We start from the raw sequence: 144179 nt of genomic DNA, 5'->3' as shown, positions 1-144179 counted from the left end.
TTAACACAGCGAATGCAAAGCCTTATCATCTCCTTTCAGTCCCTCTAAATCCCCGCCAGTTATTTCCTTCTAAGTGTGAGGAAAATCCTGACAATGAATCAAACCCAGTGGGAAACCCGATCCTTTCAACAATACATCTGGCTCACATCCCAGCATTAGGAACCAGAAGCTACCCCACCACAAAAATCTGATGTGTTGATAGCTGAAAATCAACCACAATGCAACCGCAACATGCAGACTATTGTGAGAAAAATATTTAAACTTTAAAGAAATCATATCTCCACAGGCCAGATCATTAAAAATATGCCACTCCACTGATCAAAGCGATCAGTAACAAAGATTGAATGTAGTTCCTGAGGGACAGATTGAAACAAACCTTTGAACAAAAGATAATACAGCGAACTGACAAAGCTTGTTATCTTAGAGAATTGCTATTGTTTGTAGGTTGTTTTCTGTTTTGTTTGTTTTTGTTTCCTATGCAACAAAAGAAAAGTCTCTTGTTAACTGTCAACATGTCTGACTCACTTTAACATATAGCACATAATTAAAGGAATACAGCATAATAGTTTGTCTCCTTTTTGGCATTTACAGAGTGTAGCTTTTTTTTTTTTGCCACACATTCACATACAGCACTATTATTGAATAGAAGTAAATGACAATATATTGCTTGCTGACACAAATATCTAATCAGCCAAAAACATGGCAGCAGCTTAATGCATACAGTCTTGTTGACATGGTCAAGACGAATTGTTGAAGTTCAAATTGAGGATGAGAATGAGGAAGAAAGGTGATTTAAGAAGGGTTGAACATGGTATGCTTGATGGTGTCATGGCTGGTCTTGTGTCTTACGTTGACTGCTCAAACCGCTTTTTCATCTAAAACATTCATACGTCAACAGACACATTGGGAGGCAATTTGGGGTTCCGTGTCTTGCCCAAGGACAGAGAATAACATCTCTGAACACACAACACATCCAACCTTGAAGCAGATGGGCTACAGCAGCAGAAGACCACACCAGATGTCAGCTAAGAACAGGAAACCGAGGCTACAATTCACACAGACCCACCTAAACTGGACAATAGAAGATGGAAAAACGTTGCTGGTCTGATGAGTCTCCATGTCAGCTCCACATTTAGATGGTAGGCTCAGAATTTGGTGGAAACATCATGAAAACACTAATTCATCCTGCCTTGTATCGACAGTCCAGGCTGCTGGTGTAATGGTTTGGGGGATATTTTCTTGGCGTACTTAGTGTCACAGGGTGACGAAGGTGAGGACCCAAACACAGATTGATGAAGCAGGAGATAGACAAACGCAATTGTGCAGGGTTTAATTTCAAAGATCAAAGTAACTGATAGTGAACACGGGGAAACAACAACAAAAATCTGGCACAGAGTAAGAGAAACCAACGGGTATATACAGATGATGACTAACAGGGAACAGGTGAAGTGAGTGAGCAATCAGACCAGGTGCACTAATGAGCTGGTAACAGAAAACAGAACACACAAGGGAATGAACAAAACTAAATATGACAAAGCCAAGAACATAACCTATTACCATGACACTTAGCCCCCTTTAGTACCAACATGATCTGATTTAACCACCACAGCCTACCTGAGTATTGTTGCTGACCATGTCCATCCCTTTATGACCACAGTGTAGCATCTTTTGATGGCTGCTTCCTGAAGGATGATGCACCATGTCATAAAACTCAGATCATCTCCACCTGCTTTCTTGAACATGACAAGGAGTTCACTGTACTCCAGTCACCAGATCTCCATCCAACAGAGCAGCTTTGGGATGTGGTGGAATGGAGGATTCTCATCATGGATGCAGCCGAAAAACCTCCAGCAACTGTGTGATGCTTTCATGTCAATATGGAGCAAAATGTGTGTGTGTGTGAGTAATGTTGAATTAAGGCAGTTCTGGAGGGAAAAAAAACAATCCTTTTTTTTTTAAACTTTATACCCACTTTTCTCTTACATTTATTAAAGAGTTAAACTTAAGAGATGACAATAGATACGAAAGAAGAAAAGAGGGAAATATGCACCAAAAGAAATGCTGGACTAATGCAAACCAGATAATCAAATATACATTGTTTTAAAATCAATACTAAATGACACCTGCACATACTAATGTAATTTCCCCCAAAATTAAATTTAAGGTGTTTTTACATATATATATTTTTTTACTTTAAGCACTTTAAAACAACCACAGCTGAAACGAAGTGCTGCACACAATTAAAAATCAATATAAATACAAATAAAAACAAAAGACATTAGAACAGCTAAACCCAATTAAAACAAATAACAAATAAAATCAAATAAAAAACGAAGGACTGGGACTGAAAGCCTAAGATTAAAAATGAGTTTTAAGACAAGTTTTAAAAATGGACAGTGAACTCTCTGATGTGTAAAGGAAGACCATGTCCCCTCTGAGCTTCTCCAGGACCTCAGTACCTGCAGGACACCTGAGAAAATGTTTGAAAATAAAAAAAGACTTTAGCGTTTCTATTTAATATTCTAATTTCTTTAAGGTCCGTTTGGAATGAGAGGCAACATTTTTTATTGTTGTTCTGCTAATGGTCAGTTTAAATATCTTAATTTTATGTAGCTTTTCCTGAAAATGTGCTGTGATGCTGAGGATTTGAGCTCTGCTGGTGGACAGGATCAGGAGTCGTCCAGTATCAATGCTGCTGATCAGCAATATGGATAAATGATAACAGTCCACTGTCCCATACGAATGGACTGATAGCCACTGATAATGCTGATTCAATAGAGTGAGAACCTACGAGTCAATACGAGCGCCTCATTGGTTGATCAGCATTCGACTATACTGCTTATAAATTAGCTGTGAATTAGTAACAGGAGGATAAAATTATCTTTTCAGTCATGCAAATGAAAATATTAATGAATCAGTGGCCAGGTTTCATCCAAAATGATCTCATGATCAGCCGCATCTACACACAGAAAATGACGTTATTGGAGAGCAAAACTTTCACAGTGCATCATAGTTAAATCTGTGAAATTATTCTAACAATATTATAGATTTTTCATAGGGATATGTACGAATGTCCGTGCATTATTTTTCGTTAAAAATCATGCGATTCATTTGTGAGGGCAGCCTGAAAAAGGAAAATTTAAGAGAACTCTGGATCAAACTATTCTTTAAAAAAAATAAATAAAACTGTTCTGTGGGGTTCTATTGTATTCTGTCTCAGTTCTTCAGTTACTTTTCTTCCTTTTATTTATTTTTTTTGTCTAAATATTATTTTATATTTTAAAATAGCAGTGTTAGATTAGTTTAGTTCTTGTCATGTTATTTTTATCATGTTTATTTATTTTGCCTCTATTGGTTTTCACTTAGGTTAGAGTTTCAATGTCTTATGATTTTAGTTTGTTCTGTTTTTGCTTTTGTTGCATCTTTCTGTCACATTTACTTCCTGCTCCTTTCTACTAATTGTCCTCCTTCAGTAAAAGGTCCTTGTTAACTCCCCATGTCTGCAAAGTTTGTTTTTGCTTTAGGTTTCATTGTGTCTTTATTTCTGAATAAATTAAGTATTTCTAAAGTATCCTTAAGGAATCACAACAAAATGATGAAAATGATGTGTTCAGGGCAACAGCAGAGGACATCTGGTGTCTCAGACAGGTCTCCCTGACCAGCAGCAATCTTATGTAAATGGCACAGAGCTGACAAAGGGAGTCTGTTTCAGGAGACTGCGAGGCGTCGCCTCCCTGCACTAATCATTGCTTGACATGTCAAACATTTGACAGTGAAATTCTGTCAGAGGAAAGGCTGCTCTTCATGTCAAATCTGACTCCCACTCCTCCACCAACTTCTCCAAGTTGTCAAGTTCTCAAAGTGACACTTTCAATATAAACAGACTAAGCTGTCAACTTACATCAAGAGCTTCATCTTGATGGTGTTAATGTTGTTAAACTCTACAAACTTAATGACACTTAACCTGGCACTTAATTTCTAATTTTCTAATTTTTGAAATACTTTTAAAAAGAGGAAAAAAAGCAAATTTCTTTTTTAGGTGACTTTCATTTAATAGCAGAAATTGCAGGTGCATTTAGTTTCATGAGCTATTGCTGCTCATTAAGCTAATGTTCATGATATTAAATGGTTGTTTCTTTATTTTTGTATGTTTTGTTTTTTTTTTTTTCTTTTACTGAATTTTCCTGCCATTCTCAACGAACACCATCTTGTTTTAGAAGCTGTCCATGTCCTGGCCCAAAACTTGCTTCACTGGCTTTGGTTCAATGTCATTGTTGCAGCCATCTTTGTTAGGTGTGATGTTGTAGCGCTACAAAGGGAAGCTTAGCACATATTTTGATGTCATGTTGTTTATTTGACAATATTATTTTTGTTAAAAATATTTTAATTGTATTAGTATTAGAAAGTAATATAAAACTATGTGATTATTATCGTATAACATAAAAAACAAACTGTGCATGATCTGACCTTGTTAGCCAAAACCAGGGTTTTCCAGTTTACATATGCATATTATAGTTGGAGTCATCAATTAGTCAATCAATCCTATTATTAAATGAGGTCATAAAAGTTTAAAACAAGCTTATTAATACTACAAAGAATGTGTTAACTAAGCAATAAATAAATTGGAAAAAAAATTACAGAAAATAACAAAAATAAATTTAACATAAAGTAGGAAAAAATAAGTAAAACGCAGATTGTGAATTCCAATAAAAAGATTAAATTATAAGCTTTACTTCAAAGTTTAGTCAAAAAACAAACAAAAAAAACACCACTAATGTCATGTTCTACAGTTCAGGCATTTTCCACAAATGCATATATGATCGGCATAAACACACAGTAATTCTTCTTATTATTCCAATGCATTGCTTGAATGTGCACACAGCCAAAGAAAAAAATGTTCAACATTCATATTACATCTAGCCCTGATTTGAGCTTGAAAGTTTTAATTGTTTACCTTCTTGTGTTTCTCTTTTGGAAAGCCTAATAAGATTTTTCTCTTTAATAGCCTGATATATTGTGCATACATGCATACCTCTTATTACAACCCTGTGTCCACATGCAATAAAAAATTCAAAGCTTAATAGTCTTGCTCGGCATGTATCCTGCAGCAATCAATGGTCAGCAGGATCACTCAACGATCAATCAGTTCCAATAACTGCTAACTTTAATCTCTCCTTAGTATCTCTGAAGTACCTGCTGAGTTTTAGTCCAGGTTGTGTTGTGGCACAAGTTGTTAAATCCTGAGTCAAAACACAACAATGAATAATGTGGCACTGGTAGTTTGAAAAGAGCACATCACACACAAACAAACACACCAGGAGGCAGCTGTGAGTGGTGACCTGTCTAGGCTGTAAATCCCCTGTTGCCCGATGCATGCTGGGACTGACCCCAGCTGCCTGTGACCTAAAGCTGGATAAGCGGATTTAGAAAAAAAGGATGGACTATAAATGCAGCACTCATTTTGACATATAGAGAACATATATAGCCTGCACATATTCCAGCTGCTCCATCAAAAACAGACGGCCTGGGGCATTTCTGGGCTGCAAATGGAGCTGGACTAAGTGGTGCTTGGCCTGACGTGAAACAAGACAACCCAGGATTTGTATGTCCCATGCTGCACACAAATACATCTTGTAATATTTTTGAATTTATACAAAGGCACACTTCTGAGTCCAGAAATTAGATTTTTATAATATTGTCTCTACACATTTTCTTTGGCGTTGTTAATTCCCCATGTTCTTTGTATATTGTCTATAGTAACATCTCTAAGAAAATGTTTTCATAAGCGTTTAAATTATGCAGAACTCATATAATGTGCAGAGGTTGACAAAAGTACATGTATAATACATAATCATAAAACCTAACCTGGAAATGCATCCTTATAGTTCATCTTAATAGTCTTTTTGCATATTGTCAGCCATGTTATACATTAAATATAATGGGAAGCCAAGGGGATATATTTGTTCCTTTCAAAGAAAGGTTAGTCTTTTAAGTAGATGGAGGTTATTACTGCAAATGAATGTTCTGTACTACATTTATTCTTTAGATTACATTAGCATGTTCAATTTTCCAGGCAATGAATAGCTGCTGTAGAATCAGAGCTCTGTGGTGCAGACATGAATGCACATTGTGAGGCAGAAGCAGGGTTTAGGAAAGTTTATTATCAGAACCCATTCTGTGGAACATGCTCCTAGTTTGGATTCAGGGAGCAGGTACCCTCTCTACCTTTAAGATTCAAACTTTCCTTTTTATAAAGCTTATAATTAGGGTTGGCTTAGTGACCCTTAAGACCCATTATGCTCGACACAGTTTCGTCTGCCTTCTGCGTTAGTTATGCACATAATTTGGTCCATTTCCAATGGAACTTAGCTATGCGTCGCTTGATGCAGAAGACTGAGCAATACCACTGGAAAATGCAGGGGCAGTGCGGAGCAGAATATCTGATATGCAACCAGACAAAGAACAAACCAGAGAAGAAGAAGAGAATCAGGAAGGGAACAACAAAGCAGAAGAAGAATAAACACAAGCACAACTGCATGAGCTTTTGAAGAACAACTGTATGCGAGTGCTTAGGGTGTGAGGTTGGAAAAAACTTTATTCTGGTGCATTACCTCTCCCAAGCAGTGTCTGAAACTTTCCTCGCAGGAGTGAATTCTGCACACTAGTGGAGGAATTGACTTTACAACCTTGGCAATTCAAAACACACCTGGAAGTATGAGGACGGCAACATATGACAATGATTAATTCACGTATGTAAGGGAGCATAAATTGGCCTTTAGCCATCCCCTTAGTTAGGCTGCTATAGGTTTAGACTACTGGGGGATGTCCTATGATTCAGTGAGCACCCCCATCAACTTTTCTCTCTTTGTCAGAAATAATGTGTTCTTTATACATGGAAAATATACAACAGTGTTGTTTACATTCATTTGTGTTTCTCTTTTTTATTCTCAGCAGGTATCCCTGGTTTACATTTGTGGTGCTTGTTGACCTCTGTTTCCTGTCCTATACAACCCCAAATGGTCTATGGCCAGAGGGAAAGTTAAAATTAAAGCACTCCATTTACAACTATGAATTTATTCCTGTTTGTATTTTTAGAACTGATACGAGAATAGTATTAATTGCAAATAAAGCTAACCCTAACAATGTTCATAGTTACCTTAAGCCTGGTACACACATAAAGATTATTGGGCTGTTTTTGTCCCGATTTTGCCTTTTCCCGACCAAGGACAGCAAACGCCTGATTATCTTGAGTTTTAAAAGGATTTTTCTGTACAATTATCATTTGATCTGAGGTGTGTTACGAGCAGATTTGTCCTAAAAATCAGCTCTGAAACAGGTCGTAGCCGAGAATTGGAAATATTAAACATTCAATATTTACGACCCGATATCTTCATGTGTGTGAGGAAAGCCAACGACTCCTGAGTTGTGATGGGTGGACAGTGAGGTGGGCCGGAATGTAACCAATCAGAGAGCGAGCTGACTGGGAAACAAGGATGTAAATAAAGTCCGTGTTTATGTCGTCTCCAGTCTGTTTTTTTTGTTTGTTTTTTTTTTTTCAGTTCTGTCTTTTTCTGTTAACAAAAGTCTCAAGACCACAATCATTCCCTCGTCCTGTATGTCCTCTTCTATGCTGTGTGTTGTGTTTTCCATTTATTACTATGTGTCTTCTTTGTTTTTTTTTTTTTTGTTTGTTTGTTTTTTTTTGCCGGTTGTTACTATGGTTCTTCTTCTACATTTTTGTTAGATCATGTTTGGTCACGTGAGATGTCCAGCTCGGAGGACTAGATTGTAGATCAGTTGCAGGACAGCATCGTTATGTGTGTGTTGTTCTATGATTAGATTATCGGAGCACATCACACACAGTACGATCAAAACTGTTTAATGCCTGATTTTTTATCTTCACATGTGAGGTCTTGAACAGATAAAACAATCTCATAAGATTAAAAAAAATCCTCATGTGTGTACCAGCCTTAATAATGCCCATGGGCAGATTTTGCAGAGAAGCAATGATCGCATTTGGCATTCCCTAACAAAACACACACACACACCGAACCTGACAGACAGGTACTTTATGAAGTAAAAAGTCAAAACAAAAATAAAACAAAATAGTGCTCAATGTTCCAATAAAGCAATGAGGATAAGTAAAAAGATAAATATAAAAATAAATAAATTGATTTCCTGTGTTGTATAAAAGCTCCTTTCTATCTCCATTATTCAGTTTTTTTTTTTTTTTTTTTTTCATTTGTCCTCTTAAAACTAACATTAAGATCTGTTGTGTACATAGTCCTTGATGTTTTATTAAGCTTTAAGCATGCGTTACGATGGGAGGTGCTGCACTCGTGTGTTCAGTCAGCATACACAAACAATGGTTTTATTTTGTAAGGAGTCAAATTGTTTTATGTGACTATTGTCTCAAAACACAACTATCTTGTTTTATCCAGTACCTGATAGGAATGTGTTTCTACCAACACAAGGTATCATCATTTTACCAAACAACAGAGGAATGCTTCACCGTTGGTGCCTGTGGTTAAAAGAGTGTGGTGTTGTAAGATTTAAAGCTAATAGAGAACAAATCTAAAAAACATGCACAACCAAGGAAAACAGCTGTAAAAAGTTCTGTGTGGAACCCCTTAAAGGACACAGTCCCATGGAACCTCTGCCAGCCAAAGCTAGCCTATGAAGAACATACTGAGAGCAAAGCAGCCAGCAGAAGGTTTATCCACAAATCAGTAATCAATGGCTAACTTCCTCACCAGAAGTAAGTTTTACGTTAGAATGGATCACAATTATTGGACCTAATCACTGAGATGGTAGCTAATCAGAGATTTATAATAGTAAATGGTTTGTACTTATATAGCGCTTTTATCCAAAGCGATTTACATGTACGCCACATTCACCCATTCACACACTGATAGCGGAAGCTGCCATGCAAGGCACTCAACCACGACCCATCAGGAGCAATTAGGGGTTCGGTGTCTTGCTCAGGGACACCTCGACAACGGGCCAGGATCGAACAGGCAAGACGACCACTCTACCCACTGAGCCATGCAACCCAGTATTCTTGCTTGAAATATCCATCCCATTTACTGGTATTATTAAGGTCACTGGAAATGCAAAGAAGCTTTTAAACTTTGACAAAAAAAAAAAAACACCCAGGCTTATCAGTGTATCGTATGTATGTATAAATATACTGCACATCTTATATGCAGTATATATACATTTTCTCATTACAGCTCATCTTAACAGGCTGCAACTATCAACTCACGGCCCACTGATGCTGCAAGGGACTAAAAATAAACTCACCCCTTATGATGTGGGGAAAAAAGCAGACCATACAAATACCTTCATGCATTGAAATGAATCATAAGTCACCAATAAGACAGGATAGTTTTTCCTTAAAGACATTTGTTACTAACTTTGAGCTTAGTGGTGGGCCTAACATTATTCAGCAGCTTCTCTAGTTAGATTTATTTGAACAATCTGAAAGTGGTGTGATGAAGAGATTGGTGACAGAAGAGAGGAAGAAACTCTTAGTGCAACACTGGAGACGGAAACATGAAGGTGGTGAAAACAGAGAAGTGATCTGAGGAAAGCCCAGGAGGCAGCTGATGGAGAAACATGCAGGCTGCAAACTTTATTATGCAGAAAACTGTTTTGCTCAAACTTGCAGATTTTTTTTTTTTTTTAACTCACAATCCAAAAATAATACTGCAACTGCAACTTTATTTATAAGGCACTTTAAAAACAATGACGTTGATCGAAGTGCTAAAACATTCAACATAACATTAAAATGAAAACAATAAAAATAAATAGCATACTGAATACATTAAACATTTAAAACACAGTTAAATAAAGTAAAATATCATCAACATGTCATGCTGTGCCAGAGGCCAAAGTGGATTTTAAGAACAGATTTAAAGTCAGATAAAGAGGAAGCCTGTCTAATGTACAAAGTAGCCCATTCCACAGCTTAGGTCAGAAGTCACTAACAGATCCGGACCCAGAACCTGTCCCATATGGATCCGGACCTAAAATATAAAATCTGACGGGGTGCTTTTATTTGAACTTGCACAACTTTTGCAGTCTTTTGCAGTGGTCAGGAAATATGTAGACCAACTGCATGTAAGATAAGCTATAACACGTGAGGCTGCTGGCGGTAAACTTTGCAGCAGTACAGCTCAGACAGACGAGTTAAGAGGCACGTAGAAGAACAAAAAAAGCTAGCTGCATAAAACAAAGGGAGAGATACAAACGACTGCTCCAGAAAGACTGCAGTGTTGCCAAAGTCCACTCTTTAAAAGTGACTTTGAACTGGTTTTTCTGTAAAGTCGCTTCCAAATATTGTCAATCACGTGTTACAGGTTTTTGGGCTTGTTCTCCTGAGTGTAGCTTATTTGCACTTGTCTTGTTCCTGTTATGAAGTTCCTATGTTTTGTTCTAAATCATCTCTACCATGTTCTAGATCTTAATGCAGTATTCATATATCATCATCTCACCAAGTGTGAGTGTTTGTACAGCATTGATAAAAGTCCTACAGCAGCATCACCCAAAGTAAACACCTGCTGATATAATAGATCATTGGCTGTTTGTTAGTTTTTCTTCACTTTTTTTTTACATTAGATGATCACTTTAGTTGTAATAATCAGTTCAATATTCAAAAGAATCTAGATCTTAAAAAAAGGTCTCATTTGTGCCCCCCTTTTCCTGGTCAGTGCTCCTAACTGGCCCCCCATCAAAACTGTTTTAGACCCGCCCCTGCATAGCTGAAGCATGAACCCAGTCTACCACCAGCCAACTACTGTGTTAGAGAAGGTCCTGTCAAATCCTGGGGTAAATATGTGACGGTGCGAACCATGAACTGCTAGTTTCCTCCTTCTCAGGTGAACTATAAACACACGCAACAAAAGCCAATCAGCTGATCACTGACAGCCATCGCTGCACAAACAGAGATGACCAGAGAGTCACTAGCTAGCTAAAGTTTAATAAAGAATGCGAGACGTGTGGTACAGAATCACACACGTGCTGTGTTAAAAAACCCCCATTCTCCACAGAGGCGACGTCCATTGATTGCACCACTGATGTTCAGTCCATCCATAGAACCAGCCTTCTGATCTTTTCCATCATGTCATAACAGAGAAACGACGGATGTATGGGGCTTGTCATGCACCGCATGTGTTAATAGCATTACATTTTTTAACACAAATAATTACATAAATTAGTTAATGCCGTTAACACGTTATATTTGATTACCCTCATGAAACAAATTAATTCCCCATCACATTTATTTTATGCTGCTGGTGAGCCTCATGCAACTTGGGAGGTTTTCATTTATGATTCTTGTGTCAACTAATTAATTCAAGAAAATACAGCCAATAAATATTAAAAAACAAAATTTAAAAAACTGCATACCTAAGATGGCAGACGAGGTTACAAATACAGAATTGTTACAATTAAAGTAAAATATATGTAACGCAGTTGAGGCATTTTCCTGAAATATCTATTCTATTCTATTCTGTTCTACAGTCATTTAGCAGACGCTTTTATCCAAAGCGACTTACATTTGAGAGTAAATGGTAAATGGTCCGTATTTATATAGCGCTTTAATGTACCTGGGATGATACCCAAAGCGCTTTACATTATACATCACATTCACCCATTCACACACTGATGGCGGAAGCTGCCATGCAAGGCGCTCGACCACGGCCCATCAGGAGCAATTAGGGGTTCGGTGTCTTGCCCAAGGACACCTCGACATGAACCCGACTTGGCCGAGGATCGAACCGGCAACCCTCGGGTCACAAGACGACCGCTCTACCTTGCTGAGCTATGCCTCCCCCTGAGTAAGACAACAAACAAGATGGGATGTCATAATTAAGTGATAGTCAGACTGCTTTGAGTCCAGTTGGACCCATGTCATGTAGTGCTAGAGGCAGTGTATATAATTTCTTTTTTTTAGTTTTTTTTTAGTTTTTCTTTTGTAGTTTTGTAAGTCATTTTCTTTAAATACAAACATCACGATTTCATCAAACAATATCAACTTGGGCAAAAGTGCACACAGTTTTGTCAGTACTTGGTTGAACCAAAGAGCTGGACAAATCTTTCTAACTCATTCTGTTGAGTAGAAGAGTTAAGCTAAGTGTGGAAATGCTCCTTAAACTACTGAGTCTTTAGCTTGATCTTAAAAGTGGATAAGGACTCTGCGGATCGGACAGAGTTTGGTAGATCGTTCCACCACTGGGGGACAACAGAGGAGAAGAGTCTAGCTACTGATTTTGCGCCACATTATGGTGGGAGCACTACACGTTTTTCGCTGGCAGAGCGTAACTATCGAGAGGGAGTGTAGCTCTGGATTAAGGAGTGAAGGTAGACAGGAGCCGTTTGGGTTATTGTTTTGTAAGCCAGAAGAAGCTTTGAATTTGATGCGCTGCAACTGGAAGCCAGTGAAGAGCAATTAGCAGCGGAGTGACATGAGCTCTTTTGGGCTGGTTGAAGACCAGACGTGCTGCTGCGTTCTGGATCATCTGCAAAGGTTTAACTGAGCATGCAGGCCAGCCAGTAAGGAGTTGTAGTTGTCAATGCATGAAATGACCAGAGTCTGGACCGGGAGCTGTGCCGTGTGTTCAGTCAGGTAGAGTCTGATCCTCCTGATGTTGTAGAGAGCAAATCGGCAAGACCGGGCAACCGAGGCAACATGGTCATTAAAGGTCAGCTGGTTGTCTACCATGACACCAAGATTCCTGGTAGAAGATGTAGGCACAAGTGTGATAGAGTCAAGCTGCACACTTATCTGTGGCGGTAAGGAAGGATTGGCTGGAAAGACAATAAGCTCAGTCTTGGACAGATTTAGCTGAAGGTGACAATCCTTCATCCATGCGGAGATATCAGCAAGGCATGCTGATATTCACACTGAGACGGTTGTGTCATCAGGTGGGAAGGAAAGGAAAAGCTGAGTGTCATCTGCATAGCAGTGGTAGGAGAAACCATGAGAGCTAATGACTGCACCGAGTGAGGAGGTGTATAGTGAAAAGAGAAGAGGGCCAAGCACCGAGCCCTGAGGCACCCCTGTTGTCAGCCCATGTGATCTGGACATTCCAGCAGTATAAGGACTGAGGATTGACCAGTGGATCTGGCAAGCCATAGGGAATCAGTAACTGACAGGAGAGCAGTTTCAGTAGAGTGGCCTTGCCTATAGCCAGATTGATATGGATCAAACAGGTTGTTGTCTTGGAGGAACTGTGAGACCTGACTGAAGACGATACGCTCTAGTAATTTAGACGTGAATGAAAGCAGTGAGACAGGTCGGTAGTTTTCAACCTGGGCTGGGTTGAGTGTGGGTTTCTTCAGCAGCGGGGTAACCCGAGCTTGCTTGAAGGCAGAGGGAAAGACACCGGATTTAAGAAAGGAGTTGATAATATGCAGTTTTGACTGTAGGTAAAATGCTCTGCAGGATGTCAGAGGGAACAGGATCAAGACGACAGGTTATGGGTTTTGAGCTGACTAGAAGTTTAGAGACTTCGTCCTCATTTAGAGAGCGGAAAGAGCAGAGTGAGGCACCAGTAGCTGGTTTGGTAAGGCTGAGTTGGTCAGGCTCAGTGAAATGGTTATTGATGGTAGCGACCTTTTCAGTGAAGTAGGAAGCAAACATTTCTGCAGTCAGCACAGTGGGAGGCTGAGCAGGTGGTGGAGATAGAAGAGAGTTAAACGCCATGAACAGTTGTCGTGTGTTGGGAGCATTGCGGATCTTCTTCTGATAAAAGGCTATCTTGGCCGCCTTTAGGCTGGATGTGAAAGTTTCAAGTTTTTGCTGGTACTCAGACAAGTCAGTGTGCTCTTTTGATTTGCGCCACTTTCTTTCTGCAGCCCTGAGTCCAGCTCTGTGCTCCCTTAGAGCCATGGACTGGGAGGATTTTGTCTGGCTGGTTTTGACACCAGAGGACAGAGTTTGTCCAGAGAGGAGGCGAGAGAGGAGCAGAGTGTTTCTGTAGCCTCATTAACACAGTGGGTGTGACCTGAGTCACGGCCTCAACTGGTTGTAGAGAGAAGGTGCTAACGACAGAGCCCCACACCAGCAATGTAAACAATAACCCGAAGACAGATTAAACAATAAACCAAGACAGAAACTCAAGCAGTAAACTGAAATCAGTGCTTGTTCTGCTGAACAAGCTTATACATAAAGCATTTTTCATAGCTAAATGGTGGAATCATTGAGTATCCTGACTTGCTCTCAAATCAAACAATTACACTCTTGATTCAAGATCGGGAAATAACCCCATAGTTTAAGAGGTTTTCCTTCTGCAACACACCTGATTCAATTGAAATGGTCCTCTAAAAGCCTCATGTCATGTTCTGCATCTTGATGACCCAATTATTTGCTTTTTTTAATAAAACAACCACATTTCATCACTTTTCAATTTAAGAGGCAATGCACTCTTATCCTGACAGAATAAGGAGATTGTTAAAACCATTCTCAAATTAACTTTCTGTGGTACTTTTCAGCATGATGCTCCCCCCACATTACAGTGACTTTCATCACGGCTTGTTGCTCAGTAAAATTCCCATTAGTGATTGAGAGCAAAACCAATCTCCACCTGGTAAGCGACTCTGGCGGTGGCGTATGAACAGAACTCGCCTGCACACACAGGACCCATTAATCACAAACACACCACTGGGCTTTTATTCAGACTTCATTCAATCAGAGTTACAGCTCTCATGCATCACTGTGTCTGGGTTGCTGCAGGAGAGGGAGGTTTTTGTGTGCACTTGCTTTTCCTGTTAAAAAGGACAAATTTGACTATGCATCAACTCATGGGGATTCCCTGTGTATTTGGGCTGGACAGTTTTGTGACCATGATGGTTAAGTCTTCATTTTAGAGTTAGACTTAGAATTAGATTGTGGTTAATTTAGGGTTCGGCAGTCAGTTCTGATGGTTAAAGTTGGAGTACGAGACAAGAGAATGCATTGCATCAGTTAAGTCCTCATGGTCAGTACAAATAAGACATGTTCACATGTTTTGTTTTAAGGAAAAGGTCTAAGGTTGCAATATTTTTTTAGCATTCTTTTTGTAAATTCTGAAAATTAGCTGGGTCATTTTATGGACGTTTTAACCTTTTATTTGCTGTAGTTAAAGTAGTGTTCACTAAACTCCTGCCACTGCAAGAAGCTTCCTACTTGCGCTGCGATCTCAGGAACTCATTTATCATTTAGGTTACCTTCAATTATAGATATCAATAAGAAACAATAAATCAAAAACACTGCCAGTAGCACACGCATTGTAGATGCAGTTTGTATGAGTGTAGCTTTAGCTGGCATGATTTGTTAATGTGTTCGATCCAGCAAAATGGGAAATGGGTACCATGTATATCATTGTAATCATGCCAATGGATTTTCTGTCCAGTTTCTTTGGAACCTTAAGCCATGTTAAATTCATTTGGACTTTAAGACCAAAACACGAGGCACTAAAAGAAGTTTAGGTGCAGCAGGTACATCATTCCACCAACGAAAAAGAAGCACAAAGCCATAGCAAATCTACACAAACACATAGAAACACACAGAAACAAATCAACGATCTGGACTGTTGCACTGATGCTCTGGACTGATGCTGGCTTTTGTGCTTATTGCTGATAACAGCTTTTATTCTTTTTATAAGTGTTGGCATGTAAACATTTATACAGTATTATACTTTGTAGAAGTTATTTGCTTTGAGTGATCTGTCTTTTAATGGAGTTTGGCACAAAATGTTGAACCATACGGAAGCGTATTGCTGTCATGGAAGAAAATAAATTTTCGAGCACTATCACGTTATAACGTGATACGTATATTGTACAAACGTGTTACCTATATTGTACAAACGTGATATTATATTGTACAAACGTGATAATATATTGTACGAACGTGATAATTATATTGTACGAACGTGATAATATATTGTACAAACGTGATAATTATATTGTACGAACGTGATAATTATATTGTACGAACGTGATAATTATATTGTACGAACGTGATAATTATATTGTACAAACGTGATAATATATTGTACAAACGTGATAATATATTGTACAAACGTGATAATTATATTGTACAAACGTGATATTATATTGTACAAACGTGATAATTATATTGTATAAACGTGAAATTATAAACTTGATCGTAGATGATTGCGGTTGCGGATGTATGCTTTGCGCTTGTTTGCTTTCAGTGAAGCCTTGCACAATGGCTAATTTACATATATATATATGTGTGTGTGTGTGTGTGTGTCTATGTATATGTACAATGCACATATACATGGTACATGTTTGTATGAAATGTCACGGGAGCATGCTAGTAAAAGCATCCGGTGGTGTCTAGCTGTCTAAATGAATCCGATCTGTGGTTGCAGGACATCCAGCGTATGAAATACACCAGGCTGATCCAGACTGGGCATCATCCTTGCATCTGGGGCACACATCAGTTCAACCCACCAACACTCTGCGCTACCTGGCTATCTTTGTGGCATTATTCCACTTCTTGCTTCCTCTCATGCCCAGTTAAAACAATATTCTCATTCCCTTTCAGATGCTTCTTATAACCTTTATGCACCTGCAGTTGGATCTGCCTGCGCAACACTCAGCTCACTTGTTTCCCCAACACCGTGTTTAGAACATCCAATGAGATGGTGCCTTTTTTGTATGCAAATCTGAGTATAAGGTCTTAATAGCAACCATCCCTGTAAACATGATTATTCCTTGTGAAGGTGAAGAAGCTGCAGTGCTGGATAAATTCGGTACTGTATGTGTGCCTTACTGTTGTTTAGACAAGATATGATGAATTGAGTATGAGCAGTTACACTAGTGATTCACACAGTCAAGCCTTTTCAGAAGGCATAGGAATGCCTTTTACACTTAGGATTGTCTTCAGTTGCCTTACTTTTTGTAAAACCCAAGGTTTTAAAAGTTTTTGAACATGTTTAAAATGTTTAATGTGGCTGTTCTGTGCAAAAGTAACTTCAAAAGTTCCAAAAAGGGCACTATTGGGCAGGTTTCGTACGCATCAATCAAATCCATTTTCCATGAGGTTCCATTCAGGTTAAAAAGATGTTTATTTTTTGCGCAGCAAGCAAGCAAACATTTTACGTGCCTCTTTATGCTATGCCACGCTATCCAATGATGATGTTGATGATGGTAAAAACCTTGTGCCACCCCAGTGTATGCCGGTCACCCCAGGTGACCTATTTATAAACTTTCATTTGCCTGTGGCTGTGATTAAACAGAAAAAACAAATAAATATTGCTATATAATCAAAAATATTTTCTCAAAAATAAATAACAAAAATAACCTAAACTAAATTAGCCAAAAAGTTTAACTAATACTGTGTTGTAATAAATAGCTCCTACATTGTGCTTAATAAAATGAATCTATGATGTTCATCTCGCACATTAGGCACCAGTAATAGGAAATGTGTGCTAACAAAACAGGCATGACAGTTTAATTTAAATGGGTTGGTTTGTCTTTTTTTTTACACTGAAAGTGACAATGAAAAGACAGCAACAACACAAAAAATACATAGTAGTCAATCAACACTGGAACATGGAGAGCAGTTTCAACAGTCCTCTGTAGTCGTATCATGCTGTAGACCAGGGCTTCATTGGTGCGTCACTCAGACGTCGGGAGTGCAAAACCTTTAGGCAGAAATGAACACATTAGCATAAAGAAAACAAAAATGAACATGTGTGTTTGATTTGTTAAGACTGTCTACACCGGTTTCTGATTTACAGAGGTGGAAAAGGACTGAGAATTTCGAACGAAGTGAGAGTATCTTTACTTAGATTCTACTCAAGTTAAAGTACCCATCTAAGCGCTTCTCAATTACACACACCAGGGGCCTCATTTATCGACAGTGCGTACGCACGGAACTGTGCTAAAAGCGTGCGTACGAGCATTTCTCAGCAAAGTATGGGATTTATCAACTTGTACTTGTGCATTGAAAAATGTGTTAATTGAAGCACATGCTAAGATCTTCGTAGCGTTAAGAAACGAATAAGCACATTTTCCATGCGTAAGCACAAAACCTAGCAGTAGAACAGGGAAACAGCATCTTTTCTGCAGGTTCTGCTGCATCTGTCAGTCATTATTTTTGTCCCACTACTGGGACAGGGTCCCTGTCCATCACGGAGCTGTGTTACATAATCAATAACTGATGCATCTTTTCACTGGACTGAAACACGCTTTTCAGTCTGGAATTATATGACAGCAGCGCGGCTATAATGCAAGAAATGATGCTGGGAATAATGGTGAAATATGTGTGCAAGTCTCTATAAACATCTAAAACCAGCCGATCGTCATGATAATAAAACATTCAGGAGGAAGTTTTCTTGGTTCTGTCTGACAGCAGCATATACGGCTCGTTTTAAAAGTGCTGTGGGTTTTAAAAGATTTATATTTTTCTTAATCCTATTTCATTCCTTGAATGGGGCAACAAAGCATTTTCTTTTTTTCTTTTTCTTAAATGACAAAGAATCTCCTCTTCATCCAGACGTAGTTAGTGCTCAAATTTCTCTCTGCAGCGTTTATTTACTTTTTTTTCACGTTTATTTTAATGAGATCTTTGGCAGCAATTCCTTCTTTCTTTCTCTCCACCACTTCGAGGAGAAACGAAAGCGATTTCTCTTTCACTTCTAAAGCGAAGTGTTGTCTCTATATATGGTTAAATGAGGGCTTTTCTGATTGCAAATGACCATGCTTGGGTACGGGCATGGTGATTTAGAACAGAGAGTACTTACAGCTGTGTGCACCCACGTTTGATAAATCCGGATTTTTTTTGTACTCAGGACAACATTAAAAATTTTAGTCCTACGCAAAAATTTGGAACCTTATGTAGAAATTTGGAACCTTTTGTACACATGGTTGATAAATGAGGCCCCAGGGGTCACCTTTAGGTCACACTACATCGACTGTTTTGGGAAGCTGTTTTCTAGCATGATCATGATGAGACTGTTGATGTGTGTAGTGAGTTTCTATACTGTATAACAGTGGAGTTATTGATCAATATTGGTATTATTATTGAAATCGCAATAAAAAAAATTATACAAAAGCATATTTTCCCAGAACTGCTGTTGTAGTCTAATCATGAGGAGATCATTGATGTGTGTAGTGAGTTGTTACTTCCTCACTCTGCTGCTGACTGTTCTCTTCACTCGGGTCAGATGGATTCTCCGTCTGTAGCTCTCTGATGTCTGCCTCTTTCTGCATCTGCTCCCGTCTGCCTTGTCTTGCAGGGCGCACAGTGTTGGTGGGTCGAACTGATGGGTGCCTCCGATGCAAGGATGATGTCCAGTCTGGATCAGGCTGGTGCACTTCATATGCTGGTTTTCCTGCAACCACAAGATCGGTTTCATTTGGACAGCTAGTCACCACCGAATATATATATATATATATATATATATATATATATATATATATATATATATATATGAGCTTTAGACTACTAAATAGACAAACAGTATATTGTTGGCCTGCTTTACTACCATCTGCTCTCTCAAATCACAAGTGGAAATCGCATACATAAAACTTTGTGTCATATTATGCTTACTTCTTACCTTTAGTTTTATAATAATTCGCTCAGCAATGTTTTTCTTTGGAATAAAAAACACCTATGAAACGATCTCTACCGACCTCCCTCTTTGTTTACAAGAGAGGCTAGTTAGGAAGCTAACTAAGGTTAGCTAAAAGGGAGACAGTGACTTTAAGAAGCAAACGATAGCATATTCAGCATCACTATTATAAACTACAACAACAAGAACCTTACGTACCTGTATGGAAATCCCAGGAGCAAGCACATGAAGGGGGATGCAATGGGAAAAGTGATGTCCTTCCATCTCAATGCTGCGACCGAGGCTATTCGACGCCTCTTTGTTATTTCCTCAACCTGCTGTCCATGTTTTCTTTTCCGGGTGGGAAACATCGAATATTGTTGTCATATTCATTTCCCCTTTTGTCATTTGACTTTGTATGTGTTGCCTAGCTCAGCAAGCTAAGACGTTGAGTCGACCAGAGTTTTTCTCCCGGATACACTCGGGACCACAATGCATTGGGAACTAGCGGAGGCGCTACGTCACCTGACAAAGACCCATTATCACGTTTGTACAATATAATTATCACGTTTGTACAATATAATTATCACGTTTGTACAATATAATTATCACGTTTGTACAATATATTATCACGTTTGTACAATATAATTATCACGTTTGTACAATATATTATCACGTTCGTACAATATAATTATCACGTTTGTACAATATAATATCACGTTTGTACAATATAATTATCACGTTTGTACAATATAATATCACGTTCGTACAATATAATTATCACGTTTGTACAATATAATTATCACGTTTGTACAATATAATTATCACGTTTATACAATATAATATCACGTTTGTACAATATAATTATCACGTTTGTACAATATATTATCACGTTTGTACAATATAATTATCATGTTTGTACAATATATTATCACGTTCGTACAATATAATTATCACGTTCGTACAATATAATTATCACGTTCGTACAATATATTATCACGTTTGTACAATATATTATCACGTTTGTACAATATAATATCACGTTCGTACAATATAATTATCACGTTTGTACAATATAGGTATCACGTTTGTACAATATATTATCACGTTTGTACAATATAATATCACGTTTGTACAATATAGGTAACACGTTTGTACAATATACGTATCACGTTATAACGTGATAGTGCTCGAAAATTTATTTTCTTCCATGACAGCAATACGCTTCCGTAGAACCACAACCAAACACAACACACACAACACACAACAAAACAAAGAGTTTTGGTGGATGCTGCTTTTATACTTAATCCTGACACCCTAACCTGTAAACAGCTAATCTGCTGATTGGACAATCTTCATAGATCACTGTTAATTCTATAAAAGTATTATATACATTGCCATTCAAATGTTTGGACACCCCTGCCCACTCAAGTTTAATGGGTGGCGTGTCCAAACGTTTTGACTGGTACAGTATGTATTTATTTTGCCTATTTACCAACTTCTTTTAACTCTGCTACAGAAATTTGTATATTTTTGTGTTTCTTTTGTAATATACAATCTGGTAAATAAAAACATAGTTTTCTTTGTCTTTGTGTGTTTAACATTAAAAATTAATTTAACTGCAGATTTAAGGTTTTGTTGCACTTTGGAAAACCTTTTTTACTGAAATGGGTTTGTAAAACACATCCTCTTGATTTTTCAGAATATAGACTATACTGTAAGTCCCCTCTGTTACAGCTGGGAATTACAAGCTTAGTGCTAAATGTAAATCACAATATACATTATAAAGACAATTCATCATACCATAAGTCCTTTAGAAAATCTTCCTGTGAAGAACATAAAAATACTCACCACAGAGCTGATGAAATCAGTGCATTAGAAAGCAGCATGGCTGATTTCGCCCCCTGGGGTGTAATGGACAGTTATTTTATGACGTTTTGGAAAAATGAGCAAGAAGGCTTGACCTTCAGAAAAAATTTATAAACTGAAACAAGTTTAGTGTTTATATCTGTGTGAACGTCATGGAATGAAAGCTCAAAGGTCTCAAGAGAGTGAATATGTCCACTGGAGAGTGGATGTAGCTATTCAAAGTTTTATCATCTTTTTCACTAACTCATCAGTCATCAGTCAGTTTTTGTCAGTCACTGAATTAATCAATGAGACACGTCAGAAGTCCCATTCAGGAAGGTGACATTATTTTCAAAGGTTACTGCAAGACAAGGAAGATTTGGTGACGTAGGTAGAAAATGGAATCATTCAACATGGGATAAAACTAAGGGGTGTAAACTGATCATTTCCAGATAAATGTATATACTTTCTGCAAAGTGGACGTGATCATTTTTCTGTCATTTAATTGTTAATCTTGGGTACTTCTTGAATAGTTTTGTACTCACTATGCTCCAAATAGTTTGTACCTGGTTTAGAACAAGAGAGGGCAAGAATCAGCTCTACACTCTTAGAAACAAAAAGTGCTGCTTATAAGGTTCTTCGTATTGTCCTTATAGGAGAACCCTTATTGGTGCCTGTTAAAACCCTTTGTAAGGGTCATACCAATAATCTGTATTTGGTATTATCTCAGCAAGAGAAGCTTATTTTGACATATAGGTGCCTTGTCGCAATAGTCAACCAAATCTGCCAAAAACCACTTTATTCTCCTTATTTATGAAGTTTCAGATAGTTTCCAACCCTTACATTTAGTATCCAGAAACAAAGTTATTACAGCTGCTATTTTAAAAACTTAAATTTGGCACAATCATGACAAGAGATGCTGATTTGGGGCATATCAGTGCTTTCTCACAGCAGTAAACCAAATTTACAAAAAAAACACTTTCTCCTCCTAATCCATGAAGATTGTGACAGCTTTCAAGCCTTATTTATATGGTGGCTGAAGGATGTCCCACTTAATATATCACACAATTAACCACTCACTTGTCACATCTGACATTTTGGTCCACACTCCTTACCAGTGAAGTGTAGGACTTATTAATACTCATATCTGTACTCAGTATTGGTAAGTACTCCAATGTAAGTACTTGTATTTGTGGTATTGGTGCATTCCTGCACTTAAATGCTCTTCCTTGTTTCCCAAAGTGCTGCTGATGGCTTTTCTTTGTATACAATAAATGAGATGTGTCTGAGGGATTGGTAAATACAAAATATAGTTGCATGTCTGAGCAACTCTTAGACCCCTTGTTAGCTTGTCACTCAGTGTACCCATGATGTTTGCACTAAATACATCCATATGCACAAAGCAAACGAAATGTAGAATTTAAAAACTGCCTAATATTCAATCTCATGATATTTTAAAATTGAAACAGTGTCAAATTTTAGCTTTTGTTACAAGCTTGTGCTCTTCTGGACCATATTCAAAACAAGTCATCTGTGAAGTGTTGCAAACAAATCCAAACATTTTGCAGCTGTGATACACCCAAAAGCACACTGCATCCACTTATCCAAGATGACCAAATCTTTATTAAAATGTTACTTTCAGAACCAAACGTGTTTTGTTGAAATTTCCTTAACAAAAGCAAATAGTGGTTGTAGTAGTGTTGATGGGTTGCTCCACCACTACTGTAAAATAGCTGCATACAAGGAAATCCAGTTACTATGACATGAAAGAGGTCAGGTAAATTCTTAATAAGGTAGAGTTGAAGATAACTGAATAATCTAAGTTTTTTTCTGCATGAAAATATAAAAGTATGCACATACTACTTTATTTCAGTGTTGGGTGATTGTTAAAGAGAACATTGCAAATAAACCCAAAAACATAAAAAGCACTCCATGGTGATTTTTTATTGTATCCTAGTAGTCTATGTATCGCTTTGGAACTCTCCACTATCAACAGCGAAGACTAAAGGTATTTTCTTTTAATAACAATAACCTAATTAATGTGAGTTTAAATAACAAATTGCCATACCATATGTATAGCACATTTTGAATTAATCTTATACATACATAATACAGGGTGTGCAGAATTATTAGGCAAGTTGTATTTTTGAGGATTAATTTTATTATTGAACAACAACTATGTTCGCAATGAACACAAAAGACTCATAAATATTAAAGCTCAATATTTTTGGAAGTTGGAGTGGGGCTCTTTTTAGTTTTAGTATCTTAGGAGGATATTTCTGTGTGTGCAGGTGACTATTACTGTGCATAATTATTAGGCAACTTAACAAAAACCAAATATATACCCATTTCACTTATTTATTTTCAACAGGGAAACCAATATAACAACTCAAAATTTACAAATATACATTTCTGGCATTCAAAAACAAAACAAAAACAAATCAGTGACCAATATAACCACCTTTCTTTGCGAGGACACTCAAAAGCCTGCCATCCATAGATTCTGTCAGTGTCTTGATCTGTTCACAATCAACATTGCGTGCAGCAGCAACCACAGCCTCCCAGACTCTGTTCAGAGAGGTGTACTGTTTTCCCTCCCTGTAGATCTCACATTTGATGAGGGACCACAGGTTCTCTATGGGGTTAAGATCAGGAGAACAAGGAGGTCATGTCATTATTTTTTCTTCTTTTAGACCTTTTCTGGCCAGCCACGCAGTGGAGTACTTGGATGTGTGTGATGGAGCATTGTCCTGCATGAAAATCATGTTTTTTTTGAACGATGCTGACTTCTTCCTGTACCACTGCTTGAAGAAGGTGTCTTCCAGAAACTGGCAGTAGGACTGGGAGTTGAGCTTGACTCCATCCTCAACCCGAAAAGGTCCCACAAGCTCATCTTTGATGATACCAGCCCATACCAGTATCCCACCTCCACCTTGTTGGCGTCTGAGTCAGAGTGGAGCTCTCTGCCCTGTACTGATCCAGCCACGGGCCCATCCATCTGGCTCATCAAGACTCACTCTCATTTCATCAGTCCATAAAACCTTAGAAAAATCAGTCTTATGATATTTCTTGGCCCAGTCTTGACGTTTTATCTTGTGTGTCTTGTTCAGTGGTGGTCGTTTTTCAGCCTTCCTTACCTTGGCCATGTCCCTGAGTCTTGCACACCTTGTGCTTCTTGGCACTCCAGTGATGTTGCAGCTCTGAAATATGGCAAAACTGGTGGCCAATGGCATCTTGGCAGCTTCACGCTTGATTTTCCTCAGTTCATGGGCAGTTATTTTGCGCCTTGTTTTTTCAACGTGCTTCTTGCGACCCTGTTGACTATTTTGAATGAAACGCTTGATTGTTCGATAATCACGCCTCAAAAGCTTGGTAATTTTAAGAGTGCTGCATCCCTCTGCAAGACATCTCACTATTTTTGACTTTTCAGAGTCAGTCAAATCTCTCTTCTGACCCATTTTGCCAAAGGAATGGAAGTTGCTTAATAATTATGCACACCTGATATAGGGTGTTGATGTCATTAGACCACACCCCTTCTCATTACAGAGATGCACATCACCTGATATGCTTAATTGGTAGTAGGCTTTCAAGCCTGTACCGGTTAGAGTAGGACAACATGCATAAAGAGGATGATGTGATCAAAATACTCATTTGCCTAATAATTCTGCACACAGTGTACATAATATTATGATACAAATGTGTTTTCATGAGAAGTGGATATCTTAGTTTACTCAAGATTTATTTTCTTCATGCAACAACAGCTTTTAATAGCTACATGAAATGATTCACATGATCTGAATAAACAGCCTCATGAGATCCTTCCTTGGGAGGGACAAGGCAGACAGTTTAGGACCCCTGAGGACGATCGATGGGGGTCTATTGTATTTCTCTGGTTTTGTCATGGTCAGGCAGGATGCAGGCTAGTGGTCAAACCAAACAGCATTATCTGTGTGTATACACAACAGATCTCAGCAGGACCTTTGGCCTCTACACAAGATAAATCCAAACATCCTTCCTAAGAACTGCAGAAGTCAAAGGGAGAGCAGGAGGGAGAGAGAGACACAGACATAAGTGAAGTTAAATTAGGATCTATTCAGTTCAGAGTGAGTCATCTAATTGCCTGTACATATTATTGCATTTCAATTGCATTTAGGGCCTTTTAAATGTGGCTGGGAGCATAGCAGTTAATTAAACGCTTTATCTTACACAGTAGATGTGTATTCAGTGAAATTCTGAAAAAACTCACAAGAGCATTCACAATTATCCATCACTGAAGTGAATAGGATAATGTTGCTTTTTGTTTGCTGCAGTGACAACTAAATGGGCAAAGATAGAGGATTGAGGAAGGGCAGGGAAGAAATTTACATACACAATTAGCCAGTTTAATAGCATTCAGTGTATTTTAGGACCCTTCAGCATAATTTAGCATGTCTTTAGAAATAAATAAAAATAAACTTTCTGCAAAGCCTCAATATGTGAATGAAAACTTCAAAGCTACTGAACAGCAAAGACTTAAAGCAATGACTGACATTAACAAGAAAGCTAAGCTAACTAGCTAACCAATTAGCATGTTAGTTGGTCAGTCACAATATGTCACGCAGCTTCACCTGGTTTTTAGTTAAACATAAAACTGATGTCACACCTGTCAACTTTGATGCGTTTTTGTTTTCCCCCACCTGCTCTGTTTTCAGTGTTTAACAGTACAAACTTCTTAAAATTGATTTTAAAATGACTTTATATGCAGAACAAAAAATAAATAATGAAAAGTTATAGTGTTTGTATACAATTCAGTTTAATTATAATCATTATTGAAAGAGTTAAAAGGAGGAAAAAAAGAAAATAATTCAGTTTAAAAGACATCTGATTAAGTGGCATGCCATATACCTGACTGTCCTTTTGGTCAAAGGAGACTATTCATTAATCTACAACACCATTTCCTGCTCTGCACAGTTAAGCACAAAACTCACTTTACATGACTGAAAGCTACATCTCAGAATGTTCAATCCAGCTGAAGATGGATTTTAAAAAGCAAAAAAAAAAAAAAAAAACGTAAAAAAAAGATCTTAAAATAATGTATCTTTTAGTTTAAAAATCAGTGTAATTGTAAGTTTCCCCAGCCCCATTTTTTTTCTACTTACAGGAGTGAGATCCTGCATAGAGGTACTGCTGACTTAGCACGAACGTGCCAGTCCTGGGCCTGTATTTTTTTTTTTTTTTTTTTTTTCTGGAGCTCAAATAGAACAGGGTTTCAGATGATCTAGGGCAGGGGTAGCCAACGTTGGTCTTCAAGGGCACCAATCCGGCAGGTTTTCCAGTATTCCCTGCTCCAGCACACCTGACTCAAATTAAATGGATCCAACAGCCTATAAGGATCTCCACAATGACTCGTTAGTTTAAGTCAGGTGTGTTGGGGCACGGAAATCTGGAAAACCTGCTGGATTGGTGCCCTCGAGGACCGACGTTGGCTACCCCTGATCTAGGGTGAGCTTTAATATGCTGGTCCAAATGTTGCCCCAGGAAAAAAAGAAAAAACACACCAATGGAGCCATGAGATTCAGGTCCTGGTCACCATTTACTGGCTTGCCTGTGGGGGGGTCCTACAGAGCAACTGCAGCCATTTTTGCAATGGCAACTGCCACTGTCTGCAGAATTGTCCACAATGTTGTGAAGGAAATAATCTCCGTTCTCAGACATTTTTCTCAGACAGAAGAGCTGGAAAAAGAAAGAGCAGGATTTGCACGCCTTGCTGGCCATGAGGGATTCTGCCATGTTGTCGGTGCCACTGATGAATGTCACATTTCTTCCTCCTGCAGAGCCACAAAAGAAAAGCTGCATAAACAGATTTTTTTTTCCCTCGATCATAATGCAGGGCGTGTGTGATGCCAAGGCTCGGTGCGTAATGGGCATGTCCTACAATGATCGCCCAAGCAGACCCTTTATCCTCCATCTGGATTCTGCTGGGAGATGGTGGATACCCTTGCTTGCAGCATCCTGCCTGTGTAATCACCCCGTACCATCAGCCTGTTGCAAGTAAGAGGCATCTCACCCAATCTTTATTCAACATGACAAAATTTACTGCCTGTATATCTCATGTTGATTTAGACATGCAGCAGCCATGTTTAATGAAAAATATGAAAGGGATCATGTCCAACGAAGTGTCCAATATCAGAAATTAATATCCATTATAATCCAATAATTTCTGATAATGGACACCTCGAAGGGCATTACCTCGCTTATACGATAGTCACTTACAGTAGAAATAAATATTAAATCAATTATGTTTACATTAATGTTGTTTTTTTCCGTTAAAATCCTAAGTTCACAAGAAGCAGCTGAGTGGACTATTTCGTTGTAAAGCGTTGTCAAGGTAACCGGCTCTGACACAGAACCTGCAGCTGTTGTATTAGACCTGATCAGTGGAGAGAAGGGAGATGATTGCTTAACGTTATGTTACATGACACAAAGTATCATTTCAGAGGGCGGGTGCAGCTCTTACAGTTTGTGTGTGTCCAGAGAATGATGCAACTTTTTGTTTCAGTCAAAGTCCACAGATAGTTTCCTAAATCATTTTTATTGCAAGAAATATTATCCACCATTCACTCTGATCATTAAATGTGTATCAAGCAAGTCTATCCTAAATCATTTTTATAATGTTATCCACCATTCACTCTGTATCAAGAAAGTAAGTTAGGAAAGAAACAAAAACTGTTTACTTGTCTGAATAAGCTAACTAGCAAACATTAACTTTTGGCTAGTTATTATGGATTGCATCCAATGCTGCCTCATCTGGATTTGTGGTGAAATGTGAAACAGTGAAATTAAATTTATCTTATTTAAAAGGGTATAAATTGACCCTTGTGTTTGATAATTGAGTGTGCTGTAGTTTTATTTTATTCAGTATTCCTGAATGTGGTGACATGAAGGTTTGGACATGTGATAGATGTTATAAAAGGATCTACTGTAAGCTAACACACAGTGGTTTTCTGAGCATAGATTAAAGCAAGTGGAAGGTAAAATAGAAATCTAGTGGGGGAAAAAAGGTGAAATCCTAAATGAAAAGATGGGGTATTATATTACTAAGATAATAGTGCCAGTCTCTCCAGTTTTTTATAGTAGACATTTTCTCTCCTTTTAAAACTGGAGACAAAAACATAAATTCATTGGATTACATTTTATGGTCCAATGTGTGACTGTGTTACGTTCCCACTAAAACCTGTCAGGACACCATTAAACACTTCCTTCCATTTGTCCTTGGAATCTGTTATATGTTGACCATCACACATCTCGCTTTGTTGTTTTTCCCTGGAAATTACAAACTGCAATTCAGTGCCTGATCATCAGTCATAGATCAGAAAGATTTGCATATTTGACCAAGTGTATGCTGTCAGATCATTTAAAATATCTGTACACACATTCCACACAGTAAATACTGCTGAAATGAAATGTCAATGCAACTTAGCACAATTTAAGGTGTGTGTGGAGGGTGTGCAGCTGCTCTGCACAGGCAGCTAAACTGGTTTACTAAAATAATTAGCTCATATGAAACTGCTGTTAGCATGATTGCACATCATGTTGAACCTGCATGCCAAGTGTCAAATGTGCCTGACAGGTATAATACTTTATTGTATTTTGGCCAAATTTACTTATGAGCAAAACAAAAAGGAGCCAAATGAACACACATGCAACTAGAAGTCATTCAGAATTACCAGTAATGTAATAAAAAAAATATAAACCCACCATTTAAAACAAGCTAAATCTTCTAAAACATAAACATTTTCTGAATATTGATTATGGAGGGATTTAGATTTATGAATTATGTAAATATCCCACTCAGTTAAATGGAAATGGCAGCAATCCTGAGTCCAAATCCTCTCTAAATCATCCGCTTATAGTCCTGGATTGAAATTCACTAACTGTGGCATAATTTGAGCATGGAATTGAATTCAGTAGCAGCAGAAAGACGTAGCTTCATGTCTCAAGATTTTGCTGAACAGAATCAAATTATTTCTAAGACAATTTCAGAAATAAATCATATTCTTCAAAGAAGGATTAAAAGTATTTACTTTTCACTATAAACTTGAGTTTTAAAATCATAAAATAACTTTAAAATTAGAGTAAATGACACATTTGCCACTATTATGAGGTCTGGAGCAGTTCTAAACCCCAGTCTACAGAAGCTGCATCACACCTTCAGACATCACTTAGATGGCTGGTAAAAAGCCAATCAGCATGCTGGTATACAGCTTTGTCTATCCTATTACAGTACACTGTTGGCTATCAGCTGTGTTTTTCCACTATTTCCTATTTCCAAAACCAACCAAAAAAAAAAGACAAAGAGGATTTTATGCTGAACTGTGTCCAAACCATCATTCTGCTGTTACTGATATCTTTTGTACTGAGAAAAGCAAAACCAGGACACTAAACAGCTTTCAGACGATGTTAAACTGGTCATGACTGCTGTCTTTAAGTTCAAATGGAGAACTTTTACAAATTTCCTAAAAACCTTTAAAAATGTGCAGCTGTCTTTGCAGCTTCTAAGACTCCTTCGACCATCATGGTTTAGTAGAAGCAAAAGCTTCTAAAACCCTGATAAATTTGTGTTGGAAAAATGGATGTTGTGCAGTTATGTTCCTAAATCAAATGACTGACATAGCCAAAGCTGACTCGGTTTAAAAGCAGGGAAACAACAAAGTGACATGTTAATAGCTTTCTTTGATGCTAAAATGAAACGTGTTAAATAAAAGGTTTTTAAATATTTGTTGTATATTTAGATTTTTATAGTAATCTGCAGTGTTGCAGTTTTACAGGAAAAACTCTAACACTTATTTGATTACATACAACGGGATTCCATCCATCCATGTACTTACTACTTATCCAGAGTTGTATCACAAGGGCTGCTGGCTAAGCCGGGAAGCCCAGACTCCACATTTGCAAACTCATCTGGGGGCATCCTGAGGCACTGCCAGGCCAGCTGAGAGGTCCCTCCAGCATGTCCTAGGTCTTCTGGGCCACGTCATCTGACTCCTCTTGATCCAAAGAAGCAGCGACTCAACCCTAAGCCCCTTCCAAATGATCGAGGTTCTCACTGTTTCTGTAAGGGAAAGGCTGTTTGTTCGGTCATTACCCACAGTTCATGACTACAGATGAGGGTAGGAACGCAGATCGAGCTGTAAATTGAGAACTTCACCTTTTAGCGCAGCTCCTTCTTCACCACGACAGACCAACGCAGAGTTTGCATCGATGTAGACACTAGACCAATCCACCTGTCAATCTCCCACTCCATCCTTCCCTCAGTCTTGAACAAGACCCTGAGATACTTGAGCTCCTCCACTCCACAGGATCTCATTCCCAAGGGGGAATGAGGTCCAGCTGAGTTTGACCCCTTCAGAACTGCATTATTTTTTTGGTGGCAATGATTCAACAAGGTGTTGGAAACATTCCTAAGAGATTTTGATCCATATGGACATGACAGCATCACACAGTTACTGCACATCCATGATGAGAATCTCCCGTTCCACCACATCCCAAAGCTGCTCTGTTGGATTGAGATCTGGTGACTGTGGAGGCCGTTGGGGTCCAAAGAACTTATTGTTATGTTCAAGAAAGCAGCAGGACATGATTTCAGCTTTTTTTGGTCAATAATAAAAGGCTAATGTTCTTTACCATTAAAGCTAACATTACATGAGGCTGTTTAAAGCCGGGGTGACTTTACACAGTCATTTCTTTAGCTGCACAGCTAAGTAGGTTAGGTGTGGAGAAATGTGGTCTCTCTAGTTTTAACCTGGATTTCTGCAGTTATACCTCAAATTACATACAAATGATTTGTGACTCCTCAAATGCAATTTTTTTATTATTATTATGACTTCCAAGTTATACTTTAAGGAAAATATTTAAAGTTTTTTCTGTTCATAATGATAAAGATCCAAAGGACCAGTTTAGACTCTGTAGCCGATGTTTGCAGGGACATCCTACAAGTGATCAGTCATGGAGTGAACATATACAAAAATATCCCACAGATGTTCAATCAAATTAAGACTAGAACATTGTCCAGAACATTCGACTGCCTCCCCCAACTTTTTCCCATAGTAGCATATAGACCATTTTAATCATTAATATTTAAACCAGCTGTGCTATTTGTGCTTTTCTAGGAAGCACTTTAACTGTAACAAATAGAAGACGACTTTGTTATAAAATCATATTCCACTTGACATTTCATTAGCACTGGCTCACCAGCTTCTTCTCAGCCCTGGAGTGCAGAGAAGAGCCCAGACTGCTGCAGCTGACGTAGTTCAGGAGGACCGCAGCTGTTGGCGCACTGGGATGTTGCCAGGATGTGGCAGGTGGTTGGATTCGGGAAAGGCTGGCTTGCCTTTCTGGGACATTAACTGTGATTACTCTCAGCCCTTTTGACCTTAAACATGTCTTCTGAAGTAAATGAATCAGTTATAGAGATCCAGCATAACATCAAACAGTATAAAAGAATTAGAGATCTGTATAAACAGTTGTTTATAATTTCCTTTACTATGACTAAATCACCAAGTTCACTTTTTTACTTTTCTTTTTAAATTTGTCTGGCCACTTCCTTACCACTATAACATCTTTGTAAATCGGCAAACTCCAGAAATAAAGGTAGAAAACACCCACATAATCATCACACTTCTCATCATTGTGAGTCTCAACATCGGCCACAAAACTGAAAATGCAGTTGTCTATCATGCTTGCAAAAGATAACCCAGGATAGAGGTTTATAATGATGATCCTGATCATTTTTCAAGATCTGAAGGAATCACCCTGGTTGCTGTCAATATATTACATTTTCAAATGACTTTCTTAGTCTAAGAGAATGGAAGAATTAGCAGGAAATGAGTGTTCATGAACCACAAAGTTTAACATTTCCTGGTTGAGAGTGCCTCAGTTTACTGTCGCCAGAATTCACTGTAAACAACTGCTGACAATCTGGCTCATTTTATGCATCAGTATTCATGATGTGCTTTGCATTGCCTATTTATAGTTGAATGTTGATGTGAATGTAGAGAGCAGGATGAGAGGAACGCATTTTCAGGCAATCAGTTTTGTTTTTGTCTTTTTTTTTATTTTAGCTGTATGCACATTTACGCCCCTATAATGAATCCAGTTCCCTCTGTTGTAAATAAAAACCCAAGTTATGTCCTTTCATTGTGCTGCGGTCCAGTTCATATGCATGCATCTGTAGAGTTGGACCACAAAGACCAGTCTTTGTTTTAAATGTGCACCAATGTCCATCACCGTTCATTAGACACTACTAGTCTAGTCAAGCAAGTAAATAACTGAGTCGGAGTATGTCTGTATCACTTAAATCTGGTAACTTATCAGGCCAGTGCTCATTCCCAACTCACAACATACTCATTCAGGAACCATTTGTGTTGTGTGTCCACATGCAAGGCACCCCATTGTGTCATTGTTCAGCTGGTGATCTGATTCAAGATTCAAGGTCCAAAAGAGTTTACTTGACCCTAAATGACTCCTAGACTCTGTGTTCATTATAATGAAAATAGGTCAAGGGTTAGACAGATATACAAAAAATATACTGAGAATTATTCTAGAAATTTCAGCTAAAAATGGTGGGCAGATAAATCCAAATACTGATAATATTGATACCAACAATGGTATCGCCATTGATCGATACTAATGTAATAACATTTATGCTTTCTATCAAAAGTGTTAGTAAAAATAGGGCACATACAATTACAGGCTCACTTAGATTTAGTTTTAGAAAAAAATCAGTTAAGTCCCTTCGCAGTACTGAAACTGCAGTTTTTAATGACCTTCATTTAATTACTGACTCTGGAAGTCCTGCTGTCCTGGTTTTTTCAGACTAACTGCAGCATTTGACACCAAATCCTCCTGACACGCTTGGAGCAATGTGTTGGTATCAGAGGCACTGTCCTGCATTGGTTCTGGTCTTATTTGTCGGATCAGTCTTTCATCTTGAGGAGTACTCCTCAGCTGCAGCCCCTCTCTGTTGTGGTGTCCCACAAGGGTTCATTTGGGTCCACTATTCTTTTCTTTGTATATGCTCCCTTTGGGGTTTATATTTCAAAAGCATAATATTTCCTACCATTTCTTTGCAGACGATGTTCAGACTTATGTCCCCTTAAAGCCACAGGGAGATTCTCTTACTAATCTACTTAGTTGCTTGAGAGATTTAAAAGTGTGGATGGAATTAAACTTTCTCCATTTAAATGAGGAGAAAACTGAAATTCTGGTCTTTGGAAGTTCTGAGCTTCTGAATGGTGCTGTAAGTGTTCTTGGACCACTTACTTCACATTGTCGAACCCATGTGAAAAATCTTGGTGTGATCATTGATCGCTCTTTTAGCTTCCACCAGCAGATTAGTTGAGTAGTTAAAAGCTTTTTCTTTCATTTGAGACTGCTTGGCAAGATAAAGCTACCTGCCTGAGCAAGACCTTGAAAAAGTCTTCCACCTGCTTATCATGTCCCGAATAGATTAATGCAGCTCCCTGTATTATGTTGATCAGTCATCTTTGCACCGATTGCAGCTCACTCAAAATGCAGCTGCTCGGTTGCTTACAAGGAGGAGATGACATGATCACATTACCCCTGTGCTGCTACTTTGCATTTGCTTCCTGTTAGCTTTTGGACAAATTTTTTATTACTTGTGTCACTCCCTCCAGGATAAACACCACGCCATTGTTTTTGTTCACTGATGAATTTATTTAAGTACACCTTAGCAGGCATAAAGAAGTCTACCATCAAACTATCGGCAAACAAAGATACAAATGACATATGACTTAGCACACCAAATTGTTCTATAAATGTACAAAAATAAACATTTAAGTAAACATACTTTGGCTTGTTGGCTGCACATAACTAAGAGGAAAGGAAGTAGTTAAAAAAAGAAAGAAAAAAAAGGAAATCTTATGACAGCATGCCTCTTCCTTTGTAGTGAACTACTTGAAGCAGGTGATGTGGAAAAATAACTGAGAGGTAAAAAAGAGCTCTGGACACCAGCTTGATGTATAATAAAAATTATGATTTAATCCAAAAAGTGACACCTGCAGAATCTGTGAGGTCTCTGGCCAATTTTTGAGAATCCCACTTAGCATTTAAACCAGTGGAATATATATGCTAACAAAGACATTCCCGAGTTCACCTGTGACACCTCCCCTAAGGCTAACCTTCCCTTAGGCTAATTTAAACGTATGGAGCGTTTCCTATGGTTAATCAATACTTGTCTTTGGTCATTTTGTTTGCTGGATCCCTGTGATACTCCCAGAAACATACCCTTATGCCTAACTTTGCTCTTATATCTATATGTGATTATGCTACCTACATAATGCTAATAATTAGACACTACACCTTCAGGATGCTAAAACCCTCTTCTGCCTCGTGCTTTAAGAGAGCAACTGAACAGAACAAAAAGGGGACAATTTACTTTGGTTCCTACCAGATGTCATAAAAAAATAAAAAATAAAATCAATCATACAAATAACCTAAACATATAAACACTGACATATTTATTTTTAAAGCCTTAAACAGTTTAGCTCTCTTGTAATTTTCAGAGCTGCTACACCAGCATGCTCCAGCCTGGGCTCTGAGGTCTCCTACACAGCTCCTTCTGAAGGTCCCTTCTTCTAGGCTCAAATCCAGAGGTGACAGAACTTTTCAGCTGCTGCTTCAAAGCTGTGGAACAGTTTGCCATTTTACATTAGAGCTGCCCAGTCTGTTTCTGGCTTTACCTCCTTGCTCAACACTCACTTCTTTCCACTGGCTTTCGAACATAGTTGAGCTTGACATGTGTTTGCTTTTAAGTCAAAGTCAGCTTTATTGTCAATTCTGCAGCATGTATGGGACAAACAGAGAACTGAAACTATGGTTCTCTCAAACCTTGGTGCATGAAATACAAGAATGTAAGCCAATAAACAAAACAAACAAAACAAGTACTATCACTACACAAATAAAACACAATAATAAACAGACATGGCAAATTACAATCAGTGCAGTATATGTTTATGGTTAGATTGAGTTAGCTTATCTTGTTAAAGTGATTAAAGTGGCTGTGTGTTTGTTCCTGAGGGCGTCAACCTGAGGGTGTACCACATGGTGATGCTGCTGGTGAGGATGCTGTCGACTTTTTTCCAGTTTTGTGTAATTTGTTTTTTACAGATTTCTTTATTGTTTATAGTTTTACTGTGTAGTGTTTTATGTTGTGGTTGTTTTATTGTTCAGCAATTTGGGCAACTGGGGGTGCAATAAATGTGCTATATTAATAAACGTAAAGAACTTTAGTTTCAGTTCCTGTCTGTCTAAAGTGCACCTCCATTACAGCATGGAGCATTCACATTGCTCCTTCCCCCCCTTGTCTTTTTATGTTGTACTTGCAGTATCGCATACTGCTACCAGAAAATATACTAAACAACATATTTTAGTAAGTAGATAAATAAACATCCAACAGAAAATCAATGATAAAGTGACAAAATGGCAAATAAAACACAGAAAAGTGACTTTGTGCAGTTCTGTAAACCCTGGTCTCTGTTGCATTTTCCACAGCCAAACATACCCTTACATGGTAAGCTGTATAAAAGCCAGATAGCAATAGATGCATCAGCTACGCGATAGTGTGATGTCATAGCAGTGAGGCACCTTCCTTAAATTATAATGTAAAAGAATGTGGCATAGAAACAAAGATACAAAATGATGGGCATCCAGTGGCTTATATTCTTTCTTCTTGGGGCTTTAAACAAAAAAATCCGGTTTATTTAAGGATGGTGCTACTCCTGCTTTGGTCTTATTGCCGAATCACACGGGAAGTAATGGTTCTTTTGACCGATGGATTTCACTGTGTCAAGCTCCACCCATTGGATCAGTAATATTGGGACCTGAATGAATCTGTCCCAAAAAAGTAGGATGGGTCAAAGTGGACTATGTGACACCTTTTCTGGTTTTTGCCTGTGGAAATTTAAAAAAAAATGCATACCATCCCATCCCATGTCAAACCCAGACCAGTTGGTAATGGAGCTTTAGATGTATACCAGAATGGGAAGTTGAAAATGGTTTGAAAACCCACAGGTAACACATATGGTGAGATATGACCTGATTGGAAAGCCTTTGAGCCTATCTTTAAGCAATTTTAGAAGCTATGCAATGCTTTTAATTCTATCATACACACCCATCCACACACCAATAAAAACCCTGGAGGCATCAAGGGGTTAAGCCCCTTTACTGAAAACACTTTGACCTTCTTGGCAGACGATTGCTCTTCTTCCTAAACTACAGGCACCCTAGAATTTCTCATTCTGTCCATGCTAATCTACTGGAAAGCAGTCATTTATGCAGAAATTATAATGGGAACCAATACGTATTCAAGGAGGCAAAAGTTGGCAGTGGTTTTAATGTTTCTTGTGATTTATATATTAAATGTTTTGCGCATACAATAAAAAAGACAAAAGATGTTCACTCCAGCTGCTGGCCTGCAATATGTCTTCATACAAAATCTAGCTGATGATACTGCACAAATACTGCAGGATTGCATTGATTTCCCATGCTTGCAGTGTCATTTAGGATATTCTAGAGGGACAGATTTACCTTTCACAGCTTCAACCTCTGTGACACCCAATTGAATTTCCGCTATCTGGTGGTGATGACTAAGTACAAAGAAGTGGCAGCCATGGGCTGATTCCCTGAGCAGTTGGAGTTAGGACAGATAAACATTCAGTATTTTTGGGAAGGTTAGCTTGACGCAAATGGAGGAATAATGTTCCTACCTGATCTCTTGGTTTCATTATTTCAGATGTGTGCATGTGTTCATTTCTGTGAGCTCTGAAAGGTCAGCACAACCTCCTCTGTGTATTCAACACATTGCATTCAAAGCAGACTGAGTGTGCAGTCCTTTGCAACCTTTATAAGGATACTAAATCAGAAGCTCACAGCCTGTTTCTGGCACATTTGTTATTATGGTAACATAGACAGAAAATATACAAACTTATGTCATGCACTACAAAGAGGTGTTTGGACATGAGCAACATCAAACATATTTCTCTGACTTTTAGCAGTTTGTTACTGCACGTTTGTCTATTTGATTCCAGTTCAGATACATTATTTTCTTTTTATTTCTGGACAAACAGCTGAGCTTTGGGCCCTGAAAAGACAGAAACTAAAAGATTATGGACCACTTACTGTAGCAGAGATGAAAAACTGTGTGAAAGTGGAATTGGTGATTTTTAACAGCTGAATAGTTTCACATCTGATCCTTGTTCATTCTGCAAAACATGCAAAATGTAAAAGGTTTTCAAATGATAAATAGACCCAGCTACTTTCTTTTTGAATTACTGCTTAAATATATTCACAGTCAAAGTGGCACTAAAAATCATATAGTGACCATTTCACTTTATAAAAACTCTGGTTGCCTGGCAACTGGCCCTTAATGAGTCTTTTATTGGAGGGTAACAAGGAAGGCAGAAAGTAAAGTGACTCAAGTGACATTTCAATGTGTAGCTTCACTTCCATGTTATTGCTGCTACTAATCGCTAATATTTTCATTTCTAATTAAATACTAGTTTAAAGAAGGATTACTAAGTTAACCAAACTGAATTAGTTGCTTCTACTTGTCCTGCATTATAGCAGAGGAGAATTTGGAGAGCTGCATCATGAATACATGTGAAGACGTTCTTTCTTGGCCTTTATATCCCAAATTAAACCAAACATTAGCTACTGAGATAGAGATGAAAATTTTTATTGTAGCATTAAGACTTAATTATTTTTCTGATGCACTTTAAAGGGATGTTCAGGCTGTTTGTTCTTTTGTGGGGTTTGTTTTGTTTTAGTTTTTTTGGCAGGGCTTGTATGTCTTTAAATTAGGATTGCTTGAAGTTCTTAAGAGCCCTCAGCATCCCTGCAGTATACGCTGATCAACACACTGTCAGTTTGGGGAAGCTGAGAATTCTGACGGGAGTTTTAGTGCTTTCTCACCACTCTCCCTTACTCATGGAAATTCAGCCACTGGAATGTTTTTAAAACATTTAGCAACCATCAAATCTGCTTCTAATTTGATGGTTGCCCCCTTAGCCACACTTATTTCCATTAACAACAAAGAACTGCTCATATAAAGTCATTTCCAGACTTTTTTAGATAAGAAAACCGTTCAGCAAAATCATATATGTGGTTTCATTTAATGAAATTGAGAAATTACTTGGAAATTTGCTCAGATGAGGCTGATATCTTTGCCATTTATCAAAGTGACCAATTGTCAGCGCTAATTTACTCCACGGAAAGCTGTTTCACAGTTTCCCTCCAGTTATGTGCTACAAGTGGTTAAACAAGATAGCAGGTTACCTTTGAAGGTCATTCCTGCTGTCTGCAATGTTGTAACACAAAAACACATTCCTAATTATACAGTTTTAGTGATTTCTCTGTCTCTTTTGACCCCAGCTACTTTGCTGATTGTAATGATGTTGAAACATTTGTGACAAGTTTAAATTGTTTGGTGATACCATATCCAAAACAGACAATCAAAAAGACTTCTGGGTCATATGAAAAGCCCACTCCGTGGACGAATGAAGGCATTTGTAGTTTCAGGGGAATGTGCCAGAGAGTAGAGCATCTGTGGAAACCCACTAAATTAGAGGTGCATAGACTCCACCTTAAAGGCAAAATAAATAGCATTGACACCTAGTGTTTCAAATCAGAACTGTAGCCGAAAGAGAAAAAATGGAGAGTGTTCTCCCCCCTCTTATTTTGAAGGAGAAAAACTTGACAAAGACATTGTTAATGTAGGACACAGATTGTTTATAGGGAAGCTTCCTTTTATCCCTTGCAGCAAATGAGAACATTTTAAATTATTTTTAAGGAAAAAAATCCCAATTATTCAGCCTTTAAAGGCATGATGCAGGAGCTAAATGAAATAATAAAGCAAATTTGTTCAGTCATTTCCTCTAATCTTGTTTCTTGTAATAAGAAAAATCTGAAAGTCTTGTTTGACACTATGAAAAACCTTGTTGCACCCTCAGATCTTCATGTACACTCACAGGAGGACTGAAATAATTTTCTAAATTTTTTCCTGAACAAAGACATTAGGACCAGTATTAATCTTCCCCCTATACATGTTTGCTTGAGTGACTTTTCACTAGTGTGCTCTTGGTCTTCCTTCACCCCTGTCAGCCTACAGGATGTGATAGCCTTTGTGGGAAAGATGAAACCGTCATCGAGCCCTGCTGACATTTTATATGTTGACGGCCCCTGTTTTAGGTAAAACTGCTTAATCTCACACTTAAATTTGGCTCAGTCCCCAGCTACTTCAAACATGCTGTGGTAAACACCATCATCAAAAGCCCAATTTTGACCCCTCAGAGCCTAAAAACTACAGGCCCATATCAAAACGACCATTTGTTTCCAAATTTTTTTGAAAAGGTAGTGGCAGGCCACCTGATACTCTTTACAAAGCAGCATGATTTCTATGATCATTTTCAGGTTTTTGGAAAATGCTGCACTGAAACTGCTCTAGTAAAAGTTTCCAGTGATGCGATTCTTATGATTAATCGCACAAGTGTCCTAAGTTAACTCCTGATTAATCCCAAATTAATTGTAGATTTTCTGTTTCTAAATGTACCATAACAGGATATTTATCATCTTTCTAATATTCCTATGTTATATACCTGCTGTTAAGGTAGTTTAGTTACTTACTACATTACACACAAACTCTCATACCACTTCTCACACACTCTCATACCACTTCTCAAACAACTTCTCCCTCATTTAGAAACAAAGATACTGCAAACAGGAATAAACTTGTTTAGTAGAACTTCTCTGGCAACCCAGTCTTTGTGAAAAAATACTCTGACTTGGGTCAAAAAGATTGAGAAAATTACCATTTTTGGTCTTGGTTTAATTTTTTGCCTTTTTTTTTCTTTTCCACCTGCTCAGGCCTCACCTTGATATGACTTAAGAAGAAGCTGAAGCTTTAGTTTGAGTTCTCTCTTCAGCTTTTAGCAGCTTTATGTGTTGTGATTAAATTATTTCCAATGGTTTGCTATGACTACTTTTGAATCTAGAATGGACTCTGTTTCTATCTCTTGTTTCTGATCCAGTTTGTCCTTAGCCAGACATACCACTGAGTCTACAGAAAGGTACTATGAAGACAAATGACTGGTTTAGTGGCACAGTAATGAATCACACTGCTCCTGCATACCACTGTGAATTTGTTTTCATTCTATAATATGATGTCTAAAAAAGTTTCAGGAGTTCCTGGAGAAGATGATGTCACAGGAAATCCTGCTTTGAGACAGTTCAACCGCTCTACTAGTCCTTTGTCATATGGGTCACTTTATATCTCATGAATTATTAATATGCAGCTTAATATTTTACACAGCAGAATGCCTGCTGTGTGTTTGTGTATTAGGGTTAGCCATATTGTTTCAGTGACTACTCTGTGTGTACATGTATATCAAACATGAGTGAGTTTGGATGTTTAAGTGAGAGAATAGAGAATAGATGTAAACAGGAACACATAGTTGAAGGAAACTCTGCTTTTAGAAAAAGGATCCTTTCAATCCATTTTTGTATTCGTCGCAGCCGGAGGTAACACCAAAAATACAACAAGGCAGAAACATGCCACCGGAAAAGTGAAACCCGCTTCTGATGTTATAAATATCTCTGTGATGCACCTATATGTCTCTAACATGCCGCCATCGCCATCCATTCAATCCGTCCAGTCACAATCCATACTCCTCATTCCATCCTGCCCCCACACTCCACCCCTACCAACCTCTGAGGGAGCAGCCCAAGCAGGCCAGAGGGCAGATAGCCCCAGACAGCCATATCAACAGACAACCATACACACCTCCACTTCATCCATCGTGTACATCCATATCTACATCCAGATTCATTCACCCCTCACCAGTGTTTAACACAGACGTCCATACAGACACATGCATTTACATTATTATGTGTGGACATAATATTGTAAATTGTAAATTACTGTACTGATAGAAAATTATGTAAATTATCATTAATTTGTTGTTGTTCTTTGTTTGTTGTTTTATTTTTAAAACCAAGTACACATGGCATTTTCCCTCTCAGATTAATAAAGTGTATTTCGTTTCATTTTCATTAAATCTTTCTAAGCTGCAGTCCCACAGGAAGATTTATTGTATTTGATAATAATCTTTGCAAACATATTACATTGCCCTCTTTGTTATGTAAATGAGCATAATTATGACAGGGGGCTAAATAAGGCTAAATAATACTTATAGTTTTTGTAGTGCTAACAAAACATTGACAAATTGGTGAAAGTGCCAATGGCTAAATGATGATGAATCAACAACAGAGATTTCAACTACCATAAAAAAGACAGGAATATATATGAGGCATAAGGCGTATTAATGGTCAAGTAATGGGAATGGTCAATGATGGGCAATGAAGGGAGACCACAGTTTGTTGTACAGCTCAGAATATCAGCATCTGATAGTATGAAGCAAAAGAAGTTACAACGCCGCTTTGGGACTTTTCATTGTGATCACAAAGAAAACCTCTGTTCATAATGTCAGAAATAAACTGCCTAACTGCCGTATATAGCAGAGGTGTGTTACTAAAGCAGCATCCAGCTCATCAAAAGCTGAACTCAGAGGAAGCGATCATCCCTTCTACCATTGACATGGTCTTAGCTATAGTTTAGAAAAGTTAGCATCCAATAAACTAGAGACTATTTTGTGGACACATTTCTTCATATGTTTCTTTGTTAGCATTGGGGTGCATGTCAGGGTGGGAGGGGGCCCTGCAGAAAAAGTTTGAGAACCACTGTTCCAGCTGTATGTCTGTTGTAGAATAGTCTGTATAGCCTTTATCATGGAGGGTGGAACTGGTCGTCCATTACGAAGAGCAGGTTCTTCAGTGACCTCCTGTATTTTGCTGACTCAAACATCTCAAGGTTCTGTCCATTGTAGATGTTTAGATACTAAGCATTCTGGCATATCTGGTACTGCTGCTGCTTCGCCAGAAGACAGAGGGTTGCACACTTTACCACAGACTTGTAGATCTGCTCCAGCACTTTGCTGCACACGGATTTAAGCTTCCTCATTAAGTTGAATCTGCTCATTCCCTTCTTCTACACAATGTTGTGTACATGAACTCTTGTTGGTCTTTACCTTCTTCGTGTACTAAACTGATGTTCTTGATTGGAGATCCCAGAAAGCTGACCATCTCATTTTGACTGAAGTAGTTTTGTATAGGTACAATTAAAGTAGATCTTATCCCAGAGAATCTAAACTGCAATGATGTTATTTGTGCTAATGTAAAATTATTTCAACCAACTTAATTATATTGGATATCCTTAGTTAATTACACTGACTCAGCAGCTTTTTTTTTTTTTTTTTTTTTACAAAAATGGCACAATAAATAAATAGAAACTAATGCAAGAAGATAAAAACTATGATCTAATTTAAATGTTTGGAAAGGCAAGAGCCTGGAAGAGATCCAATCAGACTTGAGCTCCATGTGTGTTAAAAAGGAAGGCACACATATTTGATCAATCCTTGGGAAGATGCTACGTTTATCTCCAACCTACTCTCAAAAAATTGTGACACAATGTCAAAACCTGGGAGAAAGAAGAGCCAGTGAGCACATTTTAATAACAGAATGATAATTAATCCACATTGATTATCTCAGTTATAATTACGTCTCAAAAAATTACACCGCAGTTTTTCAAAAATTTAAACTGAATATATTTATGCAGGTAGGATGTTTTGACAATGTAAATGACCACATCAAAGTTTCTTACCTTATACATTTATGCAGGTAAGATACCTCGGCAGTATAAATGAACCCTACCTTATATTTGCCTCCACAGTGTAAATTAATTAATGTTTCTATTATTATGCTATGGAATAATGAAAAACCCAAAATAGTTTGAATTTACCATTTGTAATAAAATATATCAAATTAAATTTTCTGATTGTTTACCTCACAACACGGCAGTACAGCTGTTAAACACGGGCTAAACACGGGTAGCATGGATTTATTAGCGTGTCCTCACCTCACACTAAGATTACATTTCCGTGTTGTAGACATGTGCAGAAAGCATAAGTAGGACATGTGGATGGGTAGGATGAAATGTTAGACCCATCCTCAAATGAAAGATTAGCATGCTTAAGCTAACGTTCCAGTATGAGGTACTTTTGCAAGGCTGTAAATTTAAAGATGCCATAGCTGTAAATATTGTCCATCTCATTTTTACATTAATTCAACAATTTATCTTTTTTAGTGTACTAACTGTAAGTTTGGCTTCTCATCAAAATTCCTCTGTTTCTCCGAACTAAGAGCGCTCTGCCCGCTGTTTCTGCAGATAAGACTCTAACTACTCACAGGGGCTTTGCATGACCCAACTTGAAGAAAAACACAAACCCCTTTAAACCTCTCATGGACAGAAAATGTCAACGCATTTCACTCAAATACAGAAAAAAATTAACATTTGAAAAACATCCAGATTAAATTCTGGGATACATCCAGACTGTCTTCATGCTGCTGTTGGAAATCTGATGCAAGATGTTGCAAAACGTCGGAGTAAATTCCAAGTGTCCCCCCCAGCGTGCTGATCTGAACAAATACTGTTGCAAGGAGACTTACTTATCAGGAGGCACCAATTAATTTGGTAATGACTTCTTCCACTAAGCTTGTTCCAGTCGTGTGTGTGTGTGTGTGAGAGAGAGAGAGAGAGAGAGAGAGAAAGAAAGACATAATCCAGCTGTGTGATAAGTCAGCCAGCAACAGGAGAGTCCAGCTGAACAGGGCAAAGAGATCACTGGGGAAAAGGAGAGGGGAGAAGGAGGAGGGTTGAAAGACAAATATGAGAAAGGTGAAAGCAGGCGAGAGGATAAGAACAGGATGCAAAACATATCAACACCAGGAGGATGAGGAGGAAACACTGGGGATGATGAAATAAAGGCAAAGGAGACTGGGAGGAGCCTGCAATGTTCTAAAATGTTGGTAAAAAGCACATGATGTTGCTTGGAAACTCTTCAAAGGAGAAGCAAAAAACTGGCTGTAAAATAATATAATGATGGCTACCATATTAAGTTTGTTTTCCTAAATTTATTTAGTACATTGCAAATGAGTGGGGTTTAAAAAAACATGCTTTCTGGCTGAGAGGCAGATGAGATTTATGGGATTTTTTTTTATGTGTGTGCCATGACCATTTAGGTATTGTAGAGCCAGAATATGATTAAGATTTCTAAGTAGACAGACTGGAAACACAGAAACAAAGTGAGCAGCTCTCTGTAGATGCTTAGACATACGTCCTGCTTTTTTTGTCTTTTAATTTTCCAGTTTAACCTGGTTTTACTTCAGGACAAACAAAGGCAGTTATAAACCCCTACTTACAATAGTCATCCAAAATGAATAGTCACATATTGGCTTAAATCCAGGTGGTAAAAGTGTCCCATTGGATAACTGTGAAATGGAAGATTATCTTTCAGCTGGAAACTGGTTATTTAACCATAACTGGTGCAATGAATGACATCTAACTATGTTGGAAGGCACATCCTGTGGTCATGGACAGGATGATTCAGACGGGTCAAATTTTTTTGCATGAAGCAAAATAAAAGAAGATCTAAGGAGATGCTGATTCCACTAAAACTGTTAACGGTTAATAACTGCCCAACATGTTACAAACTGCAAGGATAATAGGGAACCATCATCTTTCAGGAAGAAATGTGGTCAGAAAAAAATCCTGAATAATTGTGAACTTTGATCACTTAAATGTTAACTTAAATCAAATAGAAGAAAAACACCAAGCTATGTTTACTAGTGAAAATAGGAGCATTTCCACATGCACAATGCGAAAGGAACTCAAGGGATTGGGACCAAACAGCTGTGTAGCCTCAATAAAACCATTAATCTGTGAGAATGAAAAAGTAAAAAAAAAAAAAAAAAAAAAAAAGCCTTTAGTTTGCTAGGGACCATAAAAGATTGGACTCTGGGGCAGTGGAAGGTCATGTGGTCTGCTGAGTCCAGATTTACCCTGTTCCAGAGTGATGTCAGAACCAGGGTAAAAAGAGAGGCAGAAGAAGTGATGCAGCCATCATGCCTAGTGACTACTGTACAAGCCTGTGGGGGCAGTCTATGATCTGGGCTTGCAGCAGTTGGTTCAGGTCTAGGTTATGTACCCAAAGAATGAGGTCAACTGATACCTGAATATAATGAATGAGCAGATTATTCCATCAATGGATTTTTTCTTCCCTGATAGCACAACCTTATTCCAAGATGGCAATGTTAGGATTCATGGGGCTGAAATTGTGAAAGAGTGGTTCAGGGAACAGGAGACACATGGACTGACCACCACAGAGTCCAGACCTGAACCCAACTGAGAATCTTTGGAGTGTGCTGGAGAAGACTTTGTGCAGTGGTCAGACTCTCCCATCATTACCACAAGATCTTGGAGAAAAAAAATAATGCAACACTGGATGGAAATAAATGTGACATTACTGAAGCTTACTGACACGATTCAAAAGGGAATCCTGCTGTAATCAAAGCTAAATGCGGTTTAACATAAAGAGTGAGTGACTTTTTTGGAACAGGCATTGTATAATAAAGCACTAACACCATCCACTTGTTTTCAACATGAGAACCACTGGTGGTGAAGAGTTGGAATAGCATAATGTAACTTTCTGACCTTAAACATGTCTTTTGACTTGTTTTATTGGCACAGGACCAGTTGCCTAATAGCGTCTCAAAGCTAGGAAACCGCACCTCACAACTTTTTTTTTTTTTTTTCAAACCTGGAACATCACATTACATTACATTAGTTTTTATTACGTGATGCATCACATGCCAGCAACTTGGATATCAAAACATTGACTATTTTGAATGCACATGGCTGATTCATCAAAGAAATGCAAGAGGTCATTATCAGAGGAAGAGAGGAAAAGAACGAGAGAAAAGGACAGAACAACAGATAAGATGAGAGTCAACATCCGACTGACTTGTCTTTGCTTGAAAAGAGAGCTCAGAGTACAGGATGCAAGATGGATGCTGAATTAGTCATTGTTTAGGGGCCTCACTTAGAAATTCTACCAAAGTTCAGTCATGCTACTTTAACCAGCTATTTAGTGGAAAGAAATGACCAAACAGAGCCCAGTGAGAACCAGCCTGAACTGGAAAATCATTTTATTACAAATATGGGGGACTGTTTTTTTTTTTTTGTTTGTTTTTTGTTTTTTTTTTTGTTTTGTTTTGTTTTTTGTTTGTTAATTCCTTGAGGGAAATGTCTGCCTTTGATTGAATAATTTTCTTTGGATGCAGTGATGAAAAGTATACCTGCTGCAACCTACAAGGTAGCATTTGTACTGTGGTGCCTATGGCTTGTAATGTCCAGGCAGATCTCCATGGAGATAGCTCACTTCTTGTTTATTTGCAGGAACACACATTAGTCTTGTTGCCACATAATTCTGACAGGCTGGAAAAACAGCTCAGCTGCTGCCAAAGCTGGAAGGAAAGATGATTAAAAAAAGTTCAGAAATGTGTGATTCTGTAAATTAATATTACTGCCACACCATAAATCACACAGAGGTAATTCTTTATAATTGTGGGTTTAATTAAATGAGTGAGTTGCAGGTGTATTCTTGAATCTTAAAATACATAAAAGATGTGATCAGAAAAACGCATTTATCCTGCTTTCTGACCTCTATCCTCCTTTTTACTTGCAAAGTCAATGGAAAGACGCAGTTAGATGTCTTTTTTTTGTTGTTGACTAGCATTTCATGAGGCATTTTGTCACAGCAGCCTATGACCACAGTGGTTTTCAAACTTCACCATGAAGGAAAATCCCTAGCAGATATGATGCTACTGTAGGGCAATCAGGTGAGTCAGGCTTATCACTTGGTTTAGGTGATAACTGATTAACCAACCATACCCTAAATCATGTCGGGGATTTTGGGGATTTCTACGGCAGATGAGAGGCAGTAATACAAGTTATCTCACTCATTGTTGTAAGTAGAAATAAACAGGGCTGAGCCATATAAAACAATAGATCAGGAACGTCAGTAAATTAATCGAAAGTTTGACAGAGCTCTTCAACAGCAGTGATGCATTTCTTTATCAGATAGGGACATTTCCTTCAGAATTATTTCCACAGGAAATCATAACAGTATGATCATTTTCACAGTATTTTTCACATCACTTACCTCGTCTCCAGATTTTACTTTTATCTACAGCTTGCAGGCCACAGAAACTTTAAGAGCATGAAAAAGGCAGAATGACAAGGGAGTATGTGGTATTCATTAAACGGGATGGGATACTTTCTAGAACCATTACTGAGGTGATGGTAAACAACAAGCTTATTTGACATTGGGTGTTACATAAAATAAGTTACAAACTGGGAAAGAGTGGTTTAAGTTGTTTGGGGTTGGAGGAGGGGAGTGGGAACTCTAGAGGGTGAAAGATTGGAAGGATGTCCTGTTTGGGTCATGTGCCTCAGAGCTTTTTACTGTGGGAAAATGTGTGTGTGTGCATGCGTGTATATAAATATATGTTTTTTTGTGTGTGGTCTGGTTTAGCTAATTGTGAGAACTGAGTTTTGAAGGCCCAATGCTCTTGTAAGATTTAGGATGTCGTCACATTTTTAGTAATTTGGGAGTTGATTGTTATGGTTACGTATGCTGCATCTTACTGAGAACCTCCTTCAACTCATTTAAGGCAAACTCATGTTTTTGCAGATGCAGACCTCCCCCCTCTTAGTGTCTGCATGAATGCACAGCATGTGTGTTTTGTGTGGGTGGAGAAAAACCTCCCCACTCTAAGGCCCCTGTAGAAAAACACATATGCTCAAGAACTTTGCTATTTATTATAAAAACCAAAACATACCCCATGACCCTTGTAGTGATATGTCATACTTTATACTTAGAAAATTGGAACCACTTCTGAAACCATGATGACACAGGAATAAATATAACAAAAGAAACAAAAAAAATTATGTACTTTTTTATTTAAAGGTTTTAAGAACAGAAATTAAAAATCCTCTGGTCATGGTTGTTCTTAAGGTAAATGGACTAAACCTAATGTATAACACTGTCTTCTTTAAAGGAAAGTAATTGAGATAATTGAGAAATTTTGCTTGTATTGTGTATTGTAAAATGTAACACATTTTTGCAGTATATAATATAATATAATATAATATAATATAATATAATATAATATAAACATGTTAAAACAAAACAAATTATGAATAATAAATACAAAAAAAAGATCTATTTTTTTTAAATTATCATATATATGTGAAGTACATTATAAAAATCTGCTTAATTAGGTTCATTTTCAAGTATTTAGTAACAAGACTGGGTGTAGAGCATCCCAGAGAGGCTGAATGTCTCTGAAATAAACATGGAAATAAGTTTACTACTCTACGAGACTGTGTGGGCAAATAATTCAACTGCTTAGGAATTGTTTCTCTCAATGTAAAATAGAAATGTAATAATTTTGTAATCTGCAATACATGTAGAATCTAAAAGATTCAGAAGAAATATCTGTTTGCAAATAACAAAGCTATAACACCATAATCAAAGGCTGGAGGAAATCACAGCATGGGTTCAGGCTCCACACTTCTGAAAACTATTGTCAGAACATTTTGTTTACCACTGCATCGAAAGCTATGAGTTAAAAACCTTGACAAAAGCACACTAATAGTGATCCAGAAAGCAGCTGTTTCTTTGCAGCTTGGATGAACCGAGGTAAAAAGCAAGAATCCATGGTTGTCTGGGAGTCCATTGGTGCACATGGAGGCACCATCATCATCACTGAACAATATACAGATAATGGAGCAGCATGTGCTGTGCATGATGCTCTACCAAGTCCAGCAAATCTGATTACCCTGGGAACGATTCATCATCCAGCATGTTCTCTCTGCATAGGGTATTCTGGTGCATATCCTAAACATCTGTTCTAGCCAAGCAGCTGTAAGTAGCTTGGCACGGGCTGCTACCTTTGGCACCATGACCAGGTTCTTATGTGTGTGGCAGACATCGTCTACAGTGCTGAGACTAGCAACAAACTGACCTGTAAGGCCTCCCTTGAAAGGCCTGGAATGAATCCACGGCCAAACTCCAAACCATCAACCAGCCTGCTCTCTTCAGCTCAGAATGGGATCTGTGAACGGATTTGGGCAAGCAGTTGATGTACCCAGATCATGTAACGCCAACCTCCCTGGGGCTGCATATGGTAGCCGTATCCATTTTTTCTGAGCAGGTTTTATTTGAACTTACAGTTCCCTATGAGGGTCAAATGTAAGCAGCCAATAGAACTGGGATTTCAAGACTTTTTTGTATGCAAGATCCTCACCCTTCTTCTCATTAAGGAGCTACAAAGAGGAAGGTCATCAAATATCCTAAGCAGCTGTCTAACAACTCTTGGCAAGGCCTATGCCACATGAGGACCTGGTCATGGAGGCAAGGGTAGAGTCCATCTTGGAGGAAGGTGCAGCTAGAGGACATACTGTCACCCCACATACACTCCCTGTGAAAGACCTACACCCTTTCTTGGCATTGAAAGAAGTGCAAAGAGGAAAGCTGAAGAATAAGATCTGAATTGTGAGCCAATTCTTCTTTTCTATTCTACAACCATTAGCAGACGCTTTTCTCCAAATCAAACAACATAAGCAAGAAATCAAACAGGAGGGGACGTCATAGTTAAGTGGTAGTCAGACTGCTGTGAGTCCAGTTGGACCCAGGTGCTGTTGTGTACTGCTGGAGGCAGTGTTTTTTTTCCATGTAATAGTCCTTTGTTTAATTACAATATTGTGATTTCATCACACAATATCATCTTGGGCATAAGTGCAGCTTATTCAATAACCATCCAAAGAAGAGTTAAGCTAAGTGTGGAAATGCTCCTTAAACAGCTGAGTCTTTAGCTTGCTCTTAAAAATAAAGAAAAAGGACTCTGCAGATCAGAAAGAGTTCAGCGGATCGTTCCACCACCAGGGAACAAAAGAGGAAACGAGTGCTTGGACACATCAGGACCTGGACAACCCTAGCTGGGCTGCCAGAGTGAAGGTGTCCAAGCTGTAAGACTTAAAGACCTGATTACCTCAGAAAACATCACTGAGGATGGGTCCCAGCACATTTGTGGATCTACAGACCATAAGACAGGACCTCTATGAGCACAGCATTTGTCTGTGTTGCTTTGTTAGTCTTGTAACGGACAGATGGTGAAAACTCATAATGGTGCTTTCCTAAAATATCTGTTTTTTTTTTGTATCACAATACTAGAAACTGACACCAACCTTGAATCGCGTTGTGTATTACCAGCATCTCTTCTATCACAGTAGAGCAGGTTTACATAGAGGCCTGGCACTCTCACACTTCCTGTACTGCTTTTGGTCAAAACCATTGGGTCAACCCACTTCCCTGTATTCTTCTGTCAACTCTGGGAAAAAGCTTTAATATCCTTCCTGCATCTAAGACACTGGCTGACAAGGCCTTGTGAAAAGCCATCCACTAGCGTTATGTCTCCTTCACCGCAGAGTGAACTATTGTCCCCGCTGTTTGCAACTCTAAACGCTGTTGTTTGGTCACCAAAAAGAAACAAAAAACTCTTGTGCTGTTTCCTGGACAGTACTGAATAGAATAAATATTGCCTGATATCTTGCCATTTGTTTGTTTAGGTGGCGTCATTAATGGTACAGGCATTGTTTTGTGGTCAGAGAGTTTGTTGCTGCTGCCAGTTTCGTGCCTCCCAGTCCACCCAAAGGGAGATTAGATGGAGTTTGAGCAGCAGTGTCAACACCACTGACCGTCACTCTCGGACAAAGATGACCACATTGTTTAACCAAGTTTATTTATGATGCAATGATAAGATTTGAAACTTGGTTTTCACTGTATTGTTTCAAAGGTTTACACAGACACACAGTTGTATGCCTGTTTGTATAGGCTGAGATAATACTGTTTTCTTATTAAAAGAATAATGTCTTGATGAAAACAGACACAAATGTACACTCTCCCGTGGTTCTAATATGATGGGAAAACTGGCTGCTATTTTCTTTTTTTTTTTATCTATAATGAGTCCAAATTTAAGATCATTTAATATTTGTCTTTTAGTTTTAAATAATTAAATTCACTGGGTGAATAATAAAAAAAAAAGTCTTTTGGTCAGCCCACTGTCAGGACAAAGACTTTGTCAGAGGTGTTTGTATCTTTTAAAACTCATATAAGTGCAAACCATCACAAAATGACGATCCTCTCCAGGCTGTGGTCATCCCTCAAGGCTGTGAACCTTTTACTTCCACTCAACTTTTTATTTATGTGCTTTGATACATCCGACTTCGTTTGCAATTGTCTTTTATGGCTAATGATGTTTTTTTTTTCTGCACAAGTATCAGGTCAGGAACCTTCACCATGACTGTGAATTCTACTGAAATCGACTGAGAGACCATTTAAATGCTCAGGAGTCCTTTGCAGGCGTTTTGGATTAATTAGCTGATTAGACTGTAGCACTTAGAGGCTACAACACTGAACTTTTTCACATTATTCTAATTTTCTGAAATTTAGACTTTTGGGTTTTCATAAGCTATAAGCCATAATAATCAGAATTCTAACAAATAAATGCTTAAAATTTCTCTCTTTTAATGAGTCTATATATTAGTTTACCCTTTTAAGATTAATTACAGAAAAAAAGCTAAGTTTTGCACAAGTTTTGCACAATATTTTAATTTTTGAGTTTTATCAGTATATTGGTGACTGAGCCTCTTCATGCATAGCAGATGAAAAGTCAAACTTTTATTTAAAAAAAATGATGAAAGCTTAATCTTTTTTTCAGATTGAAGCAGGGTCTGTGGACTTATTTAATCAGAAAAAAATTCTATAAATCCAAATGGTGTCTTAAATAAGGGGTTATAGGATCCATACCATCAGTCTAGTTCTGCCAAGTTTATTACTGATCAGATTAGAAACATCCTTGGCAGATTTCTGTCACTAGCACACATTCCTGTCAAACCTGTTAAACTGACCTATAACCCTGCAATAAATTCCCCCAATGACTGAACTAATTCCAGTGGGTATCAGAACATCATCCTGAATCTGACAATGATTGTAAAGTCAAAATTCTTTGGTTTGCATTTGGTCTGTGGCCTGATGTAACTGTGAGGTTTTAGCAGGAATTTAAACACTCATTTGAAGGCAGCAGTTTACTGTGTTTCCTACAGCTAAATGCAGAGAATCTCCAGCACAAGACAGCCCTTGCACTAATAGTGGATTGATGCCTGCATGCTTTTACACAGTCCTGATATAATGCTGGCACTGCCTTATCTCAGTCTACGGTGTTTCCTAATAGAAATGGCTTAATCCCTGAGAGCTGAAAGAATTACATACGCAATAGACTCCCTTGTGACTGTTTATCTGTAAGAATTGCAAAATTGGTTCTTGCATACAGCCCCCTGAGGAACTTAGTATTGAATAAATGGGAATTGGTCTTTGTATGATACATCTGGTATTCAATCTACACTGATGGAAAATGAAATTTATGTTATTTATTACTTTTATTGGACATATTCTCCATTTTTTACTCAACAAACTCATCACTTATGTTGTAGAAACATGATCCGTTCCTTTGCCTGCATTCCCATATTGAGTAATGTGCTTTCTCAAAAATGAGTCAAACTGACCAATTAGCTCTAAAAATAACAAACCACAGACATACTTAGAAGTGTTCACCATCAAATGGACACATCTAACCATCTGAACCATCATCAGCCATCAACCATCATCACCATGAATCAATCTTTAGCTTTGAAAAAGAAAAAAAAACATAGCAGACTAAGAAGACAAGGAACAACAACTTACATGTTATAGTAAATGTGCTTTACAAATAAACTTGAGATTTAACCTGAACAAAGACATGTATTAGAATGTATTTAGGACCATTTTTTATCTGATTAAACACAGGATAGCTGTAGATTCATCATTATTAAGATCAAAATGTAAACATATAGCTTGTGGTCTGCTGAAAGTTCGGTGAATCTGAAATTCCAACCTCACCATGATGCATGACATTGAGATGGAGGAGCTTTTGTTTGCTCTGTCTGCAAATGACAGCGTTTTATTGATTGTTCTGACAGATTCTTCCTTCCTCTTCTGGTCATAATCGGACATTACGTAGATGCAACGGCAGCTTCTTCTGCCTCTTGTTTTCTTGGTTGTGGGCACGCAGTGATTTGATGCCACCACCAGGTAAGGAATGTGGACCAGAATGTCCTCAAGGGAAGGTATCCTCCAGATTTTCATTGTTTTCCTGATCTAATACACCTGAGTGAAATTAATGGGTTATTGTGATGAAGTTGACAAGAAGCAGTTGAATCCATTTGATTTGATTGAGGTGTGTTGGAGCAAGGAAATAATTAAAACCCACAGGATGGCAGCCCATGAGGACCGGAGTTTGACACCCCTGCGTTAACACGTTCATTTTGCCCTAATTTAGGATAGACTTTACAGAAGAAATGTTGTTCTCCAAACCTTCACAGTGTGCTGTAGGTTGATAATATATCTATGTATGAGAAGCATTGACATTTCTGATTAAAAAGATAGTAAGCATAGGAATACATGTGCAAACCCACTAGAACTGATGTGCATGTGAACCCACCAGCAGGGTTTTAATGACAGAACAAGACAGGGATAAGGGGGAAATGAAATCTTCTGGTCTGATGACCAAATCATGTCTAGACTTCAGGAAGTTGTGTTGACTTAAAAAAAAAAAAAAAAAAACAAGAAGTGGTGTAAAATAACCTTTTACCAAATAATTGAAATGAATACGACCAGGACTTTTTGTGATAACAACTATTATTCATCTAACATAGTTTCAGTGGTACCTGTGACAGGCAGAGATACTGAAATCAAAACTTGAAATATTTTGTCATTGCTGTATTCCTGTTTTTATATTAGATATTTTAAGACTAAGCTTTGAAGTAATGTTGCTGCCTGGAAGGTTTTGGTTTTTAAAGATGAAAAAACTTAATTTCATGCTCCTGCAACACAGTGCAGTGTGGAAAGATAAGAAACAGGATGTGTCGGCAGTTTTCAGTGTTCTCCAGCTCATTTCACTGACTCAAAAACCATTGTGATAACAGTGTGACACAGCAAACAGAGACAGCATGCTCAGTTCCGATTTGAATTTGATTGTGGCTTTATCTTTGGTAAATAACTCAGGGTGCAGATTCTCAAATTAATAAACCCCTTTTCAAACCTGAAGCCAACAGTGTTTTCCTTTATCGATGGTAGCTACGTCAAACACACACCTTTACCAACATCTCCAATGACAGTTTAGATGATTTTTAAAGAGTAATCAGATAATTATAGACCTCAACTGAAATCATGAACAGCTGAAATCAGTAAAACATTAACTCAAATGACCACTGGTTCCACCCAAGGCATGCAGAATAATAATAATGGATTAGATTTCTATAGCACTTTACAATTGTAGCAGGACACACTTGTGTTATTAATGGCTTCCGGCACTTTGCATTTGTCAGCCAGTTACTTTAGGGGAGGACCAGTGGTGTAGTGGTCCCTCGAGAAGTGGGTATACTCTCAATTTTTTTGACCTTTTTTTAGTAGCACAGAAAAACATCTTTTAAGAAAAAGTGACATGCAAGATTCTTTGAATTACTCTTTACCCCAAAAGTATTTGCTTCTTGTCACACGATTTCTGTTGCTCAGAGAGGAAGGGTTATGAAATTGCAAAACCAATACTGGCCCAGAGACTAGAGAGACAGTAATTCATGTAGAGTAAACTATTCCTTATTTTTGATGGAATAATTAATTACTGGAATGACAACTATTCTCTCACCTGATCAGGAACAGTTTGTACTACTGTATCCACAACTGTTTGAGCATGGTCCATGGTCCCACATACAGTACATCAAAATGGACTCACCCACAAAAACATACAACATTTCTCCTTGTCCACTGTTTCAGTAGTCACCCAAACAAGCAACTATCTAACCTTACCCAAATTTTTGTTTCGGATCCCAACAAGGTGTTCCTGGATTTAAAATCTTTTTGTTTGAAATCCACAGGTCTGTCCAGTCAGTATTGATGTCTATCAACAAAACTTACTGAATTACAGGCTATAAATGTAAAGAGAGAAAAAATGACAACATTTAAAGTTGTCATCCATTTTATTCTATTTATTTTATTATCCTAAACGGTCAATTACACACAATGTAGCTGTAGCTTCTGTATATCCGTGACTGCCAACCCCAGACATTGTTTAACAGCATTTACAAGGTCTAGCAAAAAAAAAAAAAAAAAAAAAAAAAAATGTTTTTCACGACTTTCGGGAAGTTGTACCTGCATCTTTAGCTGGTGGCGAAGAGGCAGCGTCTCCTTCCCTGCGAGCATCCCTACTGGGGAACGCAGCGGGCTTGGGTGTCAGGCTTATGTTTGTAGCTGCTGGCTAACTTCATCGGTGTAGCATCGCTAGTATTAGCTAAGCTACATTCACACGGCCGTTTATAACTATAAAAGCTCGTTTTAGTTTGAATGGCTCGGTTCATCGCGTATTCCAAAGGTGAAATTTTAAAGGAAACTTGTAAACGGGTTCGCATAATTTTCCTTGGCTAAAGTTAACCAATGAAATCAGTGAAGGAGTCAATGCTAGCCAATCGGTCTGTGTCAGGTTAATGCTCGGGATATCCACAGTGCATTGTGGGTCCAATCGTCATTTTGGTTAGTTACTCGTAAACAACTCAATATTGTGCTTTGTCTTTGTCTGCAGCTTTATCTTTGATAAAAATGGGACACTCATGTTGTGTGAAAGGCTGCCATACTAAGTCACACAAATTTAATGGTAGAAAAGATGGCCACCTTCTCCTCTTGGAAAAGGGGCTATGGACAGTATGGAAGTGTCACTATAAATTGCCACTACTATGATTTGAGTTGCTGTCTGTCGATAGATGAGGATCAGCAGGTAAAGAATAAAGTTGGGTGTTACTTTTACACCCCTCAAAAGCAAAAAATCCATCCCATTGCAGGAATATTTTATCAGAAACTCTGTGAAAGAATAAAAGTCTGAAACTAGCTAATCTACACCGTATAAGTTCAAATGCCTTCATATGCGTTGGTGGGCGTGGTTTATGCCTGCAAGGCAAGGACCCATCTATTTGCATCTGGAGGGAGGGGCTGTGGGGTTTTTAATAATTTTTAATGATGTAGATAACCTCTCTATGTCACGAAAAACATAACCTGGTTTTACCCTACAGAGGGCGTTAGGAGTCATTTTTACCAACAAAATCCCTTTTAAAAATAAACAAATAAGATTAAAAAAAATTTAACAGTATATGTGATTTTCATGAAAATTAAATATTTCTGTGTTGTTTACAGCTCAAAAAACACATTTTTGATGCACTACCCCTTTAAAGCAGTTTGAAGAGTAAAAGGGAAGGAAAATTTTTATCAGTGGAAACAGTAGAATTGATTTTATAGTGGGTTTTAAGTCATTTAAGGTAAAATTATTCTATCAATGCAAGCAGTGCTTTCTGTGTATCTATAAGCGCTGGTGGGCAGAAAAATTACAGGGTTTAAGGCCATCAGAGGTAGAAAATAATAACAAAAACAAGAGAGTCGGGGGTGCTTAGATGAAATTAGAGGTAAATTTATTACACAGAAACTTGCATTTTATTTCTTAAAAGTCTGGATGTTAAATGGGTTAAGAGTATCTTCTAAAAACTGACTCAGAAACCCAAGTACAATTTCATGTGTTGCAAAGCAATATTAAAATTAAATTTTAAATTTGAATATATAAAAAATTATAAAATAAAATAAAAACCTAAAAATACTGAGGAGGCAATAATTTAAAGTATGTTGATTTTGTGATGATAAAAATATTATCATGGACGATTTATCATTAAGAAAGAGAATAAAACAACTTAAACAACATGAGACTAAGCAGGACACTTTAATATGAGCCATTAGCTCAAGTCAGGACAGAACAGACACATGGTCCTCATCAGTTCTTGTCCATGCTAATGATGCTGACTGCAACATGGTCTGGTCTGCTGCCATGGTAACACAGACTTCCTCCATCTTTTGCTCTGTAACAAGACAAGTAGGTTCCATGTGACATAAATTTAATCAGAGTACAATTATAAACTAATTAAAACCCATCACAGGTGAGAACAAAGTTTTAAAAAGGACAGAATATTAACAGCATTGGGTCCCATGAGGTTTAAACCTGGGTCACATACATGTTCCTTCAGCCATAACTCTGCTACCTCCTTACAGGTGTATGGGGCACTTTGAAGCAGTACAAATTTATTTATTCTATCTCAATGTTTTTAAAGCATAGTTGGAATATAATTATTCAAGATCAGAAAATGTGGACTTTTATTTTAAATTGCTACATTTTGGACCATAAACCCTGCAGTCATTGTACACTGCTATATTGGTGTTTTTTTTGTTTGTTTGTTTGTTTATTTATTTATTTATTTTTTTTTTTACTGTTGCTTGCTTGTTTTTACCCAGGCTTGCTGGGAAGAAAAAAAAAGTTACAGCAGATGCTTCTGAGTGTGCACAACATTATTAAAGCCAGTTTATATAAAACACATCACACACACAAAAAGGTTTGATTCATGATTGCTTTGCATGATATATGGAATATATTTTATAGGAGACATTTGAGCTTAATTAAAATTTCTGTTTCCATATCCACATGTACGCAAGTATTATCATCTCAAAGACTCAAATTAGATTGCTAAATCATATCACTGAAAACTCCTTCCAAGGTATATTTTAAAACTGTGTTTATAACTGTAAAAATCTATAATCAAACATTTGTTAATAAATAACAATAATACAGCTAAATTAATTCTAATAGTATGTTTATTAAAATAACATTATGTATTACTGTTAATAAAAAAGAAAAAAAATATTATTTCTGTTAAATATTTATAAAAAATATACATTCAGAATTTTACTTCAGGAAATTTGAATAAATTAATTTCTATTTTAGTTTATTAATGCAATTTTTCATTAAATGGATGTTTGTTTTTTCAATTTGGTTTAATAATTGAGCAACGACACATTACGTTACATGACGTGCATGTCTTGCGAATGCGAATAGTCACATGGTTAGCTAGTGCAGATGGAGTTTTAGTGTTAAACCTTTTTTTAAATACCATTGTACATGTGGACTCAGACACTGTGTGGGTGAGCGATGTCAGGGATGATCCTTTGATGTTGACTAAAAAGCAGAGCTTGGTCTAGTTTGATTTATAGCTGGCTGGGAATGAAGCGCAAACATTAATCAAACCTCTTTTTTGAGGAATACATTTCAAAGCATCAGTGTGTATTTCTTACTGGTGTGAAAGGCAACACAGATACAGTAGACAGCACAGACAGGGAGCATCACTGTACAGTATGAGGTCTTCGTGTCAGTTCATTGTTGCCTCTGAGGAAAACCCTTCCTTGTAAGTATTACAGTATTTCAACAACAATATCTGATAAGTTACACTCATATAAAACAGTCCTTTGGGGCTCAGGTAGTCACAAATAAAATTCAAGTCCCATATATTTAACAGATAATTCACCGTGTTTGTCTTTGGGCAGTATGTCCTTCCATTCAGTTACCCAGTAAGAACCAACTTCATATTCCTTGAAACAGTACAAAGTCCAGATTTGGCTTCCTTTTAGGCAATCATACAGTGTGATGATAGAATATTTAACAACATCTTCCTCAGTGAGTTTTATTTCCCACCAGTTTAGAGGTCAGTCACTGACTAATGGTACTTTGGCCTTCAGCAGTGATTCAGAGCTACGACAAGAATCTCCAAGGTCAAAAGTCTGGATCCAAGAGCTTTAGGAATGTGTCCCACAGGTCACATTACCCCAGTTAAGTGATGGCATTTCAAACAACTGGCATCCCCTGTACCTCGAAGGAATAGCTCAACATTTTGGGAAATCAAATTGAGCTTCTTATCCAGAGTTAAGAGTCCCTGTGAAAAAGCTATAGCTGCTTAGCTTAGCAGAGAAACAGCTAGTATTGCTCCGCCAAGAGGTAACCAGCTCAACTGGCTGTATGAAGCCCATCAAAACTCACTAATCCAACACATTTCATTTACATTTTTAAATCCACATAAACATGGGATTTAGTCATTTTTCTGGTTCATTGTGACTTTTGGGAGCATCAGTACCCTACTACGGCCTCCAAACACAAATTATGTTTGTTAATTATGAACTTTAGATTATTTGGTAGATTATTATTATCAATTCTTATTATACAGTTTTGCTTTAATTAATTTTTTTATCTTTGGATAACACCTCCAACTCCTAGTCCTGCTAAGCTAAGTTAGCTAGCTGTTAGCTGCTACTCTATATTTACTGTATAGACATAAGGAGTAAGAGTAGTAGCTATCATATTTTATATTACCCTAAAATTATATGGTACATTTGTACATGAGATTCACACTTGTGTTTTTCATACCAAAGATATGGTTCCAAGTTAAGTGACATTCAGCCAATGTCAGAATTATAATAACAAAGAAAACACTTCTTTAAAATGCTGAGCATTCTTTTAGTCTTTTCCAGAGGAGGTCGGAGTGGTTTATGGTGCCACTTAGGGGATAATCTGACCAACAGAAACAGTCTGCACGCCTTTGTTGTGCACCACTGGCCTAAAAGGAAGAGATCAGGCACTTAAATTCAGTCTGTCTCTTCCATCTTTGTGACCTAAGCTAAGAGATCACTCCTCTTGCTGCACCAGACCACAAGTGCAATCATAGCCAAGGTGAGGAAAACTGGGATGAGGATGAGGACGGTGAGTGTCTCATCTGGTGGGTCGACCCATTCCACCTGCTCCATGGTGCAATTGGAGAAAAAGTGCTTGTGTATGCGGATGATGTAACTCTCCACCAGCGGGTTGGGCCAGTAGCAGTTGACGATGTGGGACTTTGTCTCTGTGCAGAGGGTGAAGAGGTGGTACTCACTGGGGAAATAGACAAAGAATACAAAATTACCTCTGATTTAAAGCATGCATTTGCAAACAAGGACACAGTTTAGGGTGTTAAACTTGAATCATACTGGGTGGATTGTTTAATATCAAGACTAAACTTTACATTAGTTGTTTGAGAAAGAGTCTCTGATGGGCACAGAATTATTTCAAACGCCACTTTGGTTTAGTTTATATTAACCTGAGCCTCTGAGATTCTGCAAGTAATCCATCATTGTGTTCAGTGATACACTGCTATTTACTCCCTTTTTTGGCCCACTACCCTTCTCTATTTCTACCGTGTCACTCAGCTGCCTCGGAGCTTTCCAGGCTCAGAGCTCTACTTTGATGAATACATTCAGCTACTCCTAATCCCTCTTTTTCCATCCTGAATTCTCTCTCAAAGCCTTTTTTTCTCTCTCTCATGTCATCTAGGAGCTTGTTTTCTCACTCACTGAACAGTCATTTAGGGAACAGGCTGAGGATCTGAACATGAAATGTCTTGTTTCCCTTCATCACCTGTATCTAAGGCATTGTGCTAAGCCAGATGTTCCTAGATATTTTTAAAACAATGACTGCTGTAATCTGTCATGTCAGATCTGTCTGATGCTACAAGAAAACTGACAAGAAACAGCTTGATATGTTTGGGAATTCCCTTGATGGACTACATTTATATGCACAATAATATTCTGACACTAACCCAATTTAGACCTTACAGTATTTTTTATTACATTAATCTAAATAGTTCAAGCTTGGAGTAAGCATTAAGCTACTGTATGTGAAGTATGCCAACATTAAATATATTGTTTAGAAATGTATGCAATGCATGCCTGAGGCTCCAGAGCTGCTAGTTTGGCTCATACACAAACCCAGTTCCAGCAGATATGGCATGCAGTCTTAGCATGTGAATAGGAACAGAATGCAATGAATTTGCAAATCTCATAAACCCATAATTTACCCCCAAAAGATTGTAAATGACACATTAGATGCTGAAACTGAGACATTTTAACACTTCAAGGAAAATACTAGCTCATTTTGGGTTTGATAGCAACAATACATCTTAAAAAAGTTGACTCAATATACTTGCAAGGGTTAATGGAGGTCTGGACAGAGCATTGAAATTGATTATTGGTTCATTATCTATACCGTTTCATCCATTAAGGGTTGTGGGGAAGCTGGAGCCTAACCCAGCATTTAGCAGGTGAAAGGTGGGGTACACCCTGGACAGGTCACCAGTCCATCGCAGGGCCAACATAGAGAGACAGAAAACCATTCATGCTCACACTCACTCCTAGGGAGAATTTAAAGTAAAGTAAGTAACTTAACATGCGTGTCCTTGGACAGTGGGAGAAAGGGTTACCTGGACACAACCCACACATACATGGAGAGAACATGCAAACTCCACCCAGAAAAGCCATCGTTCAAACCTTCCCCGAGCTGGGGCTCAAACTAGCGACCTTCTTGCTGTGAGGCCGTGGTGCTAACCACCACACTACCATGCAACCCTGGAATTAATCAATGATTAACCATTTCTCATTTAAAAAAAAAAAAAAAAAAAAAAAAAAAACTTCTACATCAGGGGATAAATATCATTTCATTTTAATTTTATAGCACAACTAACAACAGAAATCACATTGAATAATTTAGTTGTTGAACAAAGATGGAACAAAAGAAAAGGTCGTGGCTTCAGGTCAACACATGATACACAAATGCACAACTACGCTAAACTCCCAAATAAGGTAAAACAAATCATATGTCTCATCTATAATATTTTTATTTAACAAGCTCAATAAACTGAGAGCAAACACAGTAGACCCTGAAATTACTCAGTGTAGAAAAGTGATTTTCTTCTTTTATTTATGTAAAATTCATTTGGAATTCAGAATTAGTTCAAAATCGGAAAACAACCCCAAAGATTCAGATTCGTATTGGGTCACAACTTAGTTTAATTTCTGGACTTTATTTCATAGCATTATTGTTGTGGGCAGGAATGAACCTCTGTTCCTTTCTCTGTTGCAGCAGATCTGAAGAAGCCTCTGACTGAACACATGCATTGCTTAATCAGCATGTTATGTAAAGAGTGTGTTGCCCATTATGTTGAGCAACTCCTGGAACATTTTGAATATCAGAAAAAAATATCAGTATTTCAAATATTAATTAAATTATTAGAAACATAATGGTACATTTTCATTTATTTAAACTATACAGATAAACTGAAAATCAACTAACGTTGGAGGTAATTTAAATCATTAGCTAAAAAGTTTATATCTTTTATTTGTTTTAATGGATTTTATTATCAATTATAAACTAAATTTTAGCCCATTTTTATTTGTTTTAGTGGGATCATTTGAATAAAAATGTAAGAACTATAAAACAGAACTGAGGTAGTTTCCCTTGGTTTTTGTCAGGCTGCATGTGTGTGTGTAGCCTAACAGGCAAAACAAAAACCAAATAACCCCCTTAAACGCCATCCAGAGTGCCATGCTATAAGTAAATTAACCAGAAACATTAGGGCAGACAGTCAGTCTCTGACTTGTAAGATAAAAATCTAGATAATTATGTAAAACTGCTGCACATAATTAGCAGACTAACACAAAACAGCAGCCATTACCAGGAGCAATGGATCATTATTACATTAACTCAAAGTTAAGACTGTTTCAACCTGCTGTCCTTCATATAGCACATATAAATTAGGCTCTGATGTCAAGCTGTAGCCATTGCTTTGAAATTACCTTTGCTAAAGTGCTTCAAATCAAATGGACCCTGCTGCCTGTAGTTGGGTATACTGTGTATTTAAACAGTATATGGATATATTGCACTGCATGTAAGAGAAAAAGACTATGCAAGCTAGGAAATGGTTTAGCTATTTTTGTCTGGCTTATTTTGCTTTTTTGAGGAAACAAAAAAAAACTTCCTCCTTTGTCTGAACTCAGCAATAGTATATATTCAAAATGGAAACAGCAAAGTAATTTCAATACAGGCTAGCAGCAGCAGGTTTTAGTGTGTTCAGCGATAATATATGGGCTGATCTCACTATGAGGTGGTTTTTGCCACCGGCTAAAAGCTGAAAAAAGGGACAGCAGAGAGAGCATTTGAATGACTGAGGAAAACAAAATATTAGACAGATGGATGAAAAATGTATGTACCAGGGCTTCGGGCAGATCTGAATGCAGCCTGAAAGGCTGTAGCGTATCACAGACTTTTAAGTTATTTTCTAGTTGCAATACACGGCAATTAACCTGCTTTCCATCCCTCGTTACGTGCAATAATCAGCTGGGAGGGTCAAACATAGAAGAGATTCCTAGCTGCATAAACACATAATATACTCCAACACTGATGTGGAGGTCTCTTCATCAAAAATACAGATATATTTGTATAAATTCACATTAAGGGTCTATGAGTGAATTCAGCTACAGAAGCTACTCTTCTTTTGTGAGTATTTGGAGTCTAATTCGAACATAATGCCACAACATAATATTTCAGTCAGATGTAATAAAATTTAAACCCCCCTTTGAGACATTATCCTGTAGAGCTGCCAGGGAAACTGATATAATAATCCAATCCTTTATGAATCTGAAAGATTACTCATAATATCTGTTTAATGACTGGAAAACTGCAGATTTACATGGATATGTTAAGTCACAAAGCAGTCATTTTAAATGGTGCCACACTTTAAAGTAAATCTAATGGAGAGGCATGTTTGTTGTCAATCTCTTTATTTAATTAACAGGACAGAACTTGTGCAAACTTGCTCATAAGCTATGTTGCTTAGACTCAAAGTCTTACTGAGTATACAGATTGCAGAATAGCTTCTGTCAAGATTTTCACACAACAGGAGACATAAATTCACATGTAAGCAAGTTTATATCCTGTTTTTTAAGTATGAGAAGTTGTTTCTTTGGACGAAGGTGAATCATACCATACAACCCAACTGCTGAAGTAAAAATTTACCATTTTACTGTATCTCTTTACAATATTTCAGAATGTACGAAAGCCAGGAATGGAAGATGCTGCAAAAAAATTTCAACTGAGGTGAATCAAAGCCTTCAGCATGATTAGATTTTTTTTTTTCTTCTTCTTTCTTTTCTTAAACTGTCTGACAAGACAAATGAAGCATCTCTCTGTCTGCTCATGCAGGAGGTCCTTACAACTGAGCTGGTCGTCTCCTCACACTTACTGGCCACTCAAAGTTTGTTTCTTTGCTGTCTCTTCACCATCTTACACAAAAAACTGAGGAAAAAAGTCACTTTTCGGGTGAGGCTCCACCTGTAAATGCAGACACTCTCTTCAACTACAGCAGACAAATCTGAAAAAAAAACCTTAACTTTCATGATTAAAATCTAATTTATTCTGTAAATCAAAAATAATGAGATACTCTATAAAAATGTTTGACTTCGTATCTAAACATTTAGATGTAGCTCATATATGCTTTCTGCATTCTCCAAGCAAATGTTTGGCTTGGCAAAAGTAACAGCATGTCCCCCATACTTAAGATGCAATAAACAGCTTTGGGAGATGTGAGGAGGCCAAAGAGGTTTCACATGGATGCAGCAGAAATTATCCTACAAACAGATATCTGCCAGCTGATGTACGAAACTCTTTCTGAAGTTATTTGTGCACCAGTTCCACATAAACGTATCTAAGCTTGATTCCATTTGCAAACCTGGTTGAATAGTTTGCTCCTTATGAAAATAATATGGCTTAAATGACAAAAAAAATTTAGATTATCTATTATTTAGGGATGATGTGGCTTTACATAATTATGACTGTATGAGAACCATATATTACAGTGAGTAAATTTGTTCATATAACAGTTCTCAAGAACAAAAATCAAAGTGATTATCTTGTATAAAAGTGCTAGAATATACCATTAAATCAACTTAAATGACATAAAGGAACGCAAACAGAACCTTGAGGAGCAGCTAAACACACAGGTCAGATGATTTTAAATGATAAACATTAACGGAGAGAAACCACAGCAGAAAGAAAAGGAAAGTGAAGAGAGAGGATGTTAAAATTTTGCACCATCAACTCAAAAACATGACGAGCTAAATTCTAATTATAAAATAGTCTCTTAGTATTTTGTTCACCATGTTTTTCATCACAGTTTGGGAGATGACATACACATATATATATATATATATATATATATATATATATATATATATATATATGTATATATATATATATATATATATATATATATAGACATATTAGAGGAAGACATACAAGTTTCTCATTCAGATGCAATCATTTCAATGCTTGTTTTTTGTTTGTTTGTTTGTTTGTTTTGTATTGTATAATGTATTTAATGACTTTGCTGAAAAAAGAAATTAAAACGAATGACTGGCACAGGGTTCAAACCACAACACTTTATATACGTAAATAACAGTGCAAAACAACAGCCGTTTCCCTTGTTACTGTGCACACAACATTAAACTTTGCCGCTCTGAAAGCTGTAAACTCTTCAGGGTGGAAAATCAATATGTTTATTTTAAATAATTGACAAAGAGCATAAATGCACGCACAGCTTCTCAGTGGCAGATCTGTAGCCTTTTCTGCACACCAATGAGCTTTGACCGGCTCATTTCACACAAAAAGGTAATGCTAGCTGTGTGTTTGGCCATCAGCGATCACTGCAGGGATGCATGGCTCATTTGTCAAATGGCGGATGCTCAGCAGGGGTCACTGCTTTTTTAAACACGATGCCCTTTGCTCTCTAAATGCAATCCTTCTCACCAATCTCAGCTTCCTTTTGTCCCTTCATACACCCTCGTTCCCTTTTCCTATTGTCTCACTTGCCTCATCTGGTTCAGGTTCAAGTTCCACACCAGCATATATACAAAGTTCAGACACCCGACTTGTTATAAAAACAATACAAAACACAATCTCCTGCAGGCAAAGCCCAGAAAGGCAAACCAGTCTGTGTTCCAGTCTGAAACAAAATTCCCAAAGTTGTCTTAACATCTATCATTTGATTCAACACACCACTGACAGATCACATATAGGTTTAACGGTTGTTTTTGTACTTTAAAATCTATTACGCATAGTCTTTAGATTTAAGGAACTAGTACACTTAATAACCAAGTATCTCTTAAGGAGAAAAACTGAGCCCGGACATTACACTACCCATCCTGCACTCCAGGTAAACCATAAAGGCAAAAAAGAAGCACTTGAAAGAATTTTTTAAAATGATACCACTTAACTATTTATAGATTCACAGTTCTGTATTATGTAATTTCCTTTAAACTAGCAAGCATGAAGGAAGGAAGACTCATCAATCAGTAGCATGTCTGACTTTTCCTCCAAGTAAAAAGTCAGACATGCCCCTAAGTAAAACTGCACAATCAAACTGTCCATATAATCCATTTTAAAAGAAAAAAAGGGCTGGATCTTTTCCGACCTAAGGTTAATTTAGCCAGGTTTGCAAACATAAATTGTGTTGCAAAACAAAACAAACCCCCAAAGAACAATGTTTGGTACTAAAGTGTAATTTCAGTTCTAACATTGGATATTTTAAGGTAGCACTACAGTATGTAACTTTCTGACCGTAACACCATGGCCATCACCATCATCATCTACCTCTGATTAGGCAGTGCCAGGCAGCTGTGAGCTATGTAAGGTAGCAACCCCGATAAAAGCAGTAGAAGTGAACAAGTTGATGCCTAGAAAGCAAAACCAACAAGTCTAGATTTGAATATTGCTTAGAGTACTAACTTTTAGTACAATATGTACTTGTTTAGCTAGGCTACTTTTCAAAAGGGTAATATCGTCTCAAAATAAACACAAGTTGTGCACTAACTTATAGTAATAGCTGCAACATTTGATGCATGTTTTCCTCCTAACGGACACTTTTTAGACTCATAACACAAATCTAATCCTGCAGTGACAGCAAGAATTTAACAAGCTTTAACACCAAACAGCACCATAACAACAATATAAACACTTGATAGAAATCTGTTACTGTTAGCGTTAGCTTTAGTGTAATTATACTGCTGAAAAGGAAACCCTGTGGGCTGAGCATTGATTAACTGTTCTCTTCCTCTATGTAGCCAAGATGGCAAATTTATTGATGGTGAGAATGAGCACCGTTTCACTCTCAACTTGATATTTAGATACTAACTAGCCAAACCATGGTTTTAGCTAACAAATACCTTTTGTTTCTAATTTACAGCAACTAAAACAGAACAGAATAAATTAGTAATAATCCTTAACAAAGCAGTTGATAACACTGTGATATTCTTGAAAATGATGTTAGTACTGGTGCCAACTGCCCCCCAACTTTATCTCTCTTATGGGCTTTGATAAGCTACCAGTGTAACCACTTCATAATAGGGTTTGCTTCAGTTGTGACATACTCATATGAGATGTTTTTCAATGTAAGAATAAATGGTCTAGAGAAGGTCATTTAGAGTCTGAAATTGGAAATTGCCCCTGCCTCTTGTAGGGACGCTAGTTTGTCTCTATTTTCTAAAGAAATCTTTCCTGAAAATCAGTGACTCAGATGATAATTTAGACTCCCTGCTGTACTGAGAAAAAAAAACTGGTCTCATAGCCGACTCTCACCCTCTGATTTTGCTTTTGAAGTGAAGCAAAAGCAGACAAGTGTGGGAGGCCAGAGGTGAAAAGAAGGAATGAATTCGAAAAGCTGGATGAAGAGTTTCAGATGGGGGGGTCATGGCTGAGATATTTCTTGAAAAAAGGACTGCTTTGGAAAGCAAACCTCCAGCTGTTCTCCCACCCACATACATCTAACCAGCTGCAAGAGGCAAAGATAGAGCAGTCTATCAATCTGAGAGTTTTCCAGAAAATGTCACCATGGAAGACTGACAGACCCTTCATTTAAACTACAAATGAAGAGCACTCCGACATGAAGATAGCAACCCTTATGAAAGGAGAAGGGATAATGATGAGGTTCAAATGTGGGTGGGTTTTCAGAGTCCAGATGTCTTTCATCTTTGGCAGATTTTTTTATACAAAATGACTAAATCTCCCTGTTGTAACATTTTTAGTGTCATTTCCTGATAAAATATTTGCTAATACATCAATGTACATTAAAGCCATTCTGGTCAATAAATATAAGGAGAAAGCTTAATTTTACATTTTAAGATGTGTGTGAAGGAGCGAGTCAACTATTCCCAACATCAGCACCTCATTTTGAGCCAGCATGAGAGACATTTATTGCTGCTCTTTGTCTTGGGATAACTTTGAGTTAAAAATATTAAGGCAGCCAATTTATAGTAAAGACCACAGCAACTATTTAAAAAACCTTGTAAATGGGACAAGTTATGTATGCCGTGTAATGTAATCTCCTTAAACATAAAGAAGCAGTAGGAGTATATGCTGCTGTGGATAATCCTTTCTGAGAATATACATATCAGGTTACATAGCAATAAATGTCTCCAAAAGCAATTAAACTGGAGTGATTATGTCTGTCTCTTAAATCAAGTCTGGCATGAGTGATGAAAATGACGGCATGGCTACAGAGGATGCTATACAGCGAGAATACAAATGAATAAGATATTTAAAGAGCACAAACATAGATACCATCACTGCTGCAGATCAACTCATTTCACACTTATTTGATGTAAAAATAACACCACACAGGTGCCATACACACATATACGTTACATACATTACCAGACTAACTTTTTTCTTCCTTATTATTAACAGTAAACAACTGGTAATTGATGGCTTGCCAGATGCTGTACAGATGTTATGTTTATCGAACTGCACCATGCATGGCCCATGTGTGGGAGTGTCTCAGAATTACATAAATAATGTCCAAGATAAACTTGGACAAAGCAGCGATTTAAAAACTGGTGTAATGTGTTCCCGCCTGCTGGTCCTCATCAGAACCGAATGTGAAGTAATTGTAGGTTTGAAACACACTTTTTGAGAAGACCGGCGAGCAGGGCTTTACAGTAACTATTCTACTAGAATTAAAAGCATCAGCACCTGGCAAGAGAGAAAAAAGCAGGGGACTCTGGTGATGTTTTGAAGATGAAAAAGTCCTGTCTTTGCCATATTTCTGGCATGTGGAATAAAATCCAGCTAGGAGTAAAAAAGAACACCCAGATTTCTCACACATTTAGAAGGACTGAAATTATGTTGTTTTGGTGAAACGACCTCTCTCTTTTCCTCAGGACCAATAATTAAAACTACTTTTTTGTCCTGGTTAAGCTGTAAGAAGTTATCTGCCATCCATGACTCTATATCTAAAATACAGTTTAAAAGTACAGATACAGAAGATCTTTCATCCCACTATAATAACTTTATAAAACACTAGGATATGATGAAATGCATGATCTAAATACCTCTTTGTTCTACTTTTTATTTTTCCTTTTCCTTTAAGATATCACAACAATTTAATTACTCTTTGAGATTAGGAATTTCACAGGTTTATGTGCATTTACCACTATAGAGTCTAGTAACAAGCATTAGTATGTACCAGAAGTCGTCCAAGCATGGATAATCAATGAACTGACATGGTCACGGACACTTAATGTTTACTGATTTATATGGAGAACAAAAGCTACCCTGTGGGGTCCAGTTTGAAAGAGCTGCTTTCAGAGAAGAAGCTTAATGCCGGCTGTAATAAAAGGTGTCAATGCATCTCTGCTGTATGGAAAGCTGCAGACCAGTCAGGCGCTCACACTGACTCCTTTCTTGCATTAAAAAATGTTTTCAGTGATCACTGGACCTTGTCGCGATGGGAGAAGGTGACATGAAAAGAGAGGAAGGAAGATGCTCTGGATAGTTTTCTGTAGGGAAATCTTGGGCCTTGGCAGTTATGTGGATGTAAGCTTAATACACACTGCCTAATTAAACATTGCACTGGATCAATGTAAATTTATTTCCTGCACCATGTCTTGATGATTTCAGGAACATGACAAAGAATTAAATTTATTGAAGCACATGTGAGATGTGAAAAATTTAACAATCTGAAGGGTGCAAGCGAAATAGCCTCCGTACTTGGTGTGTGTGGTCCAGGGCTTTTCTTTATCACCTCTCTATTGTCTATTGTAAATAAAAATGATGTTGCCATCCTACCTGATGAAGTGCGTAAGGTTACACCAGTACTGTGGATCTATGTGGGCCATGTCCTGTTTGAACTCTTCTCCACAGACCTGCACTTCCCACTGGAGGCGAGATTCATTGCAGATTCTTCTCTGCCAGCTGGTCGTGGGCTCTATGTTTAAACTGTCAGTGGCTGTCAGAGTGAAGAAAGGAACAAAACATTTATATGGATCAAATGCTGCTGTGTGTGTGATTCTGGATGAACAGGACAGTGACTGAGAATCATTACAAACGTGGATGTTCACTGATGTTTGGCTTGTAGTCTTATATTATTTATTAGCTGCCTTTCATGGAAGCTTTATCTTATAATATTCTGTCATGAAGGTGTAAATTAAAGTCTTTACTCTGTCCATCAAGAGTTTCATTTCTGTCCATTATGTTTTGGGAATAATGAAAATTAGTCTTTTTTATGTGTCTGCTGTATCGTGTTGTTCCTTTTACTGATATTATTAATGTCCCAGATGGATATGCTTACCTGACACTCCTCTCATCATCCGGGTATTAACTGTGAAGAAAAGATAAAAATAAAGAAGTTAGAGAAACTTCTGGTCAACTCACAACACACTGCATGTTTTTAGTAAAATGAAAAACCTAAAAACTGGGAAACAAAAGCACTCGAATGCAAAGGAACATGATACATGGTGGAAAAATACTGCCTTTCTGTCATGGTCGCCGCTCCGTTTCCTCATCAAGCTCATCTGCTCCACCTGGGCCTCCTTGATTACACATCACTCCCACCTGCCCGCTCTCCTACTTAAACCCTCTCTTGTCTCTGCTTCCCTGCCAGATGGTCAGCATTGTTCACCTTGTTGATATCCAGCATTTTCTCTTGCCTTTTGATTCCTGTGAACAACCCTGTTTTGTCCCTCGGATTCCCTTGCGCCTGATTCCACGTCAGACTTTTCCTGCCCATCGCCTGTCTGGACATCAACCCTGCTTTGGAAAAACCTCTGAGCCCTGCCCAACCCTGATAAGTAATCTGACCTCTGCCACTTTGTGAATGACCCTTGCCTGTCTGAGTACTACGCCTTTGGATTGTGGATCCCCACTGTTTACGTCTGGAGTTGTTTCAGGAGTTTGTGTTCGACTGCAGCTCAGGAACCTGCCGCCAGTCTCTGCCAGACTTCATCTGGATTATTCCCTGCATTCCCCCGGTTTCAATAAACCATCCCTTGTTTTAATCTCCATCACTGTGTGTGTGTGTGTGTGTGTGTGTGTGTGTGTCCACAGGTCCTCCATGATAACTCATTACACTTTCAGTTTTCACAGTTATGATGGCTACCTCATGTGAAAGAACTGGCTGACCACATCCTTGGAAATGAATGTTCAGTGGAAGCTGTAGTATAAAATGATCCATAGAAACAGTGTAGGGGATAATTTTAGACAAAAATTTCAATGTCCTTCATATAGAGCCTTTCAGTACTAATTACAATGCATAGATGCCTTTTTTATGATGTGATCTTAATGTCAACCCAATACAAAGCATGTCATGAGCATTAGACATGATTTCAGTGTTGTCTTGTTGGTGTTATTGGAAAAGTGTTTTAGAACTTTTGATTGGTAGTCTATATTCTCGGCAAAGACGTTTCTGCAGCTTTAACCTGCATACACTTCAAGGGGATATTATGCTGCAGGATCAGTTATCATATAAAAATACCTTGACATTTCATCATTATGTAACACAGTTCCTCATTACAGGGAGACTTTGTAAGATCTGGCCAGGGACGACAGATAAAAATTAGCCCTTCAGCTCAATCTGGCATATTTAGAAGTGTTTTTCTGTTTAACATGCTCTGTCTCTGTCAAATGAACTAGTAAAATAAGAGTTACAACCAGCATGAGGGAACAACTTGAAACAATTATGTTCACCATAGATCTTTAACTATGTTAGTTGCATCTAGGATGAAAAGAAAGTCCATTGCATTCTTTTGTATCAGAGGGAGCAATTCAAATTCACCGTGGACGCGTCTTGTCATTAATGGTTAACTCGGCTTTCCTTTATACAGCTGTGCTTTAAAGGTCATTCAGTGACTTCTGTTGGCAGCAAACTCTTTCCCTCATTGTCTAAACCATTATTGCATGATTTTTTTTTTGTCCCTTGCTGAGTTGTTGCAAAAGCTGAACATGACTTCGTTTATATATTTACAAAATCAAAGAAGAAAGGAAAATTTGCTTCTCAATGAAACTCCTCAGTACAACCCTGCAACTGTCTAACAAACTTCATCTCATCTTCTCTTTTTAATTCCTTCTTTCTGTTCTCTAATCCCAAAACCTGCTAACAGCAGCTCTGGCCAAAGCCAAACATGCTGATGCACAGGAAGGTGAATCTCCCTTTGAAGAGCCACTCACACAAAGCGGAGGATCATTTTGGAAAGACGCCTCGCCGGACAAAGACTAAATATAGACTTCCCTGTTTGACCAACTAACAAGGATGTTTTGAGGTGGAGTATTTTTGGTTTGATCAGATGATTTAGCTTTGTTTGTCTTAAATATGAATCACTGGGTCCGCTCCTTTACCCTCAGCTGGGCGATGACCCGGAGAGAAGTGATGATAAGCGGCAGAGGAGGAGTTTGCTTTTTCAAATGGAGATAAAAGAGTTTGCTGGTGAAAAGAGGCTTTACCAAAACAAAAGGGGCATGGATCTTTCATGGTGAAATTGATCATAAGAATAAACAAAAGTTAATAATAAATTCATGTTTTGTGCACATTTCTTACAGATTATAGTCTGCAAAGTGCAACAGTGTCCTTTGGATGTCTCCTAACATATAAGGAAAATTAGATATTTACTGAACAAATAAAGACCAAACATCAACATTATTTGTCAAATTGGAACATTTTCTGAGTTTTTCTACAGACCGACTGATTTGTTTGTTCCAAGTGGCGCCAAACAAGCCGTCAGATCAGAGAGGATGATCCGGATGATCGCCCGGTTTAAATGGCAGGAAAATACCTTGAATTTAATATTTCCTGTTATTAATATTACCTTAACCCTGTACAGTTTTAAATATTTATGAAATTTAATGCACTAACTAAAAATCAATCAACTCAGTTTATATATATATATATATATATATATATATATATATATATATATATATATATATATATATACAATTTTTTCAACATTAAGAATTTTGGGAGTAAAAACATCAAAACATTTACTGATAAATTGCCAAGAATATTTTAATTTTCTCTTAGTATAAAAAAATGAACTGATTTCATGTAGTGAGAATGTTGGGTATGACACAGATTCTAGTCATTTTGTTAACAATAAAACATCCATCTATATATTTTCTATACCACATATTCCAATTCAGCAATTACCAGGCAAGAGACAACAACACATATTGTTTTTTCTTTAACCCCTTAAAATCTCTCTCTTTTTTTTGCCTAATTGTGGTTTTTATGGTTGAAAGACTGGTTGTGGACTGGTTATTTTACTGGACTACTTTTACTGGACCCTTGCTGATGTAACAGGACCATTTTTGCTACTGGAATACAGTATGACTTCAAAGATATTGGCAACTGGTGAGAAAGAAGCATTTACTGAATCTACAGTTATGATTGTAGCCTGGAATGGTAAAAATCTCAAGAATCTTAGCTTTCCAGTGGTGTATAACATGAGTAGGTACTTGCCCATATCCCGCCCACCGGACGTCTGGTACCAATGGGTTGAACAAAATCTTCACATGATAAACTATATGTATACATAAGCAGCTTGCTTTAAGTCACAGTGGTAAGTGCTTACAATATGCTGTCATTTTTTAAAGAGATTCAGATCCATTATGTTTTGTAATAAACACTAACATACTACTATGATGACGGTTCCTAATTACCAATAAGCTACACTCGATAGTATCATTCCCGGTGATGCTCTTCATCAGGATTATATTTCCTCTGATATTCTCATCAACTTGAAGTCTTTTCCTACAACCCATCTTGGAGGATTAAAAAAAATCTAATGGAGGTTCAAGAAATGCTTAAAATGACTAATGTGGTCCAGTGAGGAATTTTAAGGAATCAAGGAAGTTATTTCAGAACAGAAAAAAAGGGCTTTTGAGTGTTACAGCCAAGGGACTTGCTGCTTTATTAGAGATACTTGAGACATCTCTGTCTGAAAGCCTGAGAATATCCACCCTCATGAGAGGTGATAGAGTCAAATCCATATGCCTGCCTTTTTCAAGAGATTAAACCCTTCCTGCCCTCTTTTCAGACCGGAATCAGAGGACGGTAAAGATATACACAGAGACAGAAAATCATTTCTCAAGATTCCTAGAGCAATCCCAGCACAAAGAACATAGGTCCTTTGTGTCTACTGATCAATACATTAAATCAAATGCCATGGTGGTTAACAATGCACTTTTCTTTAAAAAGCTCAATTTTTCTGACATCAAAACTTGGCTTTCAGACATCTTGTTCCCATTGGTCTCCACTGGCTTTTTTCTTTTCTCCTGATAGTTAAGCCTTATGCAAGCAAATCCAAAAATAACTTCTTTGTAAAATCCAACATGGATACATCTGGAGTGCATAAACTGCTGTGGAAACACCTAAAATTGCTTTTGAACTAAAAGAGAGACACAAGCTCTTTGGGAGCTTCTAATAGTGTTTATAAAAAGATCAGGATGACACTTCATGCACACATAGGTATTATTTATAGAGTAGTGGGGCTAAAAAAGCACATTTAGAAGCTAAATATTAAACAAAAACACCTTGAAACTTAGCATTTCATAGTGGAAGAGTGCAAAAACAATTCAGCAAGATATGATCAGATTCTTGTGATTATTACACACCTTGTTACCTTGACAACTAGTGGAGAGGATTCAAACACATTTACATCCTCATATCTGAAGCACATGCCAGTTGTTGATGGCAATTAATTAAGTTGGAAAATTTAATATACTATAAATATAATATACTATGTACAGTCATGGACAAAATTGTTGGTACCCTTCGGTTAATGAAAGAAAATATCACAATGGTCACAGAAATAACTTGAATCTGACAAAAGTAATAATAAATAAAAATTCTATGAAATTTAACCAATGAAAGTCAGACATTGCTTTTCAACCATGTTTCAACAGAATTATTTAAAAAAATAAACTCATGAAACAGGCCTGGACAAAAATGATGGTACCCCTACAAAAGACTGAAAATAATGTGACCAAAGGGACGTGTTAATCCAAGGTGTGTCCACTAATTAGCATTACAGGTGTCTACGATCTTGTAACCAGTCAATGGGCCTATATATAAGCTACAGGTAGTCACTGTGCTGTTTGGTGACATGGTGTGTACCACACTCAACATGGGCCAGAGGAAGCAAAGGAAAGAGTTGTCTCAGGAGATTAGAAAGAAAATTATAGACAAGCATGTTAAAGGTAAAGGCCATAAGACCATCTCCAAGCAGTTTGATGTTCCTGTGACTACAGTTGCACATATTATTCAGAAATTTAAGATCCATGGGACTGTAGCCAACCTCCCTGGACGTGGCCGCAGGAGGAAAACTGATGACAAATCAAACAGACGGATAATACGAACGGTAACAAAAGAGCCCAGAAAAACTTCTGAAGAGATTAAAGGTGAACTTCAAGCTCAAGGAACATCAGTGTCAGATCGCACCATCCGTCGTCGTTTGAGCCAAAGTGGACTTAATGGGAGACGACCAAGGAGGACACCATTGTTGAAAACAAATCATAAAAAAGCCAAACTACATGTTGACAAGCCACAAAGCTTCTGGGAGAATGTCCTATGGACAGATGAGACAAAAATGGAACTTTTTGCCAAGGCTCATCAGCTCTATGTTTACAGATGGAAAAATGAAGCATATGAAGAAAAGAACACCGTCCCTACTTTGAAACATGGAGGAGGCTCTGTTATGTTCTGGGGCTGCTTTGCTGCATCTGGCACAGGGTGTCTTGAATCTGTGCCGGTACAATGAAATCTCAAGACTATCAAGAGATTCTAGAGAGAAATGTGCTGGCCAGTGTCAGAAAGCTTGGTCTCAGTCGCAGGTTATGGGTCTTGCAACAGGACAATGACCCAAAACACAGCTAAAATCACCCAAGAATGGCTAAGAACGAAACATTGGACTATTCTAAAGTGGCCTTCTATGAGCCCTGACCTAAATCGTATTGAGCATCTTTGGGAGGAGCTGAAACATGCCGTCTGGAAAAGGCTTCCTTCAAACCTGAGACAACTGGAGCAGTTTGCTTATGAGGAGTGGACCGAAATACCTGCTGAGAGGTGCAGAAGTCTCACTGACAGTTACAGGAATTGTTTGATTGCAGTGATTGCCTCAAAAGGTTGTGCAACAAAATATTAAGTTAAGGGTACCATCATTTTTGTCCAGGCCTGTTTCATGAGTTTATTTTTTTAAATAATTCTGTTGAAACATGGTTGAAAAGCAGTGCCTGATTTTCATTGGTTAAATTTCATAGAATTTTTATTTATTATTACTTTTGTCAGATTCAAGTTATTTCTGTGACCATTGTGATATTTTCTTTCATTAACCGAAGGGTACCAACAATTTTGTCCATGACTGTATATAATATACAAAAAAATACTTGGATCCCAGAGGGAAATTTTTATATACTGGGTTACTTTAAAATAATATTGAGTTTATTTTTTATTCATTTTTTTAAAAGAATAAATTAATAATTTATATTGGTTTTTTTAACCAGTGCAAGCACAGCATATCACAGATGGGATGCAACTCTCTAAAACTAACACACCATGTTTTGTCTTTAAAATGTTCCATCATTTCAACCTCCATCGACATTCTTACCTTCTGGTGTTAATTGTCCCAACCTGCCCTTACAAGTTAAGCTAGGTACACACAAAAAGATTATTGGGCTGTTTTTGTCCCGATTTTGCCCCTTCCTGCCCAAGGATGGCAAACACCCGATTATCTTGAGTCTTATAAGATTTTCCTATTAAATTATCATTTGGTCTGAGGTGTGTTAAGAGCGAATTCGTTCTGAAAATCGGCTCCGGAATGTGTCGTAGCCGACAATAAGAAGTATTGAACATGTTTGGTACCTGCAATCAAAAGTTTTCACATGTGTGTGGAAAGCCGACGACTCCTTAGTTTTGACTCTGTGGATGGTGACATGGAAGGGAATGTAGCCAATCAGAGAGCGAGCTGACTGGGGAGCAAGGAAGGATATAAAGTCTGTGTTCACACCGTCTCCAGTCTGTTTTGGTTTTTTGTTGTTGTTTTTTTTGTTTGCTTGTTTGTTTGTTTGTTTTTTCAGTTTTGGATTTTTTTGTTAATAATAAGCGCAAGACCACCATCTTTACTTCATCATGCATGTCCTCTGCCATGTTGGGTGTTGTTGCCATGGTTCATCTTTTTCGTTTTTCCAGTTGTTGCTATGTTTCTTCTTCTTCGTTTTTGTTAGATCACGTTTGATCATGCAAGATTTCTGGCTCGGAGGATGAGATTCTTGATCGGTTGCAGGACAGCATCGTTCTGTGTGTGTTGTTCTGTGATGACATTATCGGAGCACACCACACACAGTATGATCAAAACTGTTAAATGCCTGATTTTTTTATCTTCACATGTGAGGTCTCGCACTGATAAAAAATCTCATCAGATTTAAAAAGTCCCTATGTGTGTACCAGGGCTTGCGTGTATAGTCCAGCATGCAAACAATTAGCATTAATTTCTGACACAGACTTCAAATAAATTATAAATTCAAAATACATGAGGCCATGACAAACACATGTACGCATTATCAAAAGCAAGTATATTTTTCAGTATATTTCAACAGAATGAAGCACAATTTTTTAAAATTGCTTTTTTATTTAAGGGCACATTCACACTGGCACTTTTTGGTCCAATTTAAACAAAGCCTTGTCTCCTTCCATAGATATTACAGTTCATTTGGGGCATTGTGCATGAGCCTTTGCACTCTGATGCAGACCAAAGAAGCAAAGTTTGGTCCATTTGAAAACTGGGGGTCTTGGTTCACTTGCAAATTAACTCTGGTGCAGTTCACTGACAGTGTGAAAGCAAACAGACCATCCAGTGAACCAAAGAGAGGAAGTGAAGTAGGACGAGTTGTAGAGCAACATGACGGATCACTCGCTGCTTCTTCTGCTGCTCATACTGGACAGTTTAATGTAAAAACTACATGAAGTTGGACACCAAAGTAAAAACAAAGAGATGCACACATATGCCCTTTTTGAGAGGTAATGGCTTAGTACATGTACTTTAAAATGTGAATATTAGCACTTTAAGGCAGGTTTTCTTCTAACCAAAACTGTATTGGTTTAGCTGTTTTATTGTAATTATTATTTATTGTATTTTTTATTATGTTCTATTGTAATTTTTTCTTTGTATATTTTTATGTGTTGTTTTTTTATGGACCTGCAAATGAAAATAAGTATCCTGCTAGATCTGTTTTTTTATTTGTCATATGCAATGTATATATGGTAAAAAAATACATATATATACATATATATATATATATATATATATATATATATATATATATATATATATATATAGTTGTTGTTGTTGCTTCATTGCTTACTTGTGGTGAACAACTCATTTTTGGTCCCGGCTAATCAATGCAATGAGCATTTACTTTTTCTGTCTCTGCTTCTGGCTTACAAAACAATAACCCGAAGGCTCCTGTCTACCTTCACTCCTTAATCCAGAGCTACACTCCCTCTAAACAGTTACGCTCTGCCAGTGAAAGAGGCTCAATGCTCCCACCACAACGTGGTGCAAAATCAGTAACTAGACTCTTTTCCTCCTTTGTTCCCTTGTGGTGGAACGATTTCCGAACTCTGTCCAATCCGCAGAATACTTATCCACTTTTAAGAACAAGCTAAAGACTCAGCTGTTTAAGAAGCATTTCCACACTTAGCTTAACTCTTCTACTCAACAGAATGAGTTAGAAAGATTTGTCCAGCTTTTTGGCTCAACTAAGTACTGAATAAGCTGCATGCACTTAAGCCCAAGATGATATTGTGTGTTGCAATCATGATCTCATAATTAAACTAAAGACTGTTAAAGAGAGAAAAAAACTACACACCAGCACCTGGGTCACAGCAGCCTGACTACCACTTAACTATGAAATACCACTCCTGTTTGATTTCTTGCTTGTGTTGTTCTTACTCTCAGCTGTAAGTTGCTTTAGAGAAAAGCATCTGCCAAGGATTGTAAAATAGAATAGAATAGAATCGGAAACTCTGAAAAAAAGAAGTGTGAAACTAACAAATCTACACCATATAAGTTCACATCCCTTTGTGGGCGTGGCTTTCTATGCCTGCAAAGCGAGGACCCACCTATTTGCATCCGGAGGATGGGAGCTGTGAGGTTTTAAAATGTTCTCGTTACGTAGAGAAGCACCAGTATGACCCAAGTACTGCTCTACATCACAAATAAAGTAGTGGGTGTTATGAGCCATTTTGACCCACAAAATCCTGTTTTTTTTTTTTGTTTGTTTGTTTGTTTGTTTGTTTGTTTTGTTTTTTTTTAAAGAAATTTAAAAATTACACATTTTATCAACAGTATAGATGGTTTAATCAGAAGTAAGTAATATGTTGTTTACATGATGATTAAACTGTTTAAACAATGTAGCTGCAGGATTGTTTTATATTGAGGTGAAGCAGGAGAAAGTCTGAAATGAAATGTGTCTGACTGAAGAAATGCAGACAGGACTGTGGTTAATGCAAGTGGGTGGTGTCATTCAGTCACATTACAGAATGATTCATATGTGTGAATTATCCACCTTGACATCCGGAAGTGTGACCAAGGGCCCACAAAGTAAATCTAAGATCAGAAAAAGTAGAAGAAGAAGAGTGATTTTTTTTTTCTTCTTCTTCTTTTCCTGGTGGTGGGGAGCATAACTAGAAAGCACTGGAACTAGATGAAAGGGTCACACATCAAACAAAATTAGATAAGGAGGAACTTCAGCCAACTGTTTGACTTTAAATAATATTTTTATATTTTGGGAAACAGGCAAACATATCAGGGAAATTAAACAAGTCTCTATGCTAAGATAAATTAAACATGCTGGCTTTGGCTTCATATTCGAAACCTGCATCAGTATTGTTGTCCATATTAAAGCTTAATATGCATCTCTTCAGCAGCTAGTTTCTAACTTTGTGTACCATTTGATGCATAAGCAAAAAGTTACTTATAGCTTAAAACCTAAAAACTAAACAGTTAGCTAGCAGATGCTTTAATATCCTGTTAGCTAAAGGAAATAATTCAAAGCAACTCTATAAATTCTGAAATAATGAGCTAAGCTAGCTGAAACCATCTCTGTTCTTTTTAAAGTACTTTTACATCTCACAAAATTCAAATCAAATATTGAAAAATATTTATTACACATTAATCCATTAATTTAAAACTTCTGTGTGGAGTTTGCATGTTCTCTCCGTGTATGTGTGGGTCCTCCCACTGTCCAAAGACATGCATGTTAGGTTAACTGGTCACTCTGAATTCTCCTTAGGAGTGAGTGTGAGCATGACTAGTTGTCTCTCTCTGTGTTGGCCCTGCGATAAACTGGTGACCTGTCCAGGGAGTACCCTGCCTCTCCCCTGTTAAATGTTGGGTTAGGCTCCAGCTTCCCTCGATCCTTAATGGATGAAGCGGTACAGACAATGAATGAATTTAAAACTTCTTATTAAACTCGGCACAGGCAGCCAAGTTGTTAAACATCTCATCTGCCGCCTATGAACAGACCTTCTTGTATTCGATCAGTCAGCCCGAAGTTGTGATTTCCATTCATCAGATTGTCTTTTCTACCTCACTACAGTTCACAAGGCTATGACTGCTGTTGCTGAGAAACAAGTGCTCTGGGCACACACATTTACTCTTATGAGACCTTTCCTGGCTACTGTGAATGGAGTCAGTGATGGATAAAACCCAGTTTATCATGATATAATCTAATCAACAGCAGTAATGAAAAGGCAAACTGATTGCATGTCACTGTTCAAGGATTTTTTAAAACATCACAGTTCAGATGAACTACTAAATTAGCATGCTAATAGCTTATTTAACAAGCTGTGGATAAAAGGTGGAAGGCTGTTTTATGAAAGGGATGGTAAAAGAGACAGGCAGAAAACATAAACATAATCAAGTCTTTTACTTCCCAATTATATAAAGTAAGGCACGACCTATAGTGCTGGATGTTCATTAGATTCTCTGCATGTGGGCTTTGAAAAAGAGGAAAATGCTAAGAGGCTGCAGTTATTAGCTTCCTAAAGAAATGCATAAAAAACATACTCAACGTGAGGACGATGCTTTAAGCACTGATTATTAAACAGATGCTATGCAATTATTTAAATGGATGGATAAGAGTGAGTTTGGGGCTTACAGCTCTGCTCTCTAACGGAAATGTTGCCTTAACTCTATGTACATTAAAATGCCATTTAAGAGTGAAATTGACTATTTTTTTTTTCTTCTTCTTCTTTTAGACTGGATGAGGAATAACTCTTTGTGTTTGCAGATGCTGGCTGGAGGCATGCCACCTGTGCAGCGGCTTGCATGCCGTCATCTACCGTCTGTTACAGCAGATAAAAGAAGGTAGACAAGTCGTCACAATGCCTTAGATATAAATAGAGCCAGAGGAGGCAGGGCTTTGCAAATAACCCCTGTCATACCTCAAGTTGGCCTTTCCACATCAATAGGACATGGAAGCAGCAATTTATAGAGGGTGGAAGAAGTTGTCCTAATGGTGAGATTTAAATTAGCTTCAGACTTATAACCCAATTATAATGTTTTGTTATTTTGAACACATGTAAAGACGGAAAAATGCTCAACAGGATATTAGAACAGTCTTTTCTGACTCCATATCTGTGCCTACAGCAAGAGTGTGTCTTGTTTTTAAAATCTAGCTAGAGTAATTAGGAAGAGAGGAAAAATCAGATGTCCTCCTGTCTTCCTGCTGCACCATCTCTCCTTTTCCAGACCGATTAATAGACCAAACTGAAAATCAACTGAGACTTCCACAGACAGATGGAAAGAACAAATACAGCACCGAAGATGAAGAAGAATGCAGAACAAGAGAGACCTAAGAAAGATATGCATCAACTTCCTGAACATTGCAGAAATAGTCTCAAGCTCCAAGTATCATTCATTAAACAATGTTAAACAAAAACAACAAAAGAGGAAACGTTGCTGGACCGTCTTTGGCTTTGATCATGACATGCATTTACTATTGCATCATTTCAGTTTGCTTATAAAACGTCAAAACATTTACAACCAGAGTATTCATTTTTGCCAAGATCCTGTTTTAATGGTGGGAGAGTCTGATCACGAGAGTCCAGTTTTATCATATTCAGGACATTTTCCAAATCCAGATGTTTTCTTGTAATAAATTCAACTTTTTCCTTCCAGTTATTGCAAAAGACCTGCTCCAAGGGAATTGAAGGACTTCTGTCTCTGTAATTGCAGCTTTTCTACCCTATGTAAAGTGCCGTAGAACAATTTAGGTTTATATTTAACACTATATTAGTGGCCAATGTATAAAAGCCAGGGGTAAAACTAGGGTTCATATTTTCATATTCTTTTAATTATCACATTAACTAATAGGCTGATAAATATGTTTGCTTCACCAGTGGTTAATAATGACAAGTTTCTAAACACTAGTCATTGATTTCTTTTTTAGAAAATGAAACAAATTCAGTTATTGGACTGCATTAAAAATACATAAATAAATAAATCTAAATTAAATGCTTTTCTTCTCTAAAATGCAGTAAGTTAAAAAAATCTTAAATGTACAAATAAACTTTAAACATAATTTAAATAAGTCTGTCTTTGTGGAAGGTTTTCTTATATTTGTGGGATTTTTATCAATCAGCCTTTACATATAGTTGAAATTAGAACTGGGGCTTTGGGCACAAAACATATTTTCTTTATTTATTTATTAAAATGACACCTGCTGTACCTTTAAGTTTACCCTTAAAACTCCTGGAGGTGAATGTGAAAAAAAAAGAAAATGGGGATAACTTTTTACATCTTTTATATATTTCTAACCTAATTTATCTCACTTCAGTTTGTGTTATGAGGTGAGTCAGTTCAGGTGGTCAGGATTACTACACATGTATAAATGCACACGTAAGTAACAAGTAACTTTTCAAGATCCAAAAATGATTTTAAATGTACTTACGTGTATATTTTCACATGTGTGCAGTAATCCTGACTCATATAAGTAAGAAAAATATAGAATATATAGCATGTTATCTCTATTTTTTCTTACATACTCTCTGGAGTGTCTCCAAGTTCTCCAGAGGATACCCATGTTCACTAACTGAAAAATTCTCACATGTGTGCATATATACCCATATGGACCACCCATATTCAAGCTCAGGTCAGGAAAGCAAGACAGCGGCTGAGGCAGCTCAGGAGGTTCAGGGTCTCTTCAGAGGTCCTTAAAACTTTCTACAGAGCTGCAGTCGAAAGCATCCTGACAAGCATCACAGAGTGGTTTGACTTCTCAGGACAGAAAAGCCCTGCAGAGCTATCGAGGCAGCAGAGTGCTGCACCAGATCTGAACTGCCCACTCCGCAGGATATTTACACCAGACACCGCCGAAGTTCTGCAGCCTGAAAACTAAAATGAAGAGGATGAGGAAGAGCTTTTCTCTTTACTCTATAGGACTCTTCAACCAGGCCATGGGCCACAATTGCCACATGTTTAGAATATTTATGTTAATGTTATGAATTTAAAGTCACTTCCTCAACTAACTGCAATACTTGTACTTTCACTTTCACAATGTCACTTATGCTGTTTAATTATTTTGATAAAGCAACAAAGCAGCCAATCAGGACGACTTTGTCCAAGCCTGCGACTGACTGAATCATGGCACATTCATAGCATGCACGGTATTCAGCTAGCGTGTTGACAGAGCTGAGCAGACGGTTCACTGAGAGCGTGTGCACAGGCAGCACAGAGCAGAGAACAATGAAGGAGAAGATTAATAAAACTAAGGGAAAGTTTTATCATCATACATTCACACTGATAGGAGCACAGAAATTCATTTTGTGTGCACAGAATTCATTTTTGCTTGCTCAGATTAAGTTATTAAAATTATTTTCTGCTAAAAAAAAATGTAACTGATGTTCTTGCAAAAATAATTTGCACTCAGAATGTCTCTCTGCTCAGGAATGAGGCACAATGCTGACAGCTTACAATGTCAGTGTCCTGTACCACCCCAGTGAAGATAATTTCAATGTATCTGTTGCAAACTGAGGACATGTGAGGGGAATGAGTCAAAATCTGCACGTCTGAATGAATTTAGAGCTCATTTCATCTGCGAGCACCACTCAGCATTCATTAACCTCTGCTCTTTGAAGATAACCGACTCCGTGTGTTCACGAGCCAGCGATGCATGAGAGATCAGCGAGAACGCGAACAGCTGATGTTCTGTTTGCTTTCCAGATGACTGAAAAACACTGTGCTGGATTATAGATTTTGATGTCAAATGTGAGATTTTTTCAGGTAGTGATCGGTCATTTTTTTTCCTTTCTTTTTGGAAGCAAGAATTGGGATTGATATGAATGTGAATTTACATGACAATATTCATTCTGCTTTACAGAGAAAAACCCTATCTCGAATACAGTTTGGCTCTATTGGAAGTTCACCTACTAAAACCATCTGTTTTTACTAAGATGAAGTTGGTCCCTCCTCATTTGTTATTCTTTCCACTCTCAGTTTCAGTTGAATTTCCGACTCCTCAAACAAAGATTGGGGTTATCAAGCGGAGCTCACTGTTGCAGATAGCTGGAGGAGTGTTTGTTTTTAAGGAGTACCTTCACTTCCCTCCAGATGCATGGATAACCTTCTAAATACAGCATGGTGAGAACAAGCAGAGTTGAAGTGAATCATAAATGCAAGCTGAGATTCTACATTCTTAAAATGCCTCCAGGAACCCATTATCTAGGGTTATCAGTAGAATAGAGTGTTCTCCGAACTTTTTTTGACAAAATTATGTTACTCTTTTTTATCTCCATTTCTCATCCATGGAGAAGTTATCCCTTTTAACCATACTGAAACCCAAATGGATCAACTTTAACCTGAAAAAAAGATGCATAACACACTGTGAGTTTATGCACAGACACATTTAAGTGTCTCAGTTTGACCCTCTGGCAGTAACGACTTGTTACAGACAAACACACTCGCTGTCAGATGTTCTTGTTATCAGCAGAGCTCCCTGACAGGAAGATGGACGACCTTCTTCCAGAGGACTGATATAAGTGGCCACTGCAGTGTCCTAATGTGACAAAACAACAGGGAGAGGATGTTGTTGTCACAGAAACGCTGACCCATCAGGGTCTTGTGAAGTCACAGTGCAAAATTCTCCAGTTTGATTTCTGCCAGTGTGACGTTACAAACGAGACAAACTGATCTGGACATTTGCTGAAGAATCTCGGAGTCTGATCAATGTGATGGTCCGTATTTCTGTCCTCCAGCAAAAATAAAGCCTCTGTTCACCCAAGTGTATGTTGAGTCTCAGAAACTGTACAAAACTGGTCTGCAACAGAACATACACTGTGTGCAGAATTATTAGGCAAATGAGTATTTTGGCCACATCATCCTCTTTATGCATGTTGTTCTACTCCAACCGGTACAGGCTTGAAAGCCTACTACCAATTAAGCATATCAGGTGATGTGCATCTCTGTAATGAGAAGGGGTGTGGTCTAATGACATCAACATCCTATATCAGGTGTGCATAATTATTAGGCAACTTCCATTCCTTTGGTAAAATGGGTCAGAAGAGAGATTTGACAGACTCTGAAAAGTCAAAAATAGTGAGATGTCTTGCAGAGGGATGCAGCACTCTTAAAATTGCCAAGCTTTTGAGGCGTGATCATCGAACAATCAAGCGTTTCATTCAAAATAGTCAACAGGGTCGCAAGAAGCGTGTTGAAAAAACAAGGCGCAAAGTAACTGCCCATGAACTGAGGAAAATCAAGCGTGAAGCTGCCAAGATGCCATTGGCCACCAGTTTTGCCATATTTCAGAGCTGCAACATCACTGGAGTGCCAAGAAGCACAAGGTGTGCAATACTCAGGGACATGGCCAAGGTAAGGAAGGCTGAAAAACGACCACCACTGAACAAGACACACAAAATAAAACGTCAAGACTGGGCCAAGAAATATCATAAGACCGATTTTTCTAAGGTTTTATGGACTGATGAAATGAGAGTGAGTCTTGATGGGCTAGATGGATGGGCCCGTGGCTGGATCAGTACAGGGCAGAGAGCTCCACTCCGACTCAGACGCCAGCAAGGTGGAGGTGGGATACTCGTATGGGCTGGTATCATCAAAGATGAGCTTGTGGGACCTTTTCGGGTTGAGGATGGAGTCAAGCTCAACTCCCAGTCCTACTGCCAGTTTCTGGAAGACACCTTCTTCAAGCAGTGGTACAGGAAGAAGTCAGCATCGTTCAAGAAAAACATGATTTTCATGCAGGACAATGCTCCATCACACACATCCAAGTACTCCACTGCGTGGCTGGCCAGAAAAGGTCTAAAAGAAGAAAAAATAATGGCATGGCCTCCTTGTTCACCTGATCTTAACCCCATAGAGAACCTGTGGTCCCTCATCAAATGTGAGATCTACAGGGAGGGAAAACAGTACACCTCTCTGAACAGGGTCTGGGAGGCTGTGGTTGCTGCTGCACGCAATGTTGATCGTGAACAGATCAAGACACTGACAGAATCTATGGATGGCAGGCTTTTGAGTGTCCTCACAAAGAAAGGTGGTTATATTGGTCACTGATTTGTTTTTGTTTTGTTTTTGAATGCCAGAAATCTATATTTGTAAATTTTTTGTTGTTATATTGGTTTCCCTGGTGAAAATAAATAAGTGAAATGGGTATATATTTGGTTTTTGTTAAGTTGCCTAATAATTATGCACAGTAATAGTCACCTGCACACACAGATATCCTCCTAAGTTACTAAAAACTAAAAAAGCCCCACTCCAACTTCCAAAAATATTCAGCTTTGATATTTATGAGTCTTTTGTGTTCATTGCGAACATAGTTGTTGTTATATAATAAAATTAATCCTCAAAAATACAACTTGCCTAATATTTCTGCACAGCCCGTATACTCCATTAGTGCTCCCAGGACTGAATCATTCTAATTACCTTTGTATCGGAGCAACTTATTGAATTTGTTTAGTTTTTTTTTTTGTTTTTTTTTTCTTTCTGTTCAAGTCTGCTGTCGTTTATACTGCTGCAGAAATACTGCAGTATTCCTTTAATGTAACTCCAAATGCAAGACAGAAGCAGAAAAGTCTCTGTGATATAAAAGGCTAAAAAAATGTATAATTTACAGACTAATATAAATACATATATATATATTTGTACTTTTTAAATTATCTTCATTTGCATAGCACAGTTAAAGCAGCACTACTGGCAGATTTTTGCACTTTGACGTCCCCTAATGAAGGCTAATTCGACATCCGTCTTGCATCCTGTCTCTTTTCTGAGCTCTCCAATGAGTAAAAGCCAGAGCAATGTTGACTTAAGGTCATAGCTCTGTCCCTGTCTCTCTTACTTTTCCTCACTTCCTCTGATAATATCCTCTTAGGTTGCTATGTTAAATTAGCCATGGTGTGCTTCTAACATGACTAATGTATTGATAACCAGTTGCTGACACAATACTGTAAGGGAAAAGGCATCTATCGCGTGATGCACTGGGCTGGATAAAAAAGGTTTGAAGTGCGGTTCAGCTCCAGGTTGCTGCAGGTCAATGACGATCCCACGAATGTGCAGAATAAGTGTCGGTGTGCCATCAAAATTATTCAGAAGCATTGAGTCTCAAGGTCAGAAATTTTATGTAGTGCTGCTTTAAAATCAACCAAGCTTGACCAAAGTTGTTCACACTAAGAATAATAATAAGACACCATATTATGGGTATGTAGTCCTGCTTTTAATGGTTTTATGCCTGGTTTGGGGCAAATTTATAGATAACTGAGCTAAGCCTGCATACAAATAATTCCAATAATCAAAACAGAAAATTATGATAAACCACCCTCTCCATATCTTTAGTGGAGAAATATTTCATTTTTGCTATAACTGCTATAAATGTAAAAAGATTGACCTCAACACAAAGAAATATGCTTGTCAAATTTAAAACAAACACCAACATTCTTTACGGAAAAGTGAATATTATAAGCAAAATGGACCAAGAGTGTCCAGATCCAAATGTTCAGGATATCTTCAGAAAGCTTTTTTCTACATTTAAGACTTTGCCTGACTCAGTTAAGTGTCGCAAGGAAATATATAAAATTATTTCAAATGCCTACCCTTAACTAACAACAGTACAAAAAGGTAAAATGTGATAACTTGTTGGGCAATATTGGGTTGAACTGGACTTAAATTTAAGAGTTTAGAAGGGTTAACGGTGTAATGCCACTCTTGAACCCATCCTGTCTCCTACCACCAGTATTTGGTTATACCCATTTACTATTGGCAAAGAAATGGCTAGAAAAGTAAATGTTACCAAAAAGAATTTTTTTTTTTTATATTTACAGCTGGCTAAAATGTCATGTGAAGCTGTGGTTCATGAACAGGTCAGACAGACTGACAACACTGCACCTCGTTGGCATTCATTCTGTCTGTCTGTAGAAGTTCGATGAGGCCCTGAAGGAAAATTGACGTGACCCCAAATATCCAACCTGGGCCAACTGCCACAGCACTGTATGAGATTCTGTGTTTATATAAAGTCTGCACAAGCCAGGAGTGTGGTCTTGTAGAGTAGCCGTTGCACCACAGATCAGTAACATGATTGGACATAAAAAGAGCACCTTAGTTAAGCAGATTATCTTTTAAATAAAGATGGGGGGATATCAAATGGAAAATGCATTTAGAAATAGTGGGGCCATTTAAAAATAATTGTAATTAGAGTATGAATTAGAATCTACCATGAAAAATATAAAAACAACTCCAAGCATCTGCTAACATCTGTGCACAAGAGATAGCACCAAAAATAGTGGATGCCTTTTCCCCTTTTGTCTCCAGGTTTAGTAGGCATGGAAAAGAAACATGTGAGGTTTTGTCACTATGTCATGATTTAGATCTGCAAAATAGCTCTCTACGTTTTCCAGTCTCGTATGTAATAACACGTGATGCTTACATACCACTCTGCTGAAAGCTCTATCCACGAGTCTGTGGGGAGAAACAGCTTTAAACACTTTCTAACTCAATACTCAGTTCATCATACAGTTTCTTCACTTTTGTGCTGATGGTTTTTCTTGATGGGACTGTAAATTCAGGCTCAACAAATTCCATTAAATGTTGAAAACCTTCAACAAAACTGTTAGCATGTCTTTAGCTGTCATCTTTGAGATGAAGTCCACTGTTTGTGACTCACTTCTAACATCAAGCTTCCTCTGTTGCTGTTGATGGCCGAACCTTGTGTTGGATGTTTTATCATGGTAGAATTATGATATGTCAGGTTCACTTGGCTGAATTTGCACTTGAACTTGATTTCCATTTATTTTCTTGAAGGGGTCCCACACAGAACTTTTTGTTGGTTGGTGTCTTTGGCTCTGCATATTTTTTTTTATATTTTTACTCCATTAACATCAAATCTCTCACGTTATTTGTACCAGTCCAGCAACAGCAAAGCATTTTTGATGTTTTTTGCTGGGTAAAACAAGGCATCCACATACCAAGATGATAGTCACTGCTGTTTGCATGGAACCCTATTTGATTTCTTACAATTAAATAACTATTCAAAAATCCAATAATTATTTCCCATCCTTCATAGAGACATCACTTTAAATTTATCTTCAGTCAAGCATGGCCTCTGACAGCTGTTGCAGTGTGAGGTTTTAGTCTTGGAGAAAAGCTTAAGATGTTTATCACAGATCTGAAATGCCCGCATCCACAGGAGAGACAGACACATTGTGCCTTTTGTAAAGGTATTCAGCCAAAAAGAAACAGCTTTTTATTATAGATTTAAAAAAGAAAATTGAAACTTGGAGATTATGGGATCAGTTTCTTTTCTCCTTCCTTGAAAAGAAGTCCTTGATTGACTGCTGAGTGATTATCACTGATCTACAAGCTGATGCTGCAGGTGAGGCAAAGAGAGATGTTGGGAGAAAAAGCCCTTCTTCTCCCCTTCTGGGGAGAAAAATACAAATACTGTATGTGAGGGTGTGGCGTGACAGCCCCCTCACTAAGGTGAATGTGTTCCATATATTGTGACATTGGTTTTTTGCCTAAGTTGTAGTTGTGATTTATTTTGGGAAAGGTCACTAACATCTCTCTCTCTGAGGTCTTGCTGGGCGTGACTTCATGGAGTGCACACATGAGGGCAGCCTAAGGACCCAAGCTGCTGGAAATTGTCCAATAATCACCTGAGTGGGCTGAACCAAGGAGTCAGAATAGAGAGGGATGGGAGTGAATGGGGGTTTTGATTAGTTTGTTTTTTGTGAATGTTACTTTAGCTTTTCTGTTATGTATTAAGTTTAGTTAGTCACAATGTATGTAGTTTGTAAATAAGTTCAGGGAAGTTATGTTGTAACTAGTAGTTTATTTGTGTTTAGAAATATGAGGGACACCATCTTTTTGTAGAATGGTTTAACCCATAATTATTTAGGTGGGGGAGCAGAGATGTGAGACAGGTTTGTTTTTTTTGGTTGAAACTCTGAGACTGCTGGATCGAACGGTGATGATGCATGCTGTAAACCACCCTGCTACTGGTGAGCTATTTTGCAATGTAAAGAGAATCATTAACTTCTAAGTAAAAGAAAACTCAGAGCTCTAAGAAGTGACTTAGTGATTCTTTCCATGCATGTGAGATGCTTTACCCTTCGAGACTGCTGATTTTTGTCCTGTTTTCAGGGTTCCATAATATCTACACCCCTACACTGTAAAAGAATAAATCCAGACAGAGCTTTTTTTTCAGTGATAGCACTTTAAACTCTCCTCCACACCCTCAGCATCATCTTTGTAACTTTCCTAAACTGAAAATCTCCCATTTTCAACCCCTTCACACCACAAATAACAAGCTGTCAGAGTTGAGAAAGGTCTGCCCCCCTCCTTACTCACCTATTTCCATTTGTTACACAACTGTTTGTGGCCCGGCTGAGTGCAACGCTGTAAATAACTTTCTGAAAAGACTCCCTACTCTCATCTTCATTTTTTAAACAACTCTGCGCCTCCTAATTCTCTCTGACGACCAGCGTTTCACCTCAGCCTGGGGTGTGCATGTTTGAATCACTTATAAACACTAAGACAACACAAATTTCTTCTTTTGCAAGCGTAACTCAGCCCGTAGGGCCGAGTAGAAGGCTGGTTGTATCAGAGCAGAGTCTTCTATGTGGGGGAATCTGGGGGTCAAGAAGGAGGGGGAGGAAGACGAGGCTGAAGAATGACACAGATGTGCAAGACAGAGGGGAACTCTGGGTAGTTGGCAAACAAAAGCAGGAAGAAGTGGGGGGAGGTGTGGAGGGGGACTACTAGATGGCCATGACGGAGACAGACAGAAATAAAATGCCACTAGTGGAAAGGAGAGAATCCATGACGGGGGGCTTTCCAGTGAGATGTGCTCCTTTTTTAAACCTAACACTGGGTTTGTGTGCATCTGAGGTCGTGGAGCAGTGTTGTCGTGGGTGAAAGTGAGGCGTCGTGACTGGCTTTTGGGATAACAGCTCTATATAAATGCAGTCCATTTACCATGTGCAGGGGAAGATTGCAGCCAAGCTTCAGCAGAATAGGCCCCTGTGGAGGGAATCCATCTGTTAATGAGCTATTACGGTTTGTTTTTGGTAGCGCTGAAGCCGATGCACCAAGCACCTCCTCAACATTTTGACTTTATCCACACAGACGAGTTTAATTGAGCACATTTTTCTCATTTGTTTTTATGGAGAAGACAGTGTAGTCATGTGAGTTGCACAGGCTGTTGAAGATATAAGACACTGATACTCACTTCGGTCCTACGAGGGCCGCAATCCAGCAGGTTTTCCATGTATCCCTGCACCAACACACCTGAGTCAAATTAGGTGGCTCTAACAGCCAATCAGCCAAACTCATTAATTTGACTCAGGTGTGTTGGTGCAGGGATACATGGAAAACCTGACTTAAAGCTTCTTAATTCTGCCACCCTTCTTTCATGAGACCCCCAAAATAAGCTTAATGGGGAATAATTGCATCCAACAAGGAGCAAACTTTTGTTGATGTGAGCATCATTATATTCATAGCTGTAGCTACAATTGAGGACACTGAGGTCTGGACCTCGGTATTGCTGTGTACATCATAAAATTCATAAAATAAAAGCTGTTGAGCTGCGCGGTTATCTGAGAAGACTAATAGTCATGTGTAATTATAATTAACATGAACAGTGGAAAGTAAATAAACTTTCAGGATGGGTAGGAACTACTTCTTCCATTTCCTGCCATTGTCATATGCAAAATAAGTCCCAGCATAGCATCACAGCAGCATGCAGCTCTCACACTGCTCCCCATCGTGTGGAGATATTTCAGCTCCACAAACAGTTTGATGTGTGAGACGACAGGTGCTGCTAGAGGGCGAGGCAGACATCAGTCTGCAGTCCTTTCGTGCTGCAGGCAGGCATTATCAGCGTTTTATCAGGTACTATCCAGGTACAGACGGAGAAAATGTGGAGTTGTTGGATACGTGTAACACTGTAGCTGATTTTTTTTGGAAAGTCATTTCCATCTGTCTGCTAGGTTTTGGTTCGTGTGCCAGTTATCAAACAGGAGTTCCCTGCTATTTAAAAAAAAAGGCTTCCCAAGGCTTTCTCAAATGTGCAGGAATAAATATTATGATATTAAAGATTATGATATAAGTAATGAAATAAATAAATGTTACAATAAAAAGCTGCATGAATTCAGCTTGGAGTGATAAGTTAGTGTGAACATAGTAATATGTCCCTCAGTTCACATCATTTCAGCTGTTGTCTGCAGAGTAAATCCTTACAAAGACCAGTGGACATTAAAATATTCACTTTAAAATAATTAAACAAATGAAACAGATAGATAGATAGATAGATAGATAGATAGATAGAGTTGACAGAATATTTGGAGAAAAGATACAGGTGGAGATGAGAGTGAAAGAAGGAGTGATTCGAGTGAAACATACGTTGCTTCCATTTTAACTAGATTTTGGTCTCCTGAGATGTGGGAACAGTAATGGGTGGTGAACCTCAGTATTTCTAAAACTCTGGATACAGCCCTGATTTGAGCAAATGCCACTGACAGGAGGACCGGTTGCATGGCCACACACAATGAGAGAAAGCTATAAATTTAGTGGTTCCATTCAAATGGGTCCCTTTTTTTTCTTCTCAGCTAAAAGAAATAGCTTTTTAAAGCCAAAGTTGGCTCAGTGACAAATGCAGGATGCCTGGCACCAGGAGGTCACATCCAGCTGTCATGCTGCTGTGGACACCTTTCCCCCACCTGATCATCCCAATCTTAGCTCCTTCCATCAAACTGACAAAATGAATGAATGTTTGGGCCCCTCTGAGTAATGCAGATCTTTATATAATAGCGCATCTGTAATAAATATGTCAACGTGTCCTGGCCATTAATTATCACCCCCTTGGCACAGTCTGTGTTTCTAAAGGCCAGAGCACAGAGGAGAAATGCATTATCTCTCAACTTTGACCAGGATCTAAAGGAAGGGAAGGGATGTTCTAGACAAATACAACATAAATACAACAAATATAATGCATGTACAAAATAGAAACATTGTTGTGATAACAACAATAATTCAGACCAACATATAATTTTCCCCTGGATCAGATTGAAGGAACTGAGCGTTCCACAGTGTCTGATAAAGACACTTGGAAAGTACCAACAAGCTGTTCATCTGCCTATCTAACAGAAAAGGGGTGAAAGAGAATATGGCTGTTGGGGAAAAAACAATAAACAGATAGTAAAAGAAAATGTAAGAATGTTTAGCATCTAAAATCCAAAGACTGACAACAGACTGGAGGGCTGTCAGAGCAGTAGCAAATCCAAGACGTTAATTGACATGACTTGTGGTCCAATAGCACAGAGAAAGACAAGCAGCGCTGGCAGAGCTTTTCATGCTTTCTGTAATCTTTTATTCTGTTACACTAAAAAAAAACATCAATATGTAAACTTACACTAATTTAGTTGGTAATTCACCACAAAATAAAAGTCATAACAGCATATTAAGCGCTTTACTTCTTTCCATTAATTTACCAACTACTCGACAACAAAACAGTGTTGCAGTGGTTTTTGCTTTCTCTTGTAAATTTACTTAACACCCACACACATTCCCTGTATTTGTCTCATAAAGAATGAGTCTAATTTAGTACCGCCGCCACCAAAGGAGAAAATAATTACTTTCCATTGGCATCTGTAGTCGATGAAGATAACTTTGTGTCACTTCCACCTGCTTGCAAGAAACTGGAAAGTATCTTAATACCACTGAGAAGTATCATGCACTAGCAGAAATGTAAAGAAATTTTCTAAGCTGCAAGAATCAGAGAATTTGAGATGTTTCTTTAAGAGAAAAAATAAAGCTTTTGTTAATATTCAGCTATTGGCCTTTCATTCACCTTCAGTTTCAACTCATTAAAAAACCTTTTAAAACCATTTACAGTTACATACAAACAAGACTGTGTCGCTCTTAAGGACTTTTTAGCAATGATTTCAACTTCAAATTGAGCATTGCATTAGTTCGGACAGGCGATGCACTAAAGTCTAAACAAAGATCTGTTTTCCTCCTATGCATTCAACTAATAGCCTATCAGACAGAGTGATATACATAGAATATTATAATTGCATATAGTTAATTATTTGCTGGCTGAATTGAGGTTTTGTATGTGCAGCAAAAACTTTGTCCCTACTAATTCAAATATTAAAATCTGTCTTAAATTTCTAAATTTATAGCATTCAACTAAATCATTTTGATGACATACATCTTTTCTTACACTGGGATGTAGATAAAACTGACAGCAATAAGTTTATTATGTTTGCTTATCTAGCTAAAATAATTAGCTAACATAGAGCGAACCTACATAGTGTGCACGAGCAACTCTTTGATATTGAAATGCTTTTAGCTAATTGCAAGCATCTCAAAAGCATTTTAGCCATAACTAAAGCGCTTTTGTGATACTAATGATTCCCATATCAAGTGGAAATGGCTTTGAGTGTAGTTGTGTAATATTATTAGTTTGAAGTGTGATGAGCCTTGTCTCAGTAAAATAGAAATAAAAATAAAATAAAATAAAATCAACAATGCAAAATTTCCACACATTTCCATGCTAGCTTGTTGCTAGCTTACTCTGATGAGCGTGTATTAGCTCTCCAAACGAGCTACAGTGCAGCTTTGATAAAGGCTTAAAAATTACCCATATCTTTGGTTTATTAACACAGTTGGGTTTGCAGGTTGGTCAAAAACTCAAAATAAATCTACAGTTCAAGCTAACATTCCCCTTCTTCTTGCCGTATGTTGCAATTCAGCCTACATTTAGAATTTAGCAAGTTTTAATGTAAATGTTGACTGTACAAAAAATGCATCTCTCTTATTATTTTATTATTATTTTAGTGGGTGGTTAAAGATCAATAAAGAGTTACATATTTTCCAATATTTGCTAACGAAGTAGACACTTAAAATGCCTAGCTGCTTCAGGTATGGATCATTCAGTGTCTGGACAGTCTGAAAATGGCTGGAAACTGGCTTGCATTTGACTAAAAGAGACATGTCATCTTTTTTTTTTTTTCTTCTTTTTTTTTCCAGCATCATGACATGCAGAACAAAGGTCTGTGTCAAATTGTGCCGGTCATATTTTCTCTACCAAGAGAGGCATCTTGTATGGAAGAGGCAAGTCTAAGTGGCTGCATCTGTAGGAAGGAAAGTCTTCAATGTTTGCCCACGAGGACCACCAAAGGCATGTCCAGCAATGCCTTTTTCAAGGGATGACATGACTACATTCTGGGATTCAGTTCTTTAAAGAAATGCAGACAACTAAAAGTAATTTTTTTCTAATGTAACAGAATTTTAGAGTAACAGCCTGACCATTTTCCACTACTGTAACAGAACTGTGGAGATAAAGCTTTTCAATAACTAATAGCTCCTAAACAAAACAAAAATATTTCCTCTATGATGGCTCTATCCACTGCCCTCTGCTCAACAGCAAATACGTTTGTAATTTTTAAGATGGATTTATACTCATGCATCGTCTTCGTAAAGTCGGTTACGGCATCACTGGTGTATGCTCTGCATAGGTCTGTAGAAGGCTGACGTGCACCTCATCCAGACCACTGCTCCCCTGTTTGCAGTACAGTTAACAGAAGTACTCCCTTGTGACTGGTCAGTTTGTGATTATGTGTTTCCAGATTTCTAATGTGTTACTGCCAACTAAACACTAACACAATGCTTCATGGAATTAAGTTTTTACAGCTGCTGCAGATTATTACAAATCTTTTTTGGTGATGAACAAATGTTTTCTACACTGAAACAACCGTCTGAGTGTTAGTCAAGTGTTGCACTTAATTGAATCTGCTGCTCAAGTATCAAGTATTCTCAGTCAGTTCATCAGTTCGTCTCATTACAGTTTGCCCTGTTGTGCATAGTTGGCGATTATTTTTCAGTTTTTTTGGAATTAATTACAGTGGAAAATTAGTTTTTAGTCACAAGACTGAAAAGATTTCATCTTCTTTAAATAAATGGCTCCTTTTTACCAGCGGCTCTTCTCTCAGGAGTCTGCCACTGCAGTCTATGCTGAGCTGCAGTCAGTTCACCTCCCACTCCAGAAGTGCTCATTAGCACCTGTTCTGTGATTAGAAATCTGACCAAAGACCAGCTCTCTGTCAGATCTCCAAATATAAACTGTCAGCTAACCACTGTACCATCCTGCTCCAGTTCTGCCCTCTTATTACACCAGCAATGCTTAATGGCCCCTGCAAATGACAACACATAATGAGCCATTGGTTTGCTGCTGGCAGACAAATAACGTGTTCTGTTGGCAGCCATTTAGTATAATGAGATTAAATAAGTTTCTAGTACTGAAGGAAGATACAGTGTGTATTGGATATCTATTCTATTGTTGCATTATGGAGTTTCTTACTTGTATAGTGCAGTATAGGGTTGGAAATACTTGTTCTGATTCAATTAAAATTAAGTGGCTTTTTTTTTCCTTTTTGTGTGATTAATTTATTGATTTGTTTATTTTATTTTATTGTTTATTTGACAGGGACATTGCACAATCACACAGTTGCACCAGAGTTCGAGGTAATTTGCATCTGCAGTCCCTGGGCAGTTAGACAAACAATAATAATTCATATCAGAAATGTACCAAAGCACAGAAGTATAACAAAGTGACGCTCACCGGCCACTTTATTTGGTACAACTTCTCAGTTTCTTCTAAACACAAATATATATTCTGCCAATCGCATGGCAGCAACTCATAGCATTTAGTCAAATATAACCTTGTATCAATGGTTCAGGCTGCTAGTGGTGTAATTGCGTGGGAGAATATTTTCTTGGCACACTTTGGGCCCCTTAGTACCAACATAGCCTGGTTTAACCACCTCAGCCTACCTGAGTATTGTTGCTAACGATGTGCATCCCTTTATGACCACAGTGTAGCATCTTCTGATGCTACTTCCTGCAGGAAAATGCATCATGTCACAAAGCTCAGATCATCTCCAGCTGCTTTCTTCAACATGACAATGAGTTCACTGGACTCCAATGGCCTCCAAAATCACCAGATCTCAATCCAATAGAGCAGCTTTGGGATGTGGTGGAACAAGAGATTCTCATATCATCATGGATGCAGCCGACAAATCTGCAGCAACTGTGTGATGCTGTCATGCCAATGTGAAGCAAAACCTCTGAGGGTTGAATTAAAGAAATAATCAAGACAGTTCTAAAAGCAAAAGGAGGTCCAATCCGGTACTCGTAAGTGGTACATAATAAAGAGCACAAACAGAAACCAGTCACTGAAACAATTATTAATTTTGTGTTTGTTGTACTGGGGTGTCATTGCATATGTACAATGAATATATAAACCCTAAAACACCTCAACAATCTGCTGACCACATGGTGCACTGTCTGTGTTTCACATAATAACTTGGAGTCAGCAAGTCCTCACCATTACACTGATATAAGAAAGATGAGCAGAGACAAAGTTCAAGCCACCGCTGGTGCATGAATCTTTAACAGAAATCTGAAAGATTCATAACGTTCATATACACTTTCAGTGCTGCCGAGCTGCGACTGAAGCTCAGGTGCAATCATGTCAGTGAATCAGCAAAACTCTCACCTGTAAAACTGCAGGTTCTCTTACTCCAAGGTTGGTTTTTACTGTAAATGTAACAGCATAGCTAGTATGTATGGTGCACAGGAGGAAAATGTAAAAAAAAAAAATTAAAGAAAGGATTATGTTAACAAAATAAAAAGTACTTTATCTGCAGTGCTTTCGAATTGCTCGCACAAGAGGGATCACTATGTGTGATAATTCAAAGCCAGATCCAAATGGCTAAAACTGAAAGACAAACTAAAAACTGAATGGGCTCCATGCACCATTTCTCCACCAAGACCCATGAAAGTTGAATGAAAAAAACTTGTAGCAGAGAAAAGAAACAAGGGTTGTAGAAGAAGCAAGGAAGCAAGCAGCAGCAGTTTCTCCACAGCTTCTAGATTCTGAAGGGATTTATTCTTTCAGGCTAGATTTGTTCAGGTCTTTCCTGTTTTTTTTCTGTATTAATCTTTTGTCTCATATTTGCTGCAGAGAAAAAGGTTTTCAAATATAATGTGGACATCAAATTGGAAGAATAAAATACAATCTACAGTCTGGTCTCATTTACTGATGTTGCAAATGAATAAGAAAATGGGCTTTAATTGAACACCAGGTGAGGTACCTCAGTGAAAACTTCTATATTTAGACAGAACATGTTTCCTCTGGGTCTGTGTGCATTAGCCTTAACCTTGAGCCAGTTAGTTTCATATAAAGCTAAAACTGCACAAATACAAACTTAATTTTAGAATTACATTAGATAAATACTTGTATTTTCAAAAAAAGAGTTATGTCTGATATGTCCTCTAACACAAAGCCTTCATTAGGCCCGAGCACCGAAGGCGGTGCGAAGGCCTATTGTAATGCAAGCGTTTATTATTATTTTTATTTCGCACAATGAATCGCATTTTTGGGGGCCTGAACATGCTCGAAAACTCACCAAATTTTGCCTACCCCCCCATTGGAATGCGAAAAATTTAATAATTTCTGGTGTTCGGGACTGTTCAGGCAAAACTGAACCAGAGCGCCACCTATTTGTGATGCCCCTCCATTGCAAGTTAGCAATCTTCAGGAAACTTTGTACACATGTTCCACATGGTGGGGGGAACAAAAAAAGAAATTATAGTATAGGTCTAAATAAAACAGGATGTCGGCCATTTTGGGTCAAAGTCGCCATTTTGGCGTTTTACTGACCTCGCATTTGAACGAACTCCTCCTAGAGATATTATCGTATTGACACCAAAATAGGTCAGGATGTTCAGAAGGCATGTGTGATCAAAAGTTATGCAAAACTTTCTCAAAGGAGTAAGGGCGTACAGGGGGCGTGGCCTCAAAGTTTGATGTCTCGCCATGAAAGACGAAATTGATATAACTCCCACATAAAACAACTTTTCTGACCCAAAATGGCCTCGTATGATACTAGTCCCATCCTCAACACATCTATGTGGTCATTATTGGATTATGAATAGGCCACGCCCCCTGGCAACAGGAAGTCATGTTTTTTACTCGAAGACCCACTTCTCTGACGTTTTGAACACAACCGGGGTCAAACTGCATCAGACACCTGAAAACAAGTTGGGGATGATATCCGGTGAAGACTGTTGCTCTACACTGCAAAGCAAGACCGTGGCGCCATGGCGAACTTCGATAAGACGCCATGACATCATCAATCACTATAACTCCCTCATTTCTCACCCAATCACCATCAAACTCACAGGGCTTAGTCATGGTCCGGTCCCGAACACACCCATATGACCAATTCCGGTCTAGCCCTAAGCCCCGCCCACTTTCAACAGGAAGTGCTTTTTTGCAGTTGTCGTGGTCCTTCTCCTCAGGCATGAACCCCAGACACTTGAAAGTGCTTCACAACAGGTCAAACCCTTTCATGATACTACAATAAAAATCTCAAGTTCCTTCGCCAAACGTAACCATGGCGAATGTTGGTCCGACGCCATCAAACAGGAAGTACTTGTAACTCACCCGGTGTACCATCGATCTCCACCAAACTCGGCAGGAAGGATCGTATTCAGACGTGGAACTGAGCCAAATTGACATATGCTGGAATAGTGACATAGTGGCTCTATAGCGCCCCCTACAATATTTTCATCAACCAGCCTCGCCCCCTACGTGGACCGACATGCATGAAATTCACCACATTGATTTACTATGCCAGGATGCACAAAACTGTCCATTACACCTATAGGCTAATTTTAACAGGAAGTCGGCCATTTTGTAAAACGTCTCATTTTCAGCGTCATTTTGCCCTGTTTCTTGCCATTGCATTTGAACGAACTCCTCCTACAGACTTTATCGTATTTACCTCAAAATCACTCTGAAGCTTCCAGAGGCATGTGTGATCAAAAGTTATGCAAAACTTTCTCAAAGGAGAAAGGGCATGGCGGGGGCGTGGCCTCAAACTTTGATATCTCGCCATGAGAGACGAAACTGACATAACTTACATATAAAACAACCTATCTTGACCAAAATGGCCCCGTTTGATGTCATTTCCATGCTGACCACATCTACATGTCCAGATGTTGTCACCTGGACATTGCTTAACGCTGCATGGCCAGACGGTGGCGTCATGACAAACTTGGATAAAATGCCATCACATCATTAATCAGTATAAATCCCTCAATTTTCATCCAATCACCATCACACTCACAGTAATTACTCAGGGTCTGTTCCTGAACAGATACATTGAACTACTTCTGGTCTTGGTCTAAGCCCCGCCCACTTTCAACAGGAAGTGTCTTTTTCAGACACTGGGGTCCCTCTCCTCAGGAATGAACTCCACACACTCAAAAGTGCTTCAGATCAGGTCAAACTCTTTCCTGATACTACCGAAAACAATCCTCAAGTTCCTTCCTCAAGCAAAACCATGGCGAATGGCGTTCATCGCCATGAAACAGGAAGTATTTGCAACTGACCCATAGTACTCCCGATCTCCACCAAACTCGGCAGGAAGGACAGTGGTCAGGCCTGGAACTGATTTAAATAGACATATGCTGGTTATGTGGCTCTATAGCGCCCCCTATAATTATTTATTCTATCAGCTCCAACCACTGCTTTGACTGACATTCATGAAATGTGGCATATTTATATAACATGCCAGTACAAACCAAAAAGCCTCTTCATGTCCTGATGTTTTCAACGCCATAGCCCCGCCCCCTGGAAACAGGAAGTACCCCTTTTTTCCCATTGACAACACTACACACCTACTCAAACTCATCAATATTATCCTTGATGAACACATGACTCACAATATAACAAACTGCTTACACCATCATGAATAAAATGGCTGCCTGTGAGGTTTCTGTCCCTCGCCATCAAACAGGAAGTGGCTATAACTCTGGACTCAGTTGACCCAATGACGTGATACTTGGCAGTTGTCATTAAAGTCCGAACCTCAACATGTTAGTACAAGATCAAACACTATAGCTCCACCTACTGGCCATGTTGATATCTGCAGATCTTAAAAGCATGACTTTGTTTGGATTTGTTTCACACTATTGGTCAGAACAAGGTCATGACCACTTCTGATGTCATTATTAGGCCCATTGATGTATGAGATGATGGTCAGAGAGAGACAATGACCACACGAGGCAGAAACATGGGGACGACTGAGCGTACGGCTGCCAGCCAGAGCGAGCTTGCTTGGGGAGGGAGGTTGCAGGCCGAGGGGGCGGTGCAATAGGCCAGAGCGGCGCCAGAGGTGCGAGGGCCTTCATCGCTGCTTGCAGCTTTAATTTTATTTATATTCCTGTTTCTAAACAATGCAATATTTCAGAGAAACTTCCCGTTTTTGGCCACTTTCAAGTCAATTTTCCACAGTGACAGTGATCCATGGCTTTCAGGGGACAAACACAACCCTGTTATATGGCAGAACGGTTCTTAACTAAGAACATTTGTTGAGCAAAACTCATTTTCCTTTGTTTTCCTTTGAAGACGAAGCTTGCTGTTGCTGCATGATGATGTCCGTCACCTGCAAAACTTGCCATGTGGCAATGTGCACACATTTCCCACTGTACATTTTCTGAACAGTTTTGGTTAAGAATAAAGAAAAAAACAGACTTCATAATTTGGTTTCATAATTTACATTATCGCACATGTAAGGTGTTTTCCAAACATCGAGGACATGATTAACAATGAGTTAGGTTGACTTGATAATCCACTGAACTAAAGAGAGGATTGTAATGTCAAGAGAATACAACCAACCTGATCTGACCCTCATGTGGGAAAAATATAGTCAACATTTAGTTGATGAATCTTTTACGTTTGCATTTTTGACACTGTGTCGAACGAGCAATATGAAGAGGTATTTTGTTTAAATCTACTAACTGCGCTACAAATTTGTTCTTGACCCTTAAAGACCTTAAATTATCTTCCAAGATAATTTCCAGGCAATATTTTTAAAAAGCAACTTAATTCAACAAAATTAGCTAAATGCTGCGAAATAAGCTCGTGGAACAGAGCGAGGCCTTGCTTCTTTTTAATAAATGAGTGGTCTTAATTAATTAACTTAAAAGTATTTCAGGCCTGTTATGTCATGATGAGCGCCATTAACAACATGCATATGTTTTAAAAAAAAAACATCAGGAACACACATAACAAAGCATCAACATCTCCAACAATCTTACTGAAAATCAATAAATAGCACTTTATAGGAAGAGCTCATGCATATTTTGTGGGGGGCTGTTGAGAAACAGAAGAGCCTGAGGCAGTTTCCCTGTTTGAGTCGCTGTTTACTGGGAAAGCAGATCCTTTGCATTCAGAGGGAATCACTCTTCCTCTGTTTTGCAGATGGGGACCTCATACTCTGCGGAATCGACCGCCGGCACAACATTAGGAGCCACAAATCAACATGACTCACTGCGTCATGTTCTAGTTTTCTTTAAACACACTGCATCTAGGGATCTTGATGACAAAACCTTTCAGTCTAGACAGGAGCTGTCATGGGAGACCATTACAACAGGTTTATGCAGCACAAGAGTAGAAAATTCTAAATGTATTTTATTTATTTATTTGTTTCTATATTTATTTTTGAGACACCACCTGCTCCTGGCTTCTTTTTCCTCCAGCTTAGAAGGAGATGGAGCATAAAAACATGCTTTTAACGTAAGAGAAAGAAAGTAAGTTAGTTTTCAGCTTGGCTAAACAGTTCTGTGGGAGCCACAGCTGTTACGTGGCAGAAATCCAGCAGAGTCCAGGCTGAAAGTCTGGCAGGACAAACAGGGGACAAGAACCTCCTTCTAAATCAAGTTTAGCTCTGCACTAAGGGTGCAGGACTCCCTCAACTTTGATAAATTGACGTTTTTTGTTAACAGTTGTACTTCAAAATCTGTGAACCCTTTAAATATCGCTAAATTTAATAAATATGACCTAAATCCTTTGAGAAAGCCAACATTATAAATGAGAAACTTTATTTTCTTTGCTGTGTTATTCTTCTTTAACCGTTTATTGTACATTTTTTGTTTGAATTTGCTTGTTCCAACAATTTTAGAAAGCTCTGGCCCACATCATGGTGCTACCACCACTGTGTTTTACAGAGGTGGTAGAGTTCGTAAGAGGAGCCCGGTCTCATCAGATATCACGTAATATCACATCTAATAGTCCACTAGAGTCAGTACGATTTAGGACCCAGTTCAACTGGAGATTGCAACAGTCAGCTGTTCTAGTTTCATCAGATGAGCCAAACCTCTTGAGTAACCCCTCTTAGCCAGAGGTAGCACTGCATCAATAAATACTGAAAGAGGAAACAAGACAAACAACGAACAGGAAATCTCACTCATCCATTGGTTAACCCTTTCAAACTCTTCTAGATCACCAATGCCCCCGAGCACTATCTCTTATATTATCAATAATTTCTCAGGAACAGTAGTTTATAGCTTTGTGGGGGAAAATTATGATTTGTAGCTTACCATTTAGGTGATCTATGGAAGTTTTCCAGGTATTTATATCCCATCCTGGAGGGTTACAAGTCCAGTCACAAAATGTAGCGTTCAGAGACTATATGGTAAATCCAAAATGAGTGCTCAGGGTTATGTAATTATTTATTAGGTTTCTGGAATGAAAAAAGATATCTATCACTATTATGTTGCTAAGAGACCTATATTTTGACCCAAGTATTGAGATAAAGCCACTTCCTGTCAAACTTTCAACCAGTTAGAATCAGGAAAAGCAAAAGATAAACAAGCAACAACTACGTCGTATGTCTGTCTGAAAAGAAGAAAACTAATGGTCCCATATGGCTGGAATAAAGCCAAGATGTTTTTGATGCACAGCAGCAACAACAAACAAGCTGAGTTGGTTTTGTGAGGATAATAAATAATAGCATAAACAACTGTAAATATATATTTTAAGAAAAGTACTAGTTTCTGCTCCATACTTGTTTCAGTGTCAATATTTTTTCTCCTGAAAGCTAAGACTGTTAGTAACAAGTCCTTTTAGCCGCATAATCTGGTAGCTGAGACTGTCCTAAAAAAAAAAAAAAATCATGTCTGGATGTTGACTGGGGTTGAAACGGTTGAGTTTCCACATGCAGATTTACATTTAAAAAAAACAAAAAAAACACGCAAAACAGATTAACCAAAAACAGCTAAAAAAATGTCTTAAAGGGTTATGAAGTGCTGTTGTAAATGCCCCATATGCTCGCTAGCTAGCTGCCTTTTTATAAAAACTGTATGAGGGTTGAAAAAAAAAACAGAAACTGCACGGCAGCACATCTTTGTTGTTGCTTCATTGTTAACTTGCCACTTTGGCTCCTTGCCGATCAATAAGCCAGATTTTCTTCTATTTTCTTGTTGGTCAGTGGTTGTTTTAGATAATATCACACCTAGTAAGCAGTTGTTGTGACTGCATGACAAAGTTCAAGTCGTTTTTGTCAACTACATTAAGTGCAATGTAAAAGCAAACCAAACAAAAGTGCACAAAATTTTTTAGAATTTCCTGCTCAGTCGAACCTTGCAGCGTTTCGCAGTCTCTACCAAACTCTTCGGAGAAAGTGTCACAACCTGAGAATCTGATCATGTTTGAGGTCACACTAATTCAGAAATGTAACATTTCTTCACTTGCAAGCACCACCACCTTCACCTCAGACTGAGGGGCACGGCTACATGATAAGAGACCTAGTTTGAATTCCAAAACCACAAACCTTGAAATTGAAATCCTGCATTACCAGGCTTGTCCATTGGGGGAAACTAAGTATCTTCAATCAGTGCAAGGACAGATGGTGCAAAGAGGGAATATCAGCTCAACATCTGCTTTCTAAGAGCTCTTAGCTTACTGACACTACCTCTACAAGCAGCTTTGGGCCTAAATAGGGCTTTGGGTGAGAACAGCAAGCTTTTTTAAATTCATGCTTGATTTCTCAATGTTATGCATGAGAGGGCATGTTTCTGTACAATAAATCAATTGAACCATCTAAATCATAAAAACGCCAAACCTCTTCCGGGAGCGGATTCATCACTGGTATCCTGGCACCAAATGAGAAACAATTTCATACATGAGATCTTCCCACCAGCTAATGCTAGGTCCAGAAATTCCCATTTACCCTGATATAGGTCAGGTCTGTCCACTGGGGCATGATGCCATAGTACAACTGCATATCCCTGTTACACTGCATCCTGTGAGGCAGTAGACTCAGGACACACAGGACAGTGCAGAGCGAGATGGAAATATTTTGGGCCAGTTGCACAAAATGATGGATGCATATTAGAAAAGTCTGCGAGAACAGCTCAAATTTAAAGAGGCATTTTCCCATAAACAACTCAGAGACTACTTGGTGATGGAGATTGGTGATGTGAAAGGAGGTTCCAATCTCCAACTTGTGCTCTGCAATCAATTAAATAAATAAATAACATAAACAAATAAAAGTAAGCTCTACTCACCCAAAAACCCAACAAGTAAAAGTTTCAGCACCGCGAGCTCATTTGTATCCATCACGCTGCGAGAAATCCAGTCGGACTGTGAAAGAAACCTTCAGCGGCAGCTCCGAGAAAATCTGCACTTGAACCGAACCATAATTGGAAAATTATCCCAAATAAGCGCACTCGATCATGCTGTCACGGTAGCGCGTGCAGAAAGAGGAGGGGTAAAAAAAAAAAGAAAAAAAAAACAGAGATAACAGATAAGTGTACAAAAAATGAAGAGGAATCCGGTCCCAAGAGCGAGACTCTGAGCAGTCTCCTGCTTCTCTGAGCCGTCAGGAGCTCAGGACCGCTCCATCCTGCATCCTCCGCGGGGGGAGGGGTGAGGAGGATGGTGGTGGGGGTCTTCCATGGCAGGCATGATACACTGTTAACACTCTACACGCGGCTGCAGACGTGTTACAGATGCATACAGAGGACAGAATAACATTTTACCAAATAAAAAACAGTCTTATTATAGTTTAATATAAAAATACATGTATACTTTACTTCAGGAAAATGTAAGGCGTTATATCATATCTGCATAGATTTAGATATATGCGTAATTATTACAATTTTAATGACGAAGATGTTGATTTAATAATCTACAAGAACGCTCCAAGAATGAGCCAAACTTATGTTTTTCCATGAAGCAACACTGACCTCGTCTGGTTTCTTTTCAGATGACATCTCCCTTCATTCAGCACTGAAACATTCAGCTTAACATTAAAGTTATGCAACAGCAGAGAGCATTTCAGCTCAAATCAAATAAAGCCTGAGCAGCGTTTATCCATTAAACCTGTTGTGCATGCCGTCATGTGAACAGCTGATCACACTTTACCTAAAGCCAGAGACAACACAAAAGGGAGAAAGAGATGGATGATCTCTCAAGCCCTCGCTGTACTGTTGTAAAATTACTGTCTGATATATTTTATGCTCTAGAAAATATGAAACATCATGAATCAAAATGGAGGCGTGTGGTGGAAATGTGCCATTGTGCCATCTGGAATATCTGTTAAGCCTTTTCATTCTTATGAAACATGGAGAGAAAAAACTGTGATAAGCTACAAAATACTTCAGACTGTAACCATATAAATTTTTATTGACTTAGTCAGGACCTTTAACTTAAAACCCACAAGATTATAGCAATAAAATGTAGCCGATAAGATCATTGTCAAAGGCTGTAAGGAGGTCATTTTTAGCTGATTACGCCAGTCAGAAACTCTTCATATAAACCATTTTTTCTACCAGTGGATACCAGCTCAGTTCAAAACAGCTTTGCTTTGGGCTGTTTCAAAGTTCAAGGTGTTTTTGTTTTACCTGAGATGCAACTTAGTTTGCAGTCAGCACACACTGAGATATGCTGAATACACGACTGATGGCAGCAGATAAAAGATGCTTTTAATCAATGTCTTTTGTATCAAGTCAGAATGTACAAATCCACACAGGCTATTGAGCTTTTATAAATATAAAACTCTGCATACAATCTTTCAGTTTATTCAATTAAACAAGTGTGTCAAGTTTTAATAAAAGTGGTGTCAACGTTAATTTATAGGGGTAAAAATGCATACACGAGTTTTTTTCACAGCATCAGTGAGGTTCAAATGAACATTTGTTAGAGAACCAAAATATTTATGCTTAACTAGTTCAACAACTGTAAAGCTGGTGCATAATTCTTTAGTTTTTGCCATTTTAATTTTTGGATAGCTTCAATACAGGTCTATAACTACTTAGAACACAGGTTAGAAGAGTTTTTTTTTTTTTTTTTTTTAAAGCAATGATCCAATTACAACCAATTTTAAGGCCTGTGGTACTTTATCAGTATCAATATAAAGGTAGAATATCTTCAACAATCTAGTTAGGATTGGAGTCCAGCAGTTGAGAAACTTTTTTTTTTTTTTCCGGGCACTTTTATCCAAATGAGAGAAAGGGCCACATTGGCAGCTATGATGTTGCATATCTTACCCAAGGACTCTTCGGCATGTAAACTGGAGAAGTAGCAACCATCTGACTGCAGGAGAAAAATGGCTCAGAGACTAAGGCCTAGTTCCAGTTCCTCTTCTCTGCATGATTTGACCCTTTCCCTCGTTTTTCAGAGATAAGGTACTTCCTCCATTACGACATCAAGACGTGATCATCTACGTCTATCATTACTATACTGATGTGTATAAAATGCAGGGCCAAGGGGAGGAATTGGGATTTGGTTTCAATCAAGCCTTGTATCAGTGTGTAAATCTGTGGCATCAGTGGACTTTCGTCAACTGGGGAATATTTTCTCCTCCATTAAACAGAAATGTATTAGTCAGGAAGTTCATTAGCAGCAATGATGCTGCTAATGAACTGACGCAGCTTTGTAGCTCTTTCTGAACAAACTACTCTATTTACTCTGCTGAATAATAACAAATAATACACAGACACCTTCATGTTTTTTCTCTTCTATATTAGACATTTTATCTTTTCAGGCTGAGCTTTCTTCTGGTTTATTAGAACACTGTTTTCTTCTACCTGTCTTTGTCTTTGTTTTAAAGTATGCAAGTGTGAGTTACATGAAGGGGAGTATCTGTTCTCACTTACTTTCTTCTTTGGCAGAGCAACAGTTGAGAGACTGCTGGGTTTGGTTTGTTAGATAATACCTAAAAAATGTTATTTCTAACTAACCTTAAAAAGAAATGATCATTAAAAAAGAGGTGAGACTTGCTTTATCTGAAGGTTTATTATGTCACAGTTTGACTAAAACCTGTTCTTTCCTGTTCGTAAACTCAGATGTTGGAAAATTCGATCCCCATTATGTCCTCTTTCACCTTCCCTCATCCATTTATTCTCTCCACTCTTTCATCCACCCTTTTTCCTTGCTTATTCATCCTCACTCTCCCTCCTCCACTCATCTTTCCTTTTCTTCCTTCATTCATCTATCATCCTCTCTCCCTCCCTCATCTATCTTCCCTCCTCCTCCCCTACTCATCTAACCTTTCAACTTTCCTCTTCATCCAACCTTCCCTTCCTCAATTATCATCCATCCATCCATCTATCCTTGATCCTTTCTCCCTCATCTATCTGTCCTCTCCTTCCTCATTCTATCATTCTATCCTCCCTCTTTCCCCCACAAGCATTCATCCTTCCCTCCTTTATCCTCCATCATCCATTGTTCATTCATTCATTCATTCATTGTCTCCCCTTCATTCACCTCTCCATCCTTCCTTACCATCTATTCATCCATTCTTCATCCACTATTCCCTACCATCATCCATTCATCCACTCTTACCCTCCCTCTTTTATCCATCCTTTATCCTCCCTCCTTTTTGTTACTCATATATCCCCCTTCTCCCTCCCTCCTTCATCCTTCCATTCCCCCTCACCTATCCCCTCCCTCTTCCTCACTCATCCTTACTTCTTTCATCCACCAGCATCCCTATGCCCTCACCCTTCCATCATCCATCTCTTAATCATCGTCTTTATTCTTTATTCCATCTCAACTCTTTCTTGATCCTCTTCATGTCACTCATTTCGTTCTTTATTTTTCTCAGGTATCATCTCAGAGTCCTAGGTCTCTGACTTCCTGAGATAAAACTCCCACAATGAGTGTCCTCTCCTTGGATCATGAAACACGAGCGGTGAACCAGTCAGAGTCCGAGATTTCACCAAGGTCACGTTGTTGGACGTGATCACTGTTAAAGACTAAAATAACAAACAGTAATGTTCTTGTTTCATAAAGTGACTGAGAAAAGCAGAGTGTGAGGTTCTATAAAGATTTGTCATTGCTTTCTGCTGTTACTAGTAATATTTAATCAATCAAACTTTATTTATAAAGCACTGTTCATGTCCAAGGCAACACAAAGTGCTTTACATGAAAAAAAACATTTTTACATACCAAAAATAAATTGAGCCTTTACACATCAAAGCAGATTACATAACAAAAAAAGAAAACACTCAGTCTTTTACACAGTCGCACATATATACACACACATAAAGCAGCCCCCCTTCATTCTGCACAAACATGACTCCCTAATTTCTGTCTCTAAATTGAACGTAGGTATAAAATTGTCATGGACTCTGTGTCATGGATGCTGGACTCTAGTGTCTGGCCTTTTGGTTAGTTTTCTTCTCCCCCTATGTGTGTTTGTGGGCATGGTCGTTTCTACAGACAGATTCCTATGGCGCCGCTGCCTTTCATCTAATCATCACAGCTGCCATCCATCTAATCATTACGGCTACCAGTCATCTACTAATCCACCAGAGTATTTAGACCACATCCTTCCTTCACTCGACGCCAGAGCGTTGTACCACCCACACTTGAGAATCCTGTGTAAGCCTTCCAGATCCAGAGCCACGCCTGCACAACGCTGCCCCTACAGACCGAGGATCAGCTGTCTGCCCGCTCGCTGTTTATACAAGACACTTTTTGTCATCAAATAAACCCCTTTTCCTCCGTTCTAGAGCTCTGTCTGCTTCCTTGGTCCACCATCTTGCCGTTGTGACAAAAATACTAAGAGTGATAAACCATCTGGCTTGATGCTGCAATGAAGAAACAATATTTTGGGGATCCATCCACACCAGGAGTCAGTCTACCCATGTCCTACAGCGGCCACCGCCACAGCAACTACCCCGATCAGGGCAGACCAGGGCCCACATAAGGCTGCAGTGTAGGGTCCCAGCCACCCAGACAAGAGCGATCACCGTGGCAACAACCCCCAGACTGAGCAGGCAGAACCCTCGGCATGGAGGATCCCCATGAGGAAATACCTGACCTGGTTATAATCTTTTCTCAGGGAACTTGGAAATTTGGTCTGAGCAAGAAATGTTCTTTCAAGGACTTGTTTTCATCTTGATGAAGGTTTCAGTAATTGGTCAGGAATTAGCACAATTATAACATTTCTGAAAAATCTTCATTCAGGAAATTCTGGCTTTAATGCAGGAAAGTGATGTTTTCGCTGGTTTGGGTCCGTTTAAAATGTTCTCATTTTACTTATTTCAGACCTGCCTTGAACCCTTATTACCCACTGCAGTGAACACCTATTTAAGTCTGTTTTCTAGTATCTACAGAGGTATGGAAGATATATTTGCAAACGAGCCAATTCACTGGAAGTGAGTCATTCAATACATTGCCACTCACTGAAGAATAAATAGATATATTATGAAATAAAAAAAAACATACAGTTTAATTTCCAAGTTTGACTTAGTGATAACCAGGACAAGACACTTATACTGCTTTATTTTTATAATACTTATATAAATATGTGAAAAAATTATGTTATGAATATTTGTAAGGAATATAAAAATAAATATACTACACAAAAAGTCAAAAATGCATAAAAAGATCACTCTAAGTACTTATCTTTGTTGTTTTTTTATTTAGTAATTCATGCATTAGACAGTTAAATGTGTTTTAAGCCCTCGGAAAAAATAATTACCTGCATTTTACATGACAAATGTTTAATAAAATCCCACTTTTTTTTTTTTTTTTTTTTTTGCTTTAAAATTCGTTCAGGTCAGCTTTCCAAAGTAGCTCTCTGTTACAAACTTCAAAGACTTATTTACTCACTTTTTAATAAAAGAAAATTTATTTATTTATTCTTCTGTCATTATTGAAGCCAAAAGAAAATATTGTAGATTATATTGGCAGCATTAAGCATTACAACGTTATTTTTACTTAAACTGACTTTCATTTAAGCATAATAACTGAACTGACCAATGACCATTAAACTTATTTTTCCCAGTTATGATATCTTTTTTTTTTGTTCCTTTTTGTTCACTTACACGCCATTGTTGTCAGTCACTTTCTCAGTAACATTTCCTGCATTCCAGTGGAAAAATAACAGTGTGTCAGAACAGGAACAGGGTGCTGTTTTCTCTGCAGAAACTAAGCCAACACTGATAAATATCTGGCAGTTGGTGGAGGCGTAACAGGAAGAAAAATAAATTTATTTTAATTAAATGAAAAGTTAAAAAAAAAAAAAAAAAAAAGGAAAAGGGGAAACAGCATTTCTTTTTGGAAACGAATAACAATGTAATAATTTAATTTAAAAAGTATATATTTACAAATTAAAAGTCTTCAAGTGGAAATGAAGAAAATTCTTATTAATATGACACGTAATCAAACTCATACATTTTTAACTAATGCATTTTATATTTATAAATAAATTAATAAAGCTATATTTATTTGCCTGGTCTTATTCAACACAAAAGTTACTATTTACATTTAGGAAATAAAAATGATAAATAAAAAAAATCTGAAGAAATTTAAATGTTTCTTCCACTGATCTCTAATTTCATTTGAAAAACAAAAATAAAAATAAATAAATGTATATTTCAGAGTAAATACATTTATATTTATGAAAGTTAAAAAATGTATTTTAAAGAAACTTCTTTATTTTATTATAAAATAATTACATTTATTATCTAAATTTATTTTTATATTTATGTTTAGAAAATTCTAAGGATAAATTCAATCATAAACAAAAGTTATATGTTTCTTTAGCTAACCTTTGATCAGAATTGATTAATCTAAGAAATACACCTTTAAATAAATTCATAGTTATAAATTAATTCAGTTATTCAAGTTAGCTGATTTCTTTATATTAGATTGCTAAAATGTTTCTATCAAAGACAAATCATGCTTATTTATCCATATTTAATGATTGTAATATTTTATATTTTGGAAATTTGGAAAAGGACAGATCAAATGCATAATGGCTTGGCTAAAACAGCGAGAAGGAAACGGTCAAGGAGGTGAAACTTCCAGAAAAGGGGACGCAGCCAGCGGTGATCACCTGGCCCTGAGTAGCCGCCACGCTCACCTTGTCTGTCACGGGAGGTGTTGAACTTTAACCTAACACGACTTTGATATTCTGGGATACCTGGCTTGTTCTCAGGGACTCAGCAGTGAATTCCACGCTGCGTTTTTAAGATGCTCAGGGCTCCGGGCCTGAACGCTGAAGGCTGACTGGACCGGTTGAAGTAGGATGTCAACAAGTGACGCAGCAGAGCTGAAGCTCAGAGCTGCAGGAGAGACGGCGACGCCTCCATGCAGAGCACCACGACCCACACGGACTCCAGCTGCAAAGTAGGTGAAAACGTCTTTAAAGTTCACTTTGCCTATTAATTCCTCACTACTATGTAATGGTTATGCTTTTTTAGCGTAGATTTACATTACGCTGAGCTTTATTTGTTTTCTGTGTGCCTTTTGCTCGCTTTGCAAGTCGTTCTCGTGGAGCGAAAAGAAGCCTTCACACCAAATCGCTTTTAAAAAACCGCGCATTTAAAGATTTAACGCTCGTTTGAACATCCTTGCGTCTTACCCGTCCAAATTAAAAGATATATGAATTAATTATTTTCTTTATTTAAATTCGGCATTCATATGGTGTTGTTATTTAGCAAATTATATGTTTGTCACTGCTGAAAATTGCCCCACAATATCGTTTTATAATTGACAGGATATCATGGCGGGTATAACTTTTAAATAATGACTCTATTCGACTTGTATCTGTCTTTTAACTTAATTTGATGAATATCGGTGTTATAGGCTATCAAATTTACATAGATAAATCGCCTGTTAACTTTTTATAAGTTGTTATTGCAGTTTAATAGGATTTTAACGTTTTGGTTGGTGCTCTCCTTCAACCTCATAAAAAATGTGACGCAGCCTCCAAACCTCCAAAGGTTAATACTTTTTATGGTTGAGTCTATGTTACGGGGCGTTTGTCATACATTTGTCTAGATAACATGAACCAGCATCATCAAGCTGTACTACAGTTCACTTGAGTTAGTGTTGTAGCAGGCGAGTTGATACATGCACACCAAGCTCTGCAGCTCAACCATATACACAAAGATATTGTTTGTGCATGTGTGTGCTCTAACATCCTCCAGCTAATGCTCTCTGAACCAAGCCAATGTATAGGTTGCAAGACAAACAATTCTTTGAGAATCTGGCATGCAATGAAGGTGTGGCAGCAGGAGAACAAGTCTCACTTTGTCCTGGGCACCTTTTGTTACCACTCACACAGGCATTACAAAGTCATTACACTCCCTTTGACTGTAACTTTAAAAAAGGGAGTTTGTGATGTAAATCATTTGCAGAAATTGGAACGCTGCACATGTTTTGTCAGTACTGAGCTCACACCCACACTTTAATTCAGGCTGAATCCTTGTGGTTATGTAAGTGCTAGTTGGCAGATTGGGCGCACACCCACAGCAAGGCTGACCTCAAGTAAAAGAATACAGCATCAACCACGTTTCAGCTGCATAACACTGTAGCCCAAAGAGGCTCTCAGGAATAGCAATTTGTCGTCATCAAAACAAAGAGAGCTGCAGATCAGTCATGATAACTTGGATACATGTCAGCTGAGGGTTGCTGCTTGTTTTTGTTTTGTAAACAGCAGCTAAATGTCAGTTGTCCCTGTATTAGATTTCACTTATATTACTTACTTTAAACTCAGATGTTTAATAGTCTAAATTTGGTAAAATGCTCTATGCCTAAGTATTCCATTGAAATCAGATGATTATTAAATGTATCTCCGAAGTGGGAAAGATACATTAAAAATGAATAACAATTACTTAAACGTTGTTTAAATACCCCAAATACGAAATTGTGAAGCCGAGAGCCTGGAGCATGCGCCTGTGCCATGTCAGTATTAATGAAGACTAAAATAAACTAAATATTTAGTTCATTTAGAGGATTAAAATCACTAAATAACTTTGTGGGGGTTTTTTTCTTAAAAAATATTATCAATATCATTGAGTCAAATTAACTTTAGGTTTAGAACTGCTGGCAGGAAAAAATTAAAATAGCAAAAGGTTAAAATAGGAAGAATATTTGGCATCTGTCTGACTTTTAAAACTCAAAACAAATCCATAGATTCTCAACAGTGACTTAGATTCAGCAGCTTAAGGAACAGCTGAGAGCTGCTGTGCATTGATGACTATAAGTGGGGCAGGATTATCAAAGCGTAGGTGACCTTTTAGCACCCTTTCATTATCATTTCAGCACTGTAATTTCAGACTTTCCCACACATAGTGGCTTCAGAGTGATCCTATGATCATGGAGGACAGGTAGAGCAAATGATAACACAAAAGCTGTCAGGAGAAATAGAGCCTGGTAGACTCCAATAGTCATTTAATACTAGAATATACAATTTCCCTTTGGAGATTAATAAAGTTTTTCCATTTTATAGAGGGTTAGAGGACATTTTCTATTCTTAGCTACATCAAGATGACATGGAATATGCTAAACTGATTTATTGTATGTTAATTAATAAGGTTATTATAAAGAAAATTCATAAGTAAAAGCTTAGAAAAGTGGAAGTGAAGTAGGTGGGCAGTTTTTAGCATGCACAAGATGGCTGAACATGAACTCCGCACTGTATTAAGAGCCAGCGTACAGAAACACTTCAGCTTTTATAAAGTTTAGGAGATATCTTCAAAACATGGCAAATATAATAAAGCACATTTTCTACCCGGGAAAGGATTAAAAATACCATTTGTATCTACCGCCCAGCAGAGATTATCAACTCAGAAAGCTACAAACCATTGGGATTATTACTACGGATTTTAGTTTAGTTTGTCTTGCCGGTCATGTTCACATTTGCAGGAACACATATTTCTGGTAAAAAAAAAAAAGGTTAAAAAAAAAAACAGAAAAAGCTAAATTATGTGTGCAAGATGTTATTCAAGTATTTCCACAGTTTACAGTGAGTTTACACGCTGAATACCTTAGAAAAGCGGAGCTCTGTGATAGTTCAGATGATTACACACCATCCAAGAAAGATTTAAGCTTTAAACTAGAAAAAATATCCATCAGTTCAGTTCCCAGACATCTGGAACTATCTGCTGCTTCAGGCCGATTCAGTCATGTAAAATCTTGCAAGTTTATAACATCTTCATATGTGGATGAGGGACAGTAGTTGGATTAAGACCTTTCATGTCAAATCCTACATTGTTCACATGTTGTTTTGTAGCGTTGCTGCGCCATGCGTTTGGTGTAAACATACCATGATCAGCTGTTTCGCTCTGTTGTCCTCATCATAAAGTTTGCTAGGACATGAAGAAACATTAGCTCAAGTTAAGATTAGCTCAAACTGGCCTGTATCACCCCATGAGCTTTAATTTAGCTGCAGCATAGCAGAAGCTAACAGACAACCATGATTTGCAAACTTTTAAGCAAGTGTAGAAACAATAAGGCGGATGTGACATCACATGAAGCCGATGGATTCGAAGCGGGACTTTTATCCTTTTTTTGCCCATTTTGAAACAGAGGTACAACATCACAGTTTAAAAATATTTAATCCACACGTTGATCTAGGGCTGGGCGATTAATCGATAAAATCGATAAATCGAATTTTCCATTTCTGGAGATTAATTTTTTTGAAAATCGGGATTTTTTCCATAGTTAGTTAGCAGCAGACTTAGCCCTCCCTCCACACCAGAACGGTGTTTGTCTGACAGATTTTCAGTAAAGTGACCCTTCACTCATTTAGGGATTTAGCTGTACGTATAACTGCAGTGAGAAATGCTGCAAACCCTCGTTAAGAGACAACCTTCATCAGGGGAATTATTCCTGCAGTGGATCCTGTATGATAAGGATCCAGATGGAAAGAGATCACGGATGCATTGTGTCGCATATTTCAATGTAAGATATGAAGTCGTTTATATGGTGGAAGAGCTATGACATTATATGCTTTATTTTTGCTAGCATTCATCTATATAAACAAATGAATGTTTTAATAAGTTTATTTATGTTTTGTAAATGAAAAGGAAAAAAAATTGATTAAAATCGGAAATCGGATTTGGTTATAAAAAATCGGAGATTTTATTTTTAGGCCATATCGCCCAGCCCTAGGTTGATCCAAACCAAAATCACAGTCTGATGAGAATCTTATGTCAGCATAACTTCATCACAGATTATTAAATTGTTCTTTAAACAAGAACAATGAATGAGTGATTTTATTGCTTATATAACAGCAGGATGTTGGTCTGAACTCTTTTATTTCATGTTAATGATTCAGAAGAAGCTGATGTCTGATTTAATTTACTACACATTTGCTGCTTTTCCTCTCTTGTTGGTTCTTATTTAATGTACAGAAATGTAAAATTCCAGTTAACTGGCCACATCTCTTCTAGTTTCATTAATAAACTATATTAAAAGTAAATTAATTATGAATTTTACCAAGAAGTCTGTCCATGTGGCTTCTTGGTAATAAGTTGTGACGTGCTGAGAAAAAACAAAGGAATAGAAAAAGATGCATCAATGAGAAAATGGTCTATAAGACGGGTTAAACAATAAAACAATTAATGCAAAGATTTTTAAAAAGTAATAAAAATAATAAAACCAGATTTTTGCATGAAAGACTATAAAAATAACAATAATGAATAATTACTAACACTCCCAGCTGGCCTCAGGTCCTCAGAAAGGCTGTTCCTCAGGCGAGGACCATAAAAACTCAAAGATGCTTCTCCACATGTCTTATTCGCTGCTTTAGGGGTAAATAAGAGAGCAGTTCCCCGATGAGACCTGTGGGAGGCTCGTAAACTAAAAGCAAGTGGAAAACATATTCAGGACTAATGCAGAGGACTAGCTGGAGTGATATGAGTTCTCTTTCTGGTCTTCATCAACAGACGAGAAGCTGAGTTTTGAGGATATAATATAAAGAGCTCTTTGTAATCCATCATGGCAAACCAGGCCTATCTCACATATAACATGGATCACTTAAGTTTTACAAGCTTCAATATTCCTGCGATGTGATAAGATTTTTCTTTTGCTGCCTCTGGGAAATTACAGTTTAAAAACACACTGAAGGTGTGTTATTCTTGGCAGAGTTGAAGAACATGAAGAACTCCTGCTTCATGTTTCGCGTTTCTGCTTCCCTCTCACTTCAAGTCACGGCAGGTTTTGAATGAGACCAATGAGGCATCCCTGAAGGCAAGGTGGGATGCTGAGAGCTGCAGCTCGCTATGATGATCCCTGGTAGTTTGAAAAAGATCAACATGTGAGCCAGAAATTTCCACCCAGCTCTTCTAAACTCCTGCGCTCCTAAAAACAAAGAAATACGTGAATCTGAAATGTTCTGCAGGAGATCATCTTTGTGTTTACCGAACAAAGGTGGCTCTGACAACGACACAGCCGTTCATCCTTGTTCGGTTGTCATCGTGATGAGTTTTTCGGCACAGCGTGGGTTCAGCAGTAAATGTGCATGTCTTAGCGACTGCATGTGTGGGCGTGTGAGCCGTGTCCTCTGCTTGTAAGAGAAAAGTGTTGAATGTTACATAATCCAGCTTATCGGAGCAGCACTGTTGCTGTGATAAGATAACCAAAGAATGAACGTTTGTTTGGTTTTTCTTCCGGCTCAGCCCTCCGCCTGGCGACACGCTGCAGAGATTACATGACAGCAGATGGAGAAAGCTCTGTTGTAAGCCGTTAAGTGTGATGCATTAAACATTAAGACATCATGTAGATACTGTAAATGATTAATTGATGATGAAGAATGAGGAAGCATCTATTTATGCAGTTTACTAGTTAATATTTAATTTGATAGTTTAGACTTCAAACTGAGAAGTAAACTAAATATGTGGGATTTCTTTCTCTCTACCATGTATTCGTTTTTACTTCAGATTTTTTACCTTCAAATTTAAATTAGTTTTTTCTCTTAGAATTAAATCTAAAACTCCTAAACTCTAAAATTCCTTGACAATAAATCTTATACCACTGAAAAGCCTGTTTATTTCCATTTTAACATGGTGCCACATTCGTGAGAAAAATGCATTTATCTGATGAGCAGCAGAGTTGAGTATGTGGGTGAAAAGCTTCCCTGCCAACAACAACCAGCTGATTCTGCTACTGACTCTGGTTTGGTGTTTATTAAACTGGATTTTTGAAGTCTGATGAAACAAGATGTGTAATTTCTTCATTTAACAAACAGAGCAGCATGTAAAAGAAGCAAACAGCCTCACTGGCACACTGCTGTGGGATGGCATCCCATTCTTCAACCAGCATCTGTACCAGTCAGCCAGTGTGGTTGTGTTGGTTACTCTGCCACATACAGCATGTCCAAGCTGATGCCTCAAGAACAGGGTTCAGCACTGTGGCAGGTCATTTCACCTTCTCCGCTCCTAAATTCTGGTTTTCTCTTGTAAACCCCACCCGTGGAGATGAGCGCTGTAGCAGCTTGGGGTGGAGGCTGTGTGATGCTGTGGGGCAACATCACTGGTAAAACTGGAAACAAACTCACTGCAGAGAGATACAGAGGGAAGTTCTGCAACCAGTTTGGGACCGAACTCTACCTACCAAACGGGAAATAAACAGGTTTTCCAGTTGTATAAGATTTACTGCTAAGAAGCATTTTTACAACAAAAAGAAATAATTTTGTGTAATTTTTCTGCAATTATTTTTTGTTTTTGTGCATTAACAATACACTTTTTTTATTAAAAAAGAAAAGTTTTTCTGATTCACTGCTGAAATGATTAATAGTTCTATGAGAAGCTTTGAGTTTTTCTTCTTAGCTTGAGGAAATAAAGTCAGAATTAAAGCAAAACTAATCTGATTTAATGTCTTTTTGCCTGACATTTCAACCAACGAGGTCCTAAACAACAGCGCTCGGTACCCCCTGGATGTCCGCAGCAGATTTGTCTTTTAGAGCAAAAAAATGTCTCATAAATTCAGACAAACAGATACAAAAAGCAAGTATGAAAAGCCTTATTACTACCTTTATTAATTCAGAAAAACATCTTATTTCAGGAAAAACAACTTTTATTTCCAAGTGCATGTAAAATATCTATTTTTTCTTTGTAAAATAACAAGAACAACCTAAATAGAACAAAAGCAGAAGAAATCCAGTTATAAAATGAATTACAGTATATTCATTATTCTCCTTCATTCGCTGGACTGTAGGCAGTTACTCTTGATGGGTACTTTATTAATCTTAAACCTGGGAAATTTACCCTTAACAATAGCTGCCGTTAAAGAAACAAGATGGACTAGAGTTTTTCATGCTTTGTTAAAATATCTTTAAATCACTGTCCTCATTTAGGTATGTTTCTTATTTATCAGCCACAGGAACGTTAAATTTGGTCATGGTTCATAAACACAACCCCAACGTACGGTTGCTTCCCAGCTATTTGCTGCAGATAAGATCGATGGTGGTTTCTGATTTAATCTTTTAGGCCCTCATGCAGATTGTTCAGCGTGACGATAAAGCAGCTTCAAAGAAATTATCTTTTTTCTTCAGAAATACAGAAAACATGTTTTTTTTTTACTGTGAAACTTCCAAAGAACCAGTTTGACTTTATTTATGATTTTTTTTCACGCAGAACTGAATGTAGGACAAAATGCTTTACAAAGTACAAATGCAAATATATATAAGAAATTAAAACAAGTTTAAAAAAACACAACATGCTAGCCTCACTCTCACAACCTCTTCTCATTTGGATACCAAAACAAAACAAAACAAGATCAACAAATACAAATAAATAAAGTAGAACTAAATTAATTCCATTTACCAAAAGTTAGACATTAAAAATTTGTAGAATGAAAATAAAGTAAATCAAACAAATAAATGAATTAATAGTAAATAAATATTAAAAGTAAATAAATACATATTAAAAAGTGATAACAGTAATGCTGAGGACTGCAAAATGCTTTAATATTAAGTTAGAAAATTAAAATTGTAGGTCCTGACTTGGGTTATGGAACAAAAACACCTTCTGCTTCATTTCCTGAAAGCTGTCGGCATTCATGTGATGTTTTCAGAAAAAAAGATTCAAATAAAAATGTGATGTTTTTCAATCATTATTAGAACAGATTTAAACTCTAAAAGTGATTTAATGCCAGATATGAGACATGATATTATATCTATAACAGATAAGATGGAAAAATCCAAATTTTTTTATTGGATCCAGTGAAACTAACAACTTTTTTTTTTCTTTTCCTTTTGTTAGGAAACAGCAGGATGAAGCATTTCATCGTTTCAGGCCTCAGAGTTACCATGGTGATCAAGCTCCAGTTGAGCAAACACACTCAGGTAAAGCCCACACTCATCCAACACACAATGCAAACATTAAACACTCAAAAATCTGTTCAGCTTAACATAACAAGGTAGATAGTCACAGGGCTTCAAAGCGAACAGCGCTTATCAAATCAGCTGGTCCAGACATGTTTGATGCTTGTTTTGTTAAGCTTGTAGCAGAACCACTTGCATGTATTTTTAATCTCACACTTTCTCATAATGTCATTCATACTGTTTGTAAGTCAAACTACCCGTCAGCTGGAACCTAATATGTCCAGTTCGCTGGGTTTTCCTCTACCTTTCTCCTTGTGTCAAAGGGTGCACCTAGGGCTGGGCGATTAATCGATAACATCCATAAATTGAATTTTCCATTTCTGGCGATTTATTTTTATGAAAATCTGGCTTTTTTTCCACAGTTAGTTAGCAGCAGAACACAGAACACCAGAACGGTGTTTGTCTGACAGATTTTCAGTGAAGTGACCCTTCACTCATTCCTGGGATTTAGCTGTGTGCGTATAACTGCAGTGAGAAATGCTGCCCTCTACAAGATGCAGAAGTCAGCTTTAGCCCACAAACCCTAGTTAAAAGACAACCTTCATCAGGGGAATTATATCTGCAGTGGATCCTGTCTGATAAGGATCCAGATAAAAAGAGATCACGGATGTAGTTGTGTTGCATATTTCTATTTCTATGTAAGATATGAAGTTGTTTATATGGTGGAAAAGTTATGACATATGCTTAATTTTTGCTGGCATTCATTTATATAAATAAATAAATGTTTTTAATAAGTTTTATGTTTTGTAAAAGAAAAGAAAAAAATCGATTAATATCGGAAATTGGATTTGGTTATAGAAAATGAGAGATTTTATTTTTAGGTCATATCGCCCAGCCCTAGGCGTACCCCAGGGAATGGTTTTGGGATCACCTTTGGTTTTCAGTATATGTAAATAACATCTGTATGAATTTATTCAATGCTACCTGTCATCTCTAGACAAACGATAAAGTCATTAATTGCACCTCTTCTGTAATATTCAATCAAAACTATGAAATACCTTCAGCCTGCCTTCGATGTTATTCAGACTATTACCTCAACTTAAAGTGCTGCAGCAAAATGCAAACATGTTGTTTTTCAATGACAAAGGAAACCTTCTGAACTTTCTAAGCTTTTAATAACACAATCAAAAGTCATATTGGATTGTTTTTTTTAGCAACAAATCCAAATTCTCCCCCAAAACAAGAGAATATTTTATATCAGCTAGGTTATGGGAATCTGCCATTTTTAACGGCCCCTGATCAGTATCTTAAACGAGATTAGCTTCTTTGTGCTTTATTACTGACTGTGTAAATCACACACATCACTGCATTTTATATGGTACTGCTGAATAGTTATCTCTCTGTATGTGCTGGCTGATTCTCATTTATAGAACTGTTTTTGGCCTATCGTTCCTTTATATCTCTTTACCCACAAGTCTAGAAACAAGAATAAACATGGCCTTTGCTCTCAATCTCTTAAAAATAACCTACAAACTGATGTGAAATTAACCAAACTGATCTCTCTGGGGGAGTTTAGGTCAATGAGCGCCCTAAAATGAACCCCCTTGGTCAATGGGACTGCTTTGAAACTTCTTAGCATAATTAATCCCACGCTGTATTTCATGTTTGTAATGTCTGTTTTGTGGTATTTTCTAAACTTATGTTGTGCCGCCTATTAAAATTATTGTTGAATTCTGGATCTGTTGCAGCGTGGACATCAGGATTAGACCGACGAAGGAAAGACGAGGTTCTTCTTCATGCTCTTTCAGATATCCACATCCAGAGTTCTGCTGGGTCCAGTTTCACCTCCAGCCTCTCCTTTAAACTCTCCAAACCAGAGGGCTCAGACCAGTCAAACCAACATCCCAGGTATTGTGTGTGTGGAGCCTGGAACAGGAACTGTCATGGCTCTTGAGCATTTAGTTAAAAAGTAATAAAGCTACTGGTCATAAAGCAGAACAGCTGTGACGATATGCATGTGCTGCCTTCCTGGTATGATCTATTTTAACCTCACACTTAGCAACTTGGTGTGAAAAGCTCTGCTGCTGTTGCTGGAAGCCTGACTCCACATTCTCACAGTTAATGTGTCACAACGTCACAAATCTTCCACCTGCAGGCTCCGTGTCTGCACAATAAATTCTTCCTCAAGTCAGCAGTCCAACTCAAAGTCGTTTTATGCTCAGTGCTTGGTTTTTCTGGCGCTTTAATCATTTCATTTCTGTGCATAAGCTGCATGTTTTCTCTTGGTATGATATCACCCAGATTATGATGAGCATTTAAGGTTACTGATCAAAAAGGCTCTATTGGTTTAAGTCAAAGACACGCCCCCCGAACTGCCTGCTATCCACCTGCATTCATGTCAGGCCAACATGACCTTATATAGACACCTTGTACAACACACGAAGGTGTGATCCATGTGTCATAGCTAATATAAAAATACTAAGGAGGCATTTGCATGATTCCCACGAAGTGTAACTTCAGAACAGATATGACAGACAAAGCTGTTAGAAAAGAGGACAGAAAGAGGAATGCTGGCATTCCCGTCTGTCACCATTGCAGTGAAAGAAATCCATCTTTAATCCCTTAAATGTTTCACACAAAAACATTACAGTATGACAAGGGGAGGCTGGGTGTGTCTGAGAGCAGAATTTACACTCTAAACAGTTTTTAAGGTGTTCACGTTTCAGTATTTATCTCACTGATGAGATAAAGTTTGCAGATTATTATTGGTCATACTTGCACAAAACATTCAGGAATGTCAATAAAACAAAGCATAAATGAGCATTTCAGTGTAATGTTGTGTTTCTTCTGTTCTGTGTTTCCAGTTTGATCGAAACACAGCTGGTTGGGACCAAGAGCAGCAGCACCTTGCAGGTAAATAATCATGAAATGAAGCAGAAATCCTGGTTTTCAGTGTAAAATCAGAACAATTTGGAAATCTTAACATCACGTCATTGGAACTGTTCCTTCTGTCAGTTGTTTGAAAACTTGCCTAATTGTCTGTGACAAGAACATTATGGATGATTATTTTAATGGTTAGAGAAGACAGGGTGTGTGTGTGTGTGTGTGTGTGTGTTTTCTGAGTCTCATGGCGTTCAAAATAACCTGTTTGTCAAGGCTCAAATCTTTTGCATAGCTACGCCATGGGAACACCTTAGAAAAACTGAAAGAGAATAGATTTTCACATTTCTGTGTGCAGGTTGATGCACCGTCTACTGATATATACAGGCATGTCTGAGCCACAGTTAGCATTCACCTATAAGGAGATAAGGAGAAAACACCCGTACTGGTCACTTTATTAGGTGCACATTGCTAGAATCGGGTTAGACTCTCTTCTTCTTTCAGAACTGCTTAATTCTTCATGGCATAGATTCAACAAGGTACCTCAGAGATTTTGCCCAATGTTGATATTACAGCATTACTTTTTAACACCTGAATGTATTTACAATTATATAGAATCTAATACAAGAACAAAAAAAAATCAGTAAAATTTTCATAAATAATAAAATACAATTAAACATTTAACAATTTAATAACAAATACAGAGAAACTATTATTAATGTAAAATAAATACATGAATATAAGTGAACAAAATTAAATGAATTTAGTTCGATAAAACGAAATTAAATAGTGTTTTAATGAAAATTAGCAATGGCAGGTGGCATGGGTCTAATCTCAGGCCAGACGAGTAGAAATGTACTGTACCAGATTATAGCTTTCTAGATAGTTTACGTCTGCTTTCCCTGTGGCAGGCAAGAGATTTAAAAGGATTAAAAGATTGAATTAAATAAAAATAAGAACATAAGAATAAAAGGGCCCAATAATAACATATTGGGGCCTTTTAACATAATAAAGACATAAATGTGCCAAGAAAAAACCGCCACACCATTACACCACTACCAATGTGAAGTGTTGCTACAAGGCAGAATGGATCCCTGCTTTCATGTTGTTTCCACCTACTTCTGACCCCACCATCTGAATGTGGAGCTGAATTGGAGACTCATCAGACCAGGCAACATGTTTTCCCAATCTTTTAATGTCCAGTTGGGTGAATCTGGATGAACTGTAGCCACGTTTCCTGCTTCAAGGTTGGACATGTTCAGAGATGCTGTTCTGCATACCTTGATTGGAACCAGTAGTTATGAGTTACCGTTGCCTTTCTATCATCTCCAACCAGTCTGGCCATTCTCCTCTGACTTCTGACATCAATGATGCATTTTGTTCCAGACAACTGCTGCTCACTGAATATTTTCTCTTTTTCAGACCATTCTCTGTAAACCCTAGAGATGGTTGTGTGTGAAAATCCCAGTAAATACTCAGACCAACAACCATGCCACGTTCAAAGTGACTTTCTTCCTCATTCTGATGCTCAGTTTGAACTTCAACAAGTTGTCTAAATGCCTCCAGTTGCTGCCATGTTATTGGCTGATTACCTATTTATGTTAACTAGTAACTGAACATAATAAAGTTGCCAGTGAGTGTAAATGTAGATTGCAGTTGTTTAGCTCATTGAAGCTGTAACTCCACACCATACAGACGCTATAGTAAATATTCTTATCTTTCAGGTTAATGAGGGACCTTCATCAGCAGCCTCCAGAAAGACCACCAGCATCTCTTTATCATCAGAGAAGGTTCCTTTTCCATCCAAGAGGGAAGAGAAACTCATCCCAATTGTTAACCATGAAGTGGAGGCTACCAACAAAACCCACATTCTTTCAAATAGTGACTGTAGACCACATGAGCAAAATGGCTTCCACAAATCTCCACATGGGTCGCAGCAGAGAAGTTCCTCTCGATCTGTGACTGGAATCAAGAAAGACAAACCTATAAAGGATAAAATAAACCAAAGTGATTCTGGGAGACGGTCCGACCCGTCTGTAACTATGCTGTCCTCTACTGTGGTCACAGTTCTCGCCCCTCATTGGAGTACTCGACTGCGCCGCAACAAAAGATTTGATGGAGGTGGGAACTCAGAAACTCAGGGGAATTTACAAGATGCTGCAAACACTGCAGTGAAGCATGAACACGGTTTTCAGGACGGCATGGAAAGTGTGCCGAGGAGGGTCCCACTTCTAGGCACCAGGAGGAATACAGTAGGCTGGTCGGCTAAGAGCGATCCTTCAAGCTTGGACTTTGAATCTAAAAGGAAACTGACTCAGACAGTCTCTTTGGATCCTTCAGCCACCACGCCATCTACTGGGTCTTTCCACTTTCCCCATCCAAGTGAACAAAGACTAAATCCCCAAACTGGCCACCAAGAAGGACTCTCATCTTTAAGCTCAAATCCGACAACCAGCAGTTTGCTTCTGTCTTTTAGAAGGGTCAACTCCAACAGCAGAAACTCTAACTCAACCACAGACCCTCCAGAGGTGAGTCCTTCACCCATGAGCTGCTCTCCAAGTGATCGAATTGGAAAACCGTTCAGTAATAACAACCAGGAGAGGCCAAAGCCCCTCCTCTCCCCATCGCCCATTTCTTATAACACATCTGAACCTGGACTACTTGTCTCCCCAACATCAACCAGTCGAAGAGACAGAAACATATCTGACACGCTCTTCTTTTCAGCTTCACCTGAAAACAGTCCGTTCACCCTTCAGCCTCCGACCAGACTCACATCCTCCAATCGCACATTTCAGGGTGGGTCAAATAAAAATACAAACCCATCCTTAGACAGCTCCACCACCTCGCCAAGACATTCCCACTACGATCATTCCACCATTGTAAAACCCCACTCTCTTCCTAGACGAACCACCCTCACATCCACTTCCTGGTGGAAGAAAGTTTCCCAGGAAGGTGGTTCTCCTTTTATTTTCAACGACGATATCAAAAACGAGACCAAAACAAACATAGCTCCATCCTTTAATAGTAACAATGACATGGCCTCTCTGAGTCTGACCGACAACAAAAGGCCAACCTGTCAAATTCCCAGTAACTCAGACAACAACAACACAGCGAAGCCGGTTTGCAGAGGTAACGTGAACCTCACTTTGAGGACGCAGTCAACTGAATCAGAGAGGTTTGTTAAAGAACAATACGGCTCAAATTTAAACAAAGAGGCACAGAAGCCTCGCAGCATCCTTGATGGTTCGTCTGGTTGTAAAAGCAGCAGATCTGCAGCACAAATAACACAGAGGCCCACCAAGCATGATGTCAGTAATACTTCATTTAGAGCAAATATAACTGAATTGATGCCCACAGAGAGCAGCAAATATAAAAATAATGATTGTCCACTAAAAACCAGCAGCTCCCACACATTCTCTCAACACATGGACTCACACAGGTTTTCATCTCTTTCTCTTGATTCCACCTCCGACATCAACCGTCAAACTCCTTCTCAAGCTATCTATGGCCTCTCCCAGTCCCCAAACGCTAACAACACTTTTTCCTTCTATTCTCACCCTCAAGCTCCTTCACCCCAAACTCCAAAATTCACCAACAAATCCAACATCACACCGATTGGCTTTGAGAGAAACTATGCCTGTCTTCCCAAACCTTTCCAGCCTAAGTCTGCATCCAGCCTGACTCCCGGAGTTTACTCTTTTTCCAAGACAAACTGCAGCCCCTTGTCAACCACTCATGCCGCAGTTTCCTCCAGCTTATCTCTCAGTAGTCTTTCTGTGACTCCTCCCAGGACATCTCCCACCTCTCTTCTAACTCCCCCTGCAACTCCGGTCATAACCAGCCCCAGTTCAGACACTTCCAGCCCCAAAGGAGGACGATTATTCTCCAACAGTCCAGAGAGGGAAGCAAAGAAAACTTCTAATGGGTTAGAGGGAAAGAAAGGGAGACGAGTAACGTGGGAAGATTCGGTGGATGTGCAGTGCTCAGAACCAGATCCACCTCGTATCCAAATGAACCCTCTATCTCCCTCTAGACTTCCCCAAAGCATTCCGTCCATCTTCTCCTTTCTGCGGTCAGGCAGTCCAGGAAGGGCTTCCAACATACAGGTGGGAAAAGGAGGCAAGTTTCGCTCCTTTTCATCAGACTCAGCTGAGAAAACCAAGCCAAGACCAGACAGTTTGAGCTTTGACCAGGGAGGCCAGGATATAAACACATTCAGGCAGGAACGGACTCTATCGGTGGAGTCTGCCACAACTCCGTGTCGTCCCTCCGCACCTCTATCCCTCCCTCCCGACTTCTCAAACAGGTATAATCTTCGTTACAGCTCCCCTCCTTACTCCACGCTCGTGTCTTCCAGGCAGGCACATGGAGAGCCAAAGATGACGCCACAGCAATTCTCCATGTTTTCACAATCCTCCCAGCCAAATTATACCCCACAACTTTCCCCAAATCCCCCCATCAGGCCATCCCTGCCCCTTTCCTCACCTTTCCAAAAGACAGCCAGCAGGCAAGGAAGTTCAAACTGTTTGCTTTCAGATGCCGATCAAATTAATAATAATCACAGCAAACACACTGACAAAGAACAGCTCAACAGCCAAATACAACTTCTGGACAACAGAGTTCATGTCAGCTCACAATCTCTGCCGGGTGATAACATTCACAGCTCCTCTTCAACATACGTAACCGAGACACTTGTTTATAGCATCAGACCCAAAGCAGGCACAGAACCGAAGAAAACCACACCCAAATCTGTACAACAAAACACAAACAGACTGGTTTCTGTGGAGACTAAGTTAAATCAGCCATGCAGTGATTCAGGTCAGAGCTCTAATGGCAGCAGTTCTGCAGAGAGTCGTTATGGGAGCGGCAACAGAAGCATAAAGGAAAGCGTGTTGGGTAAAAGCAGATTTTACTCAGTGGAAGTTAATAATGAACAAAGCTCAAAGAGAAGCCGCTTTGCTTTGAGGAAAAGCGTCAGCACGCCGAGCTCTGATTTATCAAAGTTGGACTCAGAGAGGGTCAGCAAAGGTTACAACAGGATGGACCAGGTGTTTAACAGGCTGAGGCAAAAGTTCAGCACCAGACGGTCCGATGAGGATGTAACGTTTCCTTGGAAATGGAAGCGAAGTGCCCAGGTTCCCTCTGTGAGCGGTTTGAGTGACGTCAGCAGTGTCAGCGATAACAGTGCTGACAGCATCAAGACTCTGGAGGACCAAGCGCAGGAGACGAGGATGGATCTGAGCGACGGCACCATGGAAATGGATCACACAAATACACTCATACAGAACGACTACACAGTCATCCCGGCCCCTGCTATCAGAGACACAAAGACGGTATATCAACTCTCTGTTTGGTCAGAAACATCAGCCCAAGAAACTGAACAGAATAAGCTAAATGCTCATGAAGAGAGCTTCCCTGACAGGGAAGTTCATCTGGCCGTCCATGTCCCAACAAACAACCAGTTTGACCTGTATGAAAACAACAAGATGGATTATACAGCAACAAACCAGCTCCTGCCTGATCCCAGTCCCATTACCACTTTTCCTAATCAGAGCAGGAAGTCTACACCCAGCCCAAGAAGTCCCTTCTCCCCATTCTCTTCTCTCTCTCCTCTTTCCCCATTTTCTCCTCCTGATGTGACGGACGACAGTGTCTTCTTCAGTCCAAAGCTGCAGCGCCGCAGAGAGTCTTCCTCTCCATGTGAGCCCAGAGAGGGAATCAGCTTAGGAGGCTCGAGAAGAAGCCGTGCATCCACAGGTCCTCCAAGCGTAGGTCCAGGACAGGACAAGGAGCAGTTGGCATCCTCATATGCTAACTTAAAGTACGGCATTGAGCCTGGGAGGTCATTTTCTGTTAGTTCAGTTTTATCTAGTCGGCCCTCAGGGCCAGGTCGCATTTCCACTGGATCCAGATTCATGAGTGTGGGGGACCTCTCTCAGTCTGCTTTTTCTTGCAGAGATAATGACAGAGATTTTGGTCAGTGCCCCGTCACGCCTGACTGGACTGAAGAATTTGGTTTCCAGCCACCTAATGACTCTGGGATATCAAACTCCCCCACTGATCCAAGTAAAATGAGATCCAGATCTCTGCCTCGGTCCCTGACCCGGTGCTTGACTAACTGGAGCTCAGGGGTCCCTTCTTTCCAACCTGCGAGCGCCACCTCCTCAAAGCCAGCTCGCCTTCGGAGTCCCAACATGAGCACTTGCCACTTTGCGTGGGAAGCTGATGGCCCCCCAACCCCTCCGCCAACACCTCCCTTGTCTCCGGTGGCCAGACGCATGGCCAAACCTCCCGGTCTTTCATCTCCCACCTTTCCCACCTCATCAGGAGCTCTGCAGCAGGCTGAAAGCCAGTCCTCCAGAGGGGGTTTGTCCTCCCGGGATTACGTATCAAGCCTTGGCACCTTTGATGAATCCTCAGACAGCAGCTCCGACACGACAACGGATGATGAATATTACTTAGAAACAGACCAGGAAGGAGAAAAAGAGACGGAGCTTTGAAAGCAGGAGGTTGTTGAATAAGAGAGACATGAGGGCGGCTGGGATGGGAGGTCACCTGATCAATTTGTTTATAAAAAGTTATAGTCGCAGTCATGGCAGGAGGGCATCACACTGTAGGAGGAGTTTTTTTAGCAGTTTGTATAACATTTACATCATCTCGGGTGTATATGACTGCAGATCTGCAACAAATAGTTGTTTTTCATCATTTCTGGTCTGTTTGCATGACAGAGGTGTGCAGTTTATATATATAAATGTTCAGCCTTTAACAAAACTGCTTGTTTGCTTTCATCCCGCCAGGTATCTGAGCACAGAGGTAAATGTGGATAAATGTGCTGTCGTTTGATATTTCGCAATGTTTGAAAGATTGATCGGAAAGTTGTTCGCATAAACAATTTTCTTGACAACTTTTTTTAAAAGGGTGTTGCTGTAGAAATTGTAAAATGAGATTAAATATAATCTATGATTCATATTTTTCATCAAAACCTCAAAGTTCTATATCTTGCATCTGCTCCTATTTGCACAGAAATTGTCTTAAATCTTAATATAATAATTTTATAAATAAATCTGAAATTTCTAACAAACAGTTTGTTTTGGAAGGTTTCTGTCGCTGCAGTGTTAACCCTCCCTCTTCAGGCATTTTTGTACATTTTCCACACCTTTTTTTGGGGGAGGGGGGGGACGGGGCAGTCATTTTGGATATGTTACATCCAGTGGCATGAATTTTTGCAAGGACTTTTCTTTTTAGTATTATTTTCTAAATCTACTGTCTTCTTCTCTTTCACCTCTTTCATACTCTGTTGAGGCATTTCCTTTGGAAACAGTGCTGATTTTTGGCATTTTTACTGGATTCAACCAGATTTAACTGTTTTCCTGTTGTAGGTAGATGCAAGAAATTTGTGTATTTTTTGCTAATTATATTATGGAGCCATTGGACTACCAGGGGGACCAGAGATTAAAAAGCAGAAGAAAATACCAATGCTTGATCATTTTACAGTAGTTTTCTATGTAAACATTTTTAACCACAAAGGTCACCATAAGGAGCTAAATTTAAGGAGGGTACGTGAGTTAAGCAACATGACAGTTCCTGTCAGTGTATTATCCCTCCACAGCAAGTTAGAAGGTGTCATTATTGTGGAAAATAGAAGTGATGCAGTCTGCAGGGGTTTTCTAAAGACCAAATTAATCTTGGAGCATTTCCTAATGTTATTCAGCTGGGTGTTCCCTTTTATTATTGGCTGTGGCAAGTCATAAACTGCTGTCCTGGTTAGATAAATCTTCCCCTCATGCATTTTTCTGACAGTGTACTTTGTGTCTTGACTTTCTGGAAAGCTTTCACGCTGAGATGGAACATTCTGCTTCGTATTATCAATCATGACATCATCTGGGAAGGGCATGGCTGCTTCACACCGCATGTCACCTTCCTTACTGCACTGACTCTGAATCTGCTTTTCCATCTGAGGTCACACATAAAGGAAAAGTTCAACACCGGTCACCTCACAAGTAGTGAAACATTTGTTCCAGCCATTAGCCCTATTCACAGCCCTCTGTCCACACAGTAAAGACATGTTACTAAGGTTTGGCTGATAAACATAAAAACAGAGGAGCTTATGTGGAAAAAATCATGTGTTACATAACGTGATAAAGTTTAAATGGGTCAATATTTAAACATGTTGACAGACCATTGTTGGATTAGGAGTGTGCTTTTGAGAATCAAGTAAACTTTAAATATGTGAAATGTGACAGCAATCAATCCTGATAGATAACAACTGGAATGTTGGTGCAGAGCTGTAGGACAGATTTAGATTTTTTTTCTTTCATAATCCCGTCAGGCTCAGCTTTTTTATACAAAAACAAAAAGCTGATTTTCTCATGGTGGCATCAAACAACACAGAGACAGTTTTGTTTTTGTGCTCAGGTGCAAACTGTAGGTAGCTTAAGACACTGATTTAGTCACATATTAAACGACCTTGTCAGGCAGGTCAGTGAGCTTCACGTTAAGTAACATATCTGTGTTTATTCTATTGTTCCCCTCTTAATATTTAACACAACAAAGTTTGTTTTGCTTGACTATTCGTTCTATTTAAATCATATAATCCTGTTAAAGTATGTTTTCTTTTCTTTATTCCATTTAATCTTTTTTTTTTTTCTTTTTTTAAAGGAGAGATTAATAAAGACAGGGTGGGTTCATGTCGTGCTGCTTAATAAGTTAGACTATACTGCCCTCTGATGGATCAATTAAACCTTGTCAGGTGGACAAAGGATCTAAAAAAATAAAGCAGGCTAGTTTTGTCGTAGGCAATTGTTTAAAGAACAATGTTTTACAAGCTTCAAAACATACACATTCGTTTATACAAACAGTGAAGTGTCTTCAGCCAGAGGCTTCTTCAGAAAATAAGTCAGTTCTGTACAGTGAAACAGTCTTGCATAATGAGTCATGTGACAACTAATATATTCAATTTCTTATTTTATTTTCATCTGTCTAAACTAGGGATGGAAAATCCGGTCCTCAAAGGCCAATGTCCTGCAAGTTCTAGATGTTTTCCTGCTCCAACACACCTAATTCAAATTAAACAAGTACAACAGCTTGTTGTCAAGTTCTGCACAATAGCCCATTCATTTGAGTCACTCATGTTGGAGCAGGTAAACATGTAAAACCTGCAGGACTGTGACCCTCAAGGACCAAAGTTAGAGATTCCTTCTTTAATCCATTTTCTGAACCTGGTGTATTTTTGTTCTTTTATCAGTAATAGTGCATTATTTCAGTTTACATTACAATGAATATGCCATTAATAATGTTGAGCATGTTTTAAATTCATCTACAAATTGGGAGTTCCGGTCGGTCGGCCATGTGAAGTCGTGTTCGGAGCCGTGCTCCTCAGGAACCGTTGAAAAATTCCATCGACAAAGCTATAATTTCTATGCACAACACACCTGGACTGGAATACTTCATTTCTGTTAGGCTTAGACGGTAGATGTTTTCCCAGCGAGCACCATCAAAAAGACGAATGCCTAAAAACCAAAGCGGTCGGAGCACCGAAGCGCAGGAAGCTAATGCTAATGCTAGCGCTCAACAGACAACATTGTCCGCAATCAGTACACTTTGGGACGAAATCATGGATAAGATTGCTAACACCGCGTCTGCTCATTCTGACCAACTTCGCTGTCTACAAGACACTGTGGAGAAAATTAATGCCAGAGTGGGGGATACTGCAAATCGGGTGACAGACCTGGAAACAGCAGCGAGCAACCATTCTGATGCCATTAGCTCCTTGGAGACTGAGATGCTAGCGGTGAAGAAAGAGGTATCCATTCTGAAGGAAAGATGCGAGGACCTGGAGGCAAGGTCTCGACGCTGCAACGTTTGAATCATGGGGGTAAAGGAGGGACGGGAGACTGGCGAGAAAATGACTGATTTTGTTGTACGTTTGCTGAAAGATTCGCTGTCACTCGATAAACCACCGCTCTTGGATCGAGCTCATTGCAGCCTCCACAGTAACCCAACGGATGAGAACGCGCCACCACGGGCTATATGTAATGGACAGATCTGATCTCCGATCAGATGCGAGGGCAGCGAGCGGCGGCAGCCTATCGGAGGCGGGTGTAACACGGAAGAGAAGAGGTTGGGGTTCCGGCTCGTCGAACTGAAGTCCCGCGATTAGAACAAAAGGACCTTCGGAACTCGTAAACCTGCAGTGTCAAGATGTGAGTACGACCCAGACGGGCAGTCGCAAGGCCGCGATTAGTCGTGCTCCAGGCCTACAACGGAGCGTGTGAGTCTTGGAAGGTACTTTCCCGCGGGTTGAGCGGGGAAGGGAGAACGCGGCAGTTACAGCTTACAGATAGCTAAGTTCCGGTGCCGCGTGTGTAAGCGTCAGTCCGTCTACACGGAAAATTGCAGAAGGAAATCGTCCCTACGGATAGGGATGTTATGCTCGAGCCGTCTGCTCGAGCACGTGTCGAGCATGTGACACGGAAGTGTTGCGAGCATTGTCTCTGAGCATTGATTCAGCATGCCAAAAGTCACGTGATAGACCAAACGAGGCCTCGTTACGTCATCAGCGCGTATCGAGCAGCAAGCGGGATCTTTGAAGGGACCGGGCTTGTCAATCTCTCAGATTCCAAACGCTGAGGAGATCGCAGGTTTTTGAGAGGAGATTCTGTAGCGATTGCGCGACATTACATTTTGAAAACAAATTTAGGAAAAGCATCACATCAGCATGAGCTTATATTGAATCACATTTAGCTTTTAGAGATTTGGGGAAACAAACGTCTGCTCGAGACGCCGTTGCCAGAGTAACTGCTGAAGGAGCTCGGAGTATGAGAGAAGGATGGAGCAGGCGGTGCCTTTAACATCACAGGTAAGCTTTATTCCCCTTTCTTTATATAGATGTTTTTTAAATAGCCTTGCAAAGAGCAGACTTTAAAGTTAATCATAAACTTCAACCAGAAGCATCAGAGGAAACGTCTCAGTCTACAGCTGCAGAGGAAAAACCACCACCTGCAGGACCTTAGACACCAAGCTGGTTTCTGATCACCATAAGCAGAGAATTTAATGATTTTAAACTTGGTTAATTACAATTTTGTTCTTGTGTTTCTTTCAGGTGTAACCTCTCCAAAGCTGGAGATGTAGTGTGCCAGAAGAGGAGCAGACTGAAGCCTGACAGAAAATACGTTTTTAAATAAAAATTTATGACACATCAAAGTTTCCAAAGTTTTTTTTCTCATAACACATTTCAAGATTCAAAGTGTCTTTGTCATTTGCACAGTAAGGAAACACGTTTCCCTGAACAATGTAAATCTTACTTTGCCGTCCATAAAACATTATGAAATAAAAAAAAACAATTTGAAAAAAAAAAAAAACTAGATAGAAGATAAACAAAAAAAATTGAGTAAATAATCTATGTACATAAATGTGCAGTGAGCTATAAACTGTTGTGCCACATTTAACAGCGATCAGCTATGCAAAAGAAAACAACTCATGACGTAGACGATAACACGCATTTGCAATATCTATTATAAATAATAAGACACATAAAACAGTAAACAATTTTATTATTACAACTGTATAAAATAACACAGTCACTATACCCGCTGCACAAACACTCCTTCCCTCATGCCTTCCCACAGATTGGTTTACTTAAGTTACACCACAATTCTGTTACCTAATACCCCTCCTTGTTATTTATATGAACAACAGAAAATAAATATTCACTCGGATGGTAGATTACGTATCGTGTATTGAACACGTATTCAAAGTTGGGATAGGGATGACAGATGTGAGGTGTCAACGTTGTCCTTCTGATACATCAGACTCCCACAGCCAGCAGATGGAGCTCTTTGGTTTGGTCAAATGATTCAGAACGCTAAGCCATTTTCAAGCATTTGGTTCAAAGTTGGCTCGATGATTCATGAGGCCTCGGTTTCACCATCCCTACCTACGGAGCACCGCCGGCCGGTGAAAGTTTCCTGAAGTAGTCCAGCAAATCAGCACACAAAGTTGGAGTGAGGAAGACCCTGCCAGTCAGCTGCCATCTCAGCGGTTCACCCCTATTCTTTGCGGTGTGTGCGAAGCAAAATTAACTGTCATTCCCACATCTGCTGTGTTCACCTGGAACTGAGGTACGGTTTTCCTTTTACTCTGAACTATGATCTGGAAGAGTGCGGCTTCAGCCCTACACTGTGGAACTGCTACTGAGTAATCCTGCACGGTAGCTTATTGCCAGTGCTGTGAAGAGACTTTTCTTGGATTCAGTGCTACTTTCTCAAAAAGACTGTGTACAGAAAACAGCGTTTTCAGACTAATTTGGGTCTCTGGAAAACTCTTTTTTTATTTATTTTTCTTTGTTGGGGTTTGAACTGAGTTGTGTTTTCTTCTTGTGTAATTTGTATTTTTGTGATTTTCATATTATTAGATCTTCACAGGTTAAACAGGTTAAACCTGTTTAACATCTGGGTTCTTATTATTAAGGGTTCGGAATAAATTACCTGCTGTTACCCTTCGTTGTTTTAGTTCTATGTGCAAGCTACCCTGAAGTAGGGGCACCCCACCTGCTTAACTGGGTATAGAAAGAGAGGGGGGGAGAACGCTGGCTTCAACTCAGACCAAGGGAGCCTTGGATTGTAGCCTGGTCACCACATCTACGCGTGGTATTCCCCAGATAAAACCCAAGTTAGCAAGGTATCCACATATTTACTGTCGTAAATACTGGGGACATTGGTACCGGGGGTACAGACTCAGATCTGGTATTCTCTCTGTCCTTCAGGGTGAGCTTATATCCTTCTTCCCCTACATAGTGGGGCTATCTCCCTGCTACATATAGTCGCTCGACTTCACTACTTTGGAGAAAAAGAAACTATTCTTTGCAAGGCAGCAGATCGCAGATCTATGACAACAGCAGCAGGTGACAAGATCTCTGTACTTCCAGACTACACTCAAGCGGTGAGTAAACAGAGAGCGGCTTTCTCCGAAGTGAGGGCGCTGCTAAGAAACTACGAGCATGTCCGCTATGGTCTTCTGTTCCTGGCTTCATTGAGGATTACAACCTCAGAGGGAAAAGAGTTTCGTTTCAAGAATCTAGGCGAAACTAAAGACTTTATAGTGAAAAACCTCAAGCTGAAAGGGGTCTAAACAGAGAGAAACTGCATTAGAAGAGTGAGAGAACGGAAAGAAAGAGGAGAAAAGGCTAGCTCCTGCATTGTTAAAAATGTTGGATAAATGATTATCTCTTTGGTGTAATGAGCCCCCCCCCAACAATGTTAACATGAAGAGGTAATATGTTCCCACTGGCGCTAAGCTCTTATGGTAAGCTAGAACTACCTTAAGTTTTGTGGTAGTTGACCGGACGTGGATCTGGTCCAGGATAAATTTTTCAGTCCTGGCCTATGACATATAAGGAAGTGTATTTGTCATTAATGGTTCTGATGTATAATGAGTGTTTGGTTTGCACCCCCCAGGTAGTTAGTCCTAGGCCTAGTCCTAGACTAGGTGTTTCTTCACTTAAACAAATTAAAGAGTGACATTGTGTATTTTCAGGAAACACACTTATTAAAGGATGGCCGCTATGTTATTGTCCAGGGAGTGTTATGTAATATGCCTGTGATACTGGCTAACATCTATGCCCCTAATTGGGATAATGGACAGTTCTTCCAAGATTTATTTTCATTCCTTCCAGAGTTGGACCAGTACTATTTAATACTCGGAGGGGACTTTAACTGTGTTCTGCATCCAACATTAAGACCGCTCTTGCCCAAATTACAATACCAGCACCTCTGTAAGTAACTCTGCTCAGTATATTAATTTATTTCTCCAGACTTATGGAATGGTGGACCCATGGAGGTTTAAATACCCAACCTCAAAACAGTTCTCTTTCTTTTCCCCACCACATAAATCGTACTCCAGAATTGATTATTTTCTACTGGATCATAGACTTCTTCCCTTCCTAAGATCAGTTGACTATGAAAGCATAGTAATATCAGATCATAGTCCTGTGATCTTGAGTCTCCGCCTCCTGGATAAGGCTCCTCCCAGGCCACAGTGGCGACTCAATACAAGATCTCTGGCAGATAACGAATTTGTGGAATTCATTAATGCACAAATTGACCTCTTCCTTGACACCAACAGTTCCCCGGAAGTAAGCTATTACCTTCTGTGGGAATCGCTTAAAGCGGTTATACGGGGTCACATAATTTCATATAGTGCGAGTCACTCTAAGAGAAAAAAGAAGCGCTTATCTGATATTAGTGACAGGTTAAAATCAATTGATCAATGTCAAGCGGTCTCACCATCTGCAGATTTATGAAAGGAAAGGACACAACTTCAAGCTGAATTTGATCTCCTGATGAAAGAAAGGGCCATAGACATGCATATCAAATCGCGACAGCAATGCTTTGAGCATGGAGAGAAGGCAAATCGGATGCTAAGTCATCAGCTGAAACAAATAGCCGCAGCTACCTACATATCAGCAGTTAAGGATAAAGATGGTAACATCATCACTGATGAACTCTTGATTAATAAACAGTTTAAGACATTTTATGAAGAGCTATACACCTCTGACTCATGTGATCAGACGTTGGCAGAAACTTTCCTTCGGAATGCCAGGGTCCCTGTTTTGAGCGAAGTACACAGAGATGGCTTAGAGGGTGATATACAGCTACTGGAAATAGAAAGGGCAGTTGGGAAAATTAAATCAGGCAAAGCTCTGGGTCCTGATGGATTCCCAATTGAATTTTACTGAACCTTCTCACCTAGATTGCTCCCTTTATTATGTAAAGTGTATGATGAGGCTTTCAGGGCCAAAACTCTTCCTTCTACGATGATGCAGGCCATCATTACAGTACTTCTGAAGAAGGATAAGGACCCTTTACAGTGCAAGTCCTATTGTCCAGTGAGCTTGCTGTGCTGTGATTATAAGATTTTGACAAGGGTACTAGCAGACAGATTGGAGCAAGTGTTGGATCAAATTATCCACTGATTGGACAGGGTTTATAAAAGGCAGGCAGCTATACAGTAATCTCCGCCGAGTATATAATGTATTCATCAGGTAGCAATGCCGTCCCAGAGGCTATCAATGCATTAGACGCCCATAAAGCATTTGACAGAATTGAAGACAAATATCTGCTTTCAGCCCTTAAGAGTTTTGGCTCTGGACCTTCGTTTTGCTCCTGGGTAGACCTTGTACACCTGTCCGCGGGCTGCAGTCAGGTCAAATAACATCATATCAAAATATTTTTCCCTATTTAGGGGAACAAGGCAGGGGTGTCCCCTGTCTCCTCTGCTGTTTGATGTCGCTATTGAGCCCCTAGCTGTGTCACTGAGAAAGGATAGCAATTTGGGAGGAATTAGCAGAGAAGAATACATACACAAACTGGCATTATACTGTATGCCGATGACCTCTTACTTTTTCTGTCTAATCCCTGCGACTCCATTCCAGCTGCTATAAAAATTATCACAGATTTTGGCTCCTTCTCAGCGTATATAAGATAAATTTTGCAAATAGTCTAATTTTTCCAGTCAATAATAAAGCGGATCAAATAGCGTTGGACACTTATCCATTTAGGATATGCAAAGACAGATTTACCTATTTAGGGGTATCAGTGACCAAACATTATAAGGACCTCTTTAAACTTAACTTCAAACCAGCTCTGATGCAGGCCAAAAATGACATGGAACGATGGTCAAGTCTACCCCTGTCAATGGCAGGACGCATAAATTCAGTGAAGATGGTTATACTGCCAAAATTTTTGTTTCTCTTCCAAACCATTTCAGTATTTATAGCAAAGTCATTTTTCAAAGAACTAGATAAGGCTACCTCTCTGTATATTTGGAATAAGAAAATGCAGCGTGTAAGGTGCCTAGAAAAACGGAGGGAGAAGGGGGGGTTAGCCATGCCAAACTACATGTATTAATACTGGGCAGCTAACACATCTAAGCTAAACTTTCTGATTCAATCTTGTGATGGGGAGCAAATGCCTCTTTGGGCGCTTATGGAGCAGCCTTCCTACAGCCTTGTGGCATTGAGTTCCTTAATTTGTGCTCCACTACCGATCAGGAAGGGATTAATCTGCCATAACCCTGTGACCCAAGGTTCGCTCAAAATATGGAAGCAGCTGCGAATTCACTTTGGGTGTAGACAGGGTCTTCCCATGGCCCCCATCTGTGCAAATGCCCTCTTCCCTCCATCTCTAACTGATACGGCCTTTCAGATTTGAACGAGAAGGGGTATAGGGGTGGTTAGGGATTTCTTCACAGAAGGTAACTTTATGTCATTTGAGCAGTTGAGGTCAAAATTCAACATTTTTCAGGTACCTACAAGTTCGTAGCCTTGTCAAAAAACACTTTTCCCCCTCCCTCCAGTCCCCACAGGCTGTGTGGTTAGAGGACTGCTTAAGTGTGAATCCCCTAAAACAGGGGGCAGTATCCACTATTTATGATCTCTTGCAGGACTCAGTGGCCTCCCCTCTGGACTGTGGTAAACAGCAGTGGGAGATAGAACTAGGCTTGAATATCTCTCCTGTGGCTGGGTACATACTTCATCTATATGTATTAGACATGGGCTGCTTCAATTTAAGGTGCTTCATAGACTTCACTTTTCCAATAGTAAGCTCGCCAAAGTTTTTCCAGGAACGGATGAGACTTGTCCAAGGTGTAAATGTGATCCGGGCACCCTCAGTCATATGTTCTGGTCCTGCCCATTGCTAAAGGGCTTTGGGAGGGGGTTTTTAACACCATTGCATCAGTGTGGAACATAAGAATTCCATTAAACCCTGTTACAACATTATTTGGGGCGGTGCCATGTGACTGTAAAATTCCGGCCACCCATGCCCCCATTGTGGCCTTCACAACACTTCTTGCACGGCGGCTTATTTTGCTTGGCTGGAAAAAGACTGAAGCACCCTCTCATAGATGTTGGATGATGGACGTGATGGCACATCTGAGAGTGGAACAACTCAGACACGCGACTCAGGGCTCTATACAAAAGTTTAGCAGGCTTTAGGATCCATTTGTGTTGTACTTTGAGAATGTCCCTACAAATTGATAGGTTAAGTTGACCCTTTAACCCCCCCCCCCTTATATGTATTTATAATTTGGCAGCTGGGTGCAATACCATGTTTTCTGTTGTTTCTGTTTAAGTTGTCAATGTATGGAAAATCCAATAAAAACATTGAAATATATAAATTCACCATCTGTCTCCATCATTCAGCTTTGTTTCCCTGCTGAGAAAGAGAACAGATAAAGAAGTCCAAATATCTTTTTCTACAATTACTGTTCCAAGTTTTTCTACTTTTGATCCATTTTATTCGTAAAACTAAATAAATCAGCAGACCTAGAGAGCATGATTCACGTGATTGTTCAAACATTAACATGAAAAGACAAGCAAAAGAAAAACAGTAGAGAAGGAAATGAAGAGGAAAAATTGTTTTATGAAAAACTTGCCTTGTCATGTCCTGCCTCCCAAGCTTGACCTACAATTCCTGGTTTCACTCGGCTTCTCCTCACTCTACCTGCAGCTGTGCCTGACGTGATTAAGCACACCTGTCCATCATCATCCTATATCACTGATGCACATAAAAGCCTGGCTTCACCAACCACTAGTGATGGCATAAAAGAAACATTTAGAAGATCGAATCATTTGGAAAAATTGTGCTTCTGTACAGTTAAGTATTTTTTTTAAGAAAGACAGTCTGCTCAACTGTACTCAGGCTTAGAGATATTTGATTCTTGCTCAAAATCTCTCTTGCTTTAAGGAATTTTCTCTCACAAGGGGCTGATGTGGCTCGGATATAAAGGTATGTCTTGGCCAACTGAAATAGATGAGAGAATATGGTGGCATGTTGACTCCAATCTAGAGGTTCATCTCTTGGAAGAAATGGAGCTGAGAGATTGCTCTGAACAGTCGCATCAGCAGTAACACTCGGTCTTCGGTTGATTTCTCCAACCCTGCTATCAAAAACATCCCAGAGGCTCTCTTCTTCATTGTCACTGGCCTGTTGTGCTGGGGTGACTGATGTTGCTGGGACAGAAGCTTTTGGCTGTTGCTGAGAAGTTGCTCAAATGACAGCAGAACACCCAGAAGAGTTAACACTGCAAGGATTTTTACAGCCTTCACACCACATCGTTCTCGCTGGTTCCTCTGAAGATCGATGCCTAACTGGGAGGCAGTTGGACTGGTTAATCTCTGACGTTTCTCGTGAATTTTGTTATAAATCAGTCGGACCGATGGAATTATTTTTGAAGCAAAAACTTATATGTGTTTACATCACTCTTATAAGTTCTTCTGTCATAAGCAAACTCAAATATGACAAGTACAACCCAGCTGTTAATAAAAAATCTGAGAGGGGGAAGACAGAAGCTTGTCAACAAGTGACAGGATTTATTATGGGTTGACTTCGTGGGTTACAACTTCCAAGTACCACGGAACGCTCTGCGCCCTCTAGTGGTGACTCCATGCAATTGAGAATTTTCCCATAACTTTTGGACACAATGAAGGGATAAAACGTTTTGTTTTTGTTTTTTAATACTGGGAGGGTCTATTTTAACTTATTTTAACTCATGAACCGTCCCATTAACTGTGCATATCAAAATTATATTTTTTTAATCAATCTTCACCCGTTACGCATGGAAGACTTTAACACGTTTCTTCGAGGTCTGTCGCTCTGCAGCACGCCGGCCCACATCTCCTCTGTCGCTGCCAGCTCCACAGCCCATGCCACCTGCGTCCTAGCCCTGGTCACTTCCTGAGATTCCTGTCTCCAAAAGGAACCTCCAGAGGTTTCTGTCTCTGAGAGGGTCACTCCTCCATAAAATCATGACATTCCTTTACACCAGGGGTGTCCAAAGTCGGTCCACAAGGGCCGCTGTCCTGCAGGATTTCAGTGTTTCCTGCTTCAACGTATCTGACTCAAATTAAATAGATCCAACAGCCTAGTAAGTTTTGCACAATGACTCATTAAATTTGAGTCAGGTGGTTCTGGAGCAGGGACACATAGAAAACCTGCAGGATTGTGGCCCTTGAGGACCGTAGCTGCACACCCCTGCTTTAGACTCTAAGGTAAAATGCTCAGTTTGAATGCCTCCACTGTGGGAGGGTTTCCGTTTGAATCATGTTCTTGTTTGCTGCTAGTTGTTTCTTTTTATTAGTATTCCATTTATCAAGCATCATGTCACCCAGAAACATTTTAAATTCATCTAAAGGATTATTTTTCCAGGTACATTCACTATATACTCATGGCTCTAAGTAAGCTCTAATGTCCTGTCAGTTCCACCACACATGGCTGTGTTTGGCCCTGTTAGTCCCAACAAATATCAACTCTACCTTAGTGTCTTTTCAGGATGGATGTCCCAGAAAAAAACAAATAAACTGACTGACATATTCTCTCCTAACTCTGCAGAAATCAGTATATTTCCTTGTCTTTCCATTTTCTTTTTTATGGAATCTGTGTTTATTTTAATAATTGGATGCCATGTTTTCAAAATTAAGGTTCAGCTGTTTCTATCTCCTCTTTCAAATTCTGATTGACATTGTTGGATGACGAAATCTTGTCAATGATTACAGACAGAGTTCAAGAAAACACTATTTCTTTCACCATGACCAAGTGCCTGCCAAGTTACACCCTTATGTGACTCCCTACGGTCAGGTCATTTTAGAATCAATGTGTTGATTGATTCAATGAGCCTTTAACATCAATCCAAACAGAAATATCAAACACTGATGATATCAATCATGTGTACGAAAACATGTGGAATTGTTTTGTTCTAAT

The 144179-nt window shown here is 38.6% G+C and overlaps 2 protein-coding genes and 2 long non-coding RNA genes across 6 annotated transcripts; 3 read left to right on the top strand and 1 right to left on the bottom strand.

Annotated features, from left to right (window-relative positions):
- Positions 1–41346: 41346 nt before the first annotated feature.
- Positions 41347–57980, top strand: LOC121628966. The gene is made up of 3 exons (XR_006008307.1): positions 41347–41358; positions 45308–45316; positions 57902–57980. It is a non-coding gene; the product is annotated as an uncharacterized LOC121628966 (long non-coding RNA).
- Positions 57981–58358: 378 nt separating this feature from the next.
- LOC121629340 (receptor activity-modifying protein 3-like) lies at positions 58359–106842 on the bottom strand. The gene is made up of 4 exons (XM_041969043.1): positions 106541–106842; positions 70918–70947; positions 70416–70575; positions 58359–60359 (listed from the first exon to the last, which is right to left on the bottom strand). Exons 1-4 carry the CDS (start codon positions 106590–106592, stop codon positions 60104–60106), a joined length of 498 nt encoding a protein of 165 aa, XP_041824977.1. The 5' UTR covers positions 106593–106842; the 3' UTR covers positions 58359–60103.
- LOC121629341 lies at positions 70959–73067 on the top strand. Its single transcript, XR_006008362.1, has 3 exons — positions 70959–71416; positions 72725–72883; positions 72966–73067. It is a non-coding gene; the product is annotated as an uncharacterized LOC121629341 (long non-coding RNA).
- Positions 106843–113388: 6546 nt separating the features above from the next.
- zmp:0000000991 (mucin-5AC) lies at positions 113389–131503 on the top strand. Of its 3 annotated transcripts, XM_041967820.1 has the most exons (6): positions 113389–113618; positions 121481–121563; positions 123291–123450; positions 124407–124455; positions 126147–130955; positions 131022–131503. In XM_041967820.1, exons 1-5 carry the CDS (start codon positions 113518–113520, stop codon positions 130920–130922), a joined length of 5169 nt encoding a protein of 1722 aa, XP_041823754.1. In that variant the 5' UTR covers positions 113389–113517; the 3' UTR covers positions 130923–130955; positions 131022–131503. The 3 variants fall into 3 exon arrangements, with proteins under 3 accessions (XP_041823754.1, XP_041823755.1, XP_041823753.1); XM_041967821.1 differs by having other exon boundaries at positions 123351–123450; positions 126147–131503; XM_041967819.1 differs by having other exon boundaries at positions 126147–131503.
- Positions 131504–144179: the final 12676 nt, after the last annotated feature.

Source organism: Melanotaenia boesemani, chromosome 18, assembly GCF_017639745.1.
Source record: "Melanotaenia boesemani isolate fMelBoe1 chromosome 18, fMelBoe1.pri, whole genome shotgun sequence".
NCBI classification, from domain to species: domain Eukaryota; kingdom Metazoa; phylum Chordata; class Actinopteri; order Atheriniformes; family Melanotaeniidae; genus Melanotaenia; species Melanotaenia boesemani.
The sequence above is the reverse complement of the archived record's forward strand: the minus strand, read 5'-3'. Positions and strand labels throughout refer to the sequence as shown.

Excerpts from the sequence above, each read along its gene's own strand:
- LOC121629340 (XM_041969043.1), bottom strand. The coding sequence starts at position 106,592 with ATGGATACAAATGAGCTCGCGGTGCTGAAACTTTTACTTGTTGGGTTT. Across the intron at positions 70,948-106,540 it reads TTTACTTGTTGGGTTTTTGG|TTAATACCCGGATGATGAGA; the intron begins GTGAGTAGAGCT and ends TTTTCTTCACAG. Across the intron at positions 60,360-70,415 it reads AACCTTACGCACTTCATCAG|TGAGTACCACCTCTTCACCC; the intron begins GTAGGATGGCAA and ends CTATTTCCCCAG.
- zmp:0000000991 (XM_041967820.1), top strand. The coding sequence starts at position 113,518 with ATGTCAACAAGTGACGCAGCAGAGCTGAAGCTCAGAGCTGCAGGAGAG. Across the intron at positions 113,619-121,480 it reads ACACGGACTCCAGCTGCAAA|GAAACAGCAGGATGAAGCAT; the intron begins GTAGGTGAAAAC and ends TCCTTTTGTTAG. Across the intron at positions 121,564-123,290 it reads AGTTGAGCAAACACACTCAG|CGTGGACATCAGGATTAGAC; the intron begins GTAAAGCCCACA and ends GATCTGTTGCAG.